At 34.5% G+C, this 144,179-nt stretch overlaps 1 protein-coding gene across 1 annotated transcript; it reads left to right on the top strand.

The window, feature by feature from the left end:
• Positions 1-58,703: 58,703 nt before the first annotated feature.
• Vwde (von Willebrand factor D and EGF domains) lies at positions 58,704-139,559 on the top strand. The gene is made up of 28 exons (XM_071617325.1): positions 58,704-58,761; positions 65,507-65,685; positions 76,091-76,322; positions 83,758-83,823; positions 86,956-87,203; positions 87,880-87,969; positions 89,716-89,860; positions 93,632-93,849; positions 94,078-94,151; positions 95,649-95,919; positions 100,969-101,177; positions 101,312-102,276; positions 103,704-103,840; positions 109,413-109,568; positions 109,710-109,814; positions 111,803-111,917; positions 114,670-114,807; positions 118,370-118,936; positions 120,260-120,355; positions 120,434-120,529; positions 121,523-121,618; positions 122,152-122,247; positions 123,425-123,520; positions 127,229-127,324; positions 127,415-127,510; positions 128,422-128,517; positions 131,305-131,408; positions 139,503-139,559. The coding sequence occupies exons 1-28, from the start codon at positions 58,704-58,706 to the stop codon at positions 139,557-139,559; spliced, it is 4,902 nt and encodes a 1,633-aa protein (XP_071473426.1).
• Positions 139,560-144,179: the final 4,620 nt, after the last annotated feature.

Below are 144,179 nucleotides of genomic sequence, written 5' to 3'. Positions count from 1 at the left end.
TGATCATCAGGTTCATAATTCAAGCAACCAAAATTAGACTCATTCTTGTTACTTGTATTCATAGAGTTATTTTCTGAAAAAAGTAGACATAAAATTATAAAAATTAATAAAATCTGATAATCTAATTTGGATTTGACAATAATTCATCAATTTACTTGCCATAATATTGATAAATAGTTATCATATTCTTAAAATATATTCTATACATTTACTATTATTTAATTTTTATTGAAAAGCTATGCAATTGCCACACTTAATGAAGATAGTGAAGTGCAGAGACTGAGGTCAGATTTCCTCTTTGATAAAGTTGGTGATGTAGAAAAATAAAAGATGAAAGTCTACAGTCTTAATTTTTTCAACATTTTTCACATTCATTTTCTGCTAAAACCTTAGAGTAGTTGAACTGTCTTTGTATGAGCTATATCAACAGGATTTCATGCTCCAGTGTTTATTATCCAGAATGTTGTACAACATGCCTTTTATTACACCAACCTGAAATAGACAGCTGCCCACCTCCACAGGTGTAACAATCTTAGTAGCATGAATGTAATCAGGAAAAGCAATTGATAGCAGAAAATACAGTAAGAGAATAATAGCATAAGTGTACCCCAAATTTGAGACTTATTATAATGAAATAAGTAAATGGGGTAGAATTAAACAATTCATTTTCTTCTAAAGTAAGAATACAGAGAGTTCATTCTTTAAATTCTTAGTATTTGTAGAGGAAAGGGTCATCTCTATTGCAGGTATAGGAAACTGTAGTCTTGAGTTTAGTTACTCACCTAAATTTAATCAGAAAATCCATGACAGAAACAGAAATGTTTTATATCCATTAGTACAAACGGATATTTTTCAGATATACTGTCTCATTTTCTTCATAATTGAGGAATTGAGGAATTCTACATTTTTGAAATCTACAAACTACAACTCCAAATCAAAGTTGAGAACATACCTAAGAACAATTAGAAAAAAAATCATGAAAAGCTGCTATTACTTAGCCCAATTTGGCGACCAAATTGCTTCAATAAGTTTCAGTAAACTTATGTTTAATATTTTGACTATGACTTGTTTCTTCTTCAGAGGTTGTTTTCAATCTGTTTTCTCAATGCGTGTTTCATGTACAAGGTGACCATATTCCAACGTGGAATGATGGTCTCCCTTTGTATTTCTAGAGGCACTCTGGGTTCAAAATGGAAAAAGATAGCAACTTGTTGGCAAGAGATATACTCATGACTGTTTGCTTGGTTCTTTCAAAGACAATTTTTAAAATGAAAGATGTACAGCCGCTAGAAGCCAATCAGCCATGTTTTAAAACTCCACTCTCTTACTCAGCTTTAGCATGATAATTTGGGTTGTCCATGACACAAAATTTCAGTCTTTTTGAGAGATTTTAAACAAGTAATCAAAGTGTGCTTTTCCTGTCTGACATGTAGCTGAAGATATCTCCAGACAATATTCATAGAAAATATAAAGTTTCACTCCCAATTTTGGTGATACTGGCATACTGTAACTCCTAGGAGTTCAAAGAAGTAATATATAAAACTTTTGGAAGTTTATATGACCTCCATTAACAAGTGGAGAGAGAGGAATACAACACCTGTTGGTTCACATACAGATGTGTTCAGAATGGCCTTCTGTGTCAACTCAAGAACAAGAGGAAGTAAGTCATGTTCACACCAGTGTGTATTGATTGAGTTCTCCCTTTCCAAAGGTGTCCACATATAAATGCCAAAATTTTTCTGAAACCAAAATATCTAGCTGGTGTACCTAAGACTGTGACATCTAAAAACTAGTGAATAAAATAGAAATTTTATTGTTCCAACGTTACATGTGTAGTGCATTGTGTGTGTGTGTGCAGTCAAATATGTGTGTTAAGTAATGTTCTGTTGATTCTAGCCCTTGGAAATATAAATATGGATTTTAAGAACTAGATTCATATGGCTTTTACTTATGAACACTAGATTTTTAAAACTGAAAAATTCATTTGGAATAGATGTAGGCTGCTTGTTTTTAAAATACATATACATATATGTATACATATACATATAAATATATACATACATATATATATACATGCATAAGTATATATATATATATATATATATATATATATATATGCATGTGTACTAATTCCCCAAAATTTCGTGATTACTAGTAAATGAGGAAAAATCTTGAGAAACTTTCCTCTAAGTACATTTGATAGAGCAACTCTCTCCCAGCTAAAAAGGTTTCTGTCCATTGACTTTAAACCTTGCAAAAAACTTACTCATGATTGTTTGGTTATCAGTAAGTAGTATGATTAAAATTATAAGGTGAATTTACTCTCTTTAGGAAGTATAAGAATATTTGTAAAAGAATAAAAAGTAACTCAATTTAACAATGAATTCTATTACACAGATCCCTCTTCAAAAATGAAAGCAATCTATGGCTAGTGTCTCTTTATCTTTCATTTTTATTAATAATACTGTCAATGGGATTTTGAATACCATCCCAATGGTCAAATCATAGCTCTGCAAAAGTGTGCATTCAATCACCAGATTTTGTATTAAGTTTAGTACCACATTAGCTAAGGAAATTTTCATCTAAGCTCAATTTTAAACTTAATACAGGTCAGCGGGACTAACATTTAATGTTAGCCCTATAAAAGAGATAAACAATTCAGTACAATTTTTCTATGATTAATCTCCTCTTCTCTATTTTTAAAAATAGATTTATTAGGGTATGATTGATATAGAAAATTGTAGATATTTAATATATAAAACTTGATGTGTTCTGAAATATGTATATATCCTCAAAACCATTACCACTCTTGGTGCCATAAACAAGTCCATCATTTCTTTTCTTATTTTTTTTTTTTTTGAGAGAGAGAATTATTTTTTTAATATTTATTTTTTAGTTTTCGGAGGACACAACATCTTTGTATGTAGTGTTGAGGATCGAACCCGGGCCACATGCATCTGCCAGGCAAGTGCACTACCGCTTGAACCACATCCCCAGCCCCACAAGTCCATCATTTCTAAAACTTTTCTCTCAGGTCTTTTTCTCTGTGTGTTTGTTTTCTTCAGTGGTTAAAGCACTTACCATACATCCACTTTGACTATTTTTAAGAATACAAAGTTGCAGTTATGCAAAGACTGCTCTTTAGCTGTCACACTGAAGGAACCAAGAATAGTTGGCGGGCTGGGGATGTGGCTCAAGCGGTAGCATGCTCGCCTGGCATGCGTGAGGCCCGGGTTCGATCCTCAGCACCACATACAAACAAAGATGTTGTGTCCGCCGAAAACTAAAATAAATAAATAAATAAATATTTAAAAAAAAAAAAAAAAAGAATAGTTGGCAAACAATAAGAAACCCTTTCTAATAATGCAAGCACTGAAAAAAGACTTGCATTATAATAAAGAAAATGAGATGCATGGCAATACTTTGGTTCTATCAAATTAAAGGAGAAACAGCAGAAGGAAAAATTGCTTCCCTTGTACACATTCAACAAAAGCTGTGTATTGGCAACTTCAACACAATTGCATTTTTAAGTATACATTTAAAAATCCATAGAGGAAGAAGCATTTTGAAATCAAGAATACCAGTAGAAAATTTTGGTCTAAAATCTCCTCTTTCCACCTTTCAGGGTCAGGCTTTGCCCATCCCTGAGATGAGCCTTTCTTTTGCCATCCAGTGAGAAGTTTCCTCTATCTTTATGGTTCTCAGTTACTCCCTTGCGCCATAGTCCCTTTTCAGATTCTCTTCTTCTCTACTCTCTCCTACGTGATCACTGACACTGACAAATGATAAAGGAATAAAACTTCTCAGTATTTTGACACTGGTAAGAGGTGTAGTTTTAATTTTTTTCTAGCTGTCACTATACCAAGTGAAAACTAAAAATTTCAATCCAAGTTAATTATAGTTCTAAGAATGTAAACCCATTATTGTTAAATTTTTTGATTAAATATAGATAAATGATAAATCTAGTTCTAATACCATAGTTGCATAATCTTTCAATAATCCTATAGTTTTTGTTTTGAAAAAAGAATGCAGTGATCATAATCATTATATACTCATTATAAAAGGGGCTTCATGTGTATATGGAGCATGTTAATAGACAACATGAATCATATATACAGTAGCTTTTTCTTTCCAATATACTGTATTTTCTCATATTGTATTCTATCTTGTCTCCAATGAGCAAATAAATTTCATAATGTAGTCATACAATTTCAAGCTTCATATTCTAAATTTGTTAGATATTTGAGTTGTTGGCAGTTTTTTTATTATATAGTTGGTAATAAATAGAACATCTTTACACACAAGTGATATATTGTATTTCAGATTATTTCCTTAAAATGGGATGTAGGAATGAATCAAAATATATAACATTCACAATATATATTGCTACACTGTATCCAGAGAAATTTTAGCAGTTTATATCCCATCAGCAGAATATGAAATTCCTGTTTTATTCTGTATCTAGCAGCAATTTTAATCTTCTAAACATATTTTCTAATTTGACAAGGAAAATGGTACTTATTTTTTATTTGTATTTTTGTTACAAATGTTATTGAAGTCTTGTAGACATGTCTTACCCACTTAAAGTTTCTGTTCTGTGAATCATTTGTCATATTATTTATTTTACTTTTATTTTCATTCATTCATTTATTTTTTGCACTGCTGGAGATTGAATTCAGGGCTTTGGGCATGTTAGGCAAGGACTCTGCCACTAAGCCACATTCCCAGTCCAGCCTGCATTTTTATCTTTGGGTTTGTTGTTGTTGTTGTTGTTACTTTACATTGATAAGTATAGGAGCTTCCTTGTATTTTTTTCAATTAATATAAGCTTTCACTTTATTTTTAAAATTAAGTGAGTCTAAATTTTCATTATTTTTATTTATATTTTATTTATTTTTTACTTTACCTTTATTTATTTTTTGCATTTTGATTCTTATTACACATATATACCACAATTTTTTCATATTTCTGTTTGTATATAAAGTATGTAGACACCCAATTCAAGTCTTCATACATGTATGTTGGATGATGATGTCCATCACATTCTACCATCATTGCAGTTTCCTAATCAGAAAGGCAAATATTCTATAGATGCAACTAAAAGTCATTATTCAGGGAAGATAAACTTTTTATATCATTTGTAAAATCAACTCTTATAGGAAATTTAATTTATCTAATATGCTTTGCTTTTTAATATTTTTAGAGTGTGTGTGTGTGTGTGTGTGTGTGTGTGTGTGTGTGTTGCTGGGGACCTAAATCAGGGCCTTGATCATCCTAAATGCAGGTTCTACCACTTAACTACACACACCACTGTTTTAATATCTTTTAATACACTATTTGCAGAGGTAGCTTAAAGTACATTGGCTACCTGGTGCATTCAAGAGATTCAGCTAATATAAGCAAATGATCCTGAGAGTCAATTAGAATGATGAAATGATAATATTGGAGGGGACAACAATGTCATCTATGTATATATGACTAGAAACTGAGCGAGATCAATATCTTATACATATAACAAAAATCATTATGTTTTAAAATTTACAAATATACTCTTGTTTTTCTATAGGTTTTATTATTAAGAAGGTATGGAAATCCTTTCTGTCTGGTCTTTTGGAACATTTCAATCTTAGAAATTTGCAGAATTAAGCCATCTATATATCTTCTACTCACCCCAAGCAGTGAGTTTGTGAATAAAAAAAGTTACCAAGAAGTTGTAAACTGTCTTGGCTACTTAAAATGGTTTTAATCAGGCCTGTCACATAACAGAGTTCAGAGAACTTTACAATATTAAAAGGCACACTCATACATTGCTGGTTGGACTGCAAATTAGTGCAACCAATATGGAAAGCAGTATGGAGATTCCTTGGCAAAATAGGAATGGAACCACCATTTAACCCAGCTATCCCACTCCTCCATTTATACCCAAAGGACTTAGAAACAGCATACTACAGTGACACAGCCACATCAATGTTTATAGGCACAATTCACAATAGCTATATTGTGGAATCAACCTAGATGCCCTTCAGTAGATGAATGGATAAAGAAACTGTGATATATATAAACAATGGAATATTACTCAGCATTAAAAGAGAATAAAATCATGGCATTTGCAGGTAAATGGATGGAGTTAGAGACTATTATATGCTAAGTGAAGTAAGCCAATCCAAAAAAAACAAAGTCTGAATGTTTTCTCTGCTATGTGGATTCTGATCCATAATGGGGATTTGGGGGTGGGGGTGGAGCATGGGAGGAAGGGAGGAACTTTAGATAGGGCAAAGGGGAAGGAGAGGAAGGGAGGGGTTATAGCGGTAGAAAAGATGGTGGAATGAGATGAACATCATTACCCTAAGTACATGTATGAAGACACAAATGGTGTGACTCTACTTTGTGAACAACCAGAGACATGAAAAATTGTGCTCTATATGTGTACTATGAATTGAAATGCATTCTGCTGCCATGTATAACAAATTAGAGTAAATAAATAAATTTTTAAAAACACTTTAAAGTGTCCATAGATTTAAGTCACATTAGGTTTAGATATAGAGGTATAGAAAGAGTAATATCACATTTGGTACAGAGTTTGGGTTAGGGTTAGAGAATTAAGATTAATATGGGGAAATATGAATATTCATATGAATGTTCATGTGACAATATGTATGAAAGCATAAATATAGAAGATCTGACACAGGGAACATTAAAGTGTAAGTCCTGCAAATAAATAAATAAATAAATAAATAAATAAATAAATAAAGTATATTAAATTAAATAATATATAGTAAATAAATATATATGATAAATAAATATATATGTATATATATATTACATATGGGGAGACATGAATGAATGCTATATATGATTATTGTGATACATATGCAAACTTAACAATGAAAATAGAAAACAGAAGTCAAAAGACACTTTAAAATTTATATTCATGCACATTTATTTAAGTCACATTAGGTTTGGTTGGATGTGAAGGTATGGAAAGGGTAATATTAAATTTTGTAGTGAGCTAGGGTTAGGTTTAGATTATTTATATATATATATATATATATATATGGATATATATATATGTGGATATATATATATATATATATGTGGATATATATGGATATATGAATACTCATAAGATAGTACTTGTGAAAAAGTATATGTGAGAACATACACAAATATACAAGATCTGAAACAGTGAAGATTAAATTGTGAATTTTATGAATATATGTTTTGTAAATATGGGTGAATGGATGGGAATGCAAGGATGAATCCTATATATGATATGTTTTGATTTGTGTGCAGATATAACTTTTAAAATTGAAAATGCAAGTCAAAATACATATTAAAATTCATATTTGTGTACATGGATATGAATCACACATTAGGTTTAGATGTAGAGGTGTAGAGAGGGTAATATAAAATTTTGTACTTAGCTAGGGTTAAGGTTAAAGAATTAAGATAAATGTGGGGAAATATCAATATTTATAAAAATGTGCTTATGAAAATATATGTAAAAAGATATATAAATATACAGGATCAAACACAGGAAAGAGGAAAGTGTGAGTCCTATGAATATATATTTTGTAAATATGGGGATGCATTGATGAATTCTTTATGTGATATATTGTGATATGTATGCAAATTTACATTGAAAATTAAAAATAGTCAAAATACAAAAAAATGTTAATTATGATAAAAGGAAAACAGACTTTTTTTTTTTTACACTCCCAATATAACTGCTTTTTAGTAGTTTCTTCTTGGTCCAAATATATAACTATTTTATGAAGGGCAAAATTATCATCTAAACAAACTTTAAAACAATCTTGAAATACTGCTGTTACTGTTAAACACCTTAGAATCTCTACTTTTTTCCTGTGGATGCTTACCTGTTTGATAAGATTTTTTTTTGAATTTATAATATGGTCAATAACTTCTTTTATAGCTCTGGTTTTGTTTTTTAATCTCAAACAAATTATACCTTATTCTGAAAATGGGTTAACTGAATAACCATAAAACCTGTTAAGGGTGATATTACTAGCACAGAAGGACCCACCAGGCCCCAAAGGCTATTTTGTTGTTCATAAACAAGATGATTATTCTATCTTGGTATTCTGAATTCAGGACATTATAATTTAATTGCAAAAAATTAATCCTAGAATTATCAATAAAATAAACATTTTAATTTTCTTAGGAAGCTAAATTTGTTATAACTCTAGATCTTCTGCCAAATTACTTGGAAGCCAAACACAAACATAAGGAAGGTGTCTTACATCTTTAGGAATGGCTAGCAAAGGGAAATAGAACCCAACAACAAAAATGAAGGTCATTACCCACCCCCATCCCCCATTTAGGGAAATTACAAAATGGCACATGAAGTTTTCTTAGTTAAAGTGAATTTCTAGGAATCATACTCTGCAATAATATATTGTTGGTTTCTCAACTGTCAGCTTTTAACAGTTTTAATGCCAACAATTAAAATGCCCCAAAGGGGCTGGAAATTCAATTAAAGGGAATTTTCAGAATTGGTTGAGAAGCAGAGGGATGGAATTTCAACTGAACCAATGAAGAGGGGCCATGAACCTATGCAGACTCCTTTCCTGCAATAGCTCACACACTGCAAGAAGCAAAAGCTGCCTCTTATTTTTTAAGAAGCATCATATATTAAGTTTTTAAAAAATGAGTGAATCACTTTGGTACATCTTTTCACAAAAATTATAGCTCTTTGTCCCACAATTATTTGGAACTAAAAGAAAAATACATAGCCTTAGACTTTAGCAATTTTCAAAATGCTAAGATGAAGATTCTTACATGTACATAGTTCTACACTTTAGTAGTTTTCAATAATAATAAGTAAAAGATTTGTATATACTTCATTAAAATTTTCGTGTTTCTTGTCTATTCACAGTGCAGCAAAGGAAACAGATATTGAGTGAAACAAGTAATAATGCCATATAAAACTCATGTGCCAACAGACACTCAAAGTTGATCTTCTTGGGCTCCAATGATTTTCATAGATTCTAGCTTCTCTATAGATGAAAGGTGACATTGATGTCAATAGGCATGGGTGCTTCTTTATAGTTTTATATACAGGTATGGCCACAGAGTCTTAAGAATCTGATGAACAGTATGGACAATCGCCCTTTAAAAGCTTTTTAGTTCCCCTAATAAAATTATAATTTTGGAGGTTTCATAGATTCTGATGTTGATTCCTGAATTGTGAATCACTGATGAAGACCTCTGTCCTTAGAGAGGGAAATACACACACACACACACACACACACACAAATATATCTCACATGGAGAGATCATAACAAATAACTTCTAATACAACCAATATTTTAGCATGTTGGAGATGGTGATAAAAAGATCCTTGATCATCTACTTATGGGACTTATCCTTTTCAAAATTACCAATAATGAAGTTCAGTGAAGATTTGAGCCAAAATCATTGAGGGATTAACTCAAACTCCTTTGGTTGAAATATTTGTGTGATTATTTTCAAGGATAATTTTAATTTCACATAAGTTTGTGAGACTCTAAGTTAGTGTTAGTTGAATGAGATGTGCTTAACAGCATTTCTTTGGTTATTTAAAAATGTCTTTGCTTTAAAAAGGAATCACTTGTGAATGGTTTCTGTGGAATTCCTTCTCAAGCCACTTTTTCCACAGGAAATCAACCAGATACATCACGTCCACTATTTGGTTGGCAAAAGCAGGTTTCTGGTGTCATATAATATGGGCTCAGATTCTGGTGTCATATAATGTTCTGTGTTCAACAAACAGCATGTCAACTGATTTATCCTTCCCCCAGTTAAAGTGAAATTCTGATCCCCGCCCCGACCTTTAACTAACACATTACTGATCTGTATTGTTATGCTTATGATATTTATTAACTTTTCAAAAATACATAATATGTTGTCATTTCTCCCATTCTCATATTCACCTTCATATCTGATTTTGTATGCATTAATTTATACTCTCTTGTATTTTTATTTATTTATGTGGTGCTAAGGATTGAACCCAGGGCCTTGTGCATGTGAGGCAAGCACTCTACCAATTGAGCTATTTCCCCAGCCCTATTTTCTCTCTTTTTTAAAATTATTATTTTTTACTTATATATGACAGAAGAATGAATTACAATTCATATTACACCTACATAGCACAATTTTTTATATCTCTGGTTGTAAACAAAGTATATTTACACCAATTTGTGTCTTTATACATGTAATTTGGATAATGATGCTCATCACATTCCACCATCATTTCTAATCCCATGCCTCCTCCCTTCCCCTTTTACCTCTCTGCCCTATCTAGGGTTCATCTATTCCTCCCATGCTCCCCCTCCCTACCCTACTATGAATCAGCCTCCTTATATTAGAGAAAACATTCAGCATTTGGTTTTGGGGGATTGGCTAACTTCACTTAGCATTATCTTCTCTAACTCCATCCATTTACCTGCAAATGCCATGATTTTACTTAAAAGGCAGGTTCAGATAACTATTGATCTAGTTTAACTAACACGTTATTGTTGTCACATAAAAGGAAGAATGTTTATTGTCTCTTTATTTATAAATAGTCTCATTTTTCCTTATTTTCTGTATGTTTTATTTGGAACAAAATCTTATGTAATACTTTAAAACACGAATAAGAAAATATATGAACTATCTTACTGCTTAAACTCTTTTCAATGATAATCATTTAGATATGCATATTTTTGTAATTAATAATTTTATTGTTTCTTCCTCTGTAACTCATACAAGAATATTATTTTAACTTTATCATTTGCAAATGAGTCATAACATAGTTTTCTAAATCTGTGATGTAATAAAGATGGGATTACCAGTTTTTAAGTCTAAATGTAAGTTGAATGACATATTTATAAAGGTAAAGTAGTGCACTATGGTTTTCATTTCCACTTATAATCTTCATCTTGTTAAAGAGGTAGTTTGTATATACAGAATGACACCTATTTACATGGGAGTGGGTTTAGTTCCTGCTGTGTCTGCTTAAACATTGACTCAACATACTGTAGGTAAATGCAGGTTTTGTTCTATGTAAATAAGTAAGATGATGGGTCTTTTTACTAATCCACATTTACATGTATAATCTGGATTTTTGCTGCCAACAGTGAATCTCGTTAATAGCCATAGTCCTTTATGAAAATATACATTGAAACATTTAAAATATCATATAAACATAGGGAAACATTACCATGGGTGAATTAACTATTTGTTGTTCTTTGACATAATGAGGCAAACACATTACCATTGTTTAAATCCATTACTGAATTTATTAGCTCAATTCACTGATACACTGAAATAATCTTTGGTTGTGAAACAGATCTATTCACAAGCTATGTGGTTGCACTGAGCCACACTGCCCTGTCCATGTCCACCAGGAGTTATTAACTTTGAGTGAAGAAGGAATTTCAGGGGTATAGATTTTATTAAAACAAAATGCAACTCTCAAGGTAGAGATGGATTTATTAGAAAGCTAAGTACAAGGATTGAGTCCTCCAGCTACCACTGACCATATGCTTCCTAGTCCTTGCAAGAGTCTCTAGAAGTGCCTGTGAGCATATGCTTTTGTATCAATTGCAAATGAGTTTTGTGTGAATCTATTAAGGCAGCCCCCTCTTTACCTCCTTTATACTTTGCCCATGGTAAGTACAATATGGAGCAAATATAACTGGACAAAATGTAGGCATTTTCCAGATTTAAATTAGGCTAACAGGAAGTCAAGTAGGGGGATACACTGAGGTTGTGTTTAACATGATGTATTTATGTCATTTTCAGTTTCTCCCCTAGGCAGTTTTGTCATCAGGACCATCTTTGTGTAGAACTGGCTTTCTATCATCCTCCAGTCAGGTAGATTTCATGTCATAGACTGTCAGCACCTGAGCCAGGGGCTTAACACTCTAAATATGTCCAGCTGCACCATTTGTTAGAAGTCTATGTGTAATGGAAGGAAAACAAAAATCTGGAAAAATACATACCCAAAAGCCAGTCTCTAAAAATTTGTGCAAATCTTACAGTTTATAAATGAAGGAATAGACTTAAAAATTGATATGATAGCACTAGTGATCAGCTGCAAAACTCAATTTTTTTTCTAAATTATTATTAACAATAAAATTCTTTCTATCAAACATACTACAAGATAAAATTATTTTCATAAAAATGTTATCATAATATTGTCATCATGTGAAAGTATACTCAAACAGTGTACAGTCAAAAAGTGTAGAAAAAAATATTATAGAACTGTGTGAAGAAATTATTAGCAAAAATGTACATTTTGTTTGTATGTGGCATGGTATTTATTAGCTTTTCAAAGAATACAATATCTTGTGATTTTTATCATTCTGATATTCACTTTTGTGTTTGATTTTGTATGCAATATTTTATATATATTTTTATAAGGCAGATTCAGAGAATGTAAACTTTAGGCTTATAAAACCTCGTTTTGCCCCTAACTTGAGAATTTTACAAAGAAGAATGTTGCTTCAGGGAAGAGGAAAAGGATAATTTTAATTTCACATAAGTTTATGAGACTCTAAGTTAGTGTTAGTTGAATGACCTTTTCCTTCTGGCCTTCTAACTTGATGCCTGAGGGTGTCACTATAATCAGCCTTTATGGAATAGATTTCTTGTTCTTTATTTAAATCCCTAATCACCAAACAAAATCATTACAGTCATCTTTATGTGGTAGGACTATTGGTGACTTTTTAAATATTTCTTAATTTTTTTACACTGAAAACCATTGCTTTTATTTTTTAAAAAATTAAAGTTATTACTTTAAATACCTTGGTTAAAACACAGGAAGGGTGAAAATTATCTTAGTTCCCATTGACACAGTTCGAATTGATTTTAAATTTATATTATTATTTCCTACACATCAGTCCCTAGAATTTCCTAAGTAATTAATTCTTTATGATTTTAGTTTTAAAATTCCTGACAAAACAAAAGAAGCCAAGCATAAATCATATTACACTAAAGATTCAAATTTACAGGACATGCTTTTTTTGAGGGAAGCACAGCCTGCTCCTTGTATTGAGTGTTCTTTGAAGAGACATTTAATTAATTATCTCTGGAATCTTCCTCTCCTCATTTCTTTGTTTGGTCTCTCCTTAGCCCTGTGGATCTTCTGTGGAAATCAGTGAGAGGTAATTGGGATTAAATGCTGCAGACCTCACATTGCTGAAAGTCTCTGCAAAGACATCCTTCCCACTGAAGAGCCATCTCCTGACTCTACCTCCTTAGTCTTCTCTCTCCACACACATGATAGTATTTTCTCTTAGGGAGGTAGTCCTTATGCGCTTGTAGGAAGAACACTTCCTTCTTGTAAGTGTTGGTGAGTGACCCCTTTGAAGAACTTCTCTGTTCTTTGTAAGACTGCATTAGAGCCAAGGAGGCTGTGGAGGCCTAACTTGCCTGGATTTCACATCTTCAGGAAGACGATTTTGCTATAGGAAGAGGAACTTGCTTTCCCAGGGGAAATGCTAGAAAGAGGGAAAATGTGAAGGGTTGAGATTTTGAGGAAATTAATTAAGGAGTTAGAAACTGGAAAGAGGATCCAAAATGACTATTAAGAATTTTTTAATTGTTTCTCATAAAATGTACAATACAGGCTTCTTCTTTTTGCTCCTATGTGAGAATGTTAAAAATATTTGGCTTGCTCTACAGGTTTGATGCCTCTCATTTCTCTGGGAGGTTTGAACAAAACCGAGATCTGAGATCTGGTAAGCAAAAAGATGCAGGATCAGAGCACAGTGGGAGAGGTGACTTCGTGTTTTATGTGATAGCAGTCTGGTAAATAAATGAGTGAAAATTAAAAACTACATGGAATATTTAATAAAGCTGCAAGGAAATGTATGGAGTCCTTGGTAGGATACAAAAATGGATGTTTCCTTATAGAATGCATATGGAATTTATGGCCCCAAATTCAAGAGTTGGAGGCTATTTAAATTTTCTTGTGGTGTATCTATTTTTTCTCTTTACATTTTTAAAAAAAATAAGATCTAAACTTAAAAAAATACATTATTTTATAAGATATTCTAAAATAAGTTAACATTTACTATGAAAGTTCATTACTTAAAGCAGCTTTTAAGTTGATGACATTATAAATAACATTTTCAAGATGTTAATTTTTATCAATCGTTAGATTTCATCTCTTACTTATACTACTTGTGGTCTATCTTTGACAACTAGTTTTAATTTTCCAAGTACCTGTTTTCTCGTATGTAAAATAAAGGCATTAATTCAGATAACTTCCCACAATGAACTTTTTTTTTTTCTTCTTCTTCTTTTTTTTTTGGTGGTGCTGGGGATTGAACCCAGGGCCTTGTGCATGCAAGGAAAGCACTCTACCAACTGAGCTATATCCCTAGCCCCAAGGATGAACTTCTTTTGTTGATCATTCTTAAAAACCCATGTGAAAGTGTATTATTAGAATAATTGTAACCCTTTCATCTCCAGGCACTCTAGTCTAGACTTATAAAATGTGGTACTTATTTATACTATAATTACTATAGCACTAATGCCCACTAGTCCAACAAATAGAAATCAGCCCTAAGCATGCTCCCAGCATTTTCAGTTTTCCAGGCTGTTATCTAAAACAATGCCCACAGATATTCCTGTCCTATGGAGACCAAGGAAGATGCCCTCTTGTGCCTTGGTATATAGGTAAGGCATGTGTGCTTACATTGCCCCAGCTCAATGAAGAACAGACTGTGACTTTTTAAAAACCTAGAATTTATTGACATTTTTGAGTTAAAATAGAAGCATAACATAGAAGGTGAATTGAAGCTTGCCCTGATCCTTCAATGACAGGCTCTCCATTTGTGACAAACTAGTTCATCCACCACTGGATGCTACAGGCATCTGCTCACCTCATGGTCTGACCCCAAGTGCCTCTACCTCTCCAAGGAGGAAGCAAATGCTCACTTCTTAAGACTAAAGCTCATTTTCTATCTAATACTTAAATATGTCCTAATTTTCTTAGTAGTGAGAACATATCCCTTCCCTTTAGGTGAGCACTTCGACCACCACCATTGCAGGGAAGAATCTGGATCTGTGGCTCTGAGAAGACTGTCTCAGTATTTGGGAAAACATTTAGCTAAGTCTGAGTTACATGCACATACTTACATATACAAATCATGCAGCACAAGCAGCCCAGTCCAAATTGCATGCAGTTTCAGGTTTAGTCCCGCTGCTGCTTACCATTTTTACTCCAGTCTGGGCTGGGGAGAAGATCCCTATTAGATTTTGAAAAAAATTCACACTAAGGATATCTCCTTGAGAAAAAAAAAATGATTGGTATTATGGTTTGGATGTAAGATGTCCTCCAAAAGCTCATCTCTGAAACAATGCAAGAAGGTTTAGAGTTAACATGATTAGAGTATGAGAGCCTTAACCCAATCTGTGAATTAGTCCTTCTGATAAGAATTAACTGAGGGGTTGGGGTTGTAGCTCAGTGGTAGAGCATTTGCCTCGCACACATAAGGCACTGGGTTCAATCCTCAGCACAACATAAAAATAAATAAATAAATATTCTATCCATCCCCAACTTAAAAAAATATATTAAAAAGAAAATAATTAACTGAGTGGTTACTGAAGGCAGGTAGAGTGTGGCTGAAGGAGGTAGGTTTCTAGGTATGTACTTGTTTTGTCTGTGTGCTACAGAGCTCTGACTTTCTGCCTCTGGTAATGTCTTAAGCTGTTTCCCTCCATACACTCTTCTACCATGATGTTCAACCTCACCTCAAACCCTGAGGAATGGAGCCAGCCTTCCATGGACTGACACCTCTGAAACCATGAGCCTTCAAATAAAATTCTTCTCCTTAAAATTGTTCTTGTTGGCTCTTTTGGACCTAGCAGTGGAAAAAAAAAAAAAGCTGACTAAAATACACGATCTATCCTTGGACTTGATTGAATACTTGTCACATGGTCGGAAGTGTCTGCTTTGGGCTATTTCACGGCAATATAATTCCACAGGAACACGATGTAACAAGTCCTACTGCAAGGTCCTATGACAGAGGGCATGCTATATACCACCCCAGGATACAAAAGCTCTGCCTGAAACACAGAACACTGTCTCCATTCCAAGAGGCCAGAATGGGTCATAATTTCCTCAAATGGAAATTTTTCTACCTTAAAAAAAAAAAAAAAACAAGTGCTATCATCATATATTGTATAAAGCTAGCTGCTATCATTTAAAAAGAGATAAAATGCATTAGACATATAATAATAAAATTATTTAACTTAATATGTGGCTTAGAATTTATCTACTTTTTCCTTACAAGCTATTTAATCACATCATTAACATGTATTTAAAAGTTCTTTGGTATTTGGGATTTATGCAGTAAGTAATGTATTCTGAAATTTGTTTCTAACTATTCTATTAGTTTAATTAGTATGCATGACCACTTAAATATGCTAGGCTAAAATTCAAGTGAACTGTTTTAAGTATAAAATAATACTTCTGATGTATAATTTCCTACTTTGCTAATACTTAGAAATTTCACTTCCAAATATACTGGCCAATGACTTTGTAGTGTTTTCTGCTTGTAATAAACTCTTATGCTGTTAAACACAAAATAATCAAGTTATAAGAGTTATTCAGTATCGAAGCAAAAACATTAAATTACAAAAGCTTTCATAGCTCTTGTAAACCTAAATAAGGACAAATAAAATATTTTCTTTCTTTTTCTTTTGGTAGTACTGGGGATTTAACCCATGGGTGCTCTGCTACTAAACTATATCCCCAGCTCCTTTTAAACATTCTGAAAGATTTTGAAACAGGATTTTACTGTGTTGCCTAGGCTGGCCTCAAATTTGTGATCCTCCTGCTTCAGCCTCCCAAGTTGCCAAGGTTATAAGTGTGTGCCACCATGCCTGGTAAACATTTTTGATATTCATTGATTGTAATGGGGATGACTGTAACTTATGACTCAATCCAGGATATATGAAGTTTTTAGTGTAGGCATCCCTCTGTATCCATGGGAGATTGGTTCCAGGAACTCTACAAATGTCACAAGGGATGTTCAAGTCCTTTATATAAAATAGGATCATAATATTTGCATGTAACCTACTCACATCTTTCTGTATACTTTAAATCATCTCTAAATAATTTATAACACTTATTACAAATGATATATAGCTAGTATACTGCATTGCTTATGGAGTACCTACCCCAAAGACTCTGTATATGTTCAGTAAAGATGCAATTTCTTTATAGATAAAGCTTGTTGCACCTGAGGATGAGAAAATTAAGGATGTGGAAGACTGACTGTAATTTCATCAGGATGACAGAGCCATCTGAGTCAAATAGAATGCCACTCTAAATTCTGTTATTTGGAACGATTAAAAGAAATATTAACACAAAATAATTATCAGCCATGAAACATTTACTTTTCTTATCAAGATGATAAGATGATGAGGAGAGCATGGCCCCTCTGCTCTCTGCCCCATGTTCTTTCTGCACCCAAAACCACCCTCCTTTCCACTCACTGATCACATAAATTTTTTTTTTTTCATGGAGTATAGAGATGCAAAGTTACCCTTCTGCCCACAGAATACTGGTGTGTCTTCTGAATCAGAATTTACTAAATTCTCTCACCAACTTGTGTAAACGCTGAAAAATTCTCAATCTACTTAAGCCTTGTGTCTCAGATTTTTTTTTTGAGGCAATTAACACAGAGTAGATTGCATACTAAAAATCTAAGAAGGCAAAAGGAAAAATGTTGAAATAAAAAGAAAACAGAATAATATTTACAACGCAAAGCTTTTCCATCCAGAGTGCATTCTTGTCTGCCAGTTCTTCACCTTCCATTCTCTTGCCCACTAGTAACCCTGCACACCTACAGAACTAAGCCCCAACAGCTATCTTATCCCTCAATCTCTTCCCTTCTCCATGCCTTTGCCTGAGTGGACTCCTCTGCATGTGGACCCTTCACCATGAATCTGCCCAGCCAAATTCTCAGAGAACAGGTAAACTTTAACAGCTACACAAGCAGAATCTGACATTTGTTCCCTTGGATTCTCACAGTGTTTATTACACTGGTTTAAAAGTCATCTACCTTTCTCTAATTAGGCCCCAGCTTTGTTTTACATTTTCTAATCTCAATTTTCTTTTGGTCTGGTTCCTTTCCCTCCCCAAATTATATTACTTTGTTTCATTACTACAAAAGAAATACATGTGCATTCTAACACTGAGGTCTTCCACAAAATTAAAATACTCTTACCTAGAATAAACCCCTTAAGATATCAACTATATCCATTATCATAATTTGGTAAGTATTTCTAGAGACATTTTCCTAAATTAATATTTTAAATGACAAACATAAACATTCTCATTTACAACTGACACATACATGTATGCATGCACATATTCATATTTTATATATATATATATGTAAAACTTTCTTTTCCATTTTATATATAATGAACGTCTCTACAAATCAATATGTGTTAGATCCAACTCATTCTACAGCAGAATATCCCACAATGTGGCTTTTCTAGAATGTTTTAAAATCTTATGAAACTACACATTACTTGGCACAAAGAAAGTTTTCAGTAATTTTAGTTAGCAAATGTTTACCCTTAAAATGTGTCTACAATTTCTTTCCTTCTGTGCCACTCAATTTTATTGGAGAAGTTTATAAATATGTTTACATACTAATGTAAGAAAGAGTCATATGAGCTCTCCTGGTGGAATAAGATGAGAAACAGCTCTATCAGCTCTGACTCTAAATTGTAGTTGTATCTTACTGTATTTTGATATTTCTAAACACAGAAAATCATTCTTTGACTTTCTTCCCATTGAGAATTGGGGGTCTGTGTCCCTTGTCTTGAGTCTGGGTGGGTTTATGATCAATTTCACCAGTTAATACAATGAAAATAAAGCTGTGAACTTTTAGAGAAAATCCTTCAGCCTCAGCCTGGTTCTCTTGGGATACCAGCTCTGGGGTAAGCCAAACCTTCATATGAAAACTGCCAACTTTGAGTATACCATGTTCAAACACGAAATTGTACAAAATTTTATATGTTGAGAGATTAAGTATGATGTTAAAAAATACTAAAAAGTAGGTAAGTAGGTGAATTAAATCAGGGTATGCTAATAAATGGTTGCCTCTATTGGGACTATGAGACACATTTTTCAATTTTTTTTGTTTTATTGGACTTTCCTAAACATTTCTTTGTATTGTTATTGTTTCATTTAAAAAGTGATGAGATGGGACTGGGGTGTGGTTCAACAGTAGAGTGCTTGTCCAGCATGTGTGAAGCACTGGGTTCAATTCTCAGAACCACATAAAGATAAATAAATAAATAAAATAAAGGTATTGTGTCCAACTACAAAAAAAAAAAAAGTGATGAGATGGACATCATTACTCTAATTACATATATGAAGACACAAATAGTGTGACTCTACTTTTTGAAGAACCAGACATGAAAAATTGTGCTCTATGTGGTACTATGAATTGAAAGGCATTATGCTGTCATATATAACAAATTAGAGTAAATAAATAAATTGAAATAAGTTTTAAAAATAAAAAGTAAGATAATAAATGAAGAAAAATATATTATTTTGGATAACTTAAATTTTAATGTTATATTGTTATTTTAAGATATTTTCCTTTGCTTTTCTTTAAATATGTTTACTTATTAGGTTAAAAGACTGCAAAATTTACATGCCTGGGGATAGATAAAATAAGCTTCTTATTTATACCTGAAAATGAGAAGAGATTAAAATTATTAAAGCACTAGAATATTTGAGGGGCCCATTGGCTAAATGAAATATTTTTAAATGAATGAGAAATTATTGATCGGTGATATAATTAACATAGGTATTTTATAGCAACCAGAATTTAAAGTAGGGTGAAATAAGTCACATGATATAAAAAAAAATCTTAAAGACTAGATGTCAGCTATATAAATTGACATCTTTTTTTTAATTGACTTCTTTTGTCTTCTTATCTATTCACAGTTGTAAGCTGACATGTCAGCATATACAAATGCACACATACAGATGCAAAACTATTATTTTGCTCAGTCTAATTGTAATATTCTAAGACATCATATCATTCTTTAGAAATAATTCATTTTTTATTTTATGACAAATAATACTAATGCGATAATGTCATTAAATAATAAGATAAAATTATGACTATTCAAATTGTATATATAAACCAGTGAAAGATGATATTACTGCATTTGATATTTTGTAGTAAAATGTTTGGCAATTTTTGTAGCAAAATGTAAGGCCTACATGAGGAAACAGGAATATAAGGTTGATTTAATAAAATAAAATATTTCTACTTTGCTCTTCCAAACAATTTTTAAAAAGGAAAAAGTTCTGGATAGGAATTATTTTTTTATGGCTGTTTTTTTAATGTTGGTACTTTGTTATTACAGTGCCTTCAAGTATAGCCTAAAGTACCAAAGAAGCTGGGAAAATCTTATGAAATAATTTTATAGGACATAAAATTTCCTAAATTATATAATATGTTTATTTGGGGAACGAGTAGAATCCCAGGAACCTATTATCTCAGTAAATGATTATTCACTGAATAACTGAGTAAAACTGACAATTCAACAAATATATGTGACCATTACTACTACAGATACTATGACAGATATGATAAAGTTTTTATTTTATGTTTAATGGCACAAAACCTCCCTTTCTTTCTCTCTCTGTCTCTCTCTCCCTTTAGAAGAATACTTATAACTATTTTACTACTGTTATATCCATACTCCATCATTATTCTTGAACTTTACCTTTAGTAATTTTGGTAAAAAATGTGTTATTTTACCTGGCTCATGCTCTAGGTCCTGTAGATAACATGGGAATTTATTTATTTTCTGATGGGGATGGGGCAATTTAGAAAAAAGAATAACCACAAAGCACTTTATAAACTGCACCCATATGGAAATTAATCAAAAGTAACAATATGGTTATGTGTCACTGGATTATGAAAAAGTTTAATGCCCTGAATTATTAACAAGTAACTTTGGCAATAACAATTTGGCAAACTGTTAAAAAACAGAGGTCTTTTTGAATAAATTAGAAACAGAACCTGATTTTGGTATAATGAGGCCAATAAGAAACCTTCCACTAGAATGGGCTGGAAGGGAAGAAGTCATGAGGTTTGGTAGTGGACACTGAGAGTCCTGAGAAAGTTTAGACAGAAATACTTCTAGGAGCTCCAGATTGAAGAGATGGTATTCTCTTCTCCTAGCTTAGTGTTCCTGGGAAAATAAAACCTATGAAGTTGTCACTCATGTAAATGAGAAAATATAAATTGAAATATGTTGCTTCTACTTCTTTCATCAGTTGTATTTTTGCAGACCATTTCTGCAAAAAATTTAGGAGCTGGCTGCCACCTATGGATAAGAGTAGTGCATTACAGTTTTGCATCAACACACCCCAATATAAACCAATCCGCTTCAAATGTCAGATGGAGGATTGATTTTGATATATTTTAGTTCAATTTGATCCAGTCCAAATAATTTTTTTAACAAAGTGAAACCATGATTTGGGCATTTGTCGTTCAGAGATAAATGGGTAAGGTTTTGGATTTAAGGAGTTATTAGAGTCCATAGAGCACTAGAAGAAATGAACTTGGAAGATATAGTAGTAATACCATGAAATTAACATGATTGTACACTTGAAAAAGACCAGAGTCCAATTTTAATGATACAAATTGATGGGGATGGGGCAATTTGTGAGGTGTGAGAGGTAGAGGCTGGGAATTTGTACAGTTCAAATCATGAACAACAGTCTGTGTGTGGGTGGTACACAATGAGTTCAGTTCTGGACATGTAACATTTAGTGGTTGATTGTATGAATCTGCAGCTCAGGCAAAAGATGAGGACTGCAGATACACATTTGTAATTTGTTAGGTAAAAATATATGAACCATGAGAAAGGATACATCACATAAAAATAGTATTGGACAAAGTGGGGAAAACAATTCATTAAGCAGGGAAGTTAAGATTTTGCTTAGTAAGAGTTAGAAGGCCAAGAAACGTATGAGGAAATAGTATTTTTTAATTTTTTAAAATTTATTCTAATTAGTTATACATGACAGAAGAATGCATTTTGATTCATTGTACACAAATAGAGCACAAATTTTTATTTCTCTGGTTGCACCTGACAGAGTCACACCATATGTGCAGTCATACATGTACCTAGGTAATGATGTTTATCTCATTCCACCATCTTTTCTGTCTCCATGCCCCCTCCCCCGCTTTGCCCAATCAATGTTCCTCCCTCCTTTAGTGTAACTTTCTGAAGGTTTTTATAAAATGCATATAACATGTTACCTCTACAGGCAAGATATAGAAAAACTATCTCACCCTAAACTAGGATCATTTCCTCTATGTGGTCAATTTCAAATCTGAAGGGAACCAAGTGATTTCAAGGTCACTCTGGAATTAATGTGGCCATGGCTGAAGATGGCAGATACACAAGATCAAAGGATCCAAAATCACTGGGTCATGATTGGAAGAGTCTCCCCAATCCCCAAACACTGGATTTTACTGTGGCATGTTGGCTCCACTAGGAATACATTAAACATGAAAAAGAAATTTCAGGTCTGATTGATTTCTCTCAGATTCTTAGAGTTGAAAGCCAAGTCGGTGAGGTAATACATTTGCAGAGGTCCTTTATTTCCCAGTAGCTGACAAAACACACAGGAAGATAATTCCTCCCAGAGGAGATTGTTCTGATTTTTTTGTTAACAGGATGAGGCTTCTAAACTGCAGAAGCAGAGAATAAAGAGGGACAAAGGTTTGTAAATCCTCTAGGGCAATCTTCCTTATGATTCCACTTTGAGAAGCTCATCTGAATAGTGTGGGTTGTGGCATGACACAATCTGGAGCCTTAGGTTTCTGTATGGTAGCTATGGTCATAAGTCATAAACTAGTTTGTTCTACCTGTAACTAGTCCTACCTATTCCCACATGTACTCTAGAAATGATAATCTTTTCTAGTTGGGCAGTGACTGGACCAAAATCAGAGAGCACTATTGTATAAACAAGTTCTTCTTTACCAGTACTCAGGCCCACTGATGGTCTGTCCTGATGCCAGAAACTTTGTTTGGATTTGAGATAGAATATTCACAAGGTTTCATACATTTATAGCAGAAAGTTGTAATTCACAAGTTTCTAGACAAAGACAAGAGCTGCAGTGCCCATTAAGAGTCATGGAGAAACTACTGTCAGATACAAAAATAGTCTCTGCCTAGTCTGGAAGCATATGTGCAGTATTCTGATGGGGTTGCCTGAATTGAGATTACCTTCGAAATATTGGTATGTGGAAATTTGATTAGTTTTGACTAAAAAGCTGTTGTACTTTGAGGGAAAACCACTGAACCAAAAGACTTTACACCCAAATTGAAGAAAATGGTAGTCAGTGAGATCAGACTGACTACAGCAAACTTCAAAGCCCAGAGTCACCTGCAATGGAAGCCAGTCCCCTGAATTGACAAATTTTATATTTGTCAGAGCTTAGTAAAGATGCAGATAAGTCTACCATTTCACTGAAAGATGCAACAGACTTTCTTGACAGAGCACAGGATGTAAACAATACACAGACACAAATTTACTATTATTTTTATTAGTTTAGTTCCAAATGTATAAATAAATGTTGGGAACTTCACATTTGGCAGGCATTTGTTTCTCATTTTTTTTATAACCATTGTCATATTATTTATTGTTTTGTTTGCACTTTCCAAAATTTTCACAGTGAAAATATTATCATTATTGGCTTCCAACTTTAATTAATGATACGGAAAAATCTGAATCTGAGAATCTTTTAAAACATCTTTTTATTTCTGTTACCTTTATTGTTTAATTTTTTAAATTTATAGGTTTGATCCACTTTATTTTGTGCAAAAAATAAATTAGAAATTCAGCACTTATTTTCTTTTCTTAAAAATTTAGATAGTTATTTTATCAGAGTAAAAGAGAGAATTTATTTTTTCCAATTATTTGAAAGGCTTTCCTTACTTCCCCAAATCGCCTGAATATCTAAGATTATTTCCACCTTGTTTTAAAAATGATTATCTCTTCATTATACATTTTGAAAACTCATGAAGACAGTCTCCATTACCTTGAAGAAATTTCCTCATATTTTTAGTGTATGCAACTGTTCAATAGTGCCAAAATGTGCCTTCCACAATCCCAGCAAAGGGATTTCTAAGATTTAATGAACTAGCACAAATTTTGTAGATTAGTTTAAGGAGATGATTTTTTTAAATTTTTATTGTTGGTTGTTCAAAACATTACATAGTTCTTGATATATCATATTTCACACTTTGATTCAAGTGGGTTATGAACTCCCATTTTTACCCAGTATACAGATTGCAGAATCACATCAGTTACACATCCATTGATTTACATATTGCCATACTAGTGTCTGTTGTGTTCTGCTGCCTTTCCTATCCTCTACTATCCCCCCTCTCCTCCCCTCCCCTCCCCTCTTCTCTCTCTACCCCCTCTACTGTAATTCATTTCTCCCCCTTGTTATTTTTTCCCTTTCCCCTCACTTCCTCTTGTATGTACTTTTGTATAACCCTGAGGGTCTCCTTCCATTTCCATGCAATTTCCCTTCTCTCTCCCTTTCCCTCCCACCTCTCATCCCTGTTTAATGTTAATCTTCTTCTCATGCTCTTCGTCCCTACTCTGTTCTTAGTTACTCTCCTTATATCAAAGAAGACATTTGGCATTTGTTTTTTAGGGATTGGCTAGCTTCACTTAGCATAATCTGCTCTAATGCCATCCATTTCCCTGCAAATTCTATGATTTTGTCATTTTTTAATGCAGAGTAATACTCCATTGTGTATAAATGCAACATCTTTTTTTTATCCATTCATCTATTGAAGGGCATCTAGGTTGGTTCCACAGACTTGCTATTGCGAATTGTGCTGCTATGAACATCGATGTAGCAGTGTCCCTGTAGCATGCTCTTTTTAGGTCTTTAGGGAATAGACCGAGAAGGGGAATAGCTGGGTCAAATGGTGGTTCCATTCCCAGCTTTCCAAGAAATCTCCATACTGCTTTCCAAATTGGCCGCACCAATTTGCAGTCCCACCAGCAATGTACAAGTGTACCCTTTTCCCCACATCCTCGCCAGCACTTGTTGTTGTTTGACTTCATAATGGCTGCCAATCTTACTGGAGTGAGATGGTATCTTAGGGTGTTTTTGATTTGCATTTCTCTGACTGCTAGAGATAGTGAGCATTTTTTCATGTACTTGTTGATTGATTGTATGTCCTCCTCTGAGAAGTGTCTGTTCAGGTCCTTGGCCCATTTATTGATTGGGTTATTTGTTACTTTATTGTCTAATTTTTTGAGTTCTTTGTATACTCTGGATATTAGGGCTCTATCTGAAGTGTGGGGAGTAAAGATTTGTTCCCAGGATGTAGGCTCCCTATTTACCTCTCTTATTGTTTCTTTTGCTGAGAAAAAACTTTTTAGTTTGAGTAAGTCCCATTTGTTGATTCTAGTTATTAACTCTTGTGCTATGGGTGTCCTATTGAGGAATTTGGAGCCCGACCCCACAGTATGTAGATCATAGCCAACTTTTTCTTGTATCAGACGCCATGTCTCTGATTTGATATCAAGCTCCTTCATCCATTTTGAATTCACTTTTGTGCATGGTGAGAGAAAGGGATTCAGTTTCATTTTGTTGCATATGGATTTCCAGTTTTCCCAGCACCATTTGTTGAAGATGTTATCCTTCCTCCATTGCATGCTTTTAGCCCCTTTATCAAATATAAGATAGTTGTAGTTTTGTGGATTGGTTTCTGTGTCCTCTATTCTGTACCATTGGTCCACCCGCTTGCTTTGGTACCAGTACCATGATGTTTTTGTTACTATTGCTCTGTAGTATTGTTTGAAGTCTGGTATTGCTATACCACCTGATTCACACTTCCTGCTTAGCATTGTTTTTGCTATTCTGGGTCTTTTATTTTTCCATATGAATTTCATGATTGCTTTCTCTATTTCTACAAGAAATGCCATTAGGATTTTGATTGGCATTGCATTAAACCTATAGAGAACTTTTGGTAAGATCGCCATTTTGATGATGTTAGTTCTGCCTATCCATGAACAGGGTATATTTTTCCATCTTCTAAGATCTTCTTCTATTTCTCTCTTTAGGGTTCTGTAGTTTTCATTGTATAAGTCTTTCACCTCTTTTGTTAGGTTGATTCCCAAGTATTTTATTTTTTTTTTGAGGATATTGTGAATGGAGTGGTTGTCCTCATTTCCATTTCAGAGGATTTGTCGCTGATATACAGGAATGCCTTTGATTTATGCATGTTGATTTTATATCCTGCCACTTTGCTGAATTCATTTATTAGCTCTAATAGTTTCTTAGTAGACCCTCTTGGGTCTGCTAGGTATAGAATCATGTCACCTGCAAATAGTGATAATTTAAGTTCTTCTTTTCCTATTTTTATGCCTTTAATTTCTTTCGTCTGTCTAATTACTCTGGCCAGTGTTTCGAGAACTATGTTGAACAGAAGTGGTGAGAGAGGGCATCCCTGTCTTGTTCCAGATTTTAGAGGGAATGCCTTCAATTTTTCTCCATTCAGAATGATGCTAGCCTGAGGCTTAGCATAGATTGCTTTTACAATATTGAGGTATGTTCCTGTTATCCCTAGTTTTTCTAGAGTTTTGAACATAAAGTGATGCTGTACTTTGTCGAATGCTTTTTCTGCATCTATCGAGATGATCATATGGTTCTTATTTTTAAGTCTATTGATGTGGTGAGTAACATTTATTGATTTCCGTATATTGAACCAGCCTTGCATCCCAGGGATGAATCCTACTTGATCATGGTGCACAATTTTTTTTATGTTTTTGTATCCGATTCACCAGAATTTTATTGAGGATTTTTGCATCTAGGTTCATTAGAGATATTGGTCTGTAGTTTTCTTTCTTTGAAGTGTCTTTGTCTGGTTTAGGTATCAGGGTGATGTTGGCCTCGTAGAATGAATTTGGAAGTTCTCCCTCTTTTTCTATTTCCTGAAATAGCTTGAAAAGTATTGGTATTAGTTCCTCTTTAAAGGTTTTGTAAAACTCTGCTGTATACCCATCCGGTCCTGGGCTTTTCTTAGTTGGTAGTCTTTTGATGGTTTCTTCTATTTCCTCAATTGGTATTGGTCTGTTTAGGTTGTCTATATCCTCCTGACTCAATCTGGGCAGATCATATGACTTAAGAAATTTATCGATGCCTTCACTATCTTCTATTTTATTGGAGTATAAGGATTGAAAATAATTTCTGATTATCTTCTGTATTTCTGAAGTGTCTGTTGTGATATTGCCTTTTTCATCCTGTATGCTAGTAATTTGAGTTCTCTCTCTTCTTCTCTTCCTTAGCATGGCTAAGGGTCTGTTGATTTTATTTATTTTTTCAAAGAACCAACTTTTAGTTTTGTCAATTTTTTCAATTGTTTCTTTTGTTTCGATTTCATTAATTTCATCTCTGATTTTAATTATTTCTTGCCTTCTACTTCTTTTGCTGTTGTTTTGCTTTTCTTTTTCTAGGATTTTGAGATGAAGTATGAGATCATTTATTTGTTGGTTTTTTCTTTTTTTAAGGAATGAACTCCAAGCAATGAATTTTCCTCTTAGAACTGCTTTCAATGTGTCCCATAGATTCCGATATGTTGTGTCTGTGTTTTCATTTATCTCTAAGAATTTTTTAATTTCCTCCTTGATGTCTTCTATAACCCATTGATCATTCAGTTACCTATTGTTCATTCTCCAAGTGATGCATGATTTTTCCTTCCTTCTTTTATCGTTGATTTTCAGTTTCATTCCATTATGATCAGATAAGATGCATGGTATTATCTCTACTCCTTTATATTGTCTAAGAGTTGCCCTGTGACATAATATATGATCTATTTTTGAGAAGGATCCATGTGCTGCTGAGAAAAAAGTGTAACTGCTTGATGTTGGGTGGTATATTCTATATATGTCAATTAAGTCTAGGTTATTAATTGTGTTATTGAGTTCTATAGTTTCCTTATTCAACTTTTGTTTGGAAGATCTGTCCAGTGGTGAGAGAGGTGTGTTGAAGTGTCCCATGATTATTGTATGGTGGTCTATTAGACTCTTGAACTTGAGAAGAGTTTGTTTGATGAACATAGCTGCACCGTTGTTTGGGGCATATATATTTATGATTGTTATGTCTTGTTGGTGTATGGTTCCCTTGAGCAGTATGTAGTGTCCCTCTTTATCCCTTTTGATTAACTTGGGCTTGAAATCTATTTTATTTGATATGAGTATGGACACTCCTGCTTGTTTCCAAAGTCCATATGAGTGATATGATTTTTCCCAACCTTTCACCTTCAGCCTATGTATGTCTTTTCCTATCAAATGTGTCTCCTGTAGGCAGCATATTGTTGGGTCTTGTTTTGTGATCCATTCTACTAGCCTGTGTCTCTTAATTGGTGAGTTTAAGCCATTAACATTTAGGGTTATTATTGAGATATGGGTTGTTCTTCCAGCCATATTTGTTTATTTCTGTTACTAAATATGGTTTGTTTTCCTCTTTTATTATTTTTCCCCCCTTTAGTGTACTACCTCCCACTGTTGGTTTTCATTGTTATTTTCCACTTCCTCTTCCTGTAATGTTTTGCCGAGGATGTTTTGAAGAGACGGTTTTCTAGCTGCAAATTCTTTTAACTTTTGTTTATCATGGAAGGTTTTAATTTCATCTTCCATCCTGAAGCTTAATTTCGCTGGATACACAATTCTTGGTTGGAACCCATTTTCTTTCAGTATTTGAAATATTTTATTCCAGGATCTTCTAGCTTTCAGAGTCTGTGTTGAAAGATCAGCTGTTATCCTGATTGGTTTACCCCTAAATGTAATCTGCTTCCTTTCTCTTGTAGCTTTTAAAATTCTCTCCTTATTCTGTATGTTGGGCATCTTCATTATAATGTGTCTAGGTGTGGATCTCTTATGATTTTGCACATTCGGCATCCTGTAGCCTTCTAGGATTTGGGATTCTGTCTCATTCTTCAAGTCTGGGAAATTTTCTTGTATTATTTCCTTGAATAGATTGCTCATTCCTTTGGTTTGGACCTCTATACCTTCCTGTATCCCAATGACTTTTAAGTTTGGTCTCTTTATGTTATCCCATATTTCTTGCATGTTCTGCTCATGGTTTCTTAACAGTCTTGCTGAGCTGTCTATGTTCTTTTCAAGTTGAAATACTTTGTCTTCATTGTCTGATGTTCTATCTTCTAAGTGTTCTACTCTGCTGGTAGTATTCTCCATTGAGTTTTTAAGTTGGTTTATTGCTTCCTGCATTTCTAGGATTTCTGTTTGTTTTTTATAACCTCTATCTCCCTGTATAGTTGATCTTTTGCTTCTTGGATTTGTTTATGTAATTCATCTTCGAAGTGATCTTTCATTGTCTGATTTTGCTCTCTAATGTCTTCCTTGAGACTCCAGATCATCTGAAGAATGTATATCCTGAATTCTTTATCTGACATTCCATCTGCTGCAGATATTACCTCTTCTAACGTTGAGTTGACCTGCATTGCTTGTGGTCCTTTCTTTCCTTGTCTTTTCATACTGCTCGCATTTCTTTCTGCTTGGTGAAACTGTTGTGTTATTGAAGTTTTCCCCCTATATATTTATATTACTCTTGTATAGTTGAAAAGTCTCCCTTGCAGGGGCCGGCGGCAGCTGTGCTCCTCCTCCAATTGGGGTGATCTGTCTACCACGCTGACAGGCCGCTGGGCCTGTTCTGCCGTTCGGTCGCAGGTCTGCATACCTTGCAGACACAGGCGGCAGCTCTGCTCTGCCCTTACTCCAATTGGGGTGACGTGACTACCACGCTGGTGGGTCGCTAGGCCTGTTCCGGGCGCGGGTGGCGGGTCTGCTCTGCCCCTACTCCAATTGGGGTGACGTGTCTACCATGCCGGCAGGCCGCTGGGTCTGTTCCGCCGGTCGGTCGCAGGTCTGCCTACCTTGTGGGCACGGGCGGTGGCTCTGCTCTGCCCCTACTCCAATTGGGGTGACGTGTCTGCCACGCTGGCAGGCCGCTGGGCCTGTTCCGCTGGTTGGTTGCAGGTCTGCCTACCTTGCGGGCTCGGGCGGCGGCTCTGCTCTGCCCCTACACCAACTGGGGTGAAGTGACTACCATGCCAGCGGGCTGCTGGGTCTGTTCCAGGCACGGGCGAAGGCTCTGCTCTGCCCCTACTCCAATTGGGGTGACATGTCTACCACGCCGGCAGGCCGCTCGGGAATGATTATTAAAAGCATGATTTGTATAAATATAAAAATAATATGTTTTCAAGAAAGAATATTTTATACAAATGTAACATTCTCCTTTTTTTTTTTTTTTTTTTTTGTAAAAACCAAAATCTCAAAAGCCACACAAGCATGTATAAGAATATGTGAGTTTGCTGCCACCTAGGGTAAGAACAGAGTATTACAACTTTAATTGGTTTCCTGCAGTTCATCAATATTTATTTTCAATATTAAGCATTGAGTTAGGTGTGGGGCATATAGTAAAGCTGTGAGATAAACAAATAAAATGCCAGAAACCGTGGTATAGAAACAAAGTTACTTGAGACAAGAGTAGATATGCATGATGCATAAGTGTGAAGAGTGAGGTTGAAGGCTAAAAAATTAGACACATCTCTGTGAATGGCACAATGTGCAGATTATGGGTGGCATACTATAAGTTATGTCTTAGCCATATTGGGTGCATTTGTTGACTGTATGAAGGTTGAAACTCAGAAAAATTTGAAGAAACATGTTTGTGTGTAAGAATAATAGATCCACATGAGAGTGCATGGGGGAATTTAAACACATGAGATCAATGGACCAAGAAAAGGAGTTAAAAGTACTATTTTTTAAGAATCAGAAGAGGAAGGAACTTTCATGAACTAGTTTAGGTAAGGGAAAATTATAAGAAGCTAAGGAAATTGATTTGAACTTTTTAATTATTACATCTGTGTCACAGATCTTTTTTAAAAAGTCTATTAAAAACATGTGGTTTCTTATTTCAGAGCAAACAAGCAAATGCTGGTTTAATCACATGGCAACATCAAGATAGCAAAAAGGTTTGTAGTACTTTTACTTGTCCTTGCCCCCACCCAGCCACCCTGGTTCAGGGAAGTCTTGAATGTGGCAGCCTATATTTCTAGTAGGAGGCCCTGGTCCTTGGTTCTGGAAATAGCAGAGCAGAACTTAGTTTCCATGGATAATATTAGTATTGTGTTTGCATTGTTGATATGTCCTGGAGCTTCTTGATAGACAGACACTAGGTTTGTTTCCTTCGTTTCACATTGTTCAGAACTCTCTTAAGGCAGAAAAATTGCATAAAAATGTATTCCTTAAAAACATTATAAATCAAATGAACACTATGATGTTATCTGGAGCAAGAGATTTCAGTTGATGCAAATAACAGACACTCTGAAAGCCTGGGAGGAAAGCTGTGAAAGCAGGAAAATTAGGTCATTGAAAAGAATTAGTGTATGCTGGGAAGTTTAGAAAGCCACATATATTCTCAGGGAAGAAGAATGCCCAGAAGAGACCTTAGAAGACCCCAAGCTTTCATCTCTAGCTCTCGGTCCAAACAGAAAGTAAAGGATAAAGGAGAGTTGTGAAGCCTGGTTAAGCAGAGATGATTGCCCCAATGTGCAATTAATGAAAAGACTAGGATATTTCCCCCACTTTTTTTTTGTCCTCTCTGTTCTTCCCCTTACTCCCTTTCTTCCTTCTTTTCTTCCTTTAGGCTTCTATGGAAATCTCTTTTAAAACACTGAGACTATGTAGACAAGGGACAAAATTTATACCCCAAAGTAATGCCCTCAAATACCTACACCCACCCCCTACTTATTTAATCCCTATCAGCATATTAATGTACTGATTAAATTAAAGCTCTTATAACATAATCATTTCACCTCTGGAATTTTTTTCATTAGTACTAGATGGACAGCATGTCTTTATTTTATTTGTTTATTTTTATATGTTGCAGAACATTGAAACCGGTGCCTCCCACATGCAAGGCAAGCATTCTACCATTGAGCCACAGCCCCAGCTTGACCTCTGGAATTTTTTTGCAGTATCTCACATATGAGCTTTTGGAGAAAACTCACATCCAAAGCATAATACCAATAAAAAAGCTAAAAAACAAAACAAATAAAAATCCAACAAATAAAAAGCTCCCCTTAAACAGCAAAACAAAACCACTGGCTAACCATAAGCAGAAGAAACAGACTTCAGAAACCACACATAACGATGAATGTAGGTTGTAGATAATGCAGAAATTTCACTAGACCAATAAAAGCAGCTCTTCAGAAAATTATAAATTAAAGCATGAGGAGCAAAAAGAAGCTGATTTGTGTTAACACACTTTAATATTCAGAATGTAATATTATGAGGCATGCAAAGAAATAAAGTATGGCCCACTCATGGGAGAAATTAACAAAAACCATCCCTGAGAAAGCACAGAAATGGACTTACTAAATTCATGTTTTCAGTAAACTGCCTTAAATATGCAGAAATTGCTAAGGAAAACCTATATAAAGAATAAAAAGAAATCAGGAAAATAATGGATAAAGTAAATGAGAATATCAATAAGAAGATGGAAACTTTTGAAGAGGGAGAAACCAAAGAGAAATTCTGGAGTTAAAAAGTAAAATAACCTGTGGGTTTGAATAACATATTCCAATAGGCAGAAAAATGAATTGGTAAAGTTGAATACAAATAAATAAAAAATTGCAGTCTTAGGGGCAGAGAGCAAAAGAATATTTAGAGCAAACAGAACCTAAGATACATTTGAGACACCATCAAATGCACCAACATAAAATAGTGAAAGTATTAGAAAGATAGGAGAGAAAAGGGAAGAAAAACTTCAGAAGATAGAATGGGCAAAACTTCCCAAATGTGAAGTTTGGATTATAGACACGCACCTTTAATGTGATGAAAGGTGTATATCTATAATGCAAGAAACTCAATAAACTCCGAGCAGGATTAATACAAAGAGAACTACATTGCAACATAATTAAATTGTCTAAGGACAAAGACATTGAGTCTTGAAAGCAGAGAGAGAAGAAGTCAGCCAGTCTTAGCAAAAAATTCAGATGCCTATGGCAGCAAAATGCATATTCAAAGTGCTGAAAGAGAAAACATCTAAACAATGCTATATCTGGCAAAATATCTTCCAAAAATAATGGAGGAATTAAGACTTTTGGTAATAAAATCTATCACTAGTAGCACTATCCCATAAGAAAGACCAAAGTTTTCCAAGTGGAAGTAAGAGAGCACTAGGCTGTAATGAAAGCAACATGAAGAAATAAAAAAACATAAGTCAAGGTGATTCTAAGGGAAATTATTAAAAATATTGTATGTTTGGTTTTAAACTACTGTCTTTCTGTATATGATTGTTAAATGAATAAAATGCTGATTATACTTCCTTTGTATGTTTTTTTTTTTTTCTTTTTGGTGCTGGGGACTGAACCCAGGGCCTTGTGCATGCAAGACAAGCACTCTACCAACTGAGCTATATCCCCAGCCCTAGACCTTTGTAAATTAGGAAACAGTGTATAAAGATGCAAACTCTGACAACTATACAAGAGAGGAAGGATAGCCTACATAGGAGGAAAAATTTTATGTATGTAAAATGATATTAATTAAAATAGACTTTTACAAATTTAAAAGGTTAGTTGTAATCTCCAGGGTAATGACCCAAAATAATTTAAAAATATACAGAAAATAAAACAAAAAAACAGTACACTGCAAAACTCAATGAAACACCAAAATAGAAAGTAGTAGAGGAATTTAAGATATATTACACACACACACACAAAAGCAAATGATAACATGGCAGAAGCTAATCTCTCTTTATTAGTAATATTTTTAATGTAAAAGTATTAAGCATTTTAATGAAAAGCAGAAATTGTCAAAATTAAAAACTGACATACTATATGCTGTCTCCCAAAGACTCATTTTTATATCCAAAGACAAAAATAAATTGAAACAAAAAGTATGTTAAAAGACATGCCTTGCAACTGTTAACCAAAAGAGATCTGGCATGGCCATATTAATATCATACCAAATACTTTTTAAACAATAAGGAGGAGCAGAAGGCAGCATAGTAGAGAAAGACTATATTCAAATTTCCTGCATGGCTCAGGATCCAAACAGTGGGAGTACAGCTTCTCATAAAATAATATTTTTTTAAATCTCATTGAAAATATCTAGGTTCTCTTTTATCCCAATGATTCTCAGGTATGGTCTTTTAATGTAGTCCCAAAGTTCTTGTATATTCTGATCATGTTCTATAATTTTTTCTCTTTATTTTTCAATAGTATCAACATTAGAAAAAAAAAAAAAACTGACCTAGATCAGGAATTTGACAGCAGTTGTCTACTATTTGTCTTGTGTATTATTGATCACCCCAATTTGAATGGAGTGGGAATTATATTCTTTAATCATTTCTGGTTTTTTTTCTCTTCTATTATATGTATTAATCTAAAGCTGAGGACTGAATGTTATTCAATTGTATGTGGAGCCAGGTATGCTGTCTTTTGGTTGAGTTTAGTTCAGCAGCGGAGTCTCTAACCCGTGAACTTTTAGAGTCCCTGTAGATTCCCAGCATCTCACAGAATAAGGCAAAATAAAAAAAAATAATAATAACAATTGTGGCAAACAATATACACCATTAATGTATATACCCAGTTTCTACTATGACATATTCAACATGAATTACCATGAAAAAACAGAAATAGTGGGTTCAAAATTTGTTAACTGTAAAAGTAATAACCATGAATTAGATCTGGCTTTAAAGCAAACAGCAGGTGTCAACTATGTCATCCACAGCACTAATGATTGCATCATAATTAATTGTGGGGGGCAGGAATTATATAAACTGATTAGTTCTGAAAGATGGTAAAAATAATTAATTAGGGAGAAAGAAAATGGGTTAGGAAGGTAGAGAATAGTGTACAATTCAAAAAGTGAACAGAGAGAATGCAAAAAAAAAATGTAGCACATGTTGTTTATAAAGTAGGATGGGGGAAAATCAGAGAAGCAAAGTAATGGGAGAGAGGAAGAGAGAACAATAGAATTTGGTTGTTAGCAGGACAAGAAAAAAAGAAAGAGAAATGAACGAATAAAGACAATACAAAACCAAATCAAAATATACAAACCAAAATCCCTAGCCCTCAATAGAAAAGGCAAGGAAAATAACTACCTTTAAAAAATGCTGGAAATGAGAAAAAAGAAATATATATATATATAAATGTTCATGAACCAATCAGCACAACAAGAATTTACATACACACACACACACACACACACACACAAATATACACAGATGGGGTGTGGAGGGAGGGAGAGAGAATAGATTCTTTGTGAAAAATGAAGGAAACATCTTCACTGAGGTAGTCAAAATAGTTGACCAGAATGAATGGTCACTACCTGTTTTTGTCAGCTTTTTCACCATTGTGACTAAAAGATCCAACAAGAACAATGTTAGAGGAGGAAAAGTTTAGTTGGGGGCTAATGGTTTCAGAAATCTTAGTGCATAGACAACTGGCTCCATTCCTCAGAGCACAAGGTGAGGCAGAACATCATCTCAGAAGAGTATGGTAGAGGAAAGTGGCTCTAATGATTGTATCAGAATTAATTGTGGGAGCAAAATGCAATGAAACACCAAAATAGAAAGTAATAGAGGAATTGAAGATATATATATATATATACACACACACACACACACACACACACACTCAAAAGCAAATGATAACATGGCAGAAGATAATCTCTCTTTATTAGTAATACTTTTAATGTAAAAGTATTAAGCATTTTAATGACCTGATTAGGAAGCAGAAAGAGAGAGCCTAAGCTCAGCTCACCAAATATAAAACTGATTATTAAAATGTTCAAAGAACGAAAAGAAGATCTAAGGAAAGAATTAAGAGAGCAAATACAGAACATAAAAGATGACTTTAATAAAGAAATAGAAACAGTGAAAAGAAACAAAGGAGAATTTTTAAATTGAAGCAATCGATCATTCAAGTTAAAAATTCACTTTAAAGCATCACTAAGATTACACAGAAAATAGAACATCAGCCCTTGAAGAAAGGTTATACGATTACAAGTATACAGAATGTAATAAAAAGTAAAAATTATAGAACATGATTAGAATATATAAGAACTCTGGGACTATGTTAAAGATTATATATGAGAAACATTGGATAGAAGAGAACATAGAGATACAAACTGAAGGTATAAAGAACATTTTCAATGAGATTTGTAGAAAATTTTCCCATACCAGAAATGAAATAGACATTCATACACATGAGGATTATAGGAACCCAAATCGACCTAGTGAAATGAGAGGCTTGCCAAGACATCATAATCAAAATGCCTCACAAAGAAAATGAGGAAAAACTATTAAAAATTTCAAGGGAGAAACATCAGGTCACATTTAGAAGCAAACTAATAAGGCTCATTTATGATTTCTCAATTCAGACCTTAAAATCAAAGAGAGACTGAAATGAGATATTCCCAGCACTAAATGAAAACAAGTATTATCCAAGGTCACTATAACCAACAAAGTTCACTTTCAAAATCAAAGGAGAAATAAAAACTATCCATGGTAGAATAAACTAAAAGAATTGATGAGCAGCAAACCAGTACTACAAAGAACACTCAATGATAAACTGCACACAGAGAAACTAAAACACAATTCACAAAGCTCCAAAATAGAATGTTCAATGGAAGAATAATCCACTAAATGACAAGCAAGACATGATTAAATACAGCAAATAATTGACATGTTAGGAAACTACAAACACCTATCTATACTAATGATAGTGGTATCAACTCCTCAACAAAAAGACACAAAATACCACAATCGATAATTATATTAAAAAAAAAAAGATTCAACGACATGCTGTTTTCAAGAGACTCCTAAGCAAAGATGACAGACTGAAGATAAAAGGATGGGGAAAATATTTCATGCATATGAGCCGCCCAAAAAAGCAGAAGGGGCTATTCTCATATTCGACAAAGCAGACGTCAAGCAAAAATTAATGCAAAGAGACAAAGAAGGCAACTACATCCTGGTAAAGGTTATAATCCAACAAGAAGATATAACAATAGTAAATATTTATGCCCAAATGTCAATACACCCAATTACATTTAAAAAATACTCCATCTCATTAAATTCCAGATAGACCCCAGCACAATAATACTGGAGGATTTCAAAACATCCTTGTGAACAATAGACAGGTCATCAAAACATAAAATCAATAAAGGTATTTCTAACATAAATAACACTATAAATCAAATGGACTTGACATTACATAATACTTTAACCCCAAAACAGTTGAATTTACCTTTTTCTTTTTCCAAATTCTTTAAAATTCTTTTTTGAGAATACATGCACAGAAAAATTTAAGACTGCTATTAAAGCTCATAAGGACAGTTCTATAAAAATTATGGTTCTAGATAGTTGCTGTAGTCTATACAGCCTCATAAGAGATCTCCAAGTCCAAGGATGGCTGCCACGGAGCAGGGTTGGTCCCTTGTAGCAAGATGGTCCACAAAGAACAGCCAGGCTGTATTTCACAGAAAATCTTCTTTCTTTTGGTTTTCTTCTTCTTTTTTTAAATTTTATTGTTGGTTGTTCAAAACATTACATAGTTCTTGATATCATATTTCACATTTTGATTCAAGTGGGTTATGAACTCCCGTTTTTACCCTGTATACAGATTGCAGAATCACATCGGTTACACATCCTAGAATCAACAAATGGGACTTACTCAAACTAAAAAGTTTTTTCTCAGCAAAAGAAACAATAAGAGAGGTAAATAGGGAGCCTACATCCTGGGAACAAATCTTTACTCCTCACACTTCAGATAGAGCCCTAATATCCAGAGTATACAAAGAACTCAAAAAATTAAACAATAAGAAAACAAATAACCCAATCAACAAATGGGCCAAGGACCTGAACAGACACTTCTCAGAGGAGGACATACAATCAATCAATAAGTACATGAAAAAAATGCTCACCATCTCTAGCAGTCAGAGAAATGCAAATCAAAAACACCTTAAGATATCATCTCACTCCAGTAAGATTGGCAGCCATTATGAAGTCAAACAACAACAAGTGCTGGCGAGGATGTGGGGAAATGGGCACACTTGTACATTGCTGGTGGGACTGCAAATTGGTGCGGCCAATTTGGAAAGCAGTATGGAGATTTCTTGGAAAGCTGGGAATGGAACCACCATTTGACCCAGCTATTCCCCTTCTCGGTCTATTCCCTAAAGACCTAAAAAGAGCATACTACAGGGACACTGCTACATTGATGTTCATAGCAGCACAATTCACAATAACAAGACTGTGGAACCAACCTAGATGCCCTTCAATAGATGAATGGATAAAAAAAATGTGGCATTTATACACAATGGAGTATTACTCTGCATTAAAAAATGACAAAATCATAGAATTTGCAGGGAAATGGATGGCATTAGAGCAGATTATGCTAAGTGAAGCTAGCCAATCCCTAAAAAACAAATGCCAAATGTCTTCTTTGATATAAGGAGAGTAACTAAGAACAGAGTAGGGACGAAGAGCATGAGAAGAAGATTAACATTAAACAGGGATGAGAGGTGGGAGGGAAAGGGAGAGAGAAGGGAAATTGCATGGAAATGGAAGGAGACCCTCAGGGTTATACAAAATTACATACAAAAGGAAGTGAGGGGAAAGGGAAAAAATAACAAGGGGGAGAAATGAATTACAGTAGAGGGGGTAGAGAGAGAAGAGGGGAGGGGAGGGGAGGGGAGGGGGGATAGTAGAGGATAGGAAAGGCAGCAGAATACAACAGACACTAGTATGGCAATATGTAAATCAGTGAATTTACCTTTTTCTAAGCTGCTCATGAAACTTTTCCCAAAACAGATCATACTCTAGGACACAAATAAAATCTTAGCAAATATAAAAAAATGATATAATCCCACATTTTAAAAGATCATAATAAAATGAAACTAGAAATCAACAGCAAAAAAATAATAGAAACCACATAAACATGGTGACTGAGTGATACTCTCTTAAATAAATAATGCATCAAATTAAAAATGAGAATAGTAATCAAGAAGTTCTTAGAAATGAATGAGAACTGAGATACAACATATCAGAATCTCTGGGACAGTATAAAAGCAGTTCTAAGAGGAAAATTTATAGCACCAAGTGCTGAAGATTAAAGAAAGAGAAAAATAACAATTTAATAAGCTTTTGTTCACTTTGAGGCCTTAGAAAAGGAAGAACAAACTAATAACAAAACCAGTAGAAACGTATTGTTCTCTTATTCTCAATATTGATTTTGGCTCTGATCTTAATTATTTCCTTAATTATTACAGGAAATAATTAAGATCAGAGCCAAAATCAATATTGAGAATAAGAGAACAATACAGAGCATCAATGCAATGATGAGTTGGTTTCTTTGAAAAGATAAATAAGATTGACTAACCCTTAGCCAAACTAACAAAGAAAGAGTGAGAAGACCCAAATCAATAAGATCAGAAATGAAAAAGGAGATATACCCTTTGCAAATCCATAGGGTTAGCAGAACCTATTTTGAAAATTTATACTCTAATAAACTTGAACTCATAGAAGACATTGACCATTGAAAAATTTCTAGACACATATTACCTACCCAAAATGAATCACAAAGATATTGAAAACCTAAACAGACCAATATCAAGTAACAAAATTGAAACAGCAATTAAAAGCCTTCCAATAAAGAAAAGCTCAGGACTAGATGAATTCTCAACTGAGTACTATCAGACTTTTACAGAAACACTAATACCAGTCTTCTCTGAAATAATTTAATAAAATTGAAAAGGAAGGGAACACTCCCAAATACATTATATGAAGCCAATATAACTCTTGATACAAGACCAGATAAAAATGCAGCAAGGAAAGAAAACTATTGACTAATATCCCTGATGAACATGGATGCAAAAATACTTAATAAAATATTAGCAAACTGCATTCAAAAACACATAAAAATATAGTACACCATTATCAAGTGGGTTTCATTCCAAATATGCAAGGTTGGGTCAACAAATGTAATATCATCACTTAAACAGATTTAAGGACAAAAATCACAGGATCATCTCAATAGATGCAGGAAAGGGCTTTAATAAAATCCATCACCCATTCATATTAAAAATGATGGAGAAGCTAGGGATTGAAGGAACTCATCTCAACATTATAAAGGTCATTTATGACAAACTGAAAGCCAACATCATATTGAATAGAGAACAACTAAAAGTTTTTCCACTAAGGTCAGGAACAAGACAAGACTGTTCATTATCACCACTCCTATTCAATATAGTCCTCTTAACATTTTTCATAATAACAAGAAAACACAGGGAAATCAAAGGGATACAAATAGGAAAAGAAGAAGTCACACTATCTCTATTTGCTAATGACATGATTCTATTTCTAGAAGACCCAAAACTCCACCAGAAGAATTCTGGAGCTCAAAAACAAGTTCATCAAATTAGCTTCCCTATACTCTATACAGAGATTCAGCCCTGAAAGAAATCAGGAAAACCATTCTATTCACAAAAATCTTAAAAAATAAAATAAAATACTTGGGAATTAATCTAAGGAAGTAAAAGAGTTCTAAAATGAAAATTATAGGACATTGAAGAAAAAATTGAATAAGAGCTTAGGAGATGAAAAGACATCCATGTTCTTGGACAGGCAGAATAAATATTGTCAAAATGGCCATACTACCAAAGCAATATACAGATTCATTACAATATTGATAAAAATGCCAATGACATTCTTCACCTAATTAGAAAAAAAATTCTTAAATTCATTTGGAAGAATAAATGACCCAGAATAACCAAAGCAATACTAAGCAAGAAAAATAAAGCAGGAGGCATTACCTGATCTGAAATTATACTACAGAGATGTAGTAACAAAACAACATGGTATTGGCATCAAAATAGACATGAAGATCAGTGAAACAGAATAGAAAACACAGAGAAAAATCCATATATCTACATCCATTTGATACTTGACAAAGTTGCCAAAAAGTATATTTGGAGAAAAATACAAGCTTCTTAACAAATGGGGTACTGGGAAAACTCTATAGCTGTATGTAGAAAAATGAAACTAAACTCCTATCTCTCACCCTGCACAAACTCAAATCAAAATGGATCAAAGACTTAGTAATAACCCTGCAATTGTTAGAAGAAAACATAGGCTCAACACTCTATCATATAGGTTCTGGCACTGATTTTCTTAAGAAGACTCCCAAAGCACAAGAAATAAAATCAAAACCCAATAAACCAAAAAGCTTCTGTGCAGCAAAGGAAATTATTAAGAGTGTGAAGAGAGAGAGCTTATATAATGGAAGAAAATCTTGGCCAGCTACTCCTTCAATATTTATAAATATCCAGAATTTATAAAGAACTCAAAAAACCTAACATCCCAACACACACACACACACACACAACAACAACAACAATAACAACAACAACATCAAATAACCCACTTAGTAAATGGGCAAAATATCTAAACAAAAACTTCTCAAAAGAAGAAAAACAAATGGCTAACAAATGTATAAAAAAGTTCAACATCTCTACCAATCAGGGATGTGCAAATCAGAATTACACTAAGATTTCATCTCCAGTCAGAATGGCTATGATCAATAATACAAACAATATTAAATGATGGCAAGATTTTGGTGGAAAAGGCTTACTTGTATATTGTTGGTGGAACTACAGATTAGTACAGCCATTCTGGAAAGTAGTATTGAGATTCAAAAACAAACAAATAAACCAAAAAAAAAATTAAGCCAAAAAAAAAAAATAGGTATGGAACCATCACAATATTACCCAGCTATCCCACTCATAGGTATTTTTCCAAAAGATCTAAAATTGGCATACTATAATGATGCAGCCAATTCAGTGTTTATAGCTCCATAATTCACAATAGCTAAATTATGGAACCAACCCAGATACCATTAGTAAATGACTGGACTAAGAAACTGTGGTACATATATACAATAGAGTTCTACTCAGCCATTAAAACAATGGAATTGTGTCATTGCTGGTAAATGTATGGAAATGAAGAATGCCATGCTATATGAAAGAAACTAAACTCAAATATTGGATATTTTCTCTCAAGTGTGGAAACTAGAGTAAAATAAAGAAAATAGGGAGGGAAAGATAGGATAACATAAAGATAAAGAAAAGATTGGTGATATAGAAGAAGATAAGAGGCAAAGTGGAATGGGTGAGGGGGAACAATGCAGAACGAATTCTTTAAAAATTACGTTATTTGCATAAATAAATGTACCTTAGGAAATTTCACCTTTATTTGTAAGTAAAAACAATCAATCAAACATAAGTAGTCAAACAAAAGAAAGTCTGGTAGAGTAGACAAAGGATAATGGGGGAACAGGAGTGAGGATGGGAGGAGAAAGGGAGACAGAAAAGGGGTATCATAAACTAAAATTGAATTCCGTGTGTGTATGTGTTTCTCAGGATGAACCCAACTGCTATGTATAACTATAAAGCTCTAAAGAAAATTAGAAACCAAACCAAAACCAAAACAAACAAAAATGTTACAAAAGTAAAGGACATTGTATATGGATTAAAATGTCAAACCGCAGGCAAAAATTCAATATTGAAATAAGTTGAAACAGAGTGCTAGTGATAATCATTGAAGTAGGTTATAGATAAAATGATGAATTCAGGAATATGGAAAATATCATGAAAAATCTCTATAAATACCCCCTGTAGATGTTTCAGAACCATGGACAGAGACAACTGTGGTCCGGATATTCATGTGCTGACCAAATATGTGCAAATTAGCAGAAGGTCACTAATGAGCAGGAATAAAAATGTATGTTTAGAGCTCATGATCAACAGAGTTGTGAGTCAGCAATTTTTAGAGGAACAAAGGGATAAAAGAGATGTTGAGAATTCAAAAGAATGCTGACACTGTAATTTCAAACTTGATTTACAGATTACTTTCCTCAGAACCATGACATAGAGTGCTATTTTTATGAACAGTATGGCCATAAGAAGACAGGGAGGAAAAAATTGAAGGGAAAATTTAATAAAGAATTTGGGATTAGAAGGGCTCAATTATGACATGGTATTACAGAGGACACAGAAAATTGCTAGGAAGAATGGGGATTGATTAAAGCCATTGAAGGAAGAGTGGGAGCAACTGAAGGATCATTTGTATGGCTAATATTTTGCTCATGTAATTATCTGACTTCTTTATCATTTAGTTTTCATTCCCATCTTCTCTTAGTCTGTTTTCCTTTACTCCCATAGTCAAAACATACACATTTGCACATACACACATGAACATGCCCTCGAGCGCACACACACACTTTGCTTCTACACTCTAGATAGCTTTCCAGATACAAATGTTATCCACTTTTAGATGCACTCTTATGGAATTTGAAAGTCAAGTGTGAAGCAACATATTTCTTGCTCTTGCTTTTCTGTCTTTTTCTTGTACAGAAAAGAGTGTGAAGAAGTAGGTTTTCAGTAGCAGGGCTCCATTCCAGTGCACAGTCTTCTATTTCCAGTGTATCCACAAGCATTTGAGTAAGGGCATTGTTCATGTTCCATTCAGCAATTTCGCAGTCATCGAGAACTGTGTTCGTGAATGCAGGCACTTTGGCACCTTCCTCACATCCCTGATGAAAGCAGAGATAGAGAGGTGCTCCCATATTAGGTCAGATAATTATGCTCTGAGGCTCCCAGGACTCCAACCAGAGATTTTTTTTTCTCAGATTTTGCAATGATTTCATGAGCCTCAATTTCTCTATTAAATTCCTTTCTTCTTTTCACAGTACTATTTGTTTCTTGCCCACACCTTGACTCATACAGAGTTATCACTATTTTTAAGTAATTTATGTATTATCTATGTTTCAGGTATAGCACCAACAAAGCTCGTCCTCTGTAATTACTTATTTTCAATTTCTGAGGAATTTTTATTGCAGCTAGGAGAGGTAATCAAGAAGTTGTATTTCTAATTTGGTACATCTCTATTCTGTTGTTTTACAATATTTTCATTAGAAATAGATCATGCTAATTTATTAAAGCAAGCTGGTCACTATTTGAAGATGTGGTTTCAAGAAAATCATTGAAAAAGAATTTTTCTGCCAAGAGCATCCAGAAATTCTCTTTTTTATATCCTGTTTCCATGTAGTGAATAATACACCTGGAAATCTAAACATAGTGATTTATATTTTCCTGAAACCTTCTTTATCTAATTCAGATAATGTTCTCTATCATTTACAAAATCCTTTTATTATAGTGCTTTGGTGGTATCTGCCTTTTTCATAACTGCATAGAATTGAAAGTGTCATTCAATAGAAACAACCTGTAGGTCTAAAAAAGAACAGACAGGAAATTCAGTTCTCTGAAGATTATGAATTTTCTTCAGCACTTAAAGAGGAAGAAAGGGCTTTTCAAAGGCTTCATTTTACCTGAAGCCTATCATTAAAGTTATTGTTTATCATGACAGTTTACAAGAAGCTGCATGTTTCCTCAACATGACAATTTTTTTCCACTCTCCTTTTATTGGGAATTAAATTCATCTCGTTGCTGTTTTAATGTGTAGTTCTTCTTCAAGATTAATCATCACAACAATAATGGTGAGAATGAGGTACCGTATGGTTCACTGTGATCTGCAAAGTGTGCTCTCCTATGTGATTTTGTTGAGATGCATGTTTGGTATTACATATGTGGAGAGCTATAGTCCCACTTCACTCAACCTGGGAAACTGTCACAGGAACTCATACTATCAAATGTTTTTCTTGATTGCAAGCTAATAAATTTGAGTAAACAATTCTGATGTGTGTAATACTTTGGGGATGTATTTATGAATCCAGAAAAACAAACCATATATATATATGCATATGGGGGTGGTTTAGATATGAAGTATATACCAAAAGCTCATGTTTGATACACTACAAGAACGTTCAGAGGTGAAATGATTGGGTTATGAGAGTTGTAACCTAATCAGTGGAGTAATCCAGTTGGAGATTAACTGGGTAGTTACCATTGTCTAGAGTATGGCTGGAAGGGGTAGGGTCACTGGGGGCATGCCCTTGGGGTTTATATTTTGTCTCTAGTGAGTGGAGATCTCTCTTTGCTTCCTGATTGTCATGTCCTGAGCTGCTTTCCTTTGCCAATGATGTTCTGCCTGATCTCAGGCAGACAGTAATGGTGTTTGCCGTCTATGGACTGAGACCTCTGAAACAGTGCTAAATAAACTTTTCCTCCTCTAAAATTATTCCTCTTAGGTCTTTTGGTCAGCATAAAAACTGACTAAAGCTAGTATGTGCATACTCATACTTACCTAAGGGAGTTAATTTGATCTGTATATTTTCCATAACTCTTACCAAAATTTTAATTACTATCTAAATTTAATGATAGCTCCATTTATCAAGTGGTTCAAGCATTCTAAGAACAGGAGAAAATGCTTCTTACCATTCCATTTGACTCTTATCATAACCCCATTAGGTATACAGTTATTCTAGTTTCATTACAAATGAGGAAGCTACACCTATGACGTTTTTATTTAAATATAATAAGCAATTTGAGATGTGCAAGGGCTATTAAAAGGCATATCATTCATAAGAAAAACCACTGAAAATTACAGAATATTGATAGTACTCTCAGGTGCAATATTCATATAAGTGAGAATTTTGTAGGTTAAATTTAGAACTTGACATTCCAATTTTATATAAACACAAATATTTAAGTAGTAATTTTACTTATTTCATCTAATATCAAATAAAGTGCACAGACATTTTTGAGGTATCCTGTTTTTTTTCCAATAATAATAGTAATAATAATAGCTTAAGATACTATAACATTGTTGCCAATAGTTTCAAAATTAAGTTATGAAGCAAAAGGGGAAAAAAAGACGTAATCATCTCTTAGTATCATTTGGGATTGCTTCCAGGCCCCCCCACTGACACTGTGATGTTCAAGGCCCTTATGTAAAATTATGTATATAACTGAATTAAATTCTGCCAAACTCCTGTATACTTTAAATCATCTCTATAGATTTATAATACCCAATAATATTCAAATAATTGTTATACTGTGTTTTAAAGGAATTTGTTTGTTTGGTGCAAGAGATCAAATCCAGGGCCTTGCACAAACAAGGTAGGTACTCTTCCAGCTCTTCTCAAATATTTATGATACAGAGTTGATTGAATCCACAATGCAAAATTAACAGGTATACAGGGCCAACTGCATTTAATTTTCTAATCAAACCATTTCTGTAGACTACTGGAGAGAAGATTAAATACATACTAGGAACACAAATGCAATACTCAGATTTACTGTTATTAAAAAACAAATGTATTTGGAAAGCAGTATGGCAATTCTACACAAATGCTTATACACAAATGTTCACACAGCTTTGTTTAAAGTGACCAAAAAGTGAAAACACCCTCAGTGTCCATCAACTAATAAACAGATAAATAAAATGTGGCCTATTAATAAAATGAAATACTATTAAGCATTAAAAAGAAATGAAGTACTCACAAATCTATAACATAGACAATATCAAAAAGTGAAAGAAGCCAGTATGTTGTTCTTCTTTGCATTACTGTGATAGAAGAAGTGAGTTAACAATTTCAAAGGGAAAAGCATTATTTTGGCTCAGCTTCAGAGGTTTCAGGGTGTGGTCACTTGTCCTTGTTGCTGGACCTGTGGTGGCAAAGTATATCAGGGTAGACGCACATGTCAGAGGAAGCCTGTCCACCTCAAGGTATCTGGGAAGGAAAGAGAGAGAATAAGGGGCCAACGTATCAAAATCCCCTTTCAGGTCACATCCCTCAAGATCCAACTTCCTTTCACTAAGCCCCACCTAGTGAAGTTTCCATTATTGGACTCTTTCTGATTGAACTATGCATTTGGGACCAAGCCTTCAACACATGGATCTTTGAATGAATGTTCAAGGTACAAACTACAATATTCAGTAGCCAAACAAAGGTATTATTATATTAAATGTAATGTCCAAATGAGACAAATAGACAGAGACAGAAAGTAGTTTTACTGTTCCCCAGAATTAGAGGTTGGAATGGAGAATGATTATAAATTGGCATAATATCTTTCTTTAGAGTGATGAAAATCTAATAAAATTAGAAAGTGGTGATGTTTGCACAACACTATAAATATGCTAAAATGCACAGAGATACAGACCAAAAATAAGAGGAATTTGATTTTATGGAAACTACATGTCAATAAACCCTGTTTTGAAATTAGTTTGTCTATTCTAAAATATCTGGCACATTTCAAATTGAAGTAAGTTGGTTGTTTGGGGCAGTGGTACAAAAACTAAATTTCCTGACATGTATTAAGATTGTTTTGTAAATCTATGCATTTCCAATTCAAACTATCTATTATATTATAAGTCATAATCTTGCAGCTCAAAATGCTTTGTGATTTAGAAAAGGATGAATATATAAATCATATAAACAAATCAGAAATGACACATAGCTTCACCACCTGCTAGAACATTTCATTTAAGGCTTCTAGAAGAGGCTAAACAACATTAAAATATAGCCATGACACTTACTAACCAGACATTTCAATTTCAAAGGCATTTTATAATGTATACTTCCAGGTGCAGACAGTACTACTTGAGGTATATGAACTTCTGTTGAAAGGAAAAATACCATTTCAACGATGTTCAAAGAAACAATAGTATTTCAATCTCATTTTAAAATCAGATTGTGGAAAATACTAAGGTAAAGCAAGTTACTTCTGTACCAAAATAGCCACTTTAAAATTTGCTTTCTTGCATAAAAATGCCTGAGTTAAAATTTTTGAGTGTGGGGTTGTGGCTCAGTGGCAGAGCACTTCCCTGGCATGTGTGAGGCACTGGGTTCTATTCTCAGCAATGTATATAAATAAATGAATTAAAAATAAAGGTTCATCAACATTTAAAAATATTTTTAAAAAATTTGAAAAGTAATTTTTCTGTCTTTTGCAAAATATAAGGTTGCATTGGGTTTATTCTGCCACATTCAAATGCTGAAATTTTATAGTAAAAAGTGAGTCCATAATGATCATATTGTATAATTCTTTCATTTTGCTAGTGAAAAAACAATGCCTTAAAGACTGTTGTTGATCTTTTTCCTGATAAATAAAATTTGTGCTTCTTTTTCTGGGCTAACTATATACTAGCACTTCAGTGTGTCTGTGGGAGATAGCTTCAGATTTTGAAAGCTCATCAGTAGCAGATCAAATAGTTATTCCTATACCCTATAATATGTAGAGATCCTAATATGTCAACTTATGAAAAAAATATTTTAGGAATAAGGGAACTGTGCAGATGGGACTAAGTTTAGGATCTTGAGAGGGGAAGATCATCTTAGATCACCCAGATGAATGTAGCATGATCCCAATTGTCCTTATAGGAGGGAAGCAGAAGGATCAGAACTATTTAAGAATGGAAGCAGGGGTCGGAAAGGAATGAGGCTCCAGCACTGTTTTGAAGATGGAGGAAGGGGCATAAACCAAGGACTGAGGAGACTATAGCCTGAAAAAGGCACAGAAAGGAATTCCTCCCCTTACGCCTGCAGAAGGAATGCAGGCCTACTATCACCTCGCTTTCAGCCCAATGAAAAAATTTCAACCATTTCTCTTACACATAGTACTGAAAGCCAAACCAGAGCATTAAAGCAAGAAAAAGAAATAAAATACACACAAATCAGAAAGAAATAAAATAATGCATTTGCAGATGATGTAATTTTATATAGAGAGCCTAAAAATTCCACCAAAAAATGTTAGAACTAGTAAATGAATTCCATGAGATCAAAGGATACTAAATTACATGCAAAAATCAGTTGTGTTTCTGTGGACCAATAAAGAACTACCAAAAGACAGGCAGACAAAAGAGAAGAGGAAGGAAGAGGGAGAAGGGGAGGGAGAGGGAGAGAGAGTGGGAGAAAAAGAAAGGATGAAAGAAAGAAAGAAAAAAGGAAGGAAGGAAGGAAGGAGGAAAGAAAGAAAGAAAAGTAAATCAGGAAAACAATCTAATTTATAATAGCATCAAAAAATAAAATAGATAAAATTCTTAGGAATTAAGTGTAAACAAAGAGGTGAAATTTTAGATGTGCACTTAAACCCATAAAATAGAAACAAAATATCTGTGCACTTAAAACTATAAAACTGAAAGACACAAATAAACGGAAAGATAGTGCATGTTCATGGATTGGAAAAATCAATATTGTTGAAATGCACATACTACTGAAAATGAGCTGCAGAGTCATTGCAATTTCTATCAGAATTCCAATAAATGCTAAAATTCATATAGAATCCCTACACACAATAATCAAAGAAAATTTGAGCAAGAGGAACAAAGCTAGAGGCATCACACTCTATTTTTCAACATATAGTAATCAAAACAGTATGTCATTGGCATGAAAATAGTCCTAGAGATCAAAAGAATAGATTGAAGGCCAGAAATAAATCCACATGTACTTGACAAAGATATCAAGACCACACAATGGGGAAAGTATAATCTCTTTTTTTAATATTTATTTTTTATTTGTACACAATACATTTATTTTGTTTATTTACTTTTATGTGGTGCTGAGGATTGAACCTAGGGCCTCGAACATGCTAGGCTAGCGCTCTACCACTGAGCCACAACTCCAGCCCCAGGACAATCTCTTAATAAATGCATTGGGAAACCAGATATGAATATGCAGAATAATTAAATTGAACATATAATAAATCTGACATAATCCAACTACTCAAAATGAATTTTAGAAAAGGCCTTAAAGTGCTAGAAAAAAACATAGGAGGAAATCTTCTTTTTTTATGGTATATATTTCAGGTGTAAACCATGATGTTTTGACATACATATTCATAGTGAAATGGTAACTGTAAGGAAATTAATGTGTATATCACTTCACAAAGTTACTCCTTTTTGTGGCACAGAGCACCTAAAATCTACTCTTTTGGCCCAAATCCTAAATACAAGACCATGGTAATTATAGTCTCCATGTTACACATCAGATCTTTAGGCTGGTTCAAATAACATATCTGCAAATTTGTACCCTTTGACCTACATGTCCCCATTCCTGCTCCTCCTCTCCTGTCTTTCATTACCACCATTAAATTCTCCATCTCTGTGCTTTCAACATTTTTTAAAGATACCATATGTAAGTGAAATAATGCAGTGTTTTCCTTTCTGTGTTTAGCTTATTTCACTCAATCTAAGCAATGACTTTTTTTCCAAAATGATCCCCAAATTGCAGGCAACAAAGCAAAAAATAGCAAATAGGGTTACATCAAAAGAAAAAGCTTCTGAAAAGCAAAGAAAAACAACCAATTGAATATACAAGCTATTGAATGGGAGAAAGTACTTGTAAATGATTCATCTGATAAGAGGTTCGTGTCCAAAATAGAGAAGAAACTGAACAAAAAAGAAAACAACCAGAGGCTGAGGCTGTAGCTCAGTGGTAAATTGCTTTCCTCACATGAGTGAGGTACTGGGTTCAATCCTCAGCACCACATAAAAATAAATAAAGATACTGTGTGTTCATATACAACTAAATAAATGTTTAAAAAAGAGAAAACAATACAATTTAAGAATGGTAAAGATCTAAGTAGATATTGTTCAAAAGAAGACGTATGAAAATGTACATGAAAAGGTATGTGAAAAAATCTTCAACATAATTAATCATCAGACAAATGCAAAATCAAAACAATATATCTCACAACTCTTAGAATGACTATCATTGAAAAGACAAAAAAAATAACGCACTTTGGCATGGAAGTGAAAACCCATAGAGACTCTATATTATTAGTGAGAAAGTGAATTGGTACAACCATTAGGGAAAACAGTATAGAGGTTGCTAAAAAAGTTGGAGGCAGAACTATGATTCAGCAATCCTACTACTGGGTGTTTATCAAAAGGAAATTAGATGAGTGTCTCAAGGAAATATCCGCACTTCTATGTTCATTGCAACGTTATTCCCAATAGCCAAGATATTGAATTAAGGTAAGTGTCCATTGATGTGTGAATGGAAAAAGAATATATTAATAATAATAAATACATATTATATGTTATATACTATGTATATATTATACTGTAGAATATTATAGATATTCAATTATGTATAAAAGTGAAATTTATATATATTCATATATTTACATATATGTATATTTATATGTATGTCAAAAATTTTACCTTTATATATAATGAAGTATTATTCAGGCTTAAAAAGAAGGAATTCCTGTCATTTGTGAAAACATGGCTAAACCTAGGTGACATTATCCTAAGTAGAATAAGCCAGGTACAGGAAAGGAAATACTGCATGATCTCATTTATATGTGGAATCTAAAAGAGTCAGCTGAATTCATAGAAGCAGAGAGTATAATGGTGGTTGCCAGGGACTGGGGGATGGGGAAATGGGATACAAAGCTTTACTACACAGGATGAAGAAATTTTGAAGATCTGGTGTGTAGTATGTTGATTGTAGTTAGTGATATGCTTGAAATCTGCTGGGATGCAAGGCTGGTTCAATATACGGAAATCAATAAATGTTACTCACCACATCAATAGACTTAAAAATAAGAACCATATAATCATCTCGATAGATGCAGAAAAAGCACTCGACAAAGTACAGCATCCCTTTATGTTCAAAACTCTAGAAAAACTAGGGATAACAGGAACATACCTCAATATTGTAAAAGCAATCTATGCTAAGCCTCAGGCTAGCATCATTCTGAATGGAGAAAAATTGAAGGCATTCCCTCTAAAATCTGGAACAAGACAGGGATGCCCTCTCTCACCACTTCTGTTCAACATAGTTCTCGAAACACTGGCCAGAGTAATTAGACAGACGAAAGAAATTAAAGGCATAAAAATAGGAAAAGAAGAACTTAAATTATCACTATTTGCAGGTGACATGATTCTATACCTAGCAGACCCAAGAGGGTCTACCAAGAAACTATTAGAGCTAATAAATGAATTCAGCAAAGTGGCAGGATATAAAATCAACATGCATAAATCAAAGGCATTCCTGTATATCAGCGACAAATCCTCTGAAATGGAAATGAGGACAACCACTCCATTCACAATATCCTCAAAAAAAAATAAAATACTTGGGAATCAACCTAACAAAAGAGGTGAAAGACTTATACAATGAAAACTACAGAACCCTAAAGAGAGAAATAGAAGAAGATATTAGATATAGAAAAATATACCCTGTTCATAGATAGGCAGAACTAACATCATCAAAATGGCGATATTACCAAAAGTTCTCTATAGGTTTAATGCAATGCCAATCAAAATCCCAACGGCATTTCTTGTAGAAATAGAGAAAGCAATTATGAAATTCATATGGAAAAATAAAAGACACAGAATAGCAAAAACAATGCTAAGCAGGAAGTGTGAATCAGGCGGTATAGCGATACCAGATCTCAAACTATACTACAGAGCAATAGTAACAAAAACAGTATGGTACTGGTACCAAAACAGGCGGGTGGACCAATGGTACAGAATAGAGGACACAGAAACCAATCCACAAAACTACAACTATCTTATATTTGATAAAGGGGCTAAAAGCATGAAATGGAGGAAGGATAGCATCTTCAACAAATGGTGCTGGGAAAACTGGAAATCCATATGCAACAAAATGAAACTGAATCCCTTTCTCTCACCATGCACAAAAGTTAACTCAAAATGGATCAAGGAGCTTGATATCAAATCAGAGACACGGCGTCTGATACAAGAAAAAGTTGGCTACGATCTACATATTGTGGGGTCGGGCTCCAAATTCCTCAATAGGACACCCATAGCACAAGAGTTAATAACTAGAATCAACAAATGGGACTTACTCAAACTAAAAAGTTTTTTCTCAGCAAAAGAAACAATAAGAGAGGTAAATAGGGAGCCTACATCCTGGGAACAAATCTTTACTCCTCACACTTCAGATAGAGCCCTAATATCCAGAGTATACAAAGAACTCAAAAAATTAAACAATAAGAAAACAAATAACCCAATCAACAAATGGGCCAAGGACCTGAACAGACACTTCTCAGAGGAGGACATACAATCAATCAATAAGTACATGAAAAAATGCTCACCATCTCTAGCAGTCAGCGAAATGCAAATCAAAACCACCCTAAGATACCATCTCACTCCAGTAAGATTGGCAGCCATTAGGAAGTCAAACAACAACAAGTGCTGGCGAGGATGTGGGGAAAAGGGTACACTTGTACATTGCTGGTGGGACTGCAAATTGGTGCGGCCAATTTGGAAAGCAGTATGGAGATTTCTTGGAAAGCTGGGAATGGAACTACCATTTGACCCAGCTATTTCCCCTTCTCGGTCTATTCCCTAAAGACCTAAAAAGAGCATACTACAGGGACACTGCTACATCGATGTTCATAGCAGCACAATTCACAATAGCAAGACTGTGGAACCAACCTAGATGCCCTTCAATAGACGAATGGATAAAAAAATGTGGCATTTATACACAATGGAGTATTACTCTGCATTAAAAAATGACAAAATCATAGAATTTGCAGGGAAATGGATGGCATTAGAGCAGTTTATGCTAAGTGAAGCTAGCCAATCCCTAAAAAACAAATGCCAAATGTTTTCTTTGATATAAGGAGAGTAACTAAGAACAGAGTTGAGAGGAAGAGCATGAGAAGAAGATTAACATTTAACAGGGTGAGAGGTGGGAGGGAAAAGGAAAGAGAAGGGAAATTGCATGGAAATGGAAGGAGACCCTCAGGGTTATACAAAATTACATACAAGAGGAAGTGAGGGGAAAGGGAAAAAAAAACAAGGGGGAGAGATGAATTACAGTAGATGGGGTAGAGAGAGAAGACGGGAAGGGAGGGGATGGGGGATAGTAGAGGATAGGAAAGGCAGCAGAATACAACAGACACTAGTATAGCAATATGTAAAACAGTGGATGTGTAACCGATGTGATGCTGCAATCTGTATACAGGGTAAAAATGGGAGTTCATAACCCACTTGAATCAAAGTGTGAAATATGATATGTCAAGAACTATGTAATGTTTTGAACAACCAACAATAAAAATTAAAGGAAAAAAAAGAAAATAAAAAAATAGTAAAAAAAGAAAAGAAAAAAATGGTAACTATGTAAGTTATTGATTATGTTATTTAATTTGACAGTACAGTCATTGCACATTGTATATGTTTGTCAAAACATCACATTATGTTTCCTTTAAATACAAATAAAAATTTATTTGTCAATCATACCTCATTAAAGATAGGAAAAAAGCAAAATAAATAAAAGTAAAGATAATTAAATAGAAAATATTTATATTTCTATAAAATAGAAAGTATTTATGTTTGAAGAATGAAGCAGTGCCAGGTCTTGAAGGTTATAGTACTATTAGCATTTTTATATGTTATCTATGGGGGGAGGGCTAGTGAAAGATTTCCAGATAGACACATAGTGTGATTTACAACTTAAAAGTTCGCCCTGGATATTGTATGGCAGAGATAAAATGGGTGAAGCCAGACTGAAGCACAAGCTCCAAAGATGGTGTTTTCTTATAATGAACAGCCCCGATGGTGGTGTGGACCAGTTTGGTAGCAGAGCTTATGTATATCAATAGATGGTTTTGAGGTGGAACAGTGAAGGACAGAGAAGGAAGAGGCCTCTTGATATCTTCCTGGTTTCTTAGGAAGGCGACCGAGTAGAGCCATTTTTCAGAACAGGGAAAGACTATAAAGAAGGAGCCAAGTTTAGAGGGGCTTTCTAAGAACAACTAAATAAATGACTTGCTTGAACTATTTTCCTTTCCAAAATTATGATTTTCCATAATTCTAGATCTATATGAAGTAAGCATATAATATGCAAAACATTTTTATAATGCAGATTTAAGGGCTTCCTCTTTTCCGCTATTGAATGATTTTCTTCATTAATGCAATTTAAGAGATAAAGCTGTTTCTTTATTCATCCAGCTTTTTCTCATTAATTTTTAAATAATTTTAAAAACAGGAAACTATTTTAAATGCAGGAAAAGGGCAACAAGAGAGAAAACAGCCTATGTATGAGAAAGAAAGATAAGATATATTTAGCAAATTTTATTTGATGAGCTTCAATACTAGTGAATCTTACCTCTGTCTCTACTGTAGTTATTTTTAGTTACAGCCTCTGTAGCCTATCAAAATAAAATTATTAATCATTTATAAGTGGCATCAGACTACTTGGAAATAAAAACATATTCCAATCTTCTAAGCATTGAATTATCTTCTTGTGAAAGATATTGAGCTTATCTGCTGATTCTTTTTACTATACTTTTCCCAATAATTTTTTATTGCATCGTTTGCATGGCCAAATGGTAGTTTATTTCCTTCTCAAAAAAATGACTGTAACATTTAAAAGTAAATCATGATTGCAATTTCTTTTTCTTCCCTATCAAAATGCGTTAGCACAACAAAATCATTTATAGGGCATATATTTTCCATGATGTTGCACAATATTCTTTTATTTGTAAATGACAAAAACATAAAGCTAAACATAAAAAACAAATTCAAACTTATTTAAACCCAGTTCATGAATAGTATGTTGGGAATATTTTACAGAACTTTAGGGCAGGAAATAGAAGTGGTCCTCAAAAGATTTTGGAGCTATAGAGTGAAAAAATCATCGTAATTGGGTTATCCCTCTGTTGTTTGTCTCTATTTCTCTTTCTCTCCCTATGGTGCCCCTCTCTCCTTCTATCTCTGTGTACTAGCGTGATTTACTTTTATTCTCATGTGCATTTTCATCTCAAACTTCTCTTGGGGCACACAGCTTTGTCTTTTTCTCTCCACTGATCTACTTTCACTGTTTGACTACACCCATAGTCAAAAAAGGCTTAGCTTCTACTTCTGCCTGTACTTGTGTTCAACTCAAACCGCACAAGCAACCCTACCATTTTTTTTTTTGTTTGTTTGTTTCTGGGCAAGAGAACCTGTTTTCCCAGTAGGGTCAGTAACTACCATAAACTTGTGTGGTTAAGAGAAAGAGCAAGAAAGCTCTCATTTAATAAAACAGACATGGAATTTATGTTATGTAAATGTGTGTTTTCAGTAAATATGCTCCTGATTATGAAGCACAGAATAATAGAGTAATACTGAGAAATGACATACCTTCATAATAAGATATAAGAAGAGGTATAATTATGTAGATTTTTGCTCCTTGTTTTAATAACAGTAAACTATCATATTTGTTCATAACAGCCACTCCCAATCAGACACTATTCCAAGCACGCTCTCTCTTCAGCCCCCTTTTACCCCTGCACTACACACAAACATACACACACTTTTGATTTCTAAACTCTATGGGGTAAATATTATTATCATTCTCCTGATACAGAAAAATGAAAATAAGAAGGGGTGAGTATGCTGATCAAGGTTACACATCCAGGAAAGAGGAAGCAGATCTAGGATTAGCATCCAGGTGTTGGTTTTGTGGGCTTAATCCTTGGGCCTATCTGCCTCCTGAATGTGGTGTTTTGATCATAAAGGCCCATCATCATTTGAAAAAAATGAAACTGACAAGAGTTATTTCCTTTTCCAGAAAATCATCACTTGAAGTTTCTCCTGCAAGGTTTTTCTTTGTAAGTTATATTTTCATGTAAGTTATATGTGCTTATTTGTTCTTGGTTTCATTTCTTCTCTCAGACATTCATATTGTTTCTCTCTCACTGATATTTATTGAATTTTACAAACACCCGCAGTATCTGTAATGAGGGTACCATGCATATGTTGTTTTTCTTCTTTTCAAAAATAAAAAAAAATTAAGAAAAGGAATTCTGCACCATTTTTTGGTTAACCTACCAGACACATAGCAAAACACCAACTTTATTACTTTTTAAATTTTTTATATAGTCCTGTAACTATTTTTTTTTGTCAGTACATTCTTGCAGAGCCGAGTGAGTTTAGATAAATCCACTACTGAGGGTTGAAAAAAAATTTAAGTTGTTTTTAGATTTTGTCTAAACTCATATAGACTGGTAGTCATAAATCAAAAACTGAAGGGAAAAATAACCTTATGATACTTTAAACTGTATGTTTAATGGAAGTCAGATAAGTGATATTGTCCTTCAATAATCTATCCAAGTTTATTGCATTTCTACAGAAACTGCTAGAAAACTAATTCAGATAAGGCCTGTTATGATTTGATCCTGATTATAACTATTATTTTTTTCCTGATGATTTCATAAATGGATTAAGAAATTGAGGTTTATTTTTGTTGTAGTTTCATCAGAACTTTATAATCTGAAACAAAAATACACTAAGAAACCTCTGGATTTTTATCCTGGCCCCATTAAATTGTTCATCAATAATTAAGCTTTAAGAGGAAAATCACCTGACCCCTCCCACCAAAATGTTATATTTAATTTTTATCCCAGAAGATTGGGTACCCATTGGCGTAAATAAAAGGGGCAAACACAAGTTTGTGCATCACAAAGAATTTATTTTTCCAATGGTTTAATACTTTCACTTTTTGAGTCAGGTTTTAAACTTTTAAATGGTTAAGACCCCTTTCCAAATTTTAAAAAGAATTATAAACAATTTAAAAAGCAACCTTTTTATGCATTTAGGCAACTCCTGTCTTCCCCTCCATGCCCAGTCCAATCTCAATGCTCCAACTTGAGAATTGTGATATGAAGCTTGGTGGCCACCAGGACCCTCTAGACTCCCCTCTGTTGACCATTGTCATTTTCCCCCTCAGGAGAGGGCAAAGTGCAAGGTGACAGATAAGGGGACTCAAGACTGAGCCCACCACAGAAATTCTAGGAGAGTGAGGGTTCATCCCTAGACATGAAAAAATATATAGGAACAACTGAAAAAAGGGGCCACTTCTTTTGCAAGAGGCAGCTACACCTGTAAATATAATTCAAATAATTGAATATTATATGCAGGGGGTCAGTGGCCATGCGCTGAACTATCCTGGGTTACAGGTTTACTACTGGATAACTGAGATGGCTCCGCAAACACATGATAGACCTGGTAATATCTGAGTTCAGACCCTTCCACTTCTGAAAACCTGTAACGGAGGCAGAGGAGAGGAATTCTATCATTGCAGAATTAATCTCTACTCCCTCCTGCATTGCTCATCACTGAGACCTATGTTGTAAGCATCTTTCCGGAAGCAAGGTCAATTATACGAGCGAATAATCTTGGCCAATTACGCGATTAAGAAATTGTCTGTAGACATAAGGCATTGGCTTACAAGGTTTCTTTTTACTGGAGTCCATCTGAACAGTTTCTAAGATTACTAAATTTTAAGCATTTGTCAGGACAACCTACATGCCAAATTACATCCCGAGCTCCCCGTTGACAATGCGAATGCGGGTGACATCCAAGGTGGTGGAGTCACAGCCAGGAGTTCTGGGCGCTTTGGTTCCCCTAGACAAGGTTGGGCGTGGTTTTCTGCGCGGAGGCTGCAAGGCTGGGAGGAGGAGTCTAGGAGCGGGAGTATGCAAAGGCTCTCTTCGCTATTCCGGGAAAGGACTGGTGGTGCCCCAGAGAAAGGAAGACCAGCTTTGGGGAAAACTGAGTAGTCAGGGACTGAACAAGCTTGGGAGTGAAAGGCTGAGACCCGAGGCGGCCCATCCTCCTGGCACCCGCCGCCCCGGCGTTGAGACGCCGGTGGCCCTACCCGCAGCAGCTGGGATGCCCGGCGAAGCTTGGGCGCTGGCGGTGGCGCTGGTGCTCCTGGCCCGGGCGCAAGGTCTGCCAGGTAGGTCGCTGGCGGGTGGGAGCGCAGGGGCGCTGCCTGCGGGTGAGAGCTGGCTTCTAGGATAATGGGAAGAAAGTATGGGGGCATCTTGGTGGATGTCTGAGGTCCACTCCTCACTGTCCAATCCTCCATTCTGTCCCACCTCTGTCTTTGAGGCGGCCACTTTACAGCATGGTACCTTTCGGTTTTAGTTTGGGCCCAGGCCAGTGTTGCCTCCTCTTTTTCTTTTGGACTCTCGGTTCTGTTTTTTGTTTCTTCTTTTCCTGATGTTACTCTGCTTAAATTCCTTTTAACTTGATGTAAGAATCTTTCGCTGACTGTCTGGTACCCTGCAGGGAAGTGGATAGAATTATCAGAAGAATTAAATTCCAAACCACACGATTTCCACCCCACAACTATCCTCATCCCCGGAATAATTAATTGGTGAATATTGTATTTCTGTAGTAAATCTCTAAGCTAAGTTTTGTGTATGGTATTTTTCATGTTATCTGTCAGAATCAGGCTTCCTACTGTAAAAGAGATCTTTATAGAAAGAGTATCCCTTCTCACTTATTTAACCTATGACTAAGAAAACAGCTTAAAATACCTCGAAGTTAAACTGATATAAAACAAAGCCACGTTCATTTGCTCTTCCTGTTTGTTTTTAATGTTCCAAAGTACAAATAGGAACATTAAATGAAAGATGACTTTCTCTTTATTATAAGTTCTCTCATGTTTTTCAGAAGTAAACTGATCTATACAAAACTCTCTGCACCTTGGGGCTGGGGGGGGGGGAGGAGGCCATGTGTAATATTTACAACCGTTTACCGTGTCATTTTCTTCTTATCTTGCTGATCTTAATCAGTTTTACTAATATAAGTTTGCTTTGTAAAAGGAAGGGGCATGCATTCTCTCATGTAAAATTTTTAAAAGAATATTAGAACCCAATGTATTCATTATTTTCTGAAGTAATAAAGGTTAAAACTGGCCTGAGCCTTCTTTGGTTTACTTACAGATTTTCTGTCTTCATGAAGGACTATTCTTAAATTAACACATAATAATTTTACATATGTAGATGGTACTATGTGACAATTTACTACATGCATAAAATATCAAATGATCAAATTTGAGTAGTATTTCCATCTCCTTAAATATTTATCATTTCTTGGCGTTGAGAACATTTGAACTTCTAGTTCTTCATAAAATTTGACAAATTACAGTGAACTATAGTCACTCTACTGTGCTGTAGAACATTAGGACTTACTTCTTTTGTGAAACTGTACTTTGGTACCTACCCAAGCAACCTCTATCCCTCTTCCCCCCTGCCTTTCCTAATTTCTAGTAACACTATTATAAATAATATTTTAAGCACATTTACACTAATAACATGTTAAATATGCATTTATTACAGTTAGATAAAATATTTCTCAACAGCATGACCAATATTAATCAAGGAAGATGCTTTCATGCTTTACTTCTCGATCATATAACCCCTATTGACTCTGTATAGTAACTTTGTAATCTCTTTGCAGAAGGTAAATATTATCTTTTTCCAGGTCATATCAAGAACATATCATGATAAAGTTAATAATTTATTTTAGTAGTCTAGAAATAGAAGAGGTGAATAAAAATATTTATTGATTTTTTTCAAGCAGCTTTACTAAGCTATAAATCATATATAATTTGCTCCCTTAAAGTGTACACTTCTATGACATTAGTATGTTCACAGATATGTGCAACAATTACTATAGGCAACTTTAGAACAACTTTATCAATTAAGAAAGAAATAAATACTGGACTGTTAGCTGTCAAGTCCCTATATCTTCCATCAGTCTACCTAACCTCCCTGTCAAAAGTAATTGTTATTGGGATATCTCAATTTATTTGCCTCCTCTTTTTATTTTGTATAAATGGAATCACACAATTAGCTGTATTTTGTGTCTGGCCTCTTTAACATGGATTAACATTTTCAAAGATTACATTCATGTTGTAGCATGTGTCAATATATTTCTTTTTAAGATGGAAATATATTCCATTGTGAGAATGCACTACATTTAAAAAATTTGTTTATTTTTATTTGTTCTTTTTAGATGTATCATGCATACATAGGATTATATATGTATAGTATTATACACACATAGTAATTTGTATCTGTGATACATATATTATATATAATTATGCATAATTATTTATATTATGTGCAATATTATATATAATATATAATATAGTATTATAACAGTATACATACATAGTAATATGTATGTAATTGGTGTATTTTGACATATTATACATACATGGAGTATAACTTATTCTAATTAGGATCACATTCTTGTGGTTTTTGTGATGTGGAACTTCACTGATTATGTATTCATAGATGAACATAGGAAAGTTATGTCTGATTCATTCTACTGTCTTTCATATTCCCATCTCCCACTTCCCTTCATTCCCCTTTGTCTAATCCAATGAACTTCTATTCTTTCCTCCCCTGATTATTGTGTGTTAGCATCCATGTATTGGAGAGAACATTCGGCTTTTGGGGTTTTAGGATTGGCTTATTTCCCTTTAGCATGATAGTCTCCAGTTCCATCCATTTACCTGCAAAAGTCATACAGTTATTCTTTGTATGGCAGAGTAATATTCCATTGTGTGTATATATATACATGCACCACATTTTATTTATCCATTCAGAAAATGGCATCCAGATTTGTTCCATAGCTTAGCTATTGTGACTCAAGCTGCTATAAACATTGATGTGGCTGCATCACCATAGAATGCTGATTTTAAGTCCTTTGGGTATATACCAAGGTTTGGGATAACTGAGTCAAATGGTGGTTCCATTCCAAGTTTTCTGAGGAATCTCCATACTGCTTTCCAGAGTGGTTGCCCCAAGTTGCAGTCCCATCAGCAGTGTATCAGCGTACCTTTTCCCCAACATCCTTGCCTACATTTATTGTTACTTGTATTCTTGATGATTGTCATTCTTAATGGAATAAGATGGAATCACAGTGTAGTTTTAATTTCCATTTCTCTAATTGGTACAAATGTTGAACATTTTTTCCAATATTTTTTGATCATTTATATATTTCTTCTTCTGTGAAGTGCTTGTTCAGTTCCTTTCCCCATTTATTGAGTGGGTTATTTGTTTTTTGGTGTTAAGTTTTTTGAGTTCTTTATATATTCTGGTATATATGCAATATATATATATATATATATATATATATACACACACACACATATATACACATATATTTAGAGAGAGAGAGAGAGAGAGAGAGAGAGAGAGAATTTTTTTAATATTTATTTTTTACTTTTCGGCGGACACAACATCTTTGTTTGTATGTGGTGCTGAGGATGGAACCCGGGCCGCACGCATGCCAGGCGAGCGTGCTACCACTTGAGCCAAATCCCCAGCCCTATATGCTATATTTGAGATGCAGATGGCAAAGATTTTCTCCCATTCGGTAGGCTTTCCCTTTACATTATTGATTGTTTCCTTTGCTGTAAAGAAGCTTTTTAGTTTGAAATCATCCCATGTATTGAGTCTTGATTTTACTTCTTACGCTTTAAGAGTTTTGTTGAGGGAGATGATTCCTAAGCTGTAAGAATGGATTTGGGCCTACATTTTCTTCTAGTAGGCACAGAGTCTCTGTCTATTGCCTAGGTCCTTGATCCACTTTGAGTTGAGTTTTGTGCCAGGTGAGAGATAGGGTTCGATTTCTTTCTAATACATATTCATATTCAATACAGTTTTCCCAGCACCATTTGTTGAAGAGGCTATCTTTTCTCCAATGTATTTTTTTTGGAGAGGAGATACTTGAAATTTAACTGAGAGGCACTCAACCACTGAGTACACTCCCAGCCCTATTTTATGTTTAATTTACAGACAGTGTCTCACTGAGTTGCTCACCTTTGCTGAGGCAGAATTTGAACTCATGATCCTCCTCTCTTTTTTTTTTTAATTTATTTTTTTTTAAAGAGAGAGAGGGAGAGAGAGAATTTTTAATATTTATTTTTTTAGTTATCGGCAGACACAACATCTTTGTATGTGGTGCTGAGGATCGAACCCGGGCCGCACGCATGCCAGGCAAGCGCACTACTGCTTGAGCCACATCCCCAGCCCATGATCCTCCTCTCTCAGACTCCTGAGTCGCTGGGATTACAGGCATGCACCACTGTGCCCAGCCTCCAATGTACTTTAATGGCACCTTTGTATGGTATGAGATAACTGTATTTATATGGGTATGCCTATGTGTCCTCTATTCTTTTCCATTGTTCTTCATGTCTGCTTTTGTGCCAATAACTGCCATTTTTATAGACGATAATCAGAAACTACTTTGAAAACTGTATTCCAATAAAATAGAAAATCATGAAACATTAACAAATTTCTAGAGACATATGGCCTACCCAATTGAATCAGGAGGACATTCACAATTTTAAAAGATCAGTTTCAAGCAATGAAATTGAAGATATCATCAAAGGCTTACCAATAAAGAAAAGCTTAGGACCAGAAGGATTCTCAGCCAAGTTCTATCAGACCTTCAAAGAAAAACTAACATCAATCCTCCTCAAATTATTCCATGAAATAGAAAAGGAGGGAACCTGTCCAAACTCATTCTATGAAGCTAGTATCACCCTGATACCAAAACAAGACAAAGACACATCAAGGAAAGAAAACTTCAGATCAATAGCCCTCATGAACATAGATGCAAAAATTCTTAATAAAATGCTGGCAAGTCATTTACAAAAACACATTAAAAAGATAGTTCATCACAATCAAGTGGGGTTCTTCCCAGGGATGCAAGATTGGTTCAACATTCAGAATAATCAATAAACATAATTCATCACATCAACTGACTTAAAGACAAGAATCACATGATTATCTCAATAGATGCAGAAAAAGCATTTGACAAAAATAGAGCATCTATTCATCTTCAAAATACTAGAAAAACTAGGGATAGTAGGACTATACTTCCACATAGTAAAAGCTATCAATGCCAAGTCCAAGGTCAACGTCATTCTAAATGGAAAAAAAAAAAAATTGAAAGCATTCCCTCTGTAAACTGGATCAAGAAAGGATGCCTCTTTGACCATTTCTATTCAACATAGTCATGGAAACCTTAGTCTGAACAATTAGACAAAAGAAAGAAATTAAAGGGATATGAATAAGAGCTCAAATTATCCCTATTTGCCAATGACATTTCTTTATTTAGAAGAGCCAGAAAACTTCATAGCCCTCATGAACATAGATGCAAAAATTCTTTACAGACAGTAAATAATTTACAAAAAGCTTCTAGGACTCATAAACGAATTCAGCAAAGTAGCAGGATATAAAATTAATACCCATAAATCAATTGCATTCCTATACACCAATGACGAATCAGCTGAAACAGAAATCAGGAAAACTATCCCATTCACAGTAGCCTCAAAAAATAATAAAATTCTTGGGAATCGACCTAACAAAAGAAGTGAAAGACCTCTACAGTGAAAACTACCCAACAATATAGAAAGAAATTGAGGAAGACCTTAGAAGATGGAAAGATCTCCCATGTTCTTGGATAGGCAGAATGCATATTGTCAAAATGGCCGTACTACCAACAGCTCCATATAGATTTAATGCAATTCCTATTAAATTTCCAATGACATTTTTCACAGAAATAGAAAAAGCAGTCATGAAATTCATTTAGAAAAAACAAGAGGCCCAGAATAGCCAAAGCAATCCTTATCGAGAAAAGTGATGAGGGAGGCATCATCAGACATTAAATACTACAGAGTTACAGTAACAAAAACGGCAGGATTTTGGCACAAAAACAGACAGGAAGACTGTTTTTCTGCCTGCTGTTCTCTCCTTTCCTCCTGCTGAGGAAAGGAGCTTTGTGTTCTGCCTATGTGGAATTTGGCAGAAAAAGTATCTTCCAGGTCAAGCAAAGACTGCTCAGAAAACAGGTTCCCTAGAAGAACATCAGAACTGTTTCTTCCTCCATGTTCTTGTTTCTTCTTCCAACCTTCTTCTTTCAACCATTCATTTTCTTGTGCTTCATTGTAAAATGGTACTTTCAATAGGATGGACATAAGGAAGAAGATGGGGGGGCAAACAGGAGGGAAGGAAAGACCAAAAGAAGATGGGCAGGCTGGAGAGGTTGCTCAGTTGTTGGGGATGTACTCAATAGTAGAGCCCTTGCCTAATTTGAGCAAGGTCCTGGGTTCTATCTATCCCCAGGATGGGGGTTGGAAGGAGGAAGATTGAACTTTAAAACTATATTCCTTCCTGTACCAGGTGCTTCACAAATTGCAAAAATGGAATCGACATTAAAAGATTAGTTCACTTTATTGCATTTCAGGATCTGGCAGAGGTAGGATTTGGGATTTTTGTATTTACTTTGGAAGAAAGCTGTTTGTGGAGGGTCATAATGACATTATGACATTGTAGGGCCTGTGACTTGAGATGGACATAATAAACATATTCTAATCCAAGAGCAATTAGTTCTGTTGCCTTACTCAGATTAAAAGAAAATAAAGTTCTGAAAGGTTTAAGTAACTCAACAATACATTCTAGTTTTCTTGATTTGTTTATTGTGTTTATAGAAAGTTCAAGAAAAGTCACCTTTGACTTTTTAAGAGACCCTGAGATTTCAGATGGTCTCTGTGGGCAAAAGTGAGTTTATTTGCTTTTTTTTTTTTTTTTTTTTTTTAAGACTGAATTATGCCAGTGAGCAAAACACATTTCACAAAGAACACCTATCTTTCTGTCTATCTCCAGAATGCTCTCCTGGGGGCCACAGGTTTCTTCAGAGTCCTTACAGAAGTATCCATTTTGACTCGATGCACCTCCAGCAGTCTGCTGCTCAAGAGATGATATGTGATCATTCCCTTTCTTCTGGATGGTATCGATTTCTCCTCTTTGACAGACCTGCTGAGATGCCAACTAAATGTGTTGAGGTACTTCAGTTCACACCTCTTATGTGCATTTTCATATAAGGATTGAGTCTTATTATTTACAATTTATTTCCTATGCTGAAATGTTAGTTTAATTATTAGCTTGAGGTAATTTGAAGGCATAGCCTAGTGTAAAGATAATAGTAATGGTAATGATGTTGTGCTCCATGCAGTCTGCAATATCTTAAATAATTTTCATAACTCCAGGTTACAATCTACCAGTAATTATTTTTTTTCATCAAACTATTTAGGACACAGATATTCTCATGCATAATCCTTCTAGAGTCACCTAGTTAACAGTTTCCAGTTCAAAGCCAAACTTTGAACATAGGCAGTCAGTCAGTCTATAGGGCTCCTCTGCTTAACCACAGGTAACCTGCAAACAGTAAATTTTGTATGTTTTTGTGCTTTGGTTTGACTCTGCTGGCTTGAAATTAATAAGCTTACTACCTCCTATTTCAAACTGAAGAGAACCAGCTTGGCAGTGAAATCTCCAAGTATTTCCTGACCCAACATGCAGACAATGCATCTGCAGCAAATTGAATACACAGAGGCCTCTGGCCTCATCCCACTGTGACTTCTTCTGTAAGCCCACAATTGGTGTGTCCAACTTACTTCCTGTATATTCACTTATGAACAGACAAGTATATGTTTTTTAAGCACATCCTGTTTAACTTTGTCTGTTTTTGAACTTTTTTTTACATTCAGTCACACCAGATCTAATTTTCTGCAACTTAACTTTTCACAAAATTTACTGTCTTGAATGCATGATATGATTTTCATCCTGACAGTGTCTTGTTTATGATCTAAGCAAAATGACTTACTTTACAAACTCGTTTTCTTCCAAAATGTCTCAAAGAATAAGCACAAGTAAAATAAACTCCAAAGGCAGGATGTCTTAGGTGTTTTTCAGTCAACTTTCAGTCCTTGTCATGATCTTCCTTGAATTTCCACTGAGAAGTCCAGTTAGTGTAAATTGTGATTTTCAAATGCAAGTTTCCCCTAATTTATCAGTAGTCTCCATTCAGCTGAAGATGCTATTATGACATAGACATCATCTCTACTTGATAATGACACTTTTGACAGTTAGACTTGCAGTTCAACTTTCACTATGCTATCACATTTTAACCACATGATCTAAGGCATGAGACTAAGTCTGAATCTCTTAAAACTGAACTTATTACCTCAACCTCCCCAGTTATAGGATTAAAATGGAAAGGAAGGATTTGAAACTGACATTTATGTTGCAGCTCATGCATTTCTTGCACTGGTGGACATGATCACCTAGGTAACCTCACTTGATCTCCCACTGAGGCTTTGAGGTTACTTTTGTTACTTCATTTTAAAGATGTGCACACAGGCAGAGTCTGAATCACATAACTGAAGTCATTACCTGGGAGAAGGCTGTACAATATTCAGTATCTCCCTCAGCATGAGCCCTTTTCCCTGTCACAAGCCTCCAACAGAGTCCAGGAATAAGCAAGTGTTCAGATGTGATAGGTAACTAAGACAGACTCTCTAATTTTCAAGAAATGCATCCATGTCACACTTGTCAAGTTACTAAAGGTGCTCTCATCACTCATGATTTTCCTATATGTAATTTCACTGCATTAGGTGTGATTTCATTCTTAAAGTTAATTTTTAGTTTGATCTAGAGGACATGAAGCTACTGTTTAACACTTGATGTGAGACCATATCATTCAGGATTATGTCTCAGAAGAATATTTGTTTTGCTTATCAGTATATACACTTTGCAAATTATGCAGAAGCAGAAATTCTTTTTCTGTTTAAGCTGTAATGTAAAAAAACCTCAGAAAAGACACTCATATTTTAAAGACATTCTATTTTGACTTATGCCATTGTAGCTAAGTCTCTTTTCTCTTTTTTGCTTATTTGCTTGTCACTTTGTGACATTTAATTTACAAGTAGCTAAAAAGTCAGAATTTAAAAATAACCTTTAAGAAAATTGGATGAACTTCACTACATTCTTAAATATTTGTGCCCTTTTTCTTTGGCTGAAATGATCATTTGTATATCACAGAATCTCACCCAACTGTAAAAACAAAATGGTTTTCCTGTGCCCTGTGGAGAAGAGTTCCTTGTCCCAACCTCTTATTCCCTTTTTGAACCAAGGATTTAGAGCATTCAAGTTAAGACTCAATAGTATTTTATTTTTCCTTACAGGAAAATATAAGTCTATTTAAATAAATTTCTATTTTTGAATTTAAAATAATACATGTGTATTCTAGAATGCTAAGGAAATAAAGAAAGGATAGAAATAGAACAGCGCTTATTCACAATCTATCAACACATTAATAACTATCATTAACATTTGCTTTTCTTTTACATATATTGTTTTGTAGGTCATGCTTTATGTTCAAATGTGTAACATGCTTTTTTTAGTTATAGCATAGGATTAGAATGTTCCATTTATAAAATCTTTACATCAGTTTTAAAGCAATATTCTGTAATAAGAACATACTGTATGCACTTATGTGATTGTCCTATATGTGCACATTGAGAATTTTGCCATAATAATTAATTCTACAATTTTAGCAAATGTACATATAATCTTGTCATCATTTTAGTGTGTTTAGTAAGATTCATTTTTAAATGTAAAATTAATGAAGACTAATGTCTTTTTGAGGCTTTGATATATACAGTTATTTAAAACATAATGTTGATGGGCATGGTGGTACAAGTCTATAATCTCAGAGATCCAGGAGGCTGAGACAGGAGGATCACAAATTCAAAATCAGCCTCAACAACTTATTGAGGTCCTAAGCAACCTAGTGAGACCCTGTCTCAAGATAATGAAAAGTGTTGGGGGTAATGAAAAGCTTAGGGGTAAAGCAACCCTGGGTTAAACCCCCAGCACCTAAATAAAAAATATATAAATATATGAATAAAACATAATGCTAATTTTTAATTCCCACAGAACTAGATAGATATGCCTTTTCCAATACCAAATATTCTAATGCATTAGACATCTGTATTATTTTTTGTGAATTGTGTATTTATGGTCATAGAATTTTTAGATTACATTGCTTCATTTACACTTCACTATAGGACTTTGAATGGGAACTACTATCCCTGCATACAAAAGAGAAGGATGTCTGCAAGGTAGGCGGGCCTGCGACCCACCGGCAGAAGAGGAGCAGCGGCCTGCTGAGAGGCAGAGCTGCCCCCTCCCCCTGCGCCTGCAAGGTAGACAGAACTGTGACCACCCACAGAGCAGGCCCAGCGGCCTGCTGAGGGGCAGAGCCGCCCCCCACCCCCCGCGCCTGCCAGGTAGGCGGAACAGTGACCACCAACAGAAAAGGCCCAGTGGCCCGCGGAGGGGCAGAGCTTCCAATCACTCCTGCAAGGTAGGCGGGCCTGCGACCCACCGGCAGAAGAGGAGCAGCGGCCTGCTGAGAGGCAGAGCCGCCCCCTCCCCCTGCGCCGGCAAGGTAGACAGAACTGTGACCACCCACAGAGCAGGCCCAGCGGCCTGCTGAGGGGCAGAGCCGCCCCCCAGCCCCTGCGCCTGCCAGGTAGGCGGAACTGTGACCACCTACAGAAAAGGCCCAGTGGCCCACGGAGGGACAGAGCTTCCAATCACTCCTGCAAGGTAGGCGGGCCTGCGACCCACCGGCAGAAGAGGAGCAGCGGCCTGCTGAGAGGCAGAGCCGCCCCCTCCCCCTGCGCCGGCAAGGTAGAGGGAACTGTGACCACGCACAGAGCAGGCCCAGCGACCTGCTGAGGGGCAGAGCCGCCCCCCACCCCCCGCGCCTGCCATGTAGGCGGAACTGTGACCACCGACAGAAAAGGCCCAGTGGCCCGCGGAGGGGCAGAGCTTCCAATCACTCCTGCAAGGTAGGCGGGCCTGCGACCCACCGGCAGAGGAGGAGCAGCGGCCTGCTGAGAGGCAGAGCCGCCCCCTCCCCCCGCGCCTGCAAGGTAGACGGAACTGTGACCACCATCAGAACAGGCCAGACCTGCAACCGACAGACAGAACAGGCCCAGTGGCCTGAGGAAGGGTAGAGCCGCCCCCCCCCCCCGCGCCTGCAAGGTAGGCGGACCTGAGACCCACTGGCAGAACAGCCCCAGAGGCCTGCAGAGGGGCAGTGCCGTTGCCTGCGCCTGCAAAGTAGGCAGAAATGCGACCACCGACAGAACAAGCCTAGCGGCCCGCAGAGGGACAGAGCCACCGCCCGCGCCTGCAAGGTAGGCGGACCTGCTACTGACCGGCAGAGCAGGCCCAGCGGCCTGCCGGCATGGTAGACACATGGCTCCAATTGGAGGAGGGGCAGAGCCGCCGCCCGCGCCTGCGAGGGAGACTTTGCAACTATACAAGACCAATATAAATATATAGGGGGAAAATTCAATAGCACAACAGTTTCACCAAGTAGAAAGGAACGCGAACAGTATGAAGAGACAAGGAAAGAAAGGACCACAAGCAATGCAGGTCAACTCAACATTAGAAGAGGTAATAGCTGCAGCAGATGGAATGTCAGATAAAGAATTCAGGATATACATGCTTCAGATGATCTGGAGTCTCAAGGAAGACATCAGACAGCAAAATCAGACAATGAAAGATCACTTCAACAATGAATTACATAAACAAATCCAAGAAGCAAAAGACCAACTATACAGGGAGATAGAGGTTATAAAAAACAAACAAACAGAAATCCTAGAAATGCAGGAAGCAATAAACTAACTTAAAAACTCAATTGAGAATACTACCAGCAGAGTAGAACACTTAGAAGATAGAACATCAGACAATGAAGATAAAGTATTTCAACTTGAAAAGAACATAGACAGCTCAGCAAGACTGTTAAGAAACCATGAGCAGAACATCCAAGAAATATGGGATAACATCAAGAGACCAAATTTAAGAGTCATTGGGATACAGGAAGGGACAGAGTTTCAAACCAAAGGAATGAGCAATCTATTCAATGAAATAATACGAGAAAACTTCCCAGACTTGAAGAATGAGACAGAATCCCAAATCCTAGAAGCCTACAGGACGCCGAATGTGCAAAATCATAAGAGACCCACACCTAGACACATTATAATGAAGATGCCCAACATACAGAATAAGGAGAGAATTTTAAAAGCTACAAGAGAAAGGAAGCAGATCACATTTAGGGGAAAGCCAATCAGGATAACAGATGATCTTTCAACACAGACTCTGAAAGCTAGAAGATCCTGGAATAACATATTTCAAACACTGAAAGAAAATGGGTTCCAACCAAGAATTGCGTTTCCAGCGAAATTAAGCTTCAGGATGGAAGATGAAATTAAAACCTTCCACGATAAACAAAAGTTAAAAGAATTTGCAGCTAGAAAACCATCTCTTCAAAACATCCTTGGCAAAACATTACAGGAAGAGGAAATGCAAAATAACAATGAAAACCAACAGTGGGAGGTAGGACAGTAAAGGGGGGGGGAAAATAATCAAAGAGGAAAACAAACCATGTTTAGTAACATAAATAAACAAATATGGCTGGAAAAACAACCCATATCTCAATAATAACCCTAAATGTTAATGGCTTAAACTCACCAATCAAGATACACAGGCTAGTAGAATGGATCACAAAGCAAGACCCAACAATATGCTGCCTACAGGAGACGCATTTGATAGGAAAAGACATACATAGGCTGAAGGTGAAAGGTTGGGAAAAATCATATCACTCATATGGACTTTGGAAACAAGCAGGAGTGTCCATACTCATATCAAATAAAATAGATTTCAAGCCAAAGTTAATCAAAAGGGATAAAGTGGGACACTACATACTGCTTAAGGGAACCATACACCAACAAGACATAACAATCATAAATATTTATGCCCCAAACAATGGTGCAGCTATGTTCATCAAACAAACTCTTCTCAAGTTCAAGAATCTAATAGACCACCATACAATAACTATGGGAGACTTCAACACACCTCTCTCGCCACTGGACAGATCTTCCAAACAAAAGTTGAATAAGGAAACTATACAACTCAATAACACAATTAATAACCTAGACTTAATTGACATATATAGAATATACCACCCAACATCAAGCAGTTACACTTTTTTCTCAGCAGCACATGGATCCTTCTCAAAAATAGATCATATATTATGTCACAGGGAAACTCTTAGACAATATAAAGGAGTAGAGATAATACCATGCATCCTATCTGATCATAATGGAATGGAACTGAAAATCAATGATAAAAGAAGGAAGGAAAAAGAATACATCACTTGGAGAATGAACAATAGGTTACTGAATGATCAATGGGTTATAGAAGACATCAAGGAGGAAATTAAAAAATTCTTAGAGATTAATGAAAACACAGACAGAACATATCGGAATCTATGGGACACATTGAAAGCAGTTCTAAGAGGAAAATTCATTGCTTGGAGTTCATTCCTTAAAAAAAGAAAAAACTAACTAATAAATGATCTCATACTTCATCTCAAAATCCTAGAAAAAGAAGAGCAAAACAACAGCAAAAGAAGTAGAAGGCAAGAAATAATGAAAATCAGAGCTGAAATTAATGAAATCGAAACAAAAGAAACAATTGAAAAAATTGACAAAACTAAAAGTTGGTTCTTTGAAAGAATAAACAAAATCGACAGACCCTTAGCCATGCTAGCGAAGAGAAGAAGAGAGAGAACTCAAATTACTAGCATACGGAATGAAAAAGGCAATATCACAACAGACACTTCAGATATACAGAAGATAATCAAAAATTATTTTGAATCCTTATACTCCAGTAAATTAGAAGATAGTGAAGGCATCGATAAATTTCTTAAGTCATATGATCTGCCCAGATTGAGTCAGGAGGATATAGACAACCTAAACAGACCAATATCAATTGAGGAAATAGAAGAAACCATCAAAAGACTACCAACTAAGAAAAGCCCAGGACCGGATGGGTAAACAGCAGAGTTTTACAAAACCTTTAAAGAGGAACTAATACCAATACTTTTCAAGCTACTTCAGGAAATAGAAAAAGAGGGAGAACTTCCAAATTCATTCTACGAGGCCAACATCACCCTGATACCTAAACCAGACAAAGACACTTCAAAGAAAGAAAACTACAGACCAATATCTCTAATGAACCTAGATGCAAAAATCCCCAATAAAATTCTGGCGAATCGGATACAAAAACATATCAAAAAAATTGTGCACCATGATCAAGTAGGATTCATCCCTGGGATGCAAGGCTGGTTCAATATACGGAAATCAATAAATGTTACTCACCACATCAATAGACTTAAAAATAAGAACCATATGATCATCTCGATAGATGCGGAAAAAGCATTCGACAAAGTACAGCATCCCTTTATGTTCAAAACTCTAGAAAAACTAGGGATAACAGGAACATACCTCAATATTGTAAAAGCAATCTATGCTAAGCCTCAGGCTAGCATCATTCTGAATGGAGAAAAATTGAAGGCATTCCCTCTAAAATCTGGAACAAGACAGGGATGCCCTCTCTCACCACTTCTGTTCAACATAGTTCTCGAAACAATTGCCAGAGCAATTAGACAGACGAAAGAAATTAAAGGCATCAAAATAGGAAAAGAAGAACTTAAATTATCACTATTTGCAGATGACATGATTCTATACCTAGCAGACCCAAAAGGGTCTACAAAGAAATTATTAGAGCTAATAAATGAATTCAGCAAAGTGGCAGGATATAAAATCAACACGCATAAATCAAAGGCATTCCTGTATATCAGCGACAAATCCTCTGAAATGGAAATGAGGACAACCACTCCATTCACATTATCTTCAAAAAAAATAAAATACTTGGGAATCAACCTAACAAAAGAGGTGAAAGACTTATACAATGAAAACTACAGAACCCTAAAGAGAGAAATAGAAGAAGATCTTAGAAGATGGAAAAATATATCCTGTTCATGGATAGGCAGAACTAACATCATCAAAATGGCGATATTACCAAAAGTTCTCTATAGGTTTAATGCAATGCCAATCAAAATCCCAACGGCATTTCTTGTAGAAATAGAGAAAGCAATCATGAAATTCATATGGAAAAATAAAAGACCCAGAATAGCAAAAACAATGCTAAGCAGGAAGTGTGAATCAGGCGGTATAGCAATACCAGACTTCAAACTATACTACAGAGCAATAGTAACAAAAACAGCATGGTACTGGTACCAAAACAGGCAGGTGGACCAATGGTACAGAATAGAGGACACAGAAACCAATCCACAAAACTACAACTACCTTATATTTGATAAAGGGGCTAAAAGCATGCAATGGAGGAAGGATAGCTTCTTCAACAAATGGTGCTGTGAAAACTGGAAATCCATATGCAACAAAATGAAACTGAATCCCTTTCTCTCGCCATGCACAAAAGTTAATTCAAAATGGATCAAGGAGCTTGATATCAAATCAGAGACACGCCGTCTGATAGAAGAAAAAGTTGGCTACGATCTACATACTGTGTGGTTGGGCTCCAAATTCCTCAATAGGACACCCATAGCACAAAAGTTAATAACTAGAATCAACAAATGAGACTTACTCAAACTAAAAAGTTTTTTCTCAGCAAAAGAAACAATAAGAGAGGTAAATAGAGAGCCTACATCCTGGGAACAAATCTTTACTCCTCACACTTCAGATAGAGCCCTAATATCCAGAGTATACAAAGAACTCAAAAAATTAGACAATAAGAGAACAAACAACCCAATCAACAAATGGGCCAAGGACCTGAACAGACACTTCTCAGAGGAGGACATACAATCAATCAACAAGTACATGAAAAAATGCTCACCATCTCTAGCAGTCAGAGAAATGCAAATCAAAACCACCCTAAGATACCATCTCACTCCAGTAAGATTGGCAGCCATTATGAAGTCAAACAACCACAAGTGGTGGCGAGGATGTGGGGAAAAGGGTACACTTTTACATTGCTGGTGGGACTGCAAATTGGTGCAGCCAATTTGGAAAGCAGTATGGAGATTTCTTGGAAAGCTGGGAATGGAGCCACCATTTGACCCAGCTATTCCCCTTCTCGGTCTATTCCCTAAAGACCTAAAAAGAGCATGCTACAGGGACACTGCTACATCGATGTTCATAGCAGCACAATTCACAATAGCAAGACTGTGGAACCAACCTAGATGCCCTTCAATAGATGAATGGATAAATAAAAATGTGGCATTTATACACAATGGAGTATTACTCTGCATTAAAAAATGACAAAATCATAGAATTTACAGGGAAATGGATGGCATTAGAGCAGATTATGCTAAGTGAAGCTAGCCAATCCCTAAAAAACAAATGCCAAATGTCTTCTTTTATATAAGGAGAGTAACTAAGAACAGAGTAGGGTCGAAGAGCATGAGAAGAAGATTAACATTAAACAGGGATGAGAGGTGGGAGGGAAAGGGAGAGAGAAGGGAAATTGCATGGAAATGGAAGGAGACCCTCAGAGTTATACAAAAGTACATACAAGATGAAGTGAGGGTAAAGGGAAAAATAATACAAGGGGGACAAATGAATGTCAGTAGAGGGGGCAGAGAGAGAAGAGGCGAGGGGAGGGGAGGGGAGGGGGGATAGTAGAGGATAGGAAAGGCAGAAGAACACAACAGACACTAGTATGGCAATATGTAAATCAATGGATGTGTAACTGATGTGATTCTGCAATCTGTATATGGGGTAAAAATCGGAGCTCATAACCCACTTAAATCAAAGTGTGAAATATGATATATCAAGAATTATGTAATGTTTTGAACAGCCAACAATAAAAAATTAAAAAAAAAAAAGAGAAGGATGTTGAGTGTCTTGTCCAAGGTCATGAGTTCAGTAAGTTCTTCCCAAATAATATACAGTTTCTTCTTATTTCTTCTTCATTAGTTTTCTATTTTTCCACCTGTGAGTAATTTATACAGTAGGCTTCATGTGAGCTTTTTGCTTCACTTTTTTTCTCAAATTACGAAATAGTTTGTCCATCATTAGATTTAGAACAATGTCTTCCTTCTTCTCTGATTTTTGTTGCATCTTGAACTCTGCATCAGCCTCTTACATATAATATTTCCATCTATTTTGTAAGAAATTTCCAAGATCAATTTTTCTTTGTGAAGATTACTTCAGATTGATTTACCTTATTTTAGAATATTCATCAATCTATTTTAGTAAGTTTTCTGACAAATAATTTCTCTTTTTTACAATAATGTAACAAATAGAATCAATCTGTTTGTTTCAAATTTAGTATTAAAGCAGTAAATCAGAGTATTTGTAGTAAATTAAAATTAATTTTTCTTGTGTCGTATAGGTACAACTAATTAATTTTTAAATGATTGAGAATTTAATATTTTAAATGTTGTTTAGAAGAAATGCAAAGTAATTGCTGTATCTGTATGAAAATAAATTGTATTTTCAATTTTTGTTTTCTCTGATGCAAAAGATGAACCACTGTGGAACTCAGGCCCCCATCTGGCTTTCTCTAAGAGATTCAGAAACACTGCCTTCTCCTGGGGAGATAAAGCAACTGACAGCTTGTGTCACGTGGCAGTTTTTGTTTAGCACTACACAAGACTGCTGTCTCTTTCAAATCCCAGTGTCTGTACGAAACTGTGGGCAATTTTATGTGTACTTACTACAACCCACTCAGGGATGTATGGGCTATTGTGCAGAAGGTAAGAAAACAGCAGTAATACACATGAGCTGCTAATCATGGAACTGTGGGTGGGTGCATTTGTGCTTGTCTCTGGACGGGTGGTATGGAGCTATTGCAAATCGCAGTAACAGACTTGTCTACCATTTTCACAAAACTGAATCTAAATTTGGTGTTTACTTTGGCCAGGTTCATTTAGGATTCTTGGCCAAGATGTTAAAGTGCTCAAAACTATATACTGATGTGGAAGTATCAAAGAAGGCTCCTGACCTTATTCCTGCTGCATATAATTATTGAGTGTGTTAAAAATTCATTGGTTTTTTTCTTGCACTCTTTTCCTCTTTAATTAAAGGATGGAGGATGCTGAGTTATTAAAATCTGGATTTTATCTCATTTCATCTTTCTCTCACCAATAGTTATTGACTGTTTATCCAGTTCCAGCAAGTATTTTAGGCTGTAAGGTCACAGTGCTGAATAAGACAAATGAAATCTTTGTCTTCATGAAACTTATATTCTGCTGAAATCCCTCAGACAATATATAAAAATAAAATGGGTATATCTTAAAGAATAAAATGAATAGCCATTCACTATATTAATTAACATCCACTTACTACAAATATTTATTTATTATACAAGTATATGATTAGAGAAATAAATATAGGAAAGAAGACACAGCTTTCTTAAAGAAGAATTGTGAATAATATTTTTAGCTTTTATTCTACTTAGAAGATAGAGATTGTTTATTCTCATTTTAACTGTGGGACAGACTTTGTGACTTGCTTGCAAATAATAGTGTATGGAAAGGAAAAAATCATAATTTTACAGTGAAGACACTTGGCAGGTCCTACATTTGATCAAAGTCAACATCAGTAGTGATAAAGCATGTGGATATCATGTATCTCCTGATAACAGTCATTAAAAAGGGTGCTACTCTTTTTTAGTCTTCTTCCCCCAAATCCATACACCAAGTCTAATCATGAGAAAATTTATATAAACTCACATTAAAGAACATGCTACAGAACACCTGAATAGTATATTTTTAAAATGTCAAAATTATTAGACACCAAGAATAAGTGAGAAGCTGTCATAAATTAGAGTAAAACATGACATATAATTTAATATGATATCCTGAACAGAAAGAAAGGGCAATCAGTAGGAGTCTTCAGTTTATTTAAGAGGCTAAACCTAAAGTCAATTTCTTAGCTTTGATAAATGTATCATGGTTTTGTAATATGTTAACATTTGCAGAACATAGATAAGGGATGTATAGAAAAGCTCTAGGTTACTTTTTAAAAAAAAATTTAAAATATTTCTTTTCTAGTTGTAGTTGGACATAATTTGTTTTATTTATTTATTTTTATGTGGTGCTGAGGATTGAACCCAGGGCCTCTCACATGCTAGGCAAGTGCTCTACTGCTGAGCCACAACCTTAGCCACTCTAGGTTACTTTTTAAAATGTTTTGTTTTGTGAGATTCTAAAGTTATTCTAAACTAAAACATTGATCAAAAAACAAAAATAAAACTATTTTGGAAATTAATATGGTATAAAATAAAGAAAACTGGTGCATGCAATAGGAATGGGTTGACATAGGGATGCTATTGTAAAGGATACCTGTGGAAATCTCTGAACAGCTGATGAGTTTGGGCTGACATGTGAATGAGGCAAATGGCAGTCAAGAAAAAATATGGGGGTAAAGCATTCTCAGTAGAAAGAACAGCAAATGCAAATGTCCTCAGATGGGTATGAAGATAGAACTGATGGAGGAAATCAAAGAACTGATGGAGGAAATCTGGCCACGCACAGAGCAAGTGGATTGTCTTAGGAGATGAGGTCAGAGAAGCAAGAAGGTGGCGGTAACTCTAGGGTCTTCAGTTCATGGTAAAAACTTACATTGAGTCATAACTACAGTGTAAAGTTTTAGGGACTTTTAAAAAGGTGAGTAATACGCTCTTGGGATTGAATTTAAAATGACATTACTCCTGCAGAAAGATGCCCATAGCCTATTGCATTCATTCCATAGAGAAATGGTGGTGTCTTAAAAGGGACAGGGGTGGAAATTCTTAGACTAGGTGTCATTTTCAGACAGACCTGGTGAACTGGATATGGGAGAAGGAAACAGAGGAATCAAAGACAGTAAGAATCTAGGATTTTTTCTTGAGTTACTAAGGCTGGGGTGCAAATATTAGATTGTGAAGAGAGGGTAATCAAGTTCTATTTGGTCTATTATCCAAGAGGAGACATGACATTCCCAGATGAAGAATTCACACCTGACTCATGAGTCTGACTCTGACCATGATGTTCACTAAGGATGTTGTGAAATAGAGATCCTTTTTGGAGTGCCCAGAACATACTAATGTAAAGCTCACCAAAGATAATTGAGCTTAATGAAACACTGTTTCATTTTTCTCTCTACTCAATTATGACTTAGGAACTCTTCTAAAAGAGATAATGTGTTCTTTACATCAGGATGTCATGACTTGGTATGTTGAATAAAAAAGAGATTCAACAAATGATAAAAGTGTTTAATAGAACTAGTGGCATAACCCTTCAGATGCAAGAAGTTCAAAACAGAAAGACACTACATCATGGATTTTTTTTTTTTTTTTTTTTGGCTTAGATTGGTTAGACAATGATGAACCAATAAGTTGGGGATTTATCCTGTACTCTCTCTAGAAGGATAGATGTTCTCATGTATCACTGATTTGGAAAAGAAACTAACCTGCAGTGTGTTATCTGGGCCCAACCGTATCACATGTGGGAGACTGAAATGCTGGGAGATACTATTGCAGATCAGAGTTATCAACTTATGTAAACATTTGATTCAGCAAATAGTATTTAATTATGTCAGTAACACAACACATAAATATTTTAGAGTCCCCAAACTAACAAACCCTAAATAACATACATGCAGAAAAACAAATAAAATAGTTATTCAAGTATTAGAGTAGTTAAAATAAACCCTTATTTTGAGTTTTAATAACGAAATTAGCCATACTAAATGTCCAATCTCAAAAATCATTTTACTGGGCTGGGAATATAGCTCAGCTGGTAGAGTGCTCACCTAGCATGCACTAAGGACCTGGGTTCAATCCCTGGTCCCACAAAAAAATCATTTTACTCATTATAGATATAGAATATGAACCATTATTGTTAGGAAAAAGAGTTTCTTTAAAGTTTCTATCATCTTTAACCTCATGAAAAACTATTTCTTAATGCCAGCATGAAGAGTTTTCTTAAGTATTTATTTGTATTGGCAGTGCAAAAATAACAGTTTTAATATTTTGTAGGTTTGTAACTCTTTTTTTCCATAAAAACAATGTCAAACATCCCAGTTTCCCATTATCTTTTCACTGCCATATTATTTTCAAAATTTCTTGTGAATATATCATCACTAGTCAAAACTTCTAAGGAAATAAGGCATTATTGTCTACACAAGAATAGAGACTGATTTATGAAGATAATGCTAGAGAAATATATTCTTATTTTGTTTGGGGGAATACATAAAAAAATTTTAGTAAATGAAATAATTTATATTTATTTTGTCATTAATTTTCCAGTAGTAGTTCTCTCTTGAAAAAATAGAAATATAGTGTTGACTAATAAGATAAAAAATATATGACATAAAATTTTTTAGTTCAAACAGATATTTACTGGCAATATTCTACAATAATAATATTCTACAATAATAATATTCTACAATAATACACACACACACACACACACACATATATATATATATATATATTTTTTTTTTTTTACTGGAATCGTTTATTTTCCAATCAATAAGGCAAGTCCTTAATATAGAGGGGTAGACAAAATAAATGTGGTCCCTGACTTCACAGCACAAAATATTTGTACAGTTAGTAATTGTAATTAGTAGCATGAATGGAAAGATTAAAATTTGCTGTAGAAATGGAGGTAAGGGGAGAATGTAATTTGCAATGCCATGTCACTAGAGAAAGCCTTTCCGATGAAATGGCATTGGTGCTGAGAGCTGGAGGGTAAACAGTTCATGGTCAAACTGTAAGGGGAAAATCATGCCAAACAGCAATCACAGCAAGTGACAGGCCCTAAAGCAGTAAGTGTGCTGTGCACAGACTGAGAGCAGGACAGAGCTGTTGGATCCAGTGAGTGAGGCAGAGCACAGACACCTGTATGAAAGAGCAGCAAGGCCTGATCATTGAGGGACCTCTGTATTTTGTTCTGCCACATTGGATTTCAAAGCAAGATCCAACTATAGGCTATCTAGAGAAATACTTCATATATAAAGAAAAATGGGTTTAAAGGTATAAGGATTGGGACTGGGGTTGTAGCTCAGCGGTAGAATGCTCGCCTTGCACCTGTGAAGCACTGGGTTAGATCCTCAGCACCATATAAAAATAAATTAATAAAATAAATGTAATGTGTTCATCTACAACTAAAAATAAATTTTAAATAAAAGATATAAGGATAAAAGATGTACTTAAGTAACACTAATCACAAGAAATCTAGAGTAGCTATATTAATATTAGACAATGTAGATTACAGGCCAAAGAATATTACCAGGAAAAAGAAGGGTCATTTCCTAAGGATAAAATGATCAATTCAACAAGAGGACCATACAGTTCCATTGTATGATGATGATGCACCTAATGACAGATTCTAAATACGTGAAGCAAAACTGATAATTTTATAAACAGAAATGGGCAAATCTATAATTATTATTGGAAATTAACATCCATCTGCCAATAATTGATTGAGCATATAAAAACAGAAACAGCAAAAATGGAGATTAGAACAACTCTGTCAATGAACTTGATCTAGATGACACTTAAAGAAGACTTCATTCACACAAACATTCTTTACAAGTGGATATGAAGCATTTGGCACATAAAATAAATTCTGAGCTCTAAATTAGAAAAGAAAATTAGAGAAAATTAGAATACTAGAAAAAATTGAAGCTAATTAGTGTTAAAACCCACTAAACATCTATAATGAAAGACAAGAAGAGTCATAAATTCAGTATCTGTTTATATAATAAGAGACTAAAAAGCATAAATGAGACTCAGAGCAAAAAGATGAAAGGAAATGATCAAAATAGAAAGCAATGAGGTACAATAAAGAAAATGCAATAAAATCAAAGGATGGATCTTTTGAGAAGTTCAATAAAATTAACAATTCTCTGGCCAGTCTGATCAGTAAAGAAAGACAATATTGGGACTGGGGATATAGCTCAGTGATAAAGCCTAGCATGTACAAAGTCCTGGGTTCAATTTCAGCACTATACGTGCACATCCTATTACCACTACCACCAACAACATAAACAATAACAATTACAACAAACACAGTGCCATGAATAAGAGAGGTGATTAAATTACAAATTCTACAACTACAAAAGCTAAAACCAAAAAAAGAATTATTATGGACTACTCTATGCCAGTACATTTGACAACTTAGACGAAATAGACAAATTTTTAAAAATATGCTGACAGTCAAAAACCATTAAAAAATAAACTTATAACCTTAATGGTCTTATATCTATTAAATAAATTATATTTCTAGGGGCTTGGGTTGTGACTGCATGATAGAGTGCTTGCCTAGCATGTGTGAAGCACTGGGTTTGATCCTCAGCACTACTCTAAATAGATAGATAGATAGATAGATAGATAGATAAAGGTATTGTGTCCATTTACGACTAAAAAATAAATATTAAAAAAATAAATTAGGGCTGGGATTGTGGCTCAGCGGTAGAGCGCTTGCCTCGCATGTATGAGACCCTGGGTTCAACTTTCAGCACCACATAAAAATACATAAGTGAAATAAAAGGTATTGTGTCCAACTACAACTAAAAAAATAAATATTTTTTAAAAAGAAATTATATTTCTAGTTAAAATTCATCCCACAAAGATGAATTGGCCCAGATGGTTGTCATCGGGAATTTTGTAAACATTTAAGGAAGAAATAATACCAATTTTGCATAAACTCTCCGGCATAAAAGAAAAGGAGCTACTTCTGAACTTCTGTGAGGACAACATACTCTAAAACTTAAACCAAACATAGATATACAAGAACAGGAAACTCTAGAACAATAACCTCATGAATATAAATGCAGATGAAATGATCATCCATTTTCAAAAAACTCCAGTGGAATCTATAAAATAGCTACCAGAGGTGAGTTTAACAATGTTGAAGGAAAAAAGATCAACATGTGAAAATAATTTGCATTTTTTATAATAGCAATGAATATTCAGAAATTTCATCTAACTTACCAATTATAAACCAAAAATCATGAAACACTTTGGAATCAATCTGACAAAAGATGCACAAGACTTGTATAGGGAAAACTATAAAACATTGCTGAGAAACTTAAAAACCTAAGTTAATGAAGAGAGAAAATATTATGGATTGAAAGACTCGATTTTAATGTGCTAGTTCTTTACAAACTAATTTGTAGTTCCAGAGTGGTTCTAATAAATATGTCAATAATCTTTCTTGTGGAAATTGACGAATTCATTCTAAAATTCACATGGCAACACAAAATACCTATAATACTCAAAACTATTTTGGTAAGGTAATAAGTTGAACAACTTATACTACCTGACTTTCAAACTTATTCCAAAATTATAATGATGTAGACAGTGTATATTTACAGCAGGATAAACAGGTAGATGAATGAAAAAGAATAAAATCCAGAAAAGAGCAACACAGTTACTTGATATTCAATACAGAAACATAACCAATTCTACAAAGGAAGAATTGCATTTTCAACACAAGCAAAAATATGTTTGTATGCAAGAAACTTAGTTCACATCTATTGTCAAAATACAAAAAAAAATTACATTTATCATAGACAGAACCGTAAAAGCTAAAAATATAAATCTTCCCGGGAATATTTTCACTTTCAGGTGAAAATACTTGTAATCTTAGGTTAAACAAACATTTCTAAAATACAAAACTAACATTGTTAGCTACAAAACCCATAAATTGAACGAATATGAATAAAGGTGCTGTAAATATCCTGCTCAAGTTTTTGTGTAAAAATAAGTTTTTAACCCTCTGGGAAAATGCCAAGAAGCACAATTGCTGTATTAGTATAAGAATATACTTAGTTATACATCAAACTATCAAACTCTTTCAAAGTTACCATACCATTTTGTATGTCCAACCAGTAATGTGTGAGAATTCATATCCTTATCAGTATTTGGTATTGTCAGCATGTTTCATTACTTAATAATGCAGATTCAAATTTAGAAAACAAGATACAAAATTATGACTATTTTGAAATATAATTCCTTACTTCCATTTGATATTATCTTTGGGGGAAAATTTTTATTATGAAAAAAATAAACCCAGAGAGAACAACTAAGAAAATCTGTCTTAGTCATTAAAACATACTTCTCCAAGGAATTGGCATCTTGGATATATGTAGATTTATACCTTTATGTCCAGTTAAATATAAAACCTTAACTTTTTGCAGCTATTTCTGATGCAAAATTACACACATGTGGACCAGAAGAAATAGAAATTGGAGGGGATTGTGTTGGTGAGTATAAAATTTTGTGTTTAATAATGTATTTATAAACTATTTATTTTTAAAAAGTACTTATGTTTTGGGACTTTAAATGTTGAATATACTAACATTTGACAATGCCACAGTCTGGTACATATCAAATATAAAAAAGCACTTTATTGTGCTTTTAAGATACATTCCTAGAGTTGGCAGAAGTACAAAGAATTAAGGAAACAAAATGTTGGTAGAACTTTTTATGAGAAAAGTTGGTAATTTATCTCAACACTTTAAAAAATCCACATGTGTTTGTGCTTCAATTCTTACTTCAAAAAAAATCTATCTTCAAGATCTATTCACGGACATGTGCATGCCCAGTATTAATAAGAGGCCTTTTTTCTAATAATGGTAAAATAAAGATGCAAATATATAATAACCATTGATTGGCTAAGAATTTCTGATGTGCAGGTAATTACAAGAGGTTCTGTAAACACCATGAAAATGTAGAGGTGTGTTCTTTGATATTAGTAGATATTCATGGCATATTGTAACTAAGAAATAACATTATGCAATACAATCTGCAGTACAATTTTGTCTTCTAAGCTTGGAATGGAACCATCATTTGACCCAGTTATCCCAAACCTTGGTATATACCCAAAGGACTTAAAATCAGCATACTACAGTGATGCAGCCACATTCATGTTTATAGCAGCTCAAGTCACAATAGCTAAGCTATGGAACCAACCTAAGTACCCTTCAACAGAAGATTGGATAAAGAAAATGTGGTATATATACAAAATGAAATATTGCTCAGCCTTAAAAAGAATGACTTTATGACTTTTGCAGGTAAATGGAGGGAACTGGAGACTATCATGCTAAGTGAAATAAGCCAATCCCCAAAAACCAAAGGCTGAATGTTCTCTCTGATATGTGGATGCTAACACACAATAAATGGGGGAGGATAGAAGTTCATTCGATTAGACAAAGGGGAATGAAGGAAAGAGGGAGATGGGAAGAGGAAAGATGGTAGAATGAATTGGACATAACTTTCTTATGTCTATATATGAATACACGACCAGTGTAACTCCACATCATGTATAATCACAAGAGTGGATTAAAATAAGTTAAACTTCATGTATGTATAATGTGTTAAAGTACACTCTACTGTTATGTATACCTAAGAAGAATTTTTAAAAATTTTGTTTTCTAGGAAGATTGCATTTGTGCCAAACAAGTTTTGAAAGTTAAACACCAAAGGTATTACTGGTGGTCAATATTTTTCAACTCCATTCAATCCATATTTTTCCTTTGCTATTTTTGCTTAATGTTTTAAAGTTATTTTAAATATTAAGAACTCACCTAGTTATAATATTTTTTTAAAATAAATCACTCTAAAATAGATAGTCTAAATAACAAAATGTATGCCATATGCCTACAGGATGGGCAGAAATTAAAACATTTGTTCAAACATTAGCCTTTTCATGGGACCTCTAGTCAAATTAGTGAGATAAAGTTGACATATAATTACTATATCTAACAAAGGTGATTTATATGGTGAAAGAAATCATAATGAGATCAAATAAATCAGGATAGATATAATGTTCAAAGTGCCAGGGCTAAAAATTAATTTGCTTTGTCTTTTAAAAATCTGTTATATCGTGTGCATGTATGACATGTAACAACAAATCCCACCAACAAGTATAATTATAATGCACCAATAAAAAATTTAAAAATAAATAAGTAAACAAAAAAGTTATTAAATAAAGCACTAAATTGGTGTTCCAGGTACTGTTCTAATTGCAAATAGATTTTCCAACCTCTTTTTCTGGTATTATCTAAATAAATTGTTATTATATATGAAAAGCTGTTTAATTAGGTCCTCTGATGTAAATTCATAGAAGAATAAAGCAATATGCCTTAGTAGCAGTAAGCATCAAGTATAATAATTTGGCTAATCTGCATAGTAGTTATGGATTTTCTTTATGATGTACTTACAGTAAAACACTTTTCTTCCTTCAATAAAAATAATTTTCAGCAAGTTGTTGTGCTGTTCAAAATGTTTATTTAACTAATTGGGAAATACATACTATACAAAATTGTATATAACTTGGGGAAGTAACACCTGAGTGAAAATATTTAACATAAGTTTGCTGACTTGGCTTATGTTTGAAATGTTTCTCAAAATATTTGTTAATTAATTTGAAAATAATTCATTTATCACTGGAACTTTGGAATAGTATATCTAACAAAATATGATATCTAACAAATATCTGAAAGTATATTTTCTTTAGAGAAGAGACCTTAAAAGAAGGACTCTTGGAATTTTCCAAAATCTAAATGACAGAGTTGAAAGACTGTTTTTTGTGGTTGTCATAAAATTATTTTATTTTTATATATATATATATTAATATATATATATATATATATTACAAAAATTATTTGAACATTTCAGAGTAGTTTTAAAACCTATTTTTAGAATTTATTACTCAGAAAAATAAAACAAAATTTATCACTCAAATATTTTTCTTTTTAAAAAACAAAACAAAAACCTTTCAGATCCTCCAATTTAATTTTGAAAATACCCAGAATTAAAATATAAATATATACTCGTATGAAGAGTTCCTAGAAAAAAATTTCAAATGTTATCCTCAGAAAAATGAAAAGAATAAGACTATTGTTTAGCACTTGATATATTTCACTGACGGTACAATCACTCCCCAGTGAACAGCTCTTTCAACCTAAAGCAATGAAGAGTTGCTTTATGAGAGTACATTATAAGAGTAAAAAAGAAAGTCATTTAAGTTTACATTAGTGACTACTTTATAACAAGGAATTATAATGTATGAAACCTGAACTATGTTTGTTATGTGTTTTAAAAAAGATGATTGGCTAAAAGATTGTAAATTACTTTTATTTTCAGGAGCCAGACTTTTCGGGAGTAAACATTTAAAATGCAATAATATAAGCTTGATGATTTAAGGTGCCCTGCTGTCAATCAATACTTATGTGATTGTCAATGTGAACTTGCTGCTTTGTTGACTACTAGAAAATAATCATTTTACTGAATTTATTTCCTTTTTTAAAGATAAATCCTGAAGTTATAGCCTTTTTGTGATTATTTCATTCTTCAAGATGCTCAAGTAGAAATGATGCTTCTTCTCCCACCAGGTCAGGTGTCTGCCTCATTGCCACCTCCACCTCCAGGAAGGCCAGAGGTTGTGGTGGAGCTGATTGAGTCCAGGCTCTTCTGTAGGTGTGCTTTTGATGTTTCCCCTACAAACAGCTCGGTGGGATTTCTCATAGCTTGGTCTAGGCTTTCTTCTCAAGAAATCAAAGAGGAGCTGAAACAGGAGACCACAGTTCAGGCATTTTCTCTTTTAGAACTTGATGGCATAAATCTCAGACTTGGAGACAGGGTATGTTAACAAAAACTGGATTTGTTTTTCTTTTCATTAATGTATTGATTGTTCAAACATGAGATATTTTATATATATATATATATATATTTATATATATATAAAAATATAAATATATATATATATATATATATATATATATATATATATATATATATATAAAATATATGAGATTTTTGTCCCCAGAATAGAAAACACTAAGGTTCTCCTTCTGTTTTTTCCTTTAGCAACTGTGCCAATTCTAGTGATATCTAGATGACTCAGTAACATAATCTTAGTGACTACATATGAATATCTTTTTTTAGCAACGTGCTGATTATTATCAATGAGTCTCTGTAACTGTATGTCTTTTCTGGGTTTTAAAATTATATTCTAATATTTTGGACAACAATGCTTTAATTTTTTCAATGATGATATATTATGTTTATCTACTTTCAAATACATCTTAAGTGAAAAGGCTACTACATTTTAATTTATGTTGAGATTTGAATGAGTAATATTTTATAATGATGAATTTTTTTTTAAATTTCAGGCAAGTAATTAAATTACTCAGTTCTTTTATCTGCTATACACTATCTACCAAGAATTAAATTAAATTAAGAATTTAAAGATAATAATTAACACGTTTTTTAATATTTTTTTTTACTAAATTGTTATTTGTTAACTGTATTTATAGATATTCTGTAGTGCATCCATCTTTTTCTTGGAGAAACCACATATACAAAGTTTAGCCATCGAAAGCCAGGAATTTTATGCGGGCATAAAGGTATGTAGTAGAAGGGATGAATCAGAAAGATTATTCTTCTGGAACTAATTCCCCAAGTGGTGATCTTTTCATAAAGTTTTCTGGCTGAATCTGAAAGGTAAGACTCAGTAGTCTGTATTTTTGAGAAATAATTCCAACAATTCTAAGGAACAACAAAATTTGAGAATCCCTATTAATGAACTAAGGTTGATATGTACAGATGCTCTTCAACTTACAATGGTATTACCTCCCAAGGAACTCATCACAAGTTGAGAAAAATGTTAAGTCAAAAATGCATTTAATACAGCTAACCTGCCTAATGTCATAGCTTAATAACACAGTACATTGTAGGGTATTAGTTGCTTTCCCTCATGATTACACTGGTGACTGGGAGTTGTGACTCACTGCCATTGCAGAGCACAGGCATATTGCTAGCCTGGGAAAAGAACAAAACTCAAAATTCAATGTGTGGTTTCTATCTAATGTGTGTCACTTTTGAACCAACGTAGTGAAAGTATCCTACTTGAACTATCATAATTGAAGCTCTTGTGGATTTATCTTTAAAGAAATAGCTCTAATGAAAGTAAAGGCTTTATCCCCATAATTCAGTCTGTCATTTAACTAAAAATTAACATATCAATATTGAGTTATTGTGCATTTTTGAAGTCAGGTACCAGACCAAGACTCAGAGCTCTAGTCTTTATGGATTGCAGTGATTGAGCTAATTTAACAATGGATTATATTTAATTATTGCTAGTAGCACTAGGGTCTAACAGGTGAGCAGAGGTGACAGGAAATCAGAAGTGGTGGAAGGCATGGAGCAATATCAAGAAGTCCAAGCAGGCAAGAGCCATGCATCTGCAGGTCTCCTCACTCACATAATTGGAATTTGACTTGCAGTCACTCCAAGTTTGAAGACAAGTTGGAAAAAAGACAGATTGTGAGAACAGTACTCAGGACCAGAATAAAACCTATTTCTAGGTTTTATTACACTGCAGGCACCACGAAAAGAAGACTGAACCACATCGTCAGAATAGCATACCCGTAGTGGGAGGGGAAGGACACAGACTTAGGACACAGGATACTTGTGATCTGCTTGGTAACACCAAGCAGACAAGGTCAAGGCCCAGTGGTTAGCTTCTAGTACTGTTTCAAATTAGACTAACAGAATAGTCAATACTAAAGCACATCTCTGTTGAGAGCTAGTCAAATTCCCCAACTCAAAAAAAAAAAAATTCTGTGAACTGGATTAGCGTGCAATAGTACTCAGTAAGTCTACTTGTAGAAAGCAGAAACTCATAAATATCCTGAGAGTTGAGATATTTCAGGTGACAACAATCATTTGATCTACCTATAAAATATAACTAAATTTCTGATTAAGATGGTGGGTATAAATCCCTGAAAATAACCAAACTTACATTGGAATAAGAGCAAACAAGTTTAAGAAAATGGAATTCTGTTTTTCCTCCATTCTACAGTGCCCATCACAGACAAGGCAGGCTTTGACATGACTTATCCTACCATGGGTTGGAGAATCAAAATGTCGTTCTAACCCAGTGGTACAATAGCTCCGTGTATACCTCTGCATGCTGCTTATGGTTTAATTGGTTTGGTCTAAATTGATTTTATTAGTTAAAAAAAATTCCAGGGCTTAAGTTATTACCAGCTCATTTAGCAAAAGAAAAGCTGTTAAGAAAACGTGTTTTTAAAATTATATTTTAAAACAAATTCTATTTTAACCTAACATTCTATATGTTGCTACACCAGTTACAACCTGAATTGAGTACTATATCAGAAGATGGGAAAGAATACCAGCTGAGGATAGAGAGTACAATTCCTATTGTTTGTTCTGAATTTAGTGAGCTTGATCAAGAATGCAAAATCTCATTAAAGCTGAAAACTGTTGATCAAGGTAATATACTAAGTTCATTTGATTTTGTTATTAGATTTCAAATGGTAACTGATGTTTTTTCTTCTCTAGGAAAAGTACCTGGAATATACTCATCTTCTAAATTATACTGCATGTTTACATCAAATTATAGCTGAATCATATTAATACTGCTGGATCAAATTGATGATTGCCAAAGCAAATCCTAGTTATTCTTCTTGGGATCAAAGCATACGTTTAAAATAATAGTGAACAATCTCCTATTTGTAGTCATCTTCCTACACCCTTTCTTTTCCTTCCTTCTCCTTCTAATTTTCATTCTGCTTCTCATTCTCTTACTTGTTCCTTTCTTTGCTTTATTTTCAGAGATTGAAGGACAAACTGTTCTTTTAAGATTTTCCAAATCATCCTCAATGAGGGAGGTGTGATAAGTTATACTAAAAGTTCAGGTTATGAAACATGGATCTCATAACACACGCCTCACACTTCTTAATGTAAGATAAGTTTGTGGATCTTTAAATTCTTCCATTTAAATTGCTAATTCTGCAAATGTCATATTGCAAGGTCACATATATGTCACTGTGACAGCCATATAAAGAGAATGGAAACCCACTCATAGTGTTGACAAGATGGAATATCAGAGGAGAAACCATGAAGAGCAGTTGTTGGGTTGATTGAGTTCTCTTCCCCCTTAAGTCTCTGATCAAATCAAGTAAGAGATATATAGACCTAACCTATAAGAGAGATTACAGTTCTGTTACATACCACATGCTGTTTTAGCCCAGCTTTTCACTGCTATAACTGAAAGACTGACAAGAACAATTTTAGAGGAGGAAAAGTTTTTTTGGGGGGGCTCATATTTTCAGGGGTCTCACTTACTAAAGGTGGCTGGCCCCATTGTTCTGGACCCAAGATAGGCAGAACATCATGGCAGAAGGGCAAGGCAGAGGAAAACAGGTCAGGATCTGGCCACCAAGAACAGAAAGAAGGGGACTTCCTCTCACCTAGGATAAATGTCTACCTCAGAAGCATGCTCCAATGACTCACCTCCTTCAGCCACACCTTACCTGCCTGCAGTGACCACCCAATTGACTTTTCTCAGGATATTAATGCACTGATTAGGTTAGAACTAGCATAACATAATTATTTCACCTCTATTTTTTTTATACCAGGGATTGAACCCAGGAGTGCTCAAATACTGAGCTATATCTCCAACCCTTTTTTTCATTTTATATATTTTTTATTTTTTTTAAGTTGTAGATGATACGATCTTTATTTATTTCTTTTTATGTGGTGCTGAGGATCGAACCCAGTGCCTCATGTGTGTGAAGCAGGCATTCTACCACTGAGCTACAACCCCAGCCCCTTTCATTTTATATTTTAAGACAGGGTCTATCAGGGTTACTTAGGGTCTCACCAAGATGCTGAGGCTGGCTTTCATCTTGAAATTCTCCTGCCTCAGCCTCCTGAGAAGCTGGGATTACAGGCATGTGCCACCTTGCCTGGCTTCTACCTCTAAACTTTCTTATACTGTCACACATGAGTTTTTGGGAGACAACTAATATCTAAACCATAATACATACCTTTTATAGTACAATGCATATTTTTGTAGGTCTTAATGTCCATGTTCAAAAGGATAAAAAGGCCACACAGTATAATGGGGTCAGAGACAATCTCATAAGAATGTGCATCCAAGAAAAAATATGGGTAAGGAGATAGAGAAATTAAGAGATGTCTTCCTAAGATATTTGACAGTTAAAAAGGCTTGATTAATGCCCAGCTACTAACCCAGATTTCAGGAGCACCATGAGCAACATTATATTTTAATTACAGCCTAGAAATATGGAAAAATGGTCTTTTGCTCAGACATTTAGACATAGTTCTACTTCAAGCTACCTTTTGAATACATAATAGGAAAATGTTACTACAATTTATGGGCAAAATAGAATACAATGCTATTATTGTTTTTCAAAATTGTATTGGACAATTTTCCTTCATTTATAAGAATACCTTAAAATATATTTGCATGCTCTCAAGTCTTTTAATAAAGCAGGCATTGCCAGTGTAAAGATAGCCTTAAATATATTTCCTACATGTTAGAAGTTGTGTGCTCTTATCCTTTGTTAAAAATTCTCCCTGCCCTCCTTCTCTTTGTATCTTTTTCTGTCTTCTCGCTCTTTCTCCTTGTGGAAAATTTCTGGATTTCATTTTGGATATTCCTCTTCTTAGGTATTTAAGTGCATTTCTATTAAATCTCTACTTTCATAGGGAATATGTTGGTGTCTCAGTGAATTTCTACATAGACAGCGTTGCTTTTTCTCAGGCTTAAGAGAAGGATGTTCAGCCCTCTCATATCATAAACTAGGCAGGTGAGATTATTGGCAGTGACCACCATTGGTCATTGTATTCAAGTCCCAAATACCCCATATTCACCTTAGGAAGCCAGTTAAGAGTTTGGGTATTTCCATTTTTTTTTATGTGTATGAGAAAATTTTATATTTCTAGGAAAAGCACATAAAAGAAATTTTTCCTGAATTTTGACTCCAATGCAGTGTACCTGTGCCTAACCATTATAATTCCATTCCTGAATAATTTGTGTGGGAGAAAAGATAAGAGTTTTTAAATTATTTCTTCCTCTTTCATTCCTAGAAGGACTTTATAATCATTAATTGTATATAAAAAATACTACGTTTTTGCCAGTTTTAAGGGGGAAATCCTTTTTTTTTTTTTGGTCTAGTTATACAATTTTTTTATTCTTTGCTACCATTTCCTTTTTAAATTCGTTTCTTGGGCTAAAGCTGTAGTTCAGTGTTAGAGTGCTTGTCTAGCACATTTGAAGCAATGGGTTCAATCTTCAGCACCACATAAAAATAAGTAAATAAAAGTATAAAAAAGAAATCTTTTTGCATTCTTTGTTACCTAGGTGAGGGAGTTTGTGAATGTATTGGCACATTTGAGAGGCAAAGGGAGATAGTTTACTACGGGTCTGGGGTTGGCTTTTCATTTGTGTTGACTTTACTATTTCTTAAGATGATGAACCCTATATAAATAATTAAATCTATTACTATAATCTCCAGTGTATGAGACATGAAGAAATGCCCTAAAATTTATTATAGAACAATCTGGACATGGGGTGCAGTTGTTACATAGAAAAAGAAATCAAATTATGTGTCTTGGTACTATAATTATGACTTTTTTAAAAGAAAGACAACTTTTGCTTATTGCTTTTTTACATCTTGTTAGACAGTTTTTAGCACATAATAATTGCATATGTACAGTGTACATTGTACATATACTTATACTTGAAGTATACATACATGTACTTCAAAACATGTAAATAAAATATATTGATCAAATCAAAGTTATTTATATCTTCATCTCTATCATTACTTTGTTATTTATTGTTTTTAAATTTTATCTGGGAGCATATGGATTGGTAACTTGGTTGAAAATAAATAGTAATGTATATGTATGTACAAATATATGTATATTTTCAAGTTTATCAATTATCTGTAAAAATCAGGTAGATTCAATAACTTTTTTTTCTTATTCTAACTAGGATCCCAGTCTTGTGGTTATACATGATATGGAGATTCATTGTGGCATATTCATAGATGTACATAGGAAAGTTGTGTCAGATTCATTCCACTGTATTTCCAATTTGTTTTAACTTAGATGAAAATTTCAAAAATATTTTTTTAAGAAAGAGAAAATGCTTTAAGAGTAATCACTCTATTTAATGTTTCATATGTATATACTATTGGGAAAATTATCAACTTTTTTATTATTAAATAGGTAAAGAACACCCTGGCGTAAACTTGGCACTGTCTTCCTGCAATGTGGACCTCCACCAGACAACATCCTGTGCCAACGGCACCTGTGGCCAAGCTTCCCTGTATTACATCGCTGTCTCAGATTTTTCACAAGATGGAGACAGAGTTACGAACATTGTTGTAGAACCTATAGTGAATAAGGATTTCCTGTGGAACAGCTATATTCCAGACAGCATCCAGGTTGACAAATTTAAAATAATCTTTATAATTTAAACTTAAAATGATATGTGTATTTTATCACTGTATCTTGTAAATTTTAATTTTAAAGTTATTGATAATTATGAGTTTTAAATTATTCCATTTTCAATATGTAAGACAAGAATTAATGAAAAATCCATTGCAGTTGTGATGAGTAATTGTCACTGAATACCAATAATAATATTTATCAAAAATATCTTTGTTTTTAAGATCAGAGTCAAGGATGTCCCAACAGCTTACTGCTATTCGTTTACTGATCCACATATAATTACCTTTGATGGCAGGTAATTTCCTAAAAGTCTTTTCTTTTAATGGTTGTTGTTTGTTTTGGTTTCACTGTTGTTTTGTTTTAACCAGCATTCTGTTCAATCATTTCTTAGTCCTGTTCACTGGAAAACTAGAAAAGAAAGTCATGTTTTGCCATCACTGATTTGTTTGAACATACTAATTTATTTGTGTATAATTTTTTTCTTAAGTCTATTGTGTATGTATATATGGTTATAGTTGTTAGCCTTAATTTGTAGAAATGAAGTTTATGAAAAATGCAAGTTATCATTTTGTTTGCCATGTATTTGTTTTTAATAATTTCATTATTTGCATCAGAGATGTTTACTGTGATATTTATTGTGATATACTGTTTTGAATTTATATATAATGAAATAATCTTTAAGTTTTAGGAAAATAACTAACACACTAGAATTTTTAAAGAACAAATCAGCTTTAATTTATAATGAGAATACTCATGGAAAAAACAATTACAACTTCATAAAAGCCTGAATATTTAACTCTAGAATTTAAGTAAATTGAGCAAGATGACCAAAAACAAATAATCTAAGTCACACTGCTATTAATATCTGCATAGCAAAATTTAAACTCAGTGATACTATTCTGAGGGATATCATATCCTTAAGGAAAATAATACTGTATTGTTGATTCAAAATTCTCATCCTGATGCATGGTAATTTTTTCTTTTAATTTTTAAAAATTGTAATGTGATCATTTCCAGTAAAGTCATTCAATATGAAAAATAGATGTAGAATCCTTCAGTAAAAATGATACTCCACAGATCTGAGCAAGAATTGAGAAATTGTTGGAACTTATCTCTCATGCAAGAATTTCTTCTATGGTTATAATTGAAATCTTAGAATTTTGGTGGGAAAAAAATCAAGAAATGGTGATGTATTTAATCTGACTTAATTCAACAAGATTAATTGTGCAGCAGCTTGGTGACAAGCCATGTTCTAAGTGTTGGGGGATGTGACAGTGAACAAGAGATTATCATTCCCTCATAGAGCCGACCTCTGAACAGAGGAAAAGAGATATTAACACAATCAGGAAATAAAGTATGTCGTGTGTCTGAGGAAGAGACATGCCATGAAGAAAACTAAATCAGGTGGAAAGGGAAGACTGGAAGTAGGGTTAGTAATTTATATTAAAATAGACTGGTTATGGAAAGCCATTTTGATGGTAATGTGAACAAATACTTGAAGACCAGAGAGACAGCAAGTGCATGCCACTAGGAAGGCCTCCCTCCTCTAGGAGCAAAGCCTCTCTGGGGTGATGAAAGGGAAGAAAAGAGTAGTGAGAGAGATACAGGTGTTTCATTCAGTGCATACAAACAAATGCTCATGACCCAAAAAGGTGCTGAAAATCTTGATTTCTCATTCTAACATCAAAATATGGAAAGCCTGTAAATAAATGTAATACATAGTTAGTTTATAACATACTATTGTGATGTTTTATAACCAACTCTTAATGCAGTTCACTTTTGTTAATGATAGGGTATATGATAATTTCAAGACTGGAACATTTGTACTTTACAAGAGTACAACACGTGATTTTGAAGTCCATGTGCGTCAATGGGACTGTGGAAGCCTTCACTACCCTGCGTCATGTAACTGTGGGTTTGTGGCCAAAGAAGGAGGAGATGTCGTTACTTTCGATATGTGCAGTGGTCAGCTACATGAATTACGACCATATTTATTTGTAAAGAGCCAAGATGCATCCAGCAATATCAAGATAAGTGAATCTTATTTAGGACGAAAAGTCACAGTATGTATGATTTTGTGGTATTAAAAATAGTTTCCCTTTTTCTCATTTTGAATAAACTATACATCTCTGTTAAATTAGGAGCTATCATATTTTTATTTTTATTTTATTTTTTAGTTGTAGATGGACACAATGTCTTTGTTTTATTTATTTATTTATTTTTGTATGTGGTGCTGAGGATTGAACCCAGTGCCTCATGCATGTGAGGTGAGTACTCAGCCACTGAGCTATAACCCCAGCCCAGGAGCTATAATTTTTAAATATTGGTTTGCTATCAAGAAGATATGCTATCAAGAAGATAGCATTTGGATTAACTATGATCTCAAAATGAATGTTTTTGCACCTACCACACACAAGTAAAGATGATTAGAAACACTGTCAAACTTAAATTGATTTATTTAACATTTCAATATCACAATTTTGTGCATTATTCATAAAAACTATTTTTACAGTATCCATTAAATGGCATATTAGATGACAGACATAATTAAAAATAAATATTTAGTAGTTAACCAACTTTTCAAGTGAATTGAACATGTTACTGCTTTAGGAATGGGCTAGTAGATAAGTGGAAAAGAATAGAAATCAGGAAACATTCTCAATATTATATATATTCACCAACACTTTTTAAATATAATATTTCATGTCTGTGAGCTAACAATTTGTATCTTAAGGTCGTGTTCATTTTCCTTTCATATTTCAATAAAATAAATTCCAGGTAAGTATAATTCAAATTTAAATAAAAGTGTTTGTAAATATGTTCTTATGATATTTATTGAAGAGAACAATAACTTTTAAGATAACATTATATATTTTTATTCCATCATCAAAAACCAAAATGCCAATAAAGAATTTGGGAAAATATTTGCTATATACAATCAGTTATATAAAAAATATATCTCTAAGGTATACTCACCATTTTATTGAGCAAATATTACAAAATGATAATTCAAAAAGAACATTAACATGTCCAAAAGTACAAGTAACCAACGGAGATATAACAATGTTAAGAACATTAGTCATCAAATAAAAAAAAATGCTGATCAAACATCTCTCAAAAAATACTGTCAAGAGTAGTGATGGTAGAAACAGTCTTTCTGGAGGGCATATATATTAATACAATCTGAACTTCTCTATATTCAGAGACTATTTTACAAAAATTTTGCTTCTGGAAATTGATTGCAATCTCTTCTGCTAAGAGGGAAACCTTGCAATTAATCAGTAATCAATGAGAGGGTTCAGGAATATGTATTCTGTGGCATTCAGTATTGGCACTCTGGCATCACTGCTGGAAACCCAACTCCTGCAGCTGGCGGGTATATGGAAAGAAGCACTGAACCTAAGCAGGGTGCAGCAGCAGAAGCAGAGGGAGGCCACTTTGTTGAAGGAGCTCTAGACCTCATGGATGATGTGAAGCATGAGGGTGACCAGAACCACAGTTTTTTGGTGTGAACTAGGAAGGCAGTGGGAACCATGATGGTCATGTGAACCATGAGGGCAAAGGTGGCAACTGGGAGCCCGGGTGGCAGCAGTTGGAGGAGCTGGTGGTTCCACAGCCCCTGTGCATGGAACCACAAATCCAGCTTGTCACTTTACATTGTGGCAGCTGCAGGGACTGGAAAGCTGTCTCCAAGAGACTCCATATCTGATGTCTCACAAGCTGTATTTGCTATTGTGCAAAAGTTTGCTCCTGATTCTATCAAAACCATTTATCTCCCTGGAAATATTTGGACCTGACAGGTTTTGAATACAGTTCCACAAAACTTCCTGTGCTTCCAAGCCTCCAGTAAGCTTCTCCAGTATGACATCTTGCATCTTTCTATGCTAATAACTCATGTATGAGCAGATATATGAGCAGATATATGAGCAGGAGCACAGGGAGCTGCAGCTGAAGCTACACACAGGGGATAACCTGCAGCAGAGAGTGCCTGCTAGCTAGTGACTATTAACATCATCCCTCTGCCACTCAGGTGCCCATGCAAGTTCTTAATCTCTGAGTTCCTGTCTAGTGGACTTCCAATGAATCCGAAGGATTCCTCTCACACAGGACACATCTCATGGTGACTAAGTCCCTTGGCTTTTGATTTAAATGGTATGGTGGTTTGAGTGTATGTATCCCTCCAAAATTCCTGTTGAAATTTGGACTTCATTGCAACAGTACTGAGAGGACCAGGAAGCTCCAACCTCATGGTTGGGATGTGTACCTTTAGATAAGAAGACTTGTCTGTATGCACAAAACCCTAGCACTAAATCCACACAGAAGTCTGTTTATTAAGCATGATGTGCTGGTGTACATCTGCAGTCTTAGCTACTCAGGATACTGAAACAGGAGGATCACATGTTTAAGGCAATTTAACTTATCCCTGTCTCAAAGTAAAAGGGGCTGGGGATACATCTCAGTGGTAAAGCACTTCCCTATCATGTGAGAGGCTCTAGGTTCAATCACCAGTGCCACAACAACAAAGGCTTGGAATAGTCAACCTTCTGTCCCTTCTACCATGTGAAGACACAGCAAAAAAAAAAAGAACATCTTCAAAGGAGAAAGTCAGCTCTCTCCACACATTGAATCTCCTGGCACCTTGACCTTGAGTTTTCCAGCCTCCAGAAATTCAATAAATCAATTTCTGTTGTTAATAAATTGCTCAGCTTAAAGTATTTTGTTATAGCAGCATGAAGGGACCTAGGCATCTTGGAACGTCTTATTTCTTCTTCTGTGGGAAGGATACGTATGCTGGCCATAGGATTCTTGGTTGTCCTTTATCACTTGAGAATATATCAACCCACTACCTCTGAGTTCCTGGATTTCTAATGAGAAGTCTCATAAGGACCTCACAGGGAAATTATGATGAAATCCCCCTACCTCTGAGCCCCATAAGTTTAATAATGTCCCTGTGGTGTCTTAGGGAACAGAGCATTCTGTCATAGTACCACAACCCGAGTAAAGTGCTGCCGTCCTTAATATCAGTCATTCAGAGTTGAAAGAGGAATTGAATACATTAATTGTGAATATGAAAAGGTGCTTAATAACCAAACATTATTACAGATTTTTAGATTCTAACTGAAAAACCTATTGAACCCCCCTACATATTTTAATTTCTAAACAAGAAAATATCATTCTCCATAACCTGCTGTTATGCTGTGGATATAAAGTATGGTATCCCCCAAAAGCTTATGTGCAAGAAAATGCAGAAATATTCAGAGGTTAAATGATTAGATTATCAGAACTGTTACCTAATTCGTGGATTAATCCATTTGATAGATTAATTATTTGAAAGGACTACTGTACTTGATAGCTATAGGCAGGTAGGGTGTGGCTGGAGGAAGTGTAGGTCACTGGGAGCTTCCTTTGGGGTTTAGTATTTTTGTCCTTGGCACCTTGCTCTCTCTGCTTCCCAGCTGCCATGCCCTGAGCAGCCCCATGGTGGGACTGCAGCCTGTACCAAAGACAACATTCAGGACAGACCAAAAGCAGGTGACTAGGAGGATTTCTGCTTGTAGCCTATGAATATGCTGTTGCATGCCATGTTGCTATTGGCTATCCCAAAAAACACACCCTGAATTCAGGAACAAAGTGGCTCCAATGAAAGTGGACAGTTGAGTCAGACAAAAACCAAAAGGGACAGATCCCACAGGATCTCACTTACGTGGAACAGCTGCAGGAGGGAGATGTGCAGACTGTTTCAGGCTTGTCCATACCAATTCCAGTCCCAGGGGCATCTGGAGAAGGAGGGGACCCCTCTGCCTCCACGTGTCCCCCCTCTCCTGTTCTTTTCTGTTCTTTCTCCCATGTTGCTGCAGAAGTAGGAATGATTCTTAATAAATTTGTTTCTTACAAATCTTAAACTAAAATTAATGCTCCTAGAGAAAAAAAAAAGTGTTTAACTAAAACTCTACAATGATGTACACAATAAAACACATTGTAGTCATGAAAATGATAGAGTAGGCTATGCTTACAGACAGGCAAAGACATTCATGAAATATAGAAAAGACTTTTGAAGAATTTGCACCAAGATCTTAGCATTAGCCGTTAACATCTTCCCTCTGCCACTTGGGTAGAAATATAAATTTTGTTTGTGTTTGAAATCATTTTGTGTAATGAACGCATACTAGTTTTGTAAAAAGAAAAGCTCATTTTAGATTAAAAAAAACCAAAAAACTAAAAGGGGAACAAGGATCAGAGAAGTAAACACTGATGTTATACCTTTGTTGACTCTTAGAAGAGATAGTTTTTCCTCATGTACATCCAAGTGACTGGTCTGGGACAGGTGCTATTCCTGTAACAGAGAGAGGTACTCACAGTTAGATGACACAGGCTGTTAGTCATTCAATAAATACCTCTTGTTCTGATTGCCAACCCCCTAGGCAACCTTTGGTTTTAATGTGGTTTCTATTTGCCAGCTTGTGGCAAGAGAATGCTAATTGGCCACAGGAATATCCACTCCTTCCGAATTATATTAATCTGTGTAAATTAATTATTTGTGAGTCTAATTCCATATTAAATAACTATTATCAGAAGCATAACTTGGTTGGTCAAAGTCATAGCTCAGTGGTAGAACAGTCGCAAGTCCCTGGTTTCAATCCCCAGCACCAAAAAAAAAAAGGAAAAATATATAAGTAAATAAACATTACCATTACTTGGTAAATGTTGTCTTTAAGATTTATAACTGTTTTCATTATATATCATATTTTGGTTTAAATTGTTTAAGGAAAGAAGTCACAAATAATATATATCAATAAAAATCAGTAAGTGTTCAAATTCTAAATCAGAAAAAAATGCAAAAATTTATTATTTTAAAATAAAGCAATAAAAAAGAAGTTGTCCCCTGGGGAAAAAAAATCAAAAAGGCCAACCTGGAACAGTTTACTTATTTTTTCCCTGAGGACCACACTGAGTATATCCACCAAGAGTTTGTCCCCTAGTATTTTATTCTGTTTATATGGGAGAAGTGCCTGAGTTTGCTTCTTATTTGCTTCTTATTTCTTAAATAACACTTTTTTCTTAATCTGTATTGAATATGGCTTTCACATCTTCTGTTTATATGTTGGTTTCAGATTTCATTTTCTTCTGGAGCATTTATTCGTGCTGACTTGAGTGAATGGGGCATGAGTTTAACCATTAGGGCATCCAGTTCAGATTACAAAAACACTTTAGGACTCTGTGGAACCTTTGATGAGAACCCAGAAAATGATTTCCATGATAAAAATGGGATCAAAATTGACCAACATTTTAATAATTGTGCTGCTTTTATTAATGAATGGAGGTAAGAAACTAATTTTCATTTGTGATTGTATTAATATTAGACTTAAATGTGAAGAGTCTCTCGCTTTGGCAACACGTTCCTGGGGAAAATGTTCTGGTTCAAATAACTTTCGTTTTATGTTTTTAATCTGGAAGGATTTTACCAGGGAGAAGCATGTTTGACAAGATGCCAATTTCTCAGACTTTGCCTGCAAAACTATCCTATTGTAGCTGCTCAATGGATACCGCCTCCAGGTACCCGTTTTCTAATCATCTGGATGGTGTTCCTCAACCAGAAATTGCTTCAGATTGCAAAGACCTCAAACATGTCAGATTCTCTTCTTTGATACCAGAACTAGATGTCACCTCTGAATATATTAATTCAGAAGCTCTGGTTGGGACGATAAACAAGCATACATCTAGAGAAGAAAATAATTTGAATTTCTTACTGCAAGGAAAGAAGTACATAGACCTCACCAAACGGGACGTACATTTACAATATCCTGGGAATGAAAAACAAGATGCACCAAAATATTCAGACAAGGAGAAACATAAGCAGGACCAGGGTCGCCACAGCCAACAAATGAGGTGGAATCCACAAAACAGATGGAAACGGCAACATTTCAATGAGTTTCCTACTTTGTTTGCTTTCCAAAGTCTCAGCCAGACCAACCTGGAACAGTTTACTTATTTTTTCCCTGAGGACCACACTGAGGGTATCCACCAAGAGTTTGTCCCCCAGTGGCCCACACCCTCTGGCCTTACCCAGGACAGCAGCCTGAAACTCTGTCAGCGCACTCTAGCCAACTCCAGCATAGGCAGGCTCTGTTTTGACTTTCTCGGTAAAAGACTAGACCATGTTGTAGATATGTGTGTTAAGGACATTCTGTTGAAAGATGATGTTAGCTGGGCAGAAGCAGGTGTGGCCCTTCTAGAAAATGAATGTGAAAAGAGGATTTTGGAAGAGGGGAAATATAACACAAAAGAATATGGCAAGTCAACTGAAGACATTCTCTTGGTATTAAAATGTCCCAATTTATGCAGTGGCAATGGGCAGTGTATGGATTGGGGGTGTGCATGTCTCCCAGGCTTCAGCTCCTATGACTGCAGTGATTGGTATGGTAAGTAAACACTCTTAAACTTTAATGTTGTGCAGGAAATTTGATTATGAAAATATATTTGTTCTTTTTTGACTTAATTATCTTAGGGCTTGTGAAGATCGTATAGTGATAAGACACATAATTTCCCCAAAGTGTTTCATCCCATTCAGAGAAAAGTTGAAGTTGTTGTAATTACCTATAAGGCACACAGAGTTCTTCCAGACTCATCTCCTGCAACTGTCACCTTCTCATCATCCCACTACAGCTACTTTAGTCTCTGCTGTTTTTGAAATGCCAGGTTTACCCTGTCTCCTGGCCTTTGCTTGCAACTAACTGGTCCTTCTACCTGTAGAGAATAATTGTTTTCCTAGGACTCAAATTTAACATGTTTTAAGGACTGTGTTTGTATTATCTTGCTAATCATGCTCCTTTGTTATATAGTGTAAACTGTTCTGTCTCAAAATGTTAGAGAAAGAAAAAATTTAAATGTTGACTTGGTTCATTTAACCAGTAAACCAGTAATTCTTGATTTCCCTCCCACAACCACCATCCTTCCCTTTTCCATTTACAGTCTCTTCTATCTCAGTAAATGCAAAAACTTCACTCTGATGGCCCAAGTTAAAAACTTGCAGGTATTGACTTTTCTGTTTCTCCCATGCCTCAAGTTTAACTCCATAGCAGCAAGTCCAGTTCTAGCTTCAAATCATTTCATTTCTTTCCTTGCTACAGCCTTGGTCCAAATCACCACTGTCTCTCACCTGGATCATCATAGATTCTCTTAAAGCTTATTTTCTATGCAGCAGAAGCCAAAGTGACCCCTTTGAAATGTAAGTCAGATCACATTGCTTCTCTGCTTAAATCCTTCAAATGGCTTGCCCTATTTTTCAGAATAAAATCCACAACTCTTTACATGGACCTCAGATAATCTGAGGCTCCCCCTCACTCTCAGTTCATTAACCGCTCTTCCCCAAGTTCACTGCTCTTCCGCCACATTGGCTGCTTTGCTGTTCTTACAGGTCTGCTCCTACCTCAGGGCCTTTGTACTTACTGCTCTCTTATTGGAGCATTCTTTCACCACACAGCTTCACGACTAACCTTTTTCATTTCTCTGTTCAAGTGTCACATTATCAGAAAATCCATCCATGGTCCTTCAGAATAAATATTTTTCACAAAACCTCATAATCAAATCTTAAAACATTAATGACAGCACCAGTAGCAAGTATAATGGCATTGTTGACATTGTTGTAGGTTTAATGGTAGGTTAACATCACATTTAATACCAGAATGCTCTTAACATTTAATGGTTTAATTAATGTAAATAGTATTTGGGGTGTACTTTGAAGTATTATTTTACACATGCTTTTCATTTGGGCTTTGAGGCATAATTATGTAGTTTGTTTTCCGGAATTAAAAAAACATGTTCTATTTGTTATAATTGTTCTCCAAAGACAAAGTTCCTGAAATCACAGAGCTTGAGAATGCTGGATTCTGTGATGTTCAAAAGCATAATTGTACGATGGTGAGAGTTTTTGGTCAAGGCTTCAAAGAATCACCTTCCATTAACTGTGAAGTTACTAAACTGCAGGTATGTTAATTACAGACTTTCTGAGAAATTATGGAAAATAATTTATAAGTTATTCAGGTTAATTCTGTATTGAATTAATTAATTCAATCGGCCACATAATCCCAAAGGGTGTAAGGTCCACAGGGAGTGAAGGAAGATGATTTAAGTTGCTTAACCTTGAAAACTTCCACATTTGTAAGCTTTTTTGAAGTGTTTTATATTATTTTTACTGAGGTATTGGCCACTGTTTTCATTCATAATAAAAAAAAGTAAAAGACGATCAAGCTTGAAATACTGAGGCATCTTTATTTTTTAAATTGCAAAACCACAAATAGTGGAGATGGATTTTAGCCAAGACATCCTGCATGAACTGTAAAATCCAGGGATGTGAATGTTTCCCTTCTACAAAACAAAAAACAAGGGCTATTTGTGCTCATCCTTTGTATTCCTTTACTATGGATTTCAGATTGGAAAGTACCACCCTCCACCACATTAGCGTGTTTCTTCCTTGAAATTAGCATTTTTCTTTCTTACATTACATGAATCTCAGTTTGAACATTAGCATAGCAAATTATAGCTTATTTTTTATGATTGTTTATATGACCTTCCTTTTCTTTATTCAAGTAGAAATTTTATTTTAGGGACAGCTCTTTGAATTTAGAAAGGTTTTATGTGGATAAGCTGAAAGTTAAAGTAGTAAAATAGTAAATAGTACTTTAACATTGTTCTTTCTTTTTCTCTAAATTGATAAATCCAGATGTGGTTCTGAGATTGAGACTTTACTGGAGGAAATAATCTTTGCATGTGTTTTGTCATAGGGTTCTGCATAACAAATATGCTTCTTTCATGATATTATGGATAGAGTCTTTCTAAATAAGTTGCAAATTATTCTAATTCCAATGAAGTAGCAAAACACACAATAGACAGATGTATGCGTAATTTCAACATCACCCAAGAGAGTCCATATGCTGTTGGTCTTGACAGAGTAAATTATATGACATCACAATGCAATTAAATGATTTACCAGAAGAGAATTTTATAGATTTCTATTCTCTTGGAAGGTAAATTTAGTACTTATTTTCAGCCACTTACTGGTTGTGATTTACTCTCACACTGCTTCCCCCTTCCAAAATCATGGAATTTTTAACAAACTTTGCAGAACTATAGAAATAAATGAATGTGCTTAATTACTAAAACCAAGATGTGAATGTGCATCAAGTATTTATATGTATTATTACAGCCATCTTCCCTGGCCCTGGTCTTGCCCAATGCTGGGTTCTGGCTTTTGCACCATTTGTTTCACTCCTTGAGTCAAGTCTAATTGGCACTACTTTAAGACTCCCCACCTCACCGTTTGGGACTTGCAGGAGGCCTGTGCTTAGTTTGTTTGGAATGTACTTGTTTTTCCACTAGCTTCCTTGTTCCTGGTCAGTGAACATGAATGGATTTCTGCTCACTTTTTTAGTTGGAATTCCAGTTCCCTTTGAAGATGGGTTTCTTTTAAAAATCTAGCTTTCTAAAACTAATATCACAAGAAACCCTTTATTTCTTTCCATTTTATCAAGTGCTTTTTTTAAAACATGTATTTTGGAATAACTTGAACCTTGCAGAGAAGCTGTAAAAATAATACAGAGGAGTTCCCAATAATTTTTCACCCTGTTTCTTCTGGTATCTTCATTTTACACATCCATAAAACTGTTATGGAAACCAAAAAATTCAACTTGGTACAATAAAATTAAATAATTTACAGGCCTTATTCAAATTTTGCCAGGCATCCAATTTGATTCTGCAACCAATCCAAGATTTCATATTGCATTTTGTTGTCATGTCTCTTCAATCTTCTTCAAATTGTGACAGTATATAGTTTGTCTTTCATGAATGTGGCACTTTTGAAGAGTGCTTGCCAGTTATTTTGTACAATGTTTCTTTCTTAAGATAGAGGTTACCCCATTCTTCCTTCATCTTTTCATGATGAGTGTTTGTAATTACTGTTGATATAAATTTTAATTACATATTTAAGGTGGCATTTCCATTAATCTCCACTGCAGATTTCCTGTATTTCCTTTTGTAATTAATATGCTATAAGAAGACACTTATAGACAATGCTAATATGATTTCTTCTTATATTTTGTCTCCCTGATTTTAGCATTCAACTATAATTTTTGCTTGCAACAGTCATTACTGTGGTAATTACCAATGGCAATTTCTATTTCCATCATTTCTTCTACATATATTTACTATCTGAAATTGTACTGAAAGGGAAAGCTGTTCCTTGTTTCATATTTGTTCATTCATTTATTCGTATCAGATGGACTAAGATACTTATTTTATGAAGAATACTTATTTTATCTTATTTGATGCTATTATTATTTATTTTGCTTGCTACTTAAATTATCCCAGATTTGAACATTAGGAGCTCTTTGAAGTAGATTCTCATGTCCCTTTACTATGCACTCATAATTTATTGTATAATTTCTCACATTCTCATCACACAATACTGCAGACTCATCTTGCATTTTCTCTACTCCAACCATAGAATCAACCATTTCTCAAAAGAACTCTGTTCTATTTATTAAATAATATTACTTAAAAACCATGATTTGATGATTTGGGTGCAAAGTGTGCTCATCATCGCAGACTAGTTATTGATTCCTGTCCCTCTCAATGGATGAAGCTGGGAAATACATGTATATCTTCTCACACATACATCCCTATCCCTATCCCTATCCCTATCTATCTATCTCTCATCTTCATGAACTGATACTGATACCTCTAATTGCAATGTATAAGGTTCATTTCAGCCTTCTCTTGTCCTTTTACTCCTTCTTCACAAGTAAAAACTAGTTCTTGTTATTTGTATAGCATATTTTATCAATTTTAATATATGCAAATCAATTTTAGAAATTTTAAACCATGCCTCTGTGAAAGTGAAATTTGCAAAATGAGATCACAATTTACATGCAACTATTGTTTACCTAGTAACTTGTGTTGGCTGTTTTCTTTCCCTCTCTTTTCAGAGTGGTTATGTGTTTCTTTTGCAACAAAACTGTGGTTTATTTTAGGTATAAATTATTTAGGGGTGTGTGAAATGTGGTTCTGAGAACTGGCTCTATACAAAAGGTACACACAGAGAACTGTCACTTTCTTCTCATCCCTAGTACCAGCTTGCTATTACCCTTTATTTCCTTCCTGTTTTCTTGCATGGCCTGAAATATTTACATCCACAGCCATTATTTCCTGGTTTACCATTAATGTGCTTTATTGACATAAAGGAACAGACAGCATACCTCCTTTTTTTCATACACAAAGGGTAGTATATTATAAATGCCATTTTTAAATTTTTAGTAGTAATTTTTTAAAAATTTCTTTGTTTATTCTAATTTTTTATATTTGACAGCAGAATGCATTTCAATTCATAGTATACATATAGAGCACAACTTTTTATTTCTCTGGTTGTACACAAAATAGAATCACACCATTCGTGTCTTCATACATGTACTTAGATTTATGATGTTCATCTCATTCCACCAACATTCTTACCCCTTACCCCCTCTCTTCCCCTCCCTCCCCTTTGCCCTATTCAAAGTTCCTCCATTCCTCCCATGCTCCCTTCCCACATTATAGATCAGCATCCACATATCAGATAAAACATTTGGTCTCTGGTTTGGGGGGGATTGGCTTACTTCATTTAACATGATATTCTCCAACTCCATCCATTTACCTGTGTATGTCATGATTTTATTCTCTTTTAATGCTGAGAAATATTCCAATGTGTATATATACCCAGTAGTAATTTTTAACAAATGCTTAGCTAGAAATCCAGCTACCCAATCATATCCTTTACTCTTTCTCCTAAAAGCAGAATCCAGTTTTTAAATTGCTGACTTGTAGGATTAAATCCAAGTTGTTATCCTATAAACATGTGGGCCTTTAGGAGGCAGTTCTTGCCTGTTTTAGCAGGCTTGGCCTTCCTCTTCATGCTCTATTCCAGTTCCATGCAGCCATGAATTTTCACACAATGTTTTCTCCAGCCATCTTAAATCATACTCTATTTCTGCTTCCAGCATCCACATGTCAGTCTCCTTTTTACTTCAGGAAGAGAAATATAATCCCCCACACTTTGTTTAAAACCTTGCTTGATAGATTTAGATTTAATGGCTTATTTCTTATTATACCTTATTTGAATCTCAGTTATAGTGATAATAAAATTATCTATGTCTTTTCCTCTGATCTATTCATCAGAATATCCTCAGCACATAATAGATAATCAGAAACTATTGATGAGTGGAAAAGAAGTAGAACCCTATTTATTCCTTACTTGGTGTAGACCTTTCCTCAGAGGGATGGAAATTATCCCTAAATCCCCAGTCATTGGCTGGAATCTATTTCCACACAAGAAACCAAGGGACCCTATATCCTCTAAGAGTAGGTATCATGACAACTTAGACATTCTTATTATCCTTCTGCTAGAGGAAAATTACTGGCAGAAAATCTATACACATCCATAAATATGCACTTTTGTACTATGGGTCACTCTGTCAGCCATACGTCTTCAAAACAGTTTCTGGGAGCCATAGACAAGAGTGTTCTTGTCTTCCTTTTCTTTTCCTGCAAATCCACAATAGTGAAGCAGCGGCATATTGCATGGCTGATTCAGAATGGTTGGAAGCATTCTACAATAAGAATTCTTTTACAAAAATATACATCTTGGCAACAAAATATGTCATTCTAGTTTTCTGTGTAGTTAGCAGTACTCAGAAAATTATTCTTGCTTTTCCTCCCTAGACAGCAATGTATTTTCAATGATGCAAATGAATAATTAAAGTGTAGTTTAAGCATGAGATAATCTATTAAATGGGATGAACTGGCTAAAATTTTACTTTCAAATTACATTAACAAGCTTTAACAAAATAATACTTATTATGAAGATGGTACTTTTTTTACAGAATTAAGGAAAAGGATGTAGATGAATTATCAGAAAAAAAACTTGAAGTTGGGACTTAGACAACATGAAGACTTAGCATGTGCACATTTGGATATGTGTGTAGCTGTTTGTCTCAGTTCTCCTATTCTTTGATTCCCTCTCCACCCCATTTTATTATATACTGGATTTCTCCACATACAGAAAAACATGACCATCAACAGGTCTTGAATCTCAAGTCATCAGAGACAGGAGGCAGAAAGGGCAGTTTCAAATAGATGGAGAAGGTGGGTACTTTTGCAGAGGAAATGAGGGTGTTTCTGGAAAGGAAAACCATCTGTTGCCTCAAGTTCACTGTCAAATGATAATTTTTCTTGCTGCAAAAGTTATTGCAGGGTGATCCGTAACGTGTGGCCAATATTGGTAAATCCTTTGATTTGAACTACCAGAAAATTCATGATTTCCTAGGAACACTTTACATCAAAATAAGATGCATACTTTCTTATCATTCTTAATAAAACTCACTCCCAATGTGACTTTTTTTTCCTTACTATACATTCCATTATATTAGGATTATATTTTAAAAATTTGTATTTTGATCATATGAAATTCAGTACTGAAATATTTTCATAATTGTAACAGAAGTTAATTGCTTTCCCATTTTGCCTTCAGTATAATAGTAGTAAATGGGTGCTTGGAGAACCTGTCTATACACTGGCAGTTTTTCAGAACAGCAGAACTGTTGATTGTCAGCTGCCCAGTGATGTCCAGCAGTCTGATACCATGGATGTGATGGATCAGAAACCAATTATGAAGTGGCAATTAAAGGTAAAAAAAAATTAAAGGTAAAAGATAACTATAAATTAAACCTCATGTTTATAAGCCAAGCAAATTCTTATATACAGATTTTCATAATTTATGAGGCTGCATTTAGAACAAGTTATCTTATTATAGAACTACATCTTACAGGTATCTAATGATGGTTATAAATTCAGTAATTCCAAAACAATGATCATATATGATGGTGCTTGCCAAGTTTGTGGTCTCTACAAAAATAACTCATGTACTATAAAGGTATGTATCTTTTCACTTATTTTCACATTTACATCATAGGTATTTTAATTTCCCATGCCATTGGCATATCAACTGTGTTTTCTTTTCACCTTAATAACAGAAAGACTAATAGGGAAAATCTTCCTCAAATGCACCTAACGTTAATTGAAATGTTTACTCTTCCTATAACTCTTGTTGAAATGGTGAAAAAAGATGTTTCTTCCTTAACATTTTGGAGTGCAGATTGCTTATTCCTAAAAAAATCAAAAGAGGAGGTTTGCACTTAATTATTTCCTCCTTTCTACATTCACTGTTTTCTCAGTTTCCAAAAGATCTCTCTTTATGGTCCAGTACAGGGGCTTATGCCTCTAATTCTAGAAACTCAGGAGGCTGAAGCAGGAGGATTATAAATTCCAGACTTATACTCTGTCTGAAAATGAAATATAAAAGTGGTGGGGATGTAGTTCAGTGGCAGAATGCCCCTAGGTTCAATCCTCAGTATTAAAAAAAAAGAAAAAGAAAGAAAAGGAAAGGAAAGAAAGATATTTCTTTGTGGTTTGTGATTACCTAATCCTCTTTGTGGCAAATGTTATACATTTGAGTATAGTTTGCAAAGTGTATAAAATTAGCACTTTTATAGAGAGTTTTCTGGCAACTAAATTCTTTGGACTATGCAAAAGCCTACCACTTGATGAATTATAGAATAATAGCAAACCTAAACCTGGTTGTTATAGCCTCACCCTCTGAACCTATCCATATCAAGACTTCTGAGTTTATCAACAGGGCTTTCTCCCATGTGCATTGCTTAAACCTTTAACTAATATCAATTGACTTTTCAAAACCAAGGAACATATCAAGTATGTGGTGCACACCTGTGAACCCAGCTATTCAAGAGTGAAGGCAGGAGAATCACAAGTTGGAGTTCAGCTGGAGCAACTTACAAAGACCTGTCTCAAAATTAAAAAATAAAAGATCTGGGGATGTAGTTCAGTGGTAGAGAGCCCTGGGGTTCAATCCATGGTATTACAGAAAATAAATATTTAAAAAGTATATTTTTTCTAAATTTAAATTCCTTTTCCTTGAGATTGATCGCATTATTTCAATAACAAGTTTTTATTGTTGTTGAGAAATTATTGGATTTTTATTTTTCATCAAATATTTCATTTCCACATGTTCTTAAGTACTTTAAAAAACATTGTTATTCAAAGTTGTCTTATCCTCTTAGAACTATTCTAATTTTCAAAATTATATCAAAGGAAATTTTTTAAATGAACAAAGTTTATATCTCCTGAAAAAATTTGTCTATTTCCCAAGTTAAAAAATTATTGCTATATTTATTGTCCTTTCTCTGTATTACAGCATTTTTTCAACTATTTTTTTAATGATACCCATTATGAAGTGTGAATAATGATGCTTTGGATGTATGGTCTAGTATAATGGGCTGCTGGGGAAGAGGAAGATATCTATAAATTAATGTGATTTTAAAGATGTGCAAAAATGAAAAGTAGTCAAATAAATAAATTTCTTTTCTTTCTTTTTCTAGATAGTCTTACTGTTACATAGACCTTGATCTTGATCCCCCTGCCTCACGTCCCAACTAACTAAAATAACAGGTGTGCACCACTACACCCACCTCTGATTTCTTCATTAATAAAGCACTTCCAGCATGAATTTTAGCAGTAAAAATGACAAAAAGAAAAGAGAGGTTTTCCCCATGTTATTTATAAGGCATAATTTTGCACAGAGATACAACTTACATACATTTTATTATTCCTACAAGTTGATCAGTTTCTTAGGCATTTAAGCAGACAGGAAATAATTTGTCTTATGACCTGGCTTTGTGATCATGAGGTGTGAAAAAATGTTATCTGATCAAAATGGAGTTGTTATTATATGCTTTTATTGGAATCATAAATATATATGCTGCTATCAGTTTATGTACAGGTTTTTTATACACTAACTACAACTTTTGTTTGTTAATGTTTTCCTTTTTAAAAAATTTTTACTAGGAGAATGTTTGCATTATCCGTGGACTCTGCTACACTGAAGGGGATAGAAATCCTACCAGTCCTTGTTTGATCTGTAGATCCCAAATCTCAAAATTTACCTGGTCATTTTTAGAAAGTAAGTTATTCTTATTTATCCAAACATCCCTAAACTAGATTCTTTTAAACTACAAGTTACATAAATGTGTTTAAGGTTAATAAACACTGTATTTCATTTAGCATCTTTCTTAATGCTTACAAGAACCTATAAATTGAGAGGATATTTTTATATACAGTCCTGCACCAGATAATGTCATTTTGGTCTACACAGTGTGCAAGTACAATGGTAGACCCAGAAGATGTGTCATCTAGTGATGTCATAGCTGACTTAGGTTTTGCTTTTTTTTTTTTTTTTTTTGGTAAGCATTCTTTGGATAACCCAATGTCAAAATTGCCTGACAGTGCATTTCTCAGAACTTATGCCTGTAATTAAGTGGCATGTGACTATAAATAATTTTTATAACAATGATACAAAATAGAATATGAGATACTTATTTTAATATTTGATAGGGAAAGCAATGTGAATTATTTTTAATATATATTTTAAACTGTAGATGAAGACAATACCTTTATTTTGTTTATTGATTTATTTTTTTAATGTGGTGCTGAGGATCAAACCCAGGGCCTCACACATGCGAGGCAAAGCACTCTACCACTGAGTCACAACCCCAGCCCCAGCAATGTGAATTATTAATTGAAGAAATGGAATTTGTTAGTTCAGTTACACACCATTTCTTATTCCTAGCCTTAATTCTGTTCAGTTTTCTGATAAATCATTTAACTATTGAAGTTCTAGAGGATATGCACCTATCACTTATTAAATAAGATATCTTGACTTAATTATCTATAAAGTGCCTTCCAACACTACTATTCTGTGATGTCATGAGTATAATATTGTATACAAATAATATTGAGATTTTTCATTTCATCCAAACAGCATTCCAAATTGTGTACCATATACCAGGTAACCTTTTCACTTTCCTAAACACAACTAGATATGATTCTACATGGGTGCCCAAGTTCTCTTTCCTCATAGGATGATCAGACATTATTAGTACAATGGGACATGATTATTCCCTGATGCAATATAATTTTATCTGAGTGATAAAACCTATACAGCACTTTATGATACTATTAAACTGTCATTATATGTGTAAATTTCATTATTATATTAGATCATTTGCCAGATGATTTACTGCTTAGGTGCAAGACTCATGAAATATTTTTGGAAGACAATGGAAATTTAAGGAAGAAATCAGTGCAAGAGACAAGGAAATGCAATATAACTTCTGAATTAGTGTCTCTTTTAGTGACTATGATATAATTGATTCAGTAGGAAGCCTTAGTGTTCAAAGATATAAGGGGTCATAACATATCTTGTTTCTAACCTCATCATATTGAGGTTGTGGAAATTAGAACAGATAAATTAAACTGTCTGTATAAGGATATACAGGGGCAGAACAGGAGCCAGAAATACAGTCTCTTGGCAACAGTGCACCAAGGACACAAGCAGAGTATTTGTGACCAATATGATGAAGTGTGGCTTTTTATTCATTTATTAAGCCAGTGGGCAAGAAAGACAGATAGTTTTTTAAACATAAGAAGATATAAAAATATAGTTTAAATTGTTTCATGAGCTTAAAGGGAACTCTCCCTATCTCCTGAAACAGCCACTTTACTAACTTGTGAACTCAGCCACTGGAAAGACCTCAGAGGAATAGGAAATTGGTATGATTGATGGCTGAATCAAATTCTAGGGAATCAAATGAGGAATGTAACTGGTATCTTAAAGGAAAAATAAGAGAAAGGGAGGTGCAGGGGTAGAAAGTGAGGCTGAAAGAGACAAGAGTTCAGAGGCAGGAGGAGAGAGAGAGGGAGCGGGAGAGCTTACAAGCACATGCAAGCAGTGAGATGATCAACACAGAAGTAATTTAAGATGGAAGAGGAGGTGCATCCTGACTGGGCAGTGCAAATTTGCTTGTGTCTTTTATGCTGTATCCAAAGTGTTTTTATACTCTAATAGCAAACTTGAGGTCTGCACCGGTCAGTTAATTTTATATTTTCTTAGAGTAGAATTGATTATTCAGAATGTTTAAAAAATGAAAGTAACTAAGAGAACTGGTAGCAGAATATTTAGGTGTCTTTTAATTTTCTTCATTCTTTTAAATGAATATTTTATCATTTTGAATTATGAATATAAATTTCTTTTTTACTGAGTTGTTGAAAGAATGCAAGTATTGATTGCACCCGGGATTTTTGCACAATCAGGGTTACTATTCTTAATGATAGGAATTTATTCATTCAAATAAATTGTTAAGCATTGAAAGAGCACAACTTCATCTCCAATTGTTTTACTGAGGAAAGACTGACTTTTCTAACACATTGGAAACTTTTCACAAGTTTTCACAGACAATGCAAGAAGTGGATAAAAGAAGTTGTCATTAAGCGAAGGTGAAAACCATTCTAAACAACCATTTTCATTGTTTAAGAAAAAAGTCACTGAGTTTTAAAATGAACTACAAATGAATTCTCTAATATGATAACCTTTTACTTTAAATGTTAATGGACTTTTAAGTCATCTTATTTATAGGCAATTTTTTTTTTATGTACTTGAAGGGTCAAGTTGAATCATAAATGAAATCTAAGCAATGACCTTACATGTGATTATACAGTAAATTTCAAAAACAGCACAGTTTTGTCCTCACAATGCATGACTTCTCTGTGGGGACTGGGAGATCTTAAATAAATAGTAGAAGAAACCAAAAAAAATGAGCCTGATAGACATATTTCAAAATAAATCACTTGAACTCTTTAATCTATATTCTGTTTAGGCAAAAACTGCCAGGAAGATGCTGATGAGTGTGCATCTGGGCCTTGCTTTCCAGGAGTAGAGTGCTTCAATACCTTTGGCTCCTATCATTGTGGTTCATGTCCAAAAGGATTTTATGGTGATGGGAAAACCTGTCATGGTAAAAGTTTATTTTCTGCTGTGATATGTTTTCTGCTGCATTTAATTAGCTCAAATCACTCAATTCCATTCTCTTTCTTACACACTCATCTGGTATATATGCATTAAGTGTTGTGCAATACACTAGATGCATGGGATGCAGAGATATATCAGACTTAAGGGGTTAGGATGCAATAGCACTAATCCTTTGGTACAATATAATATTCTGTGTCTTGTGATAGAAGAGGGACTAGCTGGAATCTTACACGATGTGTTGTGTTTACCTGGAGGAATAATGAAAAACTTTAAAAAGGAGATATCTAGACTATAGTAGATATACAACAGCTGAATCTAATGTATGAGATCAAGGGGGTGAAAAACATTGCAGGAAGAAGAAATAGCCCGAGCAAAAGCCCAGGACCATGTAACATCACAGCACACCCTGAGCCCTGAACAATTCAGTGTGCCTGGAGGACCACAGGCCCGAAGAGCTGCTGCAGGAGTTGAAGCTAGAGAGGTAGCCAGCATGTAGACCAGCAGCAGTCCCTTAAATTTTGAAATAAGAGAGAAACATGTTAAGACTTATATTTGAGAAAATTTACTCAAGTAATATAGACAATAGACCATCTGTGGGTAAAGAAATGTGAAAGCCTGAAGGTGGGAAGAAAAGCAAAGCCAAAATAGTATTTCAAATATGTAGGGGAGAGATGAAGATATTCTCTCTTAAGGTAAGATAATGAGAAATGAAAGAGATGCTAAAGAAGCAAGCTGATAGTACTTGGCTTGGTCAGCGACTAGATTAGCATAGGAAAGAGTCATTTAGTTGCAGGTATTTGATTTAGGTGAATGGTATGTGGAATTGGCACTCACATTGCTGTGGACTGAACTACATTCCACTAAAATTCTAACATTGAAGTTCATAAGGTTACAGGAGGTGATAAGAGTAGAGTCCTAATCCAATAGGATTAATGTCTTACCAGGGGAAACACCAGAGAATTCTTTTTCTCTCTCTCTCCTTTTTTTTTTTTTTATTGAACTGGCGATTGGACCAGGGATCTTTCTGTCTCTGAGCTTCATCTCCAACCCTTTATATATATATATTTTTTTATTTTGAGGCAGGGCTCCCCAGTTGATCAAGCTGCCCTCTCACACTTAGCAATCCTCCTGTCTCAGCCTCCCAGATAGCTGGCCTTATTGCATTGTACCACCATGCCCAGCTCACCAGATAACTTTCTCTGCCAGGTAAGGATATATTGAGAGCATATCTATCTCCAATACATGGAGAGGGTCCTCACATGCACAGAACAGGCCAGCACTTTTATCCAGAGCTTTCCAGCCTCCAAAACAGTAAGGAACTGAATTTCTGTTGTTTAGGTCACCCAGTCTATGGTATTTTGTTATGGCAGGTTGATCTGATTAAATATACAGGAAGAAGTAGTGATTTTGGAGAAGAATTATAGTGAATTCAGTTTAGTTACTAAGAGACTAAAGGACAATAGAATACCCATATGAAGCTCAGGAGAGAGGACTAAGTTAAATATACAGTTATTATGGTCATGGACTATGGGATGACATTACCCAGGGAGAATATGGAGGAAAGAGGACCAAAAAAAGGTGGACCTCAATATTTTAAAAGATTAAAAGTAAGAGAAAAATAAGTTATAGAAAACAAAATCAATGAATTACCTATTTGGTGTAATTGAATGAGATCTACTCTGATGAAAAATAGATATTAATGACATAATATCACCTTAAGCTTCAAATTGGGTTGAGTGTGTCTAGCACTGGAGATGACAGCTCTGAGGAACACAGGGCAGAGGGTAAGAGGATTCCCCACTACTTCAACTGCTTGCATTTCTCCTTCAGTATCCAGTTCCTAATTTAACACTTTCTGCTCTCTGATTAACATCCCTCCTTTCCAAACAGGGAGGACTGTTCCCTCAGTAAAACTTATATCAAGGTGACAATTAAACAAAATCCCATTACACATGAGTGACTCAGAACTTTCTTAACCTTGTCAGAGATATTTGTGTATTTCACAAAGATGCTTAATGCTGCAGAAGAATTGGTTGTTGGTGATTACTTAGTTATGGCAGGCACCAGAATTTGAGGAATATAAAAATAAGCAGAACCTGGTGTGGTGGTGCATGCCTGTAATGCCAGTGACTCAGGAGGCTGAGGCAGGAGGATTGAAAGTTCAAAGCCAGCCTCAGCAAAGATGAGGCACTAAGCAATTCAGTGAGACCTTGTGTCTAAATAAAATACAAAATAGGGATGGGGATGTGGCTCAGTGGCCAAGTGCCCCTGAGTTCAATCCCCGGTACCTCCCCCACCCCCACCCCCCAAAGTAAGTAGAGCAGGATTTGTATTCTTGAGGTTATTGCTAACCAGTAGGAGAAAGGCATGCACAAGAGTCAATAGCACAAAGGACAGTCCTGTGAAAGAACCTAGGTGGACCAGATGGATTTGGTGTGTTGGGACTACTGAAGAAAGCTTTCTTACTCAGATCAGGCTGCCATAACAGAATCCCACAGACTGAGTGGTAAATCTCAACAGCAGAACTTTGTTTCTCATAGTTCTGGAGACAGGAAGTTCAAGATGAAGTTGCTGCCTTAGCTGGTTTGGGTTGAGACTTTCTTCCTGGCTAACAGAAAGCTGCCCCCTCACTGGGCCCTCCCTCTGTGTATTCTCCTGGAGTCTTTTCCTCTTCATAGGGCAACAAACCTATTGGACCAGAGCCTCATTCTTCTAACCTCCTTTAACCTAATCACTTCCATAAAGGTCCTGTCTCTAAATACAGCCGTGTAGAGTTAGGGCTTTGACATATGAATTTTGAGGCACTCAATTCAGTCTATACCAGAAGGTTTGCTAATGAGAGAATATCAAAGTTGATTCTTTAAGAAGCAAAAGAGTTCCATGTGACATGTGTATTATATATTTTTATATGTTCTTGTATGTTTTTATTCATGATGCTTTGGCTTTGAGATATTTTTATTCTGATTTCTGTTTTTTGTGTACCCACTTATAGCTGAAATAGAGTTTTTAAATGAACTTACTACACAAACTGCAGTTCTCACAAGGTCTCACAAAAGTGTAATTATGGAAGAGGATGGTAAAAGTGCCAAACAAGGAGAAAATGACATTAAGCCAACAAGCAGAAATGCCTCTAGTAAGTAGTAGTGATTTTAGTTGAAATACAGTGGCAAATGTATTCACTTTTTTTTTTTGCTAGTCTATTGAATCCTCTGGATCATATTCTAGAAAAATGTATTCACTCATGTCATATAACAACCAAATGATAGTATCATTTAAGGTGATTTCAGAAAATCTTACTAATTATTATACTTTAACTTTCACGCTAGCTACTATTCTGTGCTATCTTGAGTGCCCCAACAAGTAGCCATATAAGATCCTTGAAGGCAGGAACAGTGTCATGACTTCCCTTTACTTTGTGACTCCTCGTATAGTGTTACACATGTAGATGCTAAATGAAGGCATGAAGAACTTAATGCCAAATATTGTGGATAGAGCAGAACATTAATAAATGCTGTTGACTAACATTTATACATTTTTTTTGTTGTTAGACTTGAATTTTCAGCCACTTTCCACAGAGCATTCACTAACTGGTGCAAGATTTACCCCTAGTCCTCCTCCGTTCAAAAGGTTCTTGAGTACAATGAACATCTCCTACCTGTCACCAAAATCAATTACGACTCAGATGGATAATTCAAAGAAGTCTGTTTCTCAACAGATACCTGGTTATGAACATGTGGATCATATTCTCAGTGCAGATCTCAGTGTGGATGAATTGAAAGATCCTACAAACCACAGTCATTCTTTAAGCATTAATCCCAACAGTTCTCGTGGCCAAGGGAGGGATATTTTCTACAGCACCATCCAAATAGAGACAGGAGAATATCATTCTCTCATAAACAGTTCTTTGCAAGGTTACACACAATATGAAGATGAGTTTGTAGCATCAGTTACTAAAGCAGTCACTATTTTGCCACAGAAGTTTGGATCAACCAAAATATCAACTTGTGCTGAGTCGCCTTGTTTTCTTGGTGTTTCCTGTGTGCCAACCACAGGTGGCCACTTCAAGTGTGGACGCTGCCCCACTGGGTATTATGGAGATGGTGTCAATTGCAGAGGTACTATGAAAATTTTTCAGAAGATACAGAGAAAACTACCTTCCAGTTTTAGTAACTAAGAAGATACACTTTTCCACTTACTAATTTCTCTTCCTTCCACTTTGTTCAACATGTTTTGAAAAAAGAAGCAAAAGTGGGTTTTTCTAAGTTACTTTTTTAAAGTGTTAATATTATATACTATCCAACTATATGATATATAAATATATTTATTGAGTACCTACTCTGTCCCAAGATCTTCAGAAACATTCTGTATCAGTTATATATAATAAACAACAACTCCATATAATAAGTGTTATTGTTCCCAATAGACAGATGAAATAGTGGAGTTTTGAGGGACTGACTGTCCTATTATTAAACAAGTAATGAAAAAAAACAAGGATGTCAATATAGATCTGATTAACATTGTGGCCTGAGTTATTTTTAGTTCGAAATACACAGTTACCATTTTAAATTACTCATTCTGGTCTATTTACTTATTTGCAACTTATACAGTTGTGTCTATTTCCAATTCTTTGGAGTCTTAAACAAGTTTTGCATCATTTTAATTTTACAAGTATTTTTATATCTTTCCACAATTATTAACATTGTTTTCTCTGATACAAATCAAATTTTTGAGTCCTATAATTTAGAGTCTGGTTTTTATTGTTGCTGTTGATATGAGTTTGATGTTCTTGTTTTGTTTTGTGTTTTGTTTTATTTGAGACCAAAATTAAGTGAGACAGTTGTTGGAATATTCCTATGTTTCCCATATTACCTAAAGGAAATTTGTTTTTCTTTTTTTTTCCATAAGAATAATAACTCTCAATACTTACATTATATAATACCTATAGGAATTCCTTAACAAATGTAACAAATGAAACAAAACACTTTCATGTATATTAGATACCGCAGGAAGTGTTAAATGTCCAGTAGAATATATCAGGTAGTAGAGAAGCTTAAGGAATCAACCTCATGATGTGTTCTTTGAAAATCTGATTATCCTTATTATTTATTAACATTTAGCTGATTCATATCTGAAATTTCATTGTCCCCTGAAAAAAGACTTTCATTTCAGGTAGGGTTAGGTTCTACCTCTAACAGGCATGACCATCTTGGAAGTAATTACTACACTTGGCACTTCTTTTTTACTCTAAAAATGATTTTCCTCAGTCATTCTAATGGTTAAAAATATTAAGAAGACCATTTTATGGGTGAATGGTCATTATTTAATACCTTATCAAAATGTTCCAATTTGAGAAATTTTAAATTTCATTATAAGTAAATAATTGAGCAGCACGTATATATCATGTCAATGGTTCAGCCATTTCTCCTTGATTTTTGCAGCTGTTTGTAGACATCCATGCGGAAGGAGCAGGGAATGTGTGGCACCAAACATATGCAAATGCAGACCAGGTTATACCGGTTCCAACTGCCAAACTGGTAGGTTTATCATTCATTAAATTGAAAAATGAATTTTATTTGATAATTGATATTTCTAAATGGGTTTATTTTATACAGCTGTATGTCAGCCTGCTTGTAAAAACCATGGGAAATGCATGAAGCCTAACATCTGCAAATGTCCTCCAGGATATGGTGGAACAACGTGCAATGAAGGTGGTAATCCAAATTAAAAAATCAACTAATAGGGTTAAAACAAATTGTTATTTTCTCTAATATGCTTTTATAAGATAATTCAGTTTCACTGTGTATATTCTAATATGTAGTTATTAATATTGGTGAAAGAGCCCACTTTTTAAGTGTTCACTAAAAAACAATTCATTTGAGAATTTTAAAAACTTAAGTTTCAGAAATCAGAGATCCAAAGAATAGTAGCTTTTCTTTGGTGAAATTATCTTCTGAAATTTTTTGAAGATTTGGTTTTAGGGTATCATATCTCTACAAATAAGAAGATATAAGGTGGTAATAAGAAGAAACTTAAAAATAATTTTAAAAATACATCTTTAGCCATATAATTTGCATGACTTTAGGTGAAATATTAAGTGAAGAATGTATGAAATAGAATTCCTAAAGCTAGGTAATACTTTAAAGAAATGAGTTAGTTGTTATTTTCAAAATAGTTTTTTTAAAAACAATATATTTCGTTAGATGGTACATATGATTACTAATAAACTGAGTCATGTTAAATGCTTTAATGACAAGGCAAGCAGCACATTAACAAACTAAATTTTTTAAGTTGAACTGAAACTTTCAACAATAGCCTGTGGTGATAGCCATGTAAATATATAAATATTCTTTTTTTAAGGTAGAAATATGTAAGTCCAAGATTCATTTTACAGAAGAAGCCTAAGATGATATATTTCCATTCAGTTAACCAAATTTTTATAAACCTTTTACACAACTGTCTGTGTTGCATTTTCTAGATTTATTTTATAAACCCAAACATGCTGATACCTGGTGAAGGTTTCAGAGTGTGAATCCACACAGTCAGTCCCACAGAACTGAATCTCATTGTCAAAGAGAACTGAAGTCATTATAAACTGCTCTTACAATAGGCTTTATTGTGACTGTGCTTCTTAAATATAAATGGATAATTCATTGCGATTATTATTAATAATAATTACTTAATAATGTAATCTGTTCCTGCAGAACATTGTAGCCCACCTTGTCAACATGGTGGCACGTGCTTGCCTGGCAATCTCTGTACTTGTGCTTATGGTTTTGTGGGATCAAGGTGTGAAACAAGTAAGCCAATCTCCCCTTGCAGTCTGCTATAATGAACTTGCTGCTTTGATAAACTTTTCTTTAACACTATAACACTAAATGGAATGAACCCAAACCCTAAGTAAAAAACAGTCTTTCATGATCTATGATGACAGTTCCCATCCTGGGTAGCATTGGGAGCAGTTTGTTCTAAGAAATAACTATTCTTAAACCCACCTTTGAGATAAGATGAATTCAAATGTGCTCATTTGTAGATAAATTTATCTCATTTCATTTGTGTCTATAGTCATTTTCACCAGTAGCTAATAATTTCCCCTAAGAGCCAATTTTGTTGACTGTTCAGTTCAATGGTTTTCTTCTATCCCCAACTCTATTAGTGAGAAAATAACTGAATATGAAAAGGGAAGAGCATTTAAAGCCAAAGTATAAATTATTCCCATTTTATTCATTAGCAAAAACATTTGGCAGTCATGAGATAATTATATAATAGTTAGAATGGTGGTGAGCATTCTTAGCCTAACTTGTCTTTCTTTTATCTTCACTGTGGGTCTTAGTGGTTTGCAATAGGCACTGTGAAAATGGAGGTGCATGTCTCGCACCAGATGTTTGTCAATGCAAGCCTGGTTGGTATGGACCCACCTGTAGTACAGGTAAAATCAGAGTTGTTTGCAATGAATGTTTCATGAAAAGAAATTTAAAATGTGCCAATGTTCTAAAGACTTGCATCTAAGAAATGAAACTGATCTGATAAGTAACTTCCATCTTCTTATACTGGACTGGATTGTGTCTTATAGCTTTATTGTTATCCAACCAATGTTTTGTATTTTTTTTTTTGCCTTTATAAATATCACCCTACTATGGACTCAAAACATCTACTATGTTGTGTTTTAGAGGTTTATTTTAAGATTAATTTTTTAAATCACAGCATATATACCCTATTTCATTAAACGTCCAATCAATTCTTAGTTATACAGACAACCATTCCTGTTATTCCATTTATTTATCACAGTATCAGATTTGCTTCTTTGGCAGCAATATTTGCAGTTTTTCATGTTTAATTAATTGTCAGTTATTCTAATGACTTTTCTCAATGAAAATTTAATTCAACGTTCATAGTTTGCCAACTGTATGTGAATCATGATGCAAAGGGAAACAAAGACCAATTTGATTTTGCCCTCATTTCAAGTAGAATATTGATAGTGAAGGAGACCTGGGATGCAGCTGTAAAAAACACAAGACCAGGACAAGTAGGGTTATGATAAGTAATATCGTTACTTAAAAGCAAAGATGGAAATCAGTTCTGGCAAGTGGAGTTTGGAAGAAAATAAAATTCTAGTAGACTTTGGAATACGCTGAAAAATGGAATGGGGTGCTTTTTAAATAAAACAAAGGTAATGGAGTAAATACAAAGAAATGTTTTTGAGAGTGCTGGGAACTGAGTGCAGTGTCCTTGTTTCATTTGGGAAGGAGACAAAGAGGTACACCTAGCCCCACTGGTTCCAGCAGATTACAAGTCATTTCATTAGTGCTATTGAATGAATCATGTTCTCTTAACTTACAGTCTTGTTTTTTTTTTAGCTTAACAAGGGCATTCTAAATTCTATTCATACACTCCACATTTTTAGTTTAATATTATTTGTAAACTTAATGAATACACTTTGAAAGCTATTATGCAGTTATTTCATGCCTCTTATGTTTGGCAAAGTCTAATTAATTATAGGTGCTCCATTTTGTATGGAGCTCCATTTTGGTGCAGCTTTCCTTTTTAAATTTCATTTTTAAAATACTAATACTTTTATGGTCTCTTTCCCTTTTGCTGTTCATTAGCTTTATGTGACCCTGTTTGCCTCAATGGTGGCTCCTGTTATAAACCAAACACTTGCCTCTGCCTGAATGGATTTTTTGGTGCACACTGTCAGAATGGTAATGATTCTTGATAAGTCAAAAAGTCAAATGGAATGTTAGACATCAATAGCGCTTTGAGAAAACATTAGAGAAGTTTGAAAGTGGAAGATGCTATTTGTTTCTTCTATATATTATGATGCTGCAGGTCTAGCCATCAAATGACCAGCTCATACAAAGGGTATTGGAGTTATTAAGTAAAATGGTTTTATTTATTCAATGTATGTTAGGCTTACAACCTTGGCATTTGTCAGTGCTTTGTAGAACAAAGATATGAAACCAATAAGCAAAGTTTTCATGCAGTTTCCAGTGAAATTATATCATTTTACTTGCCGTCATAGCAAAAATGTTTGATTTATAAGCTACTGTCTATTAAATTTCCCACAATCTCTCTTGACTTTAGTTTCATTAAACATTTATGAAGAGTCATCTATGCACACCTCTCTGAAAGATGGTGTGAAGACATAAAAATGCATCATATTCTTTGTGGCCCATTATTTCCTTCAAATAGTTAATGCTGTAGGGCTTTCTTCAGAGTAATGGGAATGTCTTGAGGGTGAGAGTATAGGTAGGAATTAATGTCAATAAATTTTTAAAAATATATTTTCTATATCTTCATATTTGAGTTACACAAAATATAGAGCTAACTTTTTAGTACAGAACATATAAGCACATCATCATAATTTAATTCATAAAATTTATACTTTCCTTGCCAGGATAGAATTTGATTTCCAATTCTTATTATTTTTTAATTTGGAAGTTGGCCAGGATTCTTAAGATGAAATTGAAGTAGAGAAGAAACCATCACTGAAACACAAGACATATGGGCCTAGAGAACATATCCTCTCATCCATATTTCCTTCATTGTGAAATGGAGGAAGCAAAGACTAAGTAGGCAAATCTTAGAAGCTAAGAGATTGCAATTAAATCCATGGTGAAGAGTTATAAGTATAATTCTGAGTAGAAAAAATAAGGAGAGAAATGAAAAGCTTACATGTGCCTTGCTAATTTCAGATGTAAGACATAGAAAAGTTCTTCTCAAAACTATATGCCAACTGTGAGGGAATCTCTAAGTAATTTAGTTGAACTAAAAAGTATCTATGGAACATATGCCTTTTTTCAACAGCAGGTTGCTATAGTGAGATAAGAGCAAGTATGAGAATTGCCCCCTGTTGCAACTTCCTAGCTGGCATAGACTTTGACAACTTCCTGTAAATCTTCAGGCTTCATATTTCCTGGCTTTCAGGTTTCACCTAAACACTATTACATTATATCCACTGTGAGTCCAAATGTTGGGCAGGGAAGATGACACACATCAAAAGAAGTTGAATAAAATTAGGCAAAATGTGATTAAAAGTAAATACGAGGGACTGTTTGTACAATAGAATTTCAAAAGAGGAAGACAAAAATTTAGCTGGGAACATCACAATATTATTATACTATTCTTTAAAAAAAAAAAGGTCAGGGTTAAAGTGTATGGCTGAAGATGTATAACCACATCTTCCAGTTTCCTTCACCTCCTAAAATCCTCAATTACTTGGTTCAACCTGGGCATTGTTGGGAGAACCATCTGAGGCCTGAAGAATCTGGTAGGAGGGTTGGTTTTCTCCTAAAATTCCTTTTCTAACCTGGGATGATGGCTAGATGACTAAGTTCAAATTTTATTCCATATATATATATATATATATATATATATATATATATATATATATAATTTCAATCATATGTGCTTTTTGTATAGATGTATTTGTCTCTACACTCAAGACTTTGTGAATTGTTATAAGTCTGTATACCATAAGCAACTTGGGGTTTATTATTTTAGTGTTAAGTTCCCAATCATAGGTATTTACTATGGTGCTTCTGTAGTGGAAAAAAAAGACCTTTTTTCTAATAAATAGAAATCATATTAAATTATGTAAAGAATGGGAAAGAGAACACATAAGAACATTCTACCACTAATAAAACATAACATATACCTGTTTATAATTCTCCATGTGTAGGTTTTTTATCAATCAGTATTTGATGTGTAACAAACAATCCTCCAAATCTTAGTGTCCAGCAATATGCATTTATTTCCCTTACTCACAAACAATACAGGTTGTCTGGACTTGACTGTAGACTGCTTCACCTGTCTGTCTTCCTCCAGAGACCCACATCTATCTGGTGTATGCCTTTCTCAAGCAAAAACCAGGAGAGCAAGATGCCAAGGCAAACTACCCTGAATATTTAGAGTGTCTGCTTATATCATGTCTGCTCTCAGGCCAATGGTCAAATTAAGTCCTGTGGCAAAACCCAATAACTACAGGATGAGAAAATAAACCCCACCTCCAATGTGGTGGGTACAAAGTCACCTGGAAGAAGGCATGGCTAAACAGGAGTGAAAAATTGGGAGAAATAATCTATAATCTAACCTAACTCCGTGTCATAGCTAAAGACAGGTTACTGTCACTGTTTTCTTTTCCATGCTTCAATAAAGATTGTTGAACAAATGCTTTAAAAAATAAGAAAGTATTCATAAAATATCAGAGAAAGTAGAGTTAAGCATAAGCTAGAAAAGGGTCAGTATAACATAGTGGAAACTATCCATTCTCTAAAAGCATCCATTTATATTGTTTTTTGTACTTGAATTGCTTTTTATTTATAAATCTATTTGATGTCAGTGAGATTTTTCTTACAGTCTTTAGAAGTGAAGAAAGCAGCTAATAAGGTGGGTCTAATTCAAACTGGAAGTCAGTCTTTTGGTAATGACAGTCCCATTACTAAAACCTGTCAATTTGAAATTAATTTTAAAAATATAAACTAAAATACACTTAACTATCATTCTAGGGAAAATTGAATTTAAAAATTTCCACGCATTTTTGTCTCATATTAATAAGAAAGAAAGGATGAAAGGAAGGAAGGAAGGAAGAAGAGAGGTAGGGAGGGAGGGAAAGAGGAAGGGAAGGAAGGAAAGAAGGAGAAAAGCATAACTGCATTTAGTGGTGGTGTAGCTAAGAGTTAGAGCATGTGCTTAGCATGTACAAGCTCTGGATTTGATTCCCAGGAGGGAAAAAAAAGAAGTGAAAGAAAAAAGAAAAACCTACACTAAGTTAATCCTTTCATAAAATAACTCAACCTCTAAATTTCATGAGACAGAATCCTAAAAACAGAAGATACTAGTAAATTATAAGTTTTTAAGAAATATTCCTAACAACCACTAAGAATTATTGTCAAAAGATTTTATCAAGGATTCACAAGAGCCAGTCATATTAAACTGTCTCAAAAGTGTTCAAAAGTTAAAGTTTTTTTGGATATATTTTTGTGATATGTGACAAATTGTACAGATTTTTCTGATTTCCAAAAGAGCAAAACATTCGTATTTTGAGGTAAGTTCTGATTTATTTTCTTGGTTGTGTCCTGATCATTTTATGCTTCATTTACTTCACAGTGTGGTAAGACCAGACAAAAGTGAAGGTTCATAATATATATACTATAATACTGAGGACTTCATTTTTTCTGAATACTACTCCCATACATTTCAAATTGTGCTAACCCACTAGCAGCTTATGGCTATAAGCATCATATTTTATGATTTAGAAAGGACAGTTTTAATGACTTGTAGTTGTAATCTTTTATTTTAATAGCACATTCCTCTGCCTTATGGCCCCATAGATAGCAAGCACAGGATGCAATATGCAATATAATAACTGAATATGTAATATTCACACATTGCTGCCATGTGTTTTTTAGCTATCTGTCACCCTCCCTGCAAGAATGGTGGCCACTGCATGAGAAATAATGTGTGTGTCTGCTGTGAAGGATACACTGGTAGGCGATGCCAAAAAAGTAAGACACTGCTAAACCTATATGCAGACTACAGGTAAAGCAAATAAAACTGTTGCCATTTAAAGCTAATATTTCATGTTTCCCCTTAAGGCATCTGTGATCCCATGTGCATGAATGGAGGAAAATGTGTGGGACCAAACATTTGCTCCTGCTCTTCCGGTTGGAGTGGGAAAAGATGCAATATACGTAAGAAGAATACTCTTAAAATGCCAAAGTCGGGGCTGCTGTTTTTTCTCAGTGGTAGAGCACTTGCCTAGCATGTTTGAGGCACTAGATTTAATTCTCAGCACCAAATAAAAATAAGTAAATTAAATAAAGGTATAAGAAAATACAATAACATTTTTAAAAAAGATAGATATCTTAAAAAAAAAAACAATGTCTACATCCTTTGTGGCAAGATTAAGCAAAATATAAGACAAAAAAAAGTTTTCTTTGTTTTTATTTGTTTTAATTTTGGCGTATTCATTCCTGGATTAGAAGATATCTTTGAAATAGAATAAAATGAGAAGTTCTCTGAACCTAGTTTTTCAGGTCAGCAGAGGAAGTCATACATTGTATTTCCTAGTTTCCAACCGTTTGTTTGCCCAGAATAAATAACAAAGTCTTTATATTATATTCTCCTAAACTGAAGTAGGGCTCAGTGGGCAGTTTAAAAAACTGCGGATTCCTTGGCATCAAAAGAAACCATGCAATTCAGACTTTTTCAAGTGAGAGATCCTACTGCCTCTCAGACTGATTAGTACCTGAGATGATGGCACTTCTCATTCAAATATTTCCTTTTATCCTTTCTATAAAATTACTCTAAATTAGGAGCAATTATAGTGCATAGATCAAGGTGAAAAATGAGAATTAACATATATGTCCAACAATTGAAGGAAACATACCACAATACTTTCAAATAACAGAATGTATATTATTGCACAACCATTAAAATCACATTTTCTAGGACTACATAGTAACATTGGAAAGTGTTGTTTGATAAAATATCCATTAATTATTGACTTTTAACTGTTTTTCTTTAATTAAAATTCATGTGGCTTATGATAAGATTTGAGTAGTAATGTAAAATTTTAACTTGTTTATATTTCTATTTGTAGCTATTTGCTTTCACAAATGTAAAAACGGTGGTGAGTGCATTGCCCCCAGCATCTGCCACTGTCCTCCCACCTGGGAAGGAGCGCAGTGTCAAATACGTAAGCCCACAGGATTTTTTTCTACTATATATTCATATTGGAACCCATTATAATAATTAAATATGACTTTAGGAGAAATCCATAATGGAAAAAACTACAGATTACTGATTCTTTTAAAAAATTTGTTTTACAGCTGGGTATGGTGGCTCATGTCTATAGTCCCAGTGACTCGGGAAACTGAGGAAGATGGATTGTAAGCTCAAGGCCAGCCCCAGCAGTTAGGGAGGCCCTAAGTAATTTAGTGAGACCCTGTCTCAAAATGAAATAAATAGATAAATAAGGGCTGGGGGATATGGCACAGTGGTTAAGCACCCTGTGTTCAAGCCCCGGGACTATCCCCCTAAGTGACTTTAGAAATAAAAAAAAAAAAACCCAATTTTATATTTACTTATAAAAAAGAAAGTATGATATAATATATAATTTTTTGTGGCATGGTTTCAAATTATGGTCTGTGGGTTGCCAGTGCAGTTTCCTTAGATGGGACTAAGGAAAGTTTAATATGCAGAAGTTCAAATGTTATTTGTTATAGGATAAATATATATCTATAATGGAAATCTTAGAAACTATGGAAAAAATAGCAAAAAATTAATCACTCCAAATTTCACCACCCAGAATTATCTTATGTTACTTTTTTAGTATTTTGTGTATTTCCATCCATATTTATTCATAGAGTAAATCTTAGGCTATAGAAAAAATAAAATTTATCCACATTTGAAATTTCTGAAAACTTTAAATAACATGTTAAAATATTAACAAAGATTAACTTAATGGGAAAAACATGAAGGCCTCCAAAAACACCTTCAAAGATCAATAATTACATAATTTCAAATTTGCTGGCCAATTGAAATTTATAATTGATACATAATTATGCCTTTTACTCGAAATAAGTCTCTTTGGAAGAAAATGTCTTATGAACCACACTATGGTTTTCATGCATCAGAAATTTTGCATATAATGACTCTTAGCGATAATTGTATTTGTAATTGTTACTATAATTTATTATTTCTTATTTAGAAAATATATCAAAGTACTATTGAGGACAAGTACTTACATAAGAAATGTGTGCTCAAAAATTGATAATTGTGATTGGAAGTTAGACACGATAAATAGCTAGAATGGAAGAACAATCAACCTCAACCTGGGTTGCTCATTCTGGAGAGTGGTCTATGCAGATCATGAGAACGATGAGAAGATGCTAAAAGCACAGGGATGTAGAAATAGACCCGAGTGATCATAGACTGAGGTTTTTTGTGCACAGATTCAAGTACACTGAAGCATCTTTATGTTAATTTAAAACAAACTAACATCAACTTCCTCAAAATTGCTTGTCCAGAAATTTGTCTTAAATATATTGACTGTTACCTAAACATGTGTGTTACTGCCATCTGCTGGAAAGTTGTTGTAATAACCATTTCCATGTATGATGGCTAAGAGTGCCTCCTTAGCTATGGAGGACTTGTGCAGCACACAACCCAGCTGACTATATATGGCAGCCCTGATGAAAACATAGCTGTCAGTGTTGCATTTATATCAAAAGGGAATATTATTCTTGAAATGTTTAAGCTTTTATTATGAAACATTGAAGTAGTATCACTCCCATGAAAAGCAATTGTATTGTATGTCATTTTATAGTCTGCTCATTTTCACTCAATATCACTTCAAAACGTTTACTAGGTCCTAAAAGAACATAATTTTAAACCACACATTAGGTTCCATAATATAAATATCATAATTTACTTAATCTTTCCCTTTATGTTGCACATTTAATTATTTATAAGTATGAAAAACATTTTTTAAAGATAGATGATAGAAAAATAAATAGGCAGATTGGTGTGTGTGTGTGTGTGTGTGTGTGTGTGTGTGTGTGTGTGTGTGGTTAGAATGGCCTTGGAGGATATTTCAAGAAAGAAATTGAAATTTCTAGTACAGTGTCATAAGTTTAAGTTTCCAACAGTTGTTATACATTAAACAGTCGAGGATATTATATAAAATTTTGGTTTTTTTTCATACAGAAACCAGTCCTGAATTGTCTCTTTTAAATTTTTTCCAAGCTGTTAAAAAGAAAGTTATAAATACTATCTTCTATTTGAACTCCTTGTTAAAAAAAAAAAAAAACATGTATTTCAAGTACTCTAAAAAGTAGCCAGTAAAGCCGGGCATGGTGACACACATCTGTAATCCCAGTAACTCAAGTGTCTGAGACAGGAGGATCACACGTTTGAGGCTAGACTTGGCAAATTAGCAAAATACTGTCTCAAATTTTAAAAAATAATAAAATGAAAAAGGGAGGGGGGTGTAGTTTAATGGTTGAGTACCCCCGACCCCCAGTACTTAAAAAAAATGAAAGAAATTTGGCTTATTTCAATAATACCTTTATAGAATTGTAAAAATATTGTCTGAATTTAGGGTGTTTTGTTTTTTCGTGTGTGTGTGTGTGTGTGTGTGTGTGTGTGTGTGTGAGATCCATGGATGATTCACTAATAGATTATTTTCACCTGCTTATTTTCTGTTAATATAATCACTAGAAAAATTAAGGATACATATTTTGCTTACATAATTTTTATTTTTATGGTCAACAGTCATTCATTTTATATATTTTTAACTGATACACTTATCAAGTATCATATTATGTTTCAATACATGTATACATGTGTAATATGACAGCTTCTTATGACTATATCAATGGCCATTACTACAATTGATCAAATATCTTTAAACCCCTAAAACAGGATATGTCACAAGCATTCACTATCAAAAGATGTTAATTATAAAAATTGTGTATTGCAGCAATTTGTAATCAAAAATGTCTTTATGGAGGCAGATGTGCATTTCCCAACGTGTGTTCTTGCCGGACTGGATATTCTGGAGTCAAATGTGAAAAGAAAGTACAGGTATTTATTTATTTATTTTTTATTTTATTTTATTTTTTAATTTTTTTATTGTTGGTTGTTCAAAACATTACATAGTTCTTGATATATCATATTTCACACTTTGATTCAAGTGGGTTATGAACTCCCATTTTTACTCTGTATACAAATTGCAGAATCACATCAGTTACACATCCATGTTTCTACATACTGCCATACTAGTGTCTGTTGTATTCTGCTGCCTTTCCTATCCTCTACTATCCCCCCTCCCCTCCCCTCCCCTCCCCTCTTCTCTCTCTACCCACTCTACTGTCATTCATTTCTCCCCCTTGTATTATTTTCCCCTTACTTCCTCTTGTATGAAATTTTGTATAACCCTGAGGGTCTCCTTCCATTTCCATGCAATTTCCCTTCTCTCTCCCTTTCCCTCAACTTTAAAAAGAAAGCAAATATTAGATATAACATTTGCATATCTACTCTACATATTCTACATAATTAACCCTGTTAATGTTTTATTTCCAGAATAAAAAGCATACAAGGTATTATGCTTAACATTTAGAATGTCCCCGATGTGTCAGGCAACACAGCAATTTTCAGTAGTAAAAGATTGGATCATGAGAGTCTGACCTCATCAGAGGATTAATAATTTCAATGGATGTACTAGAAAGTGGTTTAAAAAAAAAAAAAAAAAAGGTAGGCAGATGGGGCATGGCTGGAGAAAGTAGGCCATGGGGGGTGGGGAGCATGTCCTTGGGGACTCTATCTGTTCTAGTCCTGGCCCCCTTCTGGCTGTCAGTCTGTCTGCCCCCCTACTCTGCCACCCATGCCAGGAGCTGAGCAACTTTCTTTGCCATGCCATTCTGCCATGATACCTTGTAGCAGGCCAGAGAAGCTCTGACACCATAAGCCCAATTAAATCTTTTCTCTTCTAAGGTGTTCTTGTCAGGAATTTTGGTCATGGAGATGAAAAGATGACTAATGTATAGAGGTTGAATATTTGCCTCTAAAACTAAAAATAATCGTTCTAGTGTTATCTTAGAGTTTTCACACAAAATTTTGATATGAGAATTTCAGAGTATAGGTACAACTGCCAAGTATAATGCAGGATTTCATGACAATGGAGCAAATATTCCAAAATATGGACATAAGAAATCACTTATTTATGTTTTGGTCAAATACCATATCAAGAGACCACCCTTATCTCTCTCAAAAAACTCCACTACTTTTAAATTAGTGAATCACTATTGATTTGGTGGTGGCCCTAAACATTTTCAGTGGGTCATGTGACACAAAATTTTATCTATTCTCACTATTTTCCCTGACAGAAATGCTTTCTCATTTGCTTTCTGTTAAAATTCATTTCTAGGAAAATGATAGAAACTCTTGCTATCATTAGAAGTAGGATTTCTTTGTATTTCAGGAATCAAGGGACCAAGATAAGAACAGAGGTTTTCTTAGAGTTGCTGAAATTGTCCACCATTTACTTGTAAAGCCAGTGCTAGAATCACCTATTTAAACTTTCCCTTGATCATATTTCTGCATATAAAATTAAACTGCATTCTGTTTGGTTTCTATTCTTAAATTTGCAAATGTCAGTGGACAAGATATGTTTTTTCTCCTAATTCCTCCACATACCAGAGTTGCTTCACACACACAGCAAAAGCAATGATTTCTTAAAGCTAAATGCAGGAGTTTTAATTTTTTAAAAAAATGATTGTATGTTATTTAGCACTTCAAAAGGCCCAAGGGTCATGAATATCAAAGTGTGCTAGAATATTATAATTTGAAAAATGATAATAAATTTTCTTCTTGAAGATGGATACTGAATCCGTCTGACTTAGAAGCAAAGTAGATTTATGTATGTTTTTCTCCTAGCACTGGTGTTTATCCTGCAAGAATATGGGTCCAGGGAGAAAAAACTAAAATAAAATAAAAAACATCAAAATAGGATTCTGGACTGGAAATCAAAAATCAAAAGTTATTGAGTACTTATTTTATTAGATACTATTGTGAAAAACAAACATAAAAGCTTGAGTTCTCTGGATTTGAAGACAGCCTCACTGTATTTTACTTTAATTTTATTTGAACCTTTGATGGAACAGAAAACCCTATAACTTCAAAAGCTCTTTACTCCACTTTGACAGTACTAAAGTAGGTAGCTTCTCTGTGTTCTATTTTTTTTTCTGTATTTATTTGCTCTCTGAGTCCTTCCTCATATGATCAATAATAAAAATAATAAATCATCTTCACCCCCATTATTGTTTCCATGATGACACCTTGAGTCTTATCAGGGAAAAGGAGCAGAAGGTCATGGAGAAACGAAAGAGTGAGAAGGAGTAGGACCACGTGTCTGACTCACTGTAACCCACTCTCCCTGGTACTTAGCTTCAGTCCTCACTCTGGCATTCTGTTGCGCATGGTCTCCACTTGTGAGCCTTCTGTTTCAGCCTCTCAAGTCACTCAGATTACAGGCATGCACCACTGTTCCTAGTTATGTTTTTAATATTCTTTGGCTCTTAAACAGAGGGTAAAAAAATTCTCTTTAGCAGGGATAAAAGCATCCATGACCCATGGGTATTCACAGAACCTTCCCTAAAGCCTTCCCTTGCTTCTCCTCCCAGCTTTCTAAAGGAGATTTCAAGCTGGCTAATAGCCCTGGTCCTTCTTCTAGCACCTTGGGAGAGTGGATGGGGGAAAAAAGTGGAGGATGCAAATTAGATTGCTAGAATTTTAATTAAATAGGGAATTTTGGGCTAGAGACAAAAGACACAGAGCAAGAGGAAAACAGACTAAGGAAGATAGAGGTGCTAAAATGGGCAGGATGATGAAAAGCTTTAAGAAATGTCATAACCTGCGTTGCTGTTGGGAGTACTTCCAATTGGCCTTGCTGCTTGTTCACTGTGTGAGCTTAGGCAAGTTATTTAACTTGCCTGAACCTCAGTTACGTCATCTCTAATATGGGATATTGGCTTCTACTCTTAAATTTACAAATATCAATAGAAAAGATATGTTTTCTGTCCTAATTCCTAATTTATGTACAGGTCCTAGTACGTAGCAAACACTATGCAATAGTTTATCACATTGAATAGAGGAACAGAGACAGGTAGTGAAGGAAAAGGATTGAGAATGAGAATTGAGAAAAATGTTAAAATGCATTTTGAATATATAGTCTTCCACAAAGGATATTGGGAAGGGGGATGGGTTAAAACCCATTTCTTGAATGGAATGCTTTGCCAAGATCAAATCATATTCAAGTCCTATTCATTACAATTTCTCTGACCTTTAAATATGATCTTGATTAAATCCCAGGCTTATGAAAACAAAAAATAGTGTAGTGGCAAATAGAACTGGAAGCACTCTATGAAGTCAGAGGGAAGGAGTAAGAAAATAAAGATCAAGGGCTAAAGGATTTTCTACTAATCACTGAACTTGTTTCCCTCTTCTTACTGCAGATAAAACATCATTGAATAACATCAAGTATATGAATTCCAAGCCTATATGTTAAGAATTGAAATATTTCATTCAGAAAAAGATGAAGATGACTCAAAGTTTATTTGATCATCATTGAGAAGAGCAAAGAAACTAATAGCGTATACAATGATCTGACTCGTCAATGTTAGAGAAAAGCAAAAAATGTCATTCAGTTAACCTATAATTGACTTTGAAATTTGATTCAGTATTTATGCATTAAGATGATACATTGGATATTCTGGTCATTTGTAATATTTAGTTAACTGAATATTTTTCCATTCTTGTGACTGTCTCTATATCATCAGGGGTCAGTCATCATAATAAATGTCACTTGATGTCTCTCATATATACAGTGTTTCATGCAGAATAGGGGATTCTCAGGATTGTTGAAGGAACTGGGGATTAGAATGGGGAGGTAGAGTCAGAAAAGCAGCCGCCAACGTTTGGAGAGGCTGGCACTGAAGGTTCCAGCCTAGAGCACCAAACAGTTACCTTTCAGAAGCTTTCTTGGATCTGCTGCAATACTTGAGAATCTTTAAAACCTAACACCAGCTCTCTCGGGCAAAGTAGATCATTCTCAAAAATGTGCTAGGAAGCCACTCTGAATCTTCCACCTATCCATTCACCTGGTGTAACACACCTGTGGAAAAATGGGGGTTTCCTCTTCATCTCCATCTATAACTCTCCAGTAATTTCTTCTTATTGGCAAACTCTAACCTAGGGGAACACAGAGAAGGGGATCATGGGAAGATTTATGCTTTTTATACTCAGAAAGAAATGGAGTGGTGCTGTGGACCATCAGTGAGCCGACACAAGACATGCTGAGAATTCTTCATCTCCTTGTTTTTTATTATATTCCAGAGGTCAAAGCCACCACTTTTCATTGGTAAAAACATCATGTTTAGTTTTGTTTATTTTTTTCCACTCCAGTCTTTTATTGTTCTGACCTATATGCCATTCCCAGGCAAGGGTAGAAGAAATAAATTTTTTTGGTTTTAAAATATTTACTTTCATTGTGTTTATGTGTGAAAAGAACCCCACATGTGTGTGGTATGAATATCATAAGTGCTGTGGTTTGGACCAGTGCCCCCCCCCAAAGGTCCAGGTGCTAAAAAGTTTGGCACTCAGCTTGGAGTTGTCAGGAAGTGGTGAAAACTTTAAAAGGCTGGGCCTGGTGGGGAGTCCTTGGGTGTTTGGGGTACACCCTCAAAGGGAATAATGGGACCTTGACCCCTTTCTCTTCCTCTCTTTCACTTTCTGGTCATGAGAGGAGCAGTTTTGTTGTGTCACACACTTCCATCATGATGGGCCACAGGCTCAGTGCAACAGGGCAACAGATCATGGACGGAAACTCCAAAACCCTGAGCCCAAATAAACGTTTTCCCAAGTTTATTAATCTCAAGTATTTGTTATAGTGACAGAAAGTTGAAAAGCAAATATTCATTTCAGTGTAGGAGTCGAGAGAGATGATCACAAAACCAAATCCTACAAATTTTCAAAGCCAGCCTCAGCAATTTAGAAAAGTTGTAAGCAACCTAGTGAGACCTTGTCTCTAAATTAAAAAAAAAAAAAAGGTGGGAATGTGGCTCAGTGATTAAACACCCTTGGGTTCAATTCCTGGTGCAAAAACAAAAAACAAATTTGTAGTGGTGCTTAAGAAAAGCAAAATTACATTCCATAAATTGCTGAGAAGTAGCTAATGTCAACAGGGAATATACATATAATTGAAACTTGCTTTAGAGAAACAAATAATTGCCAGTTAGTGAGGATTATGTATCCTCCTTTTCTTGACTATTTCATATTTGAACTCAACCTTTTCAAAAAATATTTTAACCATAACCATTTTAAATTATGTAAATTTATAAAATTCATTTTTTCTTTTAAACAGACTGAAAATTCCTAAGCCATATGTAAATTATAAGATAAAGTAAGACATGATTAGAATAAAATTACAACTAACTTTGCAAATGATCTTTTAAGGAATAGCATCCAGGGTCAAAGTTAAAGAGATTTTAATTTATCATTTTATTTTTGTTGAGAAGTAGTTTTAAAGGATTCCTAAAGAGAATATAAAATGTTTCATGATATTTTATTTTATGTTACCAAAAATTCAGAAATACAAATTCAAAATAAGCATTCAAAACTTGATGTATATTTAAATTTCAAAGATCTTGTAGAAAATATGAGTATAACAGGAAAAATGCTGTTGTAGATAAAAATGAATAATGTTTTAAAGTTAATAATTAGAAGTGAAATCACAGCTATGAAAGTGGTTATAATTTGGGGGATTTTGGTACTAGAGATTGAACTTAGGGGCACTCAACTACTGAGCCACATCCCAGCCCTACTTTGTATTTTATTTAGAGACAGGGTCTCACTGAGTTGCTCATTGCCTCACCATTGCTGAGGCTGGCTTTGAGCTTACCATCCTCCTGCATCAGCCTCTGGTGCCGCTGGGATTACAGGATAATTTTTACATTAAAATCTCTGCCAACTTTTCTCAGTATGAAACATGGTAATTCCATCAGGACTCTTACTAAATTGATTTTTCATGTAATTTTTTATGACTAAAAAGTGTAATTGTTCCAAGGTATATTCTGAAGTACCTAAACTAATACATTAATTTTTTTCATAAATACTTCCTAGATTCACACCAAGAATCCCAAGGTACAATTAAAATATTAATCTGTAGACTATCCATCTTATAATATGTTTAATGGACCTGTATATGTTAATAGTGAAGAAATGATACAGCTTTTAAGTTTTATATAAAAACAACTTTTATGAATGTCAGTGTCTCAAGGAAATGAAAGTAATGTTTTAGAAATACAATGTAAGTTTAGAAATGCAAGTAATTTGAATTTTTTTTGTTTATTTCTTGGTGATATTTTTTCCATCAATTAACTTAAAAGTATTTCATTTAAAAGCTAGAAGATAATGAAGATAATGAGTGTTTAAGGAGTTGGGCAAAAGTTCTTTAAAATTTGTAATTTTCAAGGATTTATTTGCAAATCATTTTCCAAAAGGAATTCAAATCATAGACCTTTTTTTCACTTCTTTGTGCTTTTCCTTGTTAACATGAAACAAAAGGTTTGCATTATCAACTATTCCTAAACTTCTTTTGACCTGTATAAAGAGCTTCATTTCACTAAACTTCAGAATACGCCTATTCTGAAATATCAAAGTATCATTATTCTTTTTGATTGAATTATAAATTTATCTTAATTTTCATATTCACAAATTATAAAATTTAGTGTACCTGTAACATACAAAATAAAATTTTAAATTTCAGATTAAAACTATTTGTGGACATTTGGGACTCACAATGGAAATATAGATACATGGTATATAATATAATGAATTAAAAAAGCACCATTATAATTTATGTAATTGGCATTTATGTACTAAAGTTTAAATCATGCAGGTTGACATTAACTTAATTAATATGATATTTTGCCTTTTATGTCACTTAGTAATTTGTTTATTCCTCATGATAAACATGCCAGTTACTTCTAAAATGAGAATCTCGAGGTACAATTAAAATATCAATCAGTAGACTATCCATTTTATAATATGTTTAATGTATATGTTAACAGTAAAGAGGTGGTATGGCATCTCAGTTTTATATGAGAACACACCTTATTAAGGCTAATGACTCAAGTGAATGAGGAGTCCTAAATGAAGAGTCCTAAATGTTGAACAATAATTTAGGTAGGAGGAAACACAGGAAATGCATAAAATCTGAAAGAAGAAACACTATACTATTATAAACTACAAAGAAGAAGTCTGTAGAAGTCAGGATTATAGGATTCTATTCTTTTAAAAAAAAGAAAGAAATGGAATCATCATTTGTTCATAGAAAGCAAAGTAGGAAATCTGAGTGGGTATATTCATTGTTACGTACTAGGTACTGCATAGCACAACATCTGATATTTTTACCATCACCATTTGTAAATGATACTAGAAATATCAATTCTTGTTTTTTATGGGGAAAAACTCACTCTTGACAAAGTCTTCAAAAACTGCATAAATCTTAAAGAGATTTTCTGTTTTAAATATGGCAAACTCCCAGTATGTCATGGTTTCCAGAGCTTTTGCTTTTGTGATATTGAAACTGACTAAGGTGAACAATTAGGCCAGAATGAGTCCCTCGTCTTAAGAAACTACAATAATTTTAGCCAGGGATTTTCTTATCTGATAAAGTAGATTAAATATTTGTGAACAGTGGTAAAATAGAGTTGTGCTGATATTTAACATTGAATAAATAATAAATGTGTTCCCAGATGACTCATTTTTTATGAAACTCACCCTTTCATCCCAGAAAACAGGCTGCAAAAACTGGCCTTGTTGACTATCCTTATCAGGTTTTTCTCCCTGTTTTCAATTTACCTCTCAAGGACCTCTTCACAGAATCCCTTAAAACTCTTTCCTGAGGCTGAAAACTCTGGTCAGCATCCTCTACACTCTTCTTCCTCTAATCAGTTGTGTTCACAATAGCCTGGATTGATTAGAGCTTGCTTCATATGAGTGTGTTGGATTGCTCCCTACTCATGGTGTTAAAGAGTGGGAAACTGCCCTCAGTTTGCCTCATTTTCTCTCTCTCTCTGAAGAGTCTCACTTCAGTGGAAACTGTGTCCCTTCTTTCAGGCAGCAGTCATCAAGTTGAGCATTTGTTCAATTCAGCTCAATGAGAATGGTGGTTGATGAAAATGTCTTGACAATCCAGGTAGGAAGTGAAGCTGAGTTGAAAGGAAACCTGGAAGCACTCAGAACAGGAGACCCTAGACCCACTGTTTCCTGTTTCTGGAGCTGCATGAATTGTCTCTTGGCTTCTCTGTAAATCTTTAATCCTCTTTGCCCATTACTGCCTTTTATGGGTTTTCTTCAGGATCCAACATGACTACCAGATCTGCAGTCTTTCAGTTCTGGAAACTACCACCAATTAGCTAGAAGACATGCCATTCACTTCAAAAGTCTTAAGCAAGAAAAAAAAAATCTCAGAGGATAATGATCAGTCAGTGAATCAAGTTGGTTGAGCCAGGAACTATCCCAAAGCAATTGGCCATGATGAGGACAGCAAAATAATATGGTGAATGGAGCTGTTTATTAGAGAATGGGGAAGTTCATGTCTTCAGCTGGACATGTGTCTGTTTTAAATACAGGAGACTCCCAGTATGTCATGGTTTCCAGAGCTTGGCTGTTGTGATGTTGAAACTAACTAAGGTGAACAATTAGGCCAGAATGAGTCCCTAGTCTTAATAAACTACAATAATTTTAGCCAGACTCTGATTGTTAGTGAGATGAGATTTTTTTTGTTTTTAGTTATTTCTATAAAGCAGGTTAACTAAAAATTATGTGAACAAATACATCTGTCAAAAGATACTGTTGGATATGAGGACACCTCTGCTCAGCATGTACTTTTATATTTAGTCATTCAATAACACACTATGAGAGGGTTTGAGGGTGTAGTTTAGCCATAGAGTGCTTGTCTAGCATGTCCAAGGCCCTGGGTTTGATCACCAGCATAACAAAAAGTGAAAAAGAAAACAGAGAATCATAAGTGTCTTCTTGATTGGAAATACCCAATTATGTGTTTTTACTTAGAGGAAAGATATTAGGCTAATTAGAGGAAAGAAAATGAAGTATACTGAGCATGATGCCAGGGATTTTAACAATATTAATCATTTAGACTTCCTAAAATTTTTGAGGCAAATATAATCCCATTTTGTAGATGAAGGCACCAAAAGCTAGAGAAATCAATTGTTTAATATCCTACTACTTACGTATTACACTTATTGTATTTGAAAGTTTGCCTATCTGACCACAGAGGGCTTTTTTCCCCAACTGCAGAGTATAATCTTTTAAAACTCACAAACAAAACCAATAATTTTAATGGCTCAAAACCATTTAATATTTTCTCAACGCAAACTCCTGAATATCTCATTTATCCTTCCGATCCACATTATGGTTCTATGGGGGGTGGGGGAGAACCATGTATGTTAAAATAAGAGAATTTAACTTATTGGGAAAAACTGTTTTAAAAGAAGCACACCTTAAAAAGAATCCTTGGATCAGTAGCCTTATTTATTTTAGCTGTGGATGTTCCAGCATCCATATGGAGAGGTATGACTCAGCACAATCCAGAAAGAGGACCCGAGGCCTGAGAGTGGCAGAGTCCACTGGGCTGTGGCTTGCATCAAAAATGCACAGGGTTTCAGTTTGAGTTCAAATTCTGGCTCCCCCCTCCCCAGATATTGACTTACACACAGAGCTTCACCTTCCTGTACATTTGACTTCCTTCCTTTGTAAAAAGAGGGATAAATAATATTTATTTCACTGGGTCACTGGGTATTTTTAAATTTAAAATGAGAGTTCTATAAATAATTTTTCCACAAAGGCTGCTATCTAACAAATGTCCAACATATTTGGGGTTTATCATGATTTTTTTGTTCATTTATTTGCTAAAAATGTCTACATGTAAACATTTTATTTGGCTTTAGGTTTTTCAATGATTACTGAGTTAAAGAATTTACTTTTTAAAAGCCCCGATTACCTGATTAAATACTATGAATTAAACATATGATAAAATCAGAGAACATAAATCTTAAATAAACTCTAGTACAGTTAATAAGAATTAGACTAAAAAGACTGAAAGCAGCTAAGATAAAAAGAGTAAAATTTGAGTCAGACACAGTGGTACTTGCCTTTAATCCCAGTTATGGGGTGGAGGTGGTGGGAATTACAGGTTCAAATCCAGCCTCTGCAACTTAGCAAGACCCTGTCTCAAAATAAAAAATGAAAAGGGCTGGGAAAGAGTGTCAGTGTTTAAAGGTCCCTGGGTTCAAACTCTGGTATTGGGCTGCGGGGGGGGGGGGGGGATGAAAATTAGAGACTGAATGAGCTCTAAGTAGTTTTAAAGGATTCAATTAACTATTTCTCATGGCTGCCCTGAAAAGTTCTTCAGCACCCCAGTTTGTGAGAGCCATATGATCTTAGCGCCCTAGGCACTCTTGTCTTCAGGTATCTCTCCTCCATTCAAATATATTAAAAATTAGGGTGGGGCATGTAGCTCAGTGATAGAATGCACAGTTAGCATGCAGGAGGCCTGCCCTGGGTTCAATCCCCAGGACCAAAAATAGATAAATAAAATTTAAATTTTATTTGGGTTGATATAAAGATGAATACAACAATATTATGTTAAAACATTTAAGCTGGGTATGGTAGAACATACCTGTAATTCCAACAACTCAGGAAGAAAGCTAAGGCAAGAGGATCACAAGTTCAAAGACAACTTAGCAAGAACCTATCTCAAAATAAAATATTTTTTAAAAAGGCTGGTAGACATATAGTTCAGTGGTAGATCCTCTGCCCCAGGTTCAATCCCCAGTATAAAAAATAAAATAAAATTTAATTTTTTTCTTTTAACCTAAGAATCATTTTTTTTTCTCTGATTATTAAAAACAAACAAACAACAACAAAAAAAAAATGAAAACATCCTTGTGGGCTTTGAGGACCATAGTTGTTGTGCTCTCTGACTAATCAAGAAGGAGCCCCACCTGCAAGACTGTGGTAGACTTACACAAACAAATTCACATACTGTAGTTCTCTTTAAAGGGCCACTGCATATGCTTTGAGAGAAAACAAAAGGGAGGGCAAACTAGATGGCACTTCAAATAATTTTTTATTGTAATGACAGCCATCTCCATCATTCTTGAAGTGATTTCAACCTCCATTTTAACGTTTTATAAAATTTTCCATGGGCAGATGAAATTTGCAGATTTTTCCTGAAGATGGTGCTACATACTCAGTTCCCAGGCAACACACTGTGAATGCAAAAACAAGGACCACTATGATAAGAAAGCACATAAACATTTAATGCAAACATGACATTTTCAAGGATAAAATTCTTCATTAACACAATATCGGTTTTTCCTATGAGCATAGACATCTTCATTACACCTGATTATCCAATAATTATAGCCAATTGCCTGAGTGCAGTTAACAATTCCCATTGTGCTAGTAAGGGATATTACTTTCATTTCAAGATTTGGTGATTTACTGAATCTGTCTGAGATTAAAATTTTTTGAATAGTATTAGGTTACCTTCAAAACATTTTGTCCTGTATACACTGAACTTGGAAAAGCTAGACAATTAAAATAAACAATACTTTCAGGTATCTTAAGATTATACTATTTTCATGCTACTATTTTGTCATTGATAAATAATCATGCCATATATAATCATATGTATCATTGACAGAAAAATCTATGTAAGGGATGATACTTTCCTAATGTCCTCCTTTCTGTGCACCATAATTTTGTCTAAAGTAAGTAGGTTTCTCCTGCTATCAGTATAAGTAGCTTAAAAAATAAGATTTTAGGGCTGGCCTCAGTGGCAGAGCACTTGCCTTGCATGTATGAGGCACTGGGTTCGATCCTCAGCAACACATAAAAGTAAATAAATAAAGTAAAGGTATTGTGTCCATCACAACTAAAAATAAATAAATAAATAAAAAGAAATAAGATTTTAAAAGACACACATGTTATGGTAAGAATTATCCTAATTTATTACCCACACTTTGCGCGCGCGCGCGCGCGTGCGTGCGTGTGTGTGTGTGTGTGTGTGTGTGTGTCTTAGGGACTGAATTCAAGCCCTTGCATGTACTAGGCCAGTGCTCTACCACTGAGCTATACTGCAGCCCTTGTTTTCCAATCCAATAGATAAATTATAGATAGATGAGATAAGATGTTGCTGGGCATGGTGGCACATGTCTGTAATTCCAGTAACTTGAGAGGCTGAAGCAGGAGAATTATCAAGTTCAAGACCAGCCCCAGCAACTTAGCAAGATCCTGTCTCAAAAAATAAAAAGGATTGAGGATATAGCTCCGTGGTAAAATGTCCCTGGGTTCATTCGACCACTGTTTTTTTTTTTAAAAAAAAAAGGTGTACATAGAGTTGATTCTGGTGTGATGTCAAACTTCAATCTTCCTTACCAAGCAATTACTGATAACTTTTGTCTACTGTGTCAGGAGATACTGTTATAAACTAGTTTGGTTTCTTCTTCTAGAATCTCAGATAATCCTCTGCTTTTTCTTCACTGTTTTGGTTCAGTGTTGTCTGAGCTGAGACGTTCCTTTCTCTGGTGAGGGCTTTGATTAATCAAAGGAAATTCTTAGCATTTAAATTCTTGGAGGTTTGCTTATTCTGAAGCCTGAAGCCATGTCATTAGGTGCCAAGAACCATAGATTAATTAGGAAGATTTTGACATCAACTTCTGTATTAAGAGAGTTAACAGAGAAGCCTACAGAATACTTTATTCCCTG

Source organism: Marmota flaviventris, chromosome 1 (genome assembly GCF_047511675.1).
Source record: "Marmota flaviventris isolate mMarFla1 chromosome 1, mMarFla1.hap1, whole genome shotgun sequence".
Taxonomy (NCBI): domain Eukaryota; kingdom Metazoa; phylum Chordata; class Mammalia; order Rodentia; family Sciuridae; genus Marmota; species Marmota flaviventris.
The sequence above is the reverse complement of the archived record's forward strand: the minus strand, read 5'-3'. Positions and strand labels throughout refer to the sequence as shown.

What these genes read in the sequence shown, in the direction of transcription:
- Vwde (XM_071617325.1), top strand. Translation starts at nt 58,704, where the DNA reads ATGCCCGGCGAAGCTTGGGCGCTGGCGGTGGCGCTGGTGCTCCTGGCC. An exon ending in CGGTTCCAACTGCCAAACTG is followed by an intron (nt 120,356 to 120,433) that starts GTAGGTTTATCA and finishes TATTTTATACAG; the next exon opens with CTGTATGTCAGCCTGCTTGT. An exon ending in TGGAACAACGTGCAATGAAG is followed by an intron (nt 120,530 to 121,522) that starts GTGGTAATCCAA and finishes CTGTTCCTGCAG; the next exon opens with AACATTGTAGCCCACCTTGT.